The sequence below is a fragment of the Colletotrichum aenigma genome (assembly GCF_013390185.1).
Source record: "Colletotrichum aenigma strain Cg56 chromosome Unknown KSG_Cg56_contig01, whole genome shotgun sequence".
Taxonomy (NCBI): Eukaryota; Fungi; Ascomycota; class Sordariomycetes; order Glomerellales; family Glomerellaceae; genus Colletotrichum; species Colletotrichum aenigma.
The window spans coordinates 5,761,967-5,880,073 of NW_023500907.1; the positions used below are offsets into that span (position 1 = coordinate 5,761,967).

The following is a 118,107-nucleotide window of genomic DNA, read 5'->3' on the forward strand; positions in this document are numbered from 1 at the left end:
GCTGCCGATTCGAATGATTTTTGTTGTATGGAGCGGGAGATGGCTGAGACCGCAGGCCACGACCTCGAATCTGCTGAGTTGCTTGTAATTTATGTACGGACATGTCTCAATGTCTCGTCACGCCCACTATTGAATGCTGCGAAATCTGGCACGAGTCGCTGATGGTTTTGAGTAAATGGCGCAGAGGCGGACTGAATTGCCTGATTTGATTAATAATTCACTCGTTCCACGTGGTTTCAGCGGCTTTCTTAAGCGGCTAATCGTGGCATGAAAGCAAACTTTCGCTCATTGCCGGAGCGCTCCATCACGACAAGTCACCACGCCCCGAATGATCCTGTCATCGAAGTAAGACTACAACACCGTTATCATTTGCGAACACTCCATGGGACAATCCTCGGTGCTCTAGAATCCGAGCTCAGTCTAAGCTTCAGCTCGAAAATCATCCTAGTCTTCAGATATGTGGGCAAAACAGAACTGTTGACATCGATCATTCAGCGAAAGAAGCACCTCTTGCGGGTCGTTCCGCGTTGGCAACGGCGCAGGGACGCGATCTGGAACAACGGATTTCTCCTCGCTTGGCAATCTTACAGTTACAGGCCTGCGGAAAGATACCTGAAATTTACGAAGATGAGCATTCACCTGCCCGGGCCGGCTCCGAGAGGCGGGTCTCTGGTTGGGCCTGGGGAACACGGACACCTTACCCACGCATCCCGATCGAAATGCACCTCACCACCCACAGAGCGGGTCGCCCAGACAAGTACCCCGCCAGATCCTCAATTCAAGAACACTTCCCAGCGGCATAACTTGTTCTCCGGCATGACCCCGCGCCAGATCTTCCGTGTCTGACTCCCTGCTACCCAGGTAACCAGAGGTTAAAGTCTACCAGTCTCGGCCCTGGCTGTAGATTCTTCAGTGTCATGAGTATTTGATGAAAAAAGCTCTCCGGTGATATACGCCTCAAAAACAACACGCGAATTGACTAGAGTACTATTCGGCTTATTCAACACATCAAGAGTCTCGCGATATTGGTTGAAGCAGACACGTCAGAGCACTGCAACTCGACTCTGTTAAATGTGCTTCTTTTCAAATTTTATGACGGAAAAAGCTCAGGACGGGTTAAGCATGTGAATTACGCGGATCCGTCAAAATTATACGATGTCCGGGCACCTTCGTCATATGGTCAACTTTCCTGGTGGTTTCGACTCGTCAAGCGATAAGCTGATACTGGCTGGCGATAATGTCCACAACTAGGCCCACACATGGACGCACCAACGGTTTGGGGTACTGCCACGACAGTCATAGGTGGATCTGGGCGACGATGACAGTCATGACCAAACAGCTCTCTGCTCGCCTCGCGATGAGATTGCTTGTATTTTCATTGGTCTCCTCACGATAGTCCACCTGGAAAAGTCGGCGTGCGTATGGTGCCAACTCCATGGGACCACAGCACCCCTGTCAACGTGAGCTGCCATTGGCTGCCGAACCTCCCCTGCATTTTGAACCCACAGCACATGCTTCTCACGGCCCAATATTATATACCCTCTCGCTCATTCTTCAGTGTCACCGCAAGAACCCCATTCGATACCACCCGAAGCTACAGTTTACATCTTGAGAGCGGACATCCTACTTGACTTCAGGACGTTCATCATCTGTGTTCCTGTCCGCTGGACGGCACTGCAGTAGACATACGACCGCCAAAACCTGCCCGCCGCTGTCCCTCACCGCCATTCGAGATGTCCACCGCCGTCGTTTCCTCCGCCGCCTCCGTCCACGGCTCTGACAGCGGCGTATCCACCACGACACTGTCTCGGAAGTCTATCAGGCGTGAGGTGGATGTCGTCGCGGGCGTGACCGTGAAGGAGAGGAACAAGCAGAGTCTCACGGTCTGCGTTGTCCGCGAAGAGAGCCTACACAAGCTGGAGATGGCATGCAAATACATCCGAGGAATCTTCGAACGAGACAGTAGGCTACCCCACCCCCTGCCCGCACACTGCAACTTTATCGATCAAACATCTCCTGACGCTGGAAACAGCTCCCCCCATGCTCTTCACCACCGTCGAGCTCCTCCAGCAAACCATCGACGCCGCCGAGCTCTCAGCCAAGCACCGCGTCCTCAACCTCCTCTTCAGCCCCGAGATCGAGGAGGTCACCTTCGACGTCCCCCCGCACTTCAGCCAGCTCAAGGTGCTCCGGTGCGCCGACCGCCGCGACCACGGCAAGCTGTTCGTCGACGGCGCCGCCACGTACAACAACGTGCGCCTCGACAAGTGGCAGGCGCACCGGCACAAGAACCACACGCTCATCATCGGCGACGAGCGCGGCGTGCGCATCAAGCTCAGCGACATCGTCACGCTGCCGCACTGGGCGCGGTGCCGCAACAACTTTGACGGCGCGGAGCAGAACGAGATCTTCCAGCATTTCCAGAACCTGTCGGGCAAGAGCCGCTGGGAGGACGTGAAGGGGATTGTGTCGTCGATTTTGGGGCTGGCAACGGGGGCGGCGAAGCTGGGTGTGAGGTTGAGCGGCGCCGCGGGCGGGATTTATGCGAAGTACACGTTTGGACTGCATGCGTTGGAGATTGGGGCTGCGGGTGTGAAGGTCAGCGCTGTTGCGACGGCGGCGGGCTCGGCTGTCGTGCTGGGCGTGGCGGCTGGAGCTGCGGTTTACTTCATACCCTGGGAGGGCCTGTTTGAATGGTTGAAGAGGGCGTTTTTCAGTTTCTGGGACAAGATTTGTTCGCTCTGGCAGCGATTTAAGGGCTGGGTTGTGGATTTGTTCACCGGCGGATCTGAAGTGGAGAGCAAGCAGAAGATGCTGGTCAAGATGAGGTAGTCCGACTTTCCTTGTTGTTACGGGTTTGGCTTGGATATTGGGATATTTGATGACACAACGGAAATTGGAATACAGTACAAGAAGTACAAGAACGACGTTTCTTCAGGGGTATATACAGTAGAATGCGACAAAGAGAATGAATAGACGATAAAGCTCTGCTAGCCATGATTGAAACAAAAGGACCTTGAAGCCATCAGCGCTGTGCAGGATGCAAGTGACCTTGCGCCAATGAGGTACTCAACGCAAGCGGTTATGATAACCCATTTCCCTAGTCAGTAGTTAGCTTTCCGGCCCGCTGCCTCCGTTGACAGACGCCGGGAGACCCACCATTGCCGAAACTTTCGGGCAAGGCCGACACCGAACGGCGCACATATGGAACCGACCATGGGGTACAGGAGCTCAGAAGCACATACAGTTATACAACATCGAATTTTCCCATATTCGCCTACTATGCAACATAATCAAGCCAGATCAATCCTCAACGAATTTGCCAAGGCCCAGGAACTTTCGTTGCAGAAATTCAAGAAGACCAAAAATTTGAATGAACATATAATCTTGTTGGTTCGTATACTACATAGCCCATAACCCAATTTTGTTTCGTAAAATCGTACAACAACGCCACATTCCTTCAACCTCAAACAATCGTTTTACAGGCCAAGCAGTCCGCCACCACCCTTCTTACCACCGCCGCCACCTCCAAGAAGACCACCGCCTCCTTGGCCTCCACCCAGTAGTCCGCCGAGCAGTCCCGGGTTGTCCTTTCCTCCGCCGAGAACTCCTCCGAGAAGTCCCGGATTGTCTTCTCCTCCACCAAGGACTCCACCGAGGAGACCGCCGTTACCTCCTCCGAGGAGTCCACCACCACCACCACCTTCCTTGGAATTTTGCTCACCTCCCGAACCACCGAGAACGCCACCCAAGAGACCGCCAACACTGAAATATCTGTTAGCTTCTTGTTTCATGACTAGGAAAGGAGAGACAGCTTACCCATCACCAACTCCGCCAACAACGTCACCAACACCGCCGAGCAAGTCGCCCTGGCCAACCTTGCCAACGCCCTTGCCCAAACCTCCGGTGATGCCAGTAACAGCATCGCCAGCACCCTTGCCAACACCACCCACGACGCCACCCAAGGGTCCGCCAACGGTGTCACCAAGGCCTCCAACAGTGCCCCCGACAGTGTCACCCTAGAGCCTTCGTCAGCGTCCGTAAATTGTTCTCAGTAAGAGGAGCTCTTACCAATCCCTTGCCGACACCGCCAACAGTGTCGCCAACGCCCTTGGTGGCACCGCCGACGGTACCCATGACGTCGCCCCTTCCAAGCGCGCCGGTAGTGTCTCCCAACGTCTTGCCGAGGCCGCCGGTCGCGGCGCCGAGGGTGTTTGAGACGCCGTTCGTGGCTCCTCCGACAGTCTTTCCGAGACCGTCGACGCCGACGGTCTTGCCAACGCCATCGGCAAGCCCGCCGACAGTCCGACCGGCTCCGTCAACGACACCGCCCACGGTTTTGCCGGCACCGTCGACAACGCCGCCGGCAGTCTGCCCGACTCCGCCGACGGTCTTGCCCGCGCCGCCGAGGACACCCCCGGCAGTCTTGCCGACGCCGTCCACGAGTCCGCCCGCGGTGTTGGCCACGCCGCCGACGGTGTTGCCGACGCCGTCGACCAGCCCGCGCTTCCGGGCCTCGATCTCGTGCGTCGGGACCAGCGCGTTGGGGTGGTACGTCTTCTTCTTGGGCGTGTCGGTCTGCTTGCGCTGCGCCTCGAGCTCGTCCGTCGGCACGAGCGCGTTGGGGTGGTAGCTCTTCTGCTTGGGCGCCTGGGCGGTCGCGACCGGAGCGTGGAAGTCGCGGAGGGGTCGCGGGGCCGGAATACCCGCTGGCGTGGGGGCCTTCTTGGCGGGCGCCGGGGCAGAGGCAGGGGCCGGGGTTTTCTTTGGGAGGTGCTGGGAGGCTGGCGTCTTGACGGGCGCGGATGCGCGTGAGGGGTTGACGGAGGGCTTCGTGGGCTGCGGGTTAGCCGCGGCCGCCTTCCTGGCTTGGATGCGCGCGACGATGTCGACGCCGGTGGTTGGGGTATTGTTGTGGATAGTCTTCTTTGTCGATGGCCTAGATGATCGGTGGGAGGAGGAGTGTTGGTCCTTCATGGCGGTGGATGAAGTCTTGTGGCGGTGGGAGTGTGATTGCGAGTGAGATGATGTGTGCGCCTTCGAGACCGGCTTGGATACCTCGCTCGCAACTGGCTTGGTCGCCTCCCTGGTCGAAGGCTTCGCGTGCTCCTTGGCCACTGATCTCGAGACGCGAGGCTTGGCGGCCTCGGCCGGTGCAGCGCCGGCCATTTGAGCTTGAAGTTGAGCCTGAGCCTGAGCTAGGGCCAGGGCCTGGGCCTGAAGCTTCTTCTGCTGGAGCTTCGCGATGATTTCGGCCCTGGTGGGTTGACCGGAGCCGTTGGCGGTTCGCCTTGTTGATTGTTGGGCTGCGGCTGTCTCTTTCTCGGCGGCGGCGGCTTCGGCCTGCTTCTTGAGAGCCTCGGCCTTGGCTCTGCGAGCGGCCTTCGCTCGACGGGCCTCGGCGACGACCGCGGCCGATTTGGGGTTGCCCAGCGCGTTCGGGGTTAAACCTGCCAGGGGATGTGTAAGCTAATTGAGGGTTGTTATGAAATTTACCCATGATGACTTACTCTGGGTAGGTGCTACTGCAGCCATGATGACTGATCTGGATAAATGACTTCACTCTTCGGGGTGTAAAATATGAGAAGACACTGGCTTTATGGGTCGAACCAGGTTGAGTGAGAGATCTGGTGAAATCGAATTCGAGTTCGCATCGGTCTTCGCATGGTCGATGGTGTGTGGCTCGTACTTGTATATGCTTCCCTCCCTGTGGCGGACATGTCTCTCTGAGTGACGTAGGGAGGCAGAATATTCGCGAGCAGCAGCAGCCGGAGAAGGAGGAGGTTGAGGCACAGACGGAAGAGTGTGTGTGTGTGGTGTGAGCTGACGTGCGGTCTGTGTCTGGTGACGTCGAGTCTCGGGTCCGTACCGGGGTTTGATAGGTCTGGTCTCTGCTAGCCCAGACGCGCAATTATGCGAGACCGCCAATCCAGACTCACCCGTGGAGCCAATCGAACTTCATTTACCCACACACGCCACACTTTTCTCAAAGAGAGATGCCTGCAACTGCACCGCCGAGCCACCCCATCATCACCCTGAGCTGCTGATCCCTGATATGACATACCCCCGGCCCAGAACTTCTGATGGGCCTTTTCTTTTCGCTATCGATGTGGCGTTTTGTGGATAACGATTGGACTGAAGTGCGGGGTGGTTTGCCGCATCGCCGATCGTTGGTTGGTAAGGGATTGTTGTGTGTGTGCTTTTTTTCTGGATTCGCCAATTACGGTTTTCTCGGCCGTGGGAGCTTGGCCTCGTACACGATGACATCCATGGGTGTCTAACCGCCGGATGTTCGGACGACACTGCGACACCCGCGGCGAAATATGCTCCAGCCCGGCATTTCTATCTAGGTTCAGAGCGCAGAAGGGTCGAGATCATTCGGAAATTGTATTCAAGGTTAGCCTTTTTAAGAAGGCGTAGAAATTTCTAGGTTGCCCGGAAAAGTGCTCGATATCATGGGGGAAGGCAGCATGATGGGAAAGTACGCAGACCATGGGTTTGCCCGCACGATTTCGATAATGGTGATGTTTCCTTGTGGATCGCAGTATGCGCCCCCGTTATGATGTATGGGACTCATGGGTGTGGCATATCCAAAGACGAATGGCTGGACAAGAGTCACACTCCACCCATGATTGCGTGCAGTATGCACGTCGACGTATGAGGGAAGCTGGGGGGTCTGCCGCCGGGCTGGATCCCAACGGGCGCCGAGATGCGTGCTCTCTCTCTGCTGATCGGTGGATAGCAACCCTAAGGGCCCAGGCCCCCGCGCTGCCAATGGGCAGCCACAACACTCTTTGCCTCACTGTTTAGATGAAACGGTCGTCGTTCACCGCCGTGTGGCGTAACGACCCTGCGCAGCTGAGCATGTCGGTTTCCCGCATTGGTTATGCTGGGTAGATGATCTCGGGCTCTCCAGAGGCGTGCAGGTTGGAACTCAAAGACCGGCTCTCGCCCTCTCTCCTTGATTCAGGAACGGCAAGCAGATATGGACATCTCCGGTGAATGCGAGGCACCGTCAAATCTAGATGGATCCTCGGTTCACGCAGCCAAAAGCCTGTGAGTAAGCAGCGTGTCAAGTCATTGGCCGAGTACGTGTCCGGCCAAATCCGGGAGGGAGAAGTGGCGATGTCAGGAATCCGAACGTTATCCGCGAAGCGTTCGGCTCTCATTGGTCAGTCATTCTGGCAGGCCAATGGCATCTGATCATTGGCTTCTGACGTTTGAGTTCTCGACATAAGAGGGTGAACGACGACTGGGCTCGGATTGTGAAGGAAACATGAGTACGACGGAGTACCCAAGGGGGCTTTTAAGGCAAGTTAAAATAGTCCTGTTTTTCGAATTCATTACGCAGTCCTTAACATCTAAGATACAGTCCAGAAGGTCAACAGAGCTGTCCCGTCGATTAACTACCAATTAACGCGGGGATAAAGTCGCTTTGTAAGCTCTGCAGATGTTTCCAAAAGCTGATATCATCTCGAACGGGAACTCCGATTCTTAGATGATAATTGGAGCTCTATTTCCCCCGTACGTTTTTCTGCTGGCACCATCCAAGAGTTGAAACATTAATATGCCCGGACTTCCTTCTCATCAAATCTCATAGCGGTCAGTTTCATCATGAACAGGGCGGTACACAAAGTAATCAAACGTAGCCTCCCGCGCAGTCCCGTTGCAATCGGACGCCGCCACGCCCACAAACGCACCCGTAAAGCTGCCGTGCGCCTGGTGTCCGCCGCACTCATCCGAGATGAGCGACGCATCAAACACCGGCCCAACCTTCTTCAGCTCCTCGCCCTCGAGCGCGTAGTAGAACTGCAGCGCCGGCCCGCGGATCGTCAGGGCAAGCTTGACCTTGCCCGCGTCCGGCAGCGGCACGGGGTCCACGAACGGCTCCGTGAGGTTGCCGTCGGGCCACGAGGCCTCGGAGCTCTGGATGAGCAGCTCGCGCTTGCCGTCCGAGTGCGCCGTCACGGTCAGGTAGAAGAAGTTGTAGCGGCAGTAGTAGGCCGTCAGGCCGGCGAACTCGCGCTCGTCGGTGGGGGAGAAGGCGACGACGGTCTCGGCGTCGTAGGAGAAGTGCGTCTGCCGCCGGGCGACGAGGGCCTGCTCGAACCAGGAGCCGACGGACTCCCGCCCGATGAGCGTGAGCTTGCCGCCTTCGGTGCGGAATATGCGCTCGGGCTCGGGTGTTCTGAGCCATTGGAAATCCTGCGGCAGGCCGTTCTCGAAGGTGTACTTCTTCTCGGCCCAGTAGGCTGTCTCGTCGGGGGTTCCGGGGACCTCAACGTGCAGCGAGGGGACGGGCCCGTTCTTGACGTATAGCCAGTCGTCGTCCGCCCAGTATGCTTCTTGCAGGGCCGTTTCGCGGCCGAGCACGCAGCGCCGCTTTTGCGTCGTCGGACGGCCGCTGAGGTGGACCATGTACGTCTTGCCCTCGGGGGTGTCGACGATGTCGCCGTGGCCTGCGCGCTGCAGGGCGGCGAAGGGGGAGTCTTTGGAGGTGATGACGTACTTTTGCGGGTGCAGCTCGTACGGGCCCCAGATGTCGCGGGAGCGGGCGAGGGTGCAGGCGTGCTCGTAAGCGGTGCCGCCCTCGGCGGTCAGGAGGTAGTACCAGCCGTTGCGCTTGTATAGATGGGGACCTTCGACGAGGGCCAGCTCGGTGCCGCGGAAGATGTTCTTCTTGGGCCCGACGAGCTTGCCCTGCTTGGGATCGAACTCCTGGAGCACGATGCCGGTGAAGGCGTGGGGGCGGCGGCGGTGGTCCCACATCATGTTGACGAACCACTTGCGGCCGTCGTCGTCGTGGAAGAGGGACGGGTCGAAGCCGGAGGAGTTGATGTAGTACGGGTCGGACCAGGGGCCCTCGATGGCGGGCGCGGTGACGATGTAGTTGTGGGTGTCCTTGTAAGAGCCGTCCTTGCGCTTGACGTCGGTGTAGACGAGCCAGAACTTGTCGCCGTCGTGGGAGAGGCAGGGCGCCCAGACGCCGCAGCTGTCCGGGTCGCCGCGCATGTCGAGCTGGGATTTCCTGGTCAGAGGGCGGGTGGCGAGCGTCCAGTTTGCGAGGTCTTTGGAGTGGTGAATCTGCACGCCGGGGAACCACTCGAAGGTTGAGGTCGCGATGTAGTAGTCGTCTCCGACCCTTACGATGGAGGGGTCCGGGTTGAAGCCGGGGAGGATGGGATTCCGTACGGTAGGCATATTCTGGGTGATGTGAATGACTAGCTGGAGAAAGCAAGAAACACAATGGCGAATCCAAGAACAAGACGACCAGAGTCAACCTTTATCGTGTTGTTGCTCTCTGCTAAATCCATTGAAGATTGAGGTGCCATCCCCACGCCTCCACAAGTTGCATTTAGCCGGCTTGGGGTGATTCGTGAGAATGTCGGCCGAGGGCCTCCACCTCCATGGATGATTTGGGGACTTGGGATTTACCCCGCATGGGGTGAGGGGGAAGCAAGTTGGAGAAGTCGATGTTGCTGACCTTATTCCCCACAGATAATTCAGGAGGCGTGCGGAGTTCTTCTTCAAGCATACACCATCGAGTTTCATCTTCTGATTATCACGGCAACTTTTTGAAACGCGCCCTACGTTGTTTTACTGTCACTGCTGATTCGGAAACGTTCGAGGCTCAGAGGCCACCAGCCATGGTACAGACGGAGGCCATGTGTAGCAGTTCACCATTCTAGAGAGAACATGCTATTACTTGGATATGGGCTTGAAGAAATGTTTCAATTTGCTAATCTGGCCTAGGCCTTCCTAACCTGGCGGTCTAGTGTTTCGTTTTACTATTTCCCATTTCGACGCTACACATCCCGTCACAGCACAATCCTCACTTAAGGCAGGGGAATGGCCTGCTTGTGGTTGGTGAACAGACCCTCGGGGTCAACGGCGGCCTTGATCTGCTTGAGGCGGTCAAAGTTGGCGCCGTAGAGACGCGCGCTCCACTCAGCCTCGGTGAGCTCCGTGTCGGCGTAGTTGACGAAGCCCCTCAGCTCCTGGCCGCCGGCGACAAGCGCGTCCTCGAAGGGCTTGATGAGGCCCTTCATGTAGGTGGTGCCGTCGGCGGGGTAGGGGGCGTTGGCGTCGGCCGAGTTGGCCTCCCAGCGGATGAGCCACAGGTTCTTGCCGTGCGCGTAGGCGGTGTCGGCGTCGGCGATGTCGCGCGAGACGCCGCCCCAGAGGTCGAGGAAGCCGGACTTGCGGAGGTCGGTGCGGTTGAAGGCGAGGGTCGTGCTCTCGAAGAGGATCTTGGCCTGCTCAACGGTCAGGGGGTGGTCGGTCGTGGTGGTCAGCGCCTGGGTGTAGAAGGAGCGGCCGCCGAGGGTGCCGCCCTCGGGCTGGTTCATGCCGGCGCCGGCGACGGCGACCTCCATGTCCCAGAAGGGGAGTTCGGTCTTCTTGACGACGGTAGCGTTGGGGGCGAGGGCGTTGAGGGAGGAGACAAGGGGCGCAATGACCTCGTCGAACTTGGCCGGGTCACCGTAGAAGTAGCCGGTGCCCGAGTACGGGGGCGCGCTCAGGCTCCAGCGGAGGGCGAGCTCGTCGGGGCAGTCCTTGCTAAGGGAGTAGTCCTGGATAGCGACGAGGGCCTTGGCCGCGGTGTCGACGTCGACGCTGCCGATGGAGAGGGTGAAGTTGACGGCGGTGGGGAACAGGGGTGCGTGGGTGTTGGTGGTGACGGAGAGGATGATGCCGTAGGAGGCGCCGGCGCCCTGCGCGGCCCAGAAGAGGTCGGAGCCCTTGGCGGCGTTGACGACGGTGCCGTTGTACAGCATGTACTCGATCGACTCGAGGTTGTCCATCGGGGTGCCGAGGTGGCGCGAGGATGAGCCGTAGCCGCCGCCGATGCTGGAGCCGGCGAGGCCGACGTGGGCGCCGCGGACGTGGGGAAAGTGGCGGCCGGCGGTGTCCCAGGTGTACTTCAGGACGGGGCCGACGTGGGAGCCGCCGCCGTAGGTGACGCGGTGGGTGGCCTCGTCGTAGGAGACGGAGTTGAAGGCGGCCATGCTGATGACCAAGCTGCCCGGGTCTCCGAAGCCGTAGGCCTGGAAGGAGTGGTGCGCGCCGAGGGCGGTGGCCTTGGCGGAGGCGTTGCGCGCGCAGTCGAGAGACAGGGCGATCTGGTCCTTGTTCTCGGGGAACGAGATGGCGGCCGGGTCGACCTTGATGCGCTTCTGGAAGCCGACGGTCTCGTCGGCCCAGGTGGCGTCGGTGCTGATGATGTTGCGGACGCCGGCAGTCTTCAGACACGCCTGCAGAGCGACGCCCTTGGCGGCAGTGTCCTGGGCACTGGCCAGAGAGGGGGCGAGGAAAAGGAGTGAAGCGACGACGAAGCGTCCAAAAGAGCGTGGAGAATCCATGGCTGTGGTATATACAGACGGTACAGCCCGGTGATAAGAAACGAATGTAATGGTTTACGATGGGATATCGAGCTGTAAAGCTTGAGGGCAGGGCGAACAGACTCAATGGGGCTCTGTGACTACGAACGGGTTCATCTTATACTGATGGGGGATATATGGATCTGACCCATAAGGGGTCTGTTCGGATGGGCAGAAATCCCAGAAAACAGCTTCGGTTTTTCGGTAGAGTCGGGCGCCTCTTCGCTCGATATCCGTCAGAAAGGCTAATATGTGACGGATGTCTCTGCTACCAGGGCCATCCATCTTGGCGGAGCCCCCCACGACCCCCCGTCATAACGACCAGATTTGCATGTCCAACGCTCCAGGGCCAAGTTTAGACAAATGCCTGTTTAATCATATCAATCAACCTGGTTCGTCGTAGGGCTTGGCGCTCATCTGCTCAGCCTCTTGACCTACTCAATCTGTAAAACCTTGTCCGGGTGATTCGCCCTATGAAGCAGGCAAACCCCTGCCTAAAAGCTCCCGCCCCGGCGCCGTCGTTCTGGAACCGGAGTCCGTCCCCCTTTTCGGCGGTACCGATGCCCCCGGCGGCCTTTTTCAAGGTTTACATTAGTATGCTCATTGGGGCGCAAAAAGGCGCAATAAGGTGTTCTTCGTTCGGAATAAGGGGCCCATGGAGGGCAGCAGAAACGCGTCTCGGCCCCCACCCGAGGGAGAAGCTGCTGCGAGTGCGAAGAAATAGAAAAGAGAGAGCTATTCCCGTCATGGTTCATGATGGTCGTCAAAAGTCTTGGCTCAATGCTGCAACAGGTGAGACTCGTCTAAGAGGGACTGCGGACGAGTCATGGGACGTCACAAATCCGGGGCCCCTTCAAATCTCCGTCAATACCGATTTCTTGGGATCGTCTACTCGGGTTCGGTAGCGACCGGTTGGCATTACTAAGGGCGGATGTTGTCCAGAGTCCGGAGTATATTAACACGTTGTGCAGCCCCGTGGTGATGGTCGTGAAGCTTACGAGGAAGAGAAGAAAGCTGCGCAACTTGGCTGACTAGCGAAGCATAATTGTCGGATCAGCAGATCGCCTCACTCTTTTCAAACACCAGGACCAAAACGTCCCGGATTCCATTCGTTTTCTGTCTCTTGCAGCAGCGAGTCGCAATACCTTGACTGATTCCCACACCATCTCGGTTGCGTCGACCTGCCTGTTTTACTTGGGATTATCACCAAGTTCCGCTCATTACACCAGTCGCCCACTCATTCGCGATAGCTCCATTCTTTTTCCATCTCAACCTTGGGTGAGCACATTTTCCGTCTGTCTCTTCATCTCTCCTGAGCGACAAGCCAAGTCCTTTAGCTTGGCTTATCAAATCGGCCACTAATCCTCCGAAAAAAAGGTTCCTCGAATCAAAACACAACCATGCGCTCCTCATCTCCTTTGAAGAGCCTCTTGGCAGGCTCGGCCTTCTGGGCCGCCTCCTGCAGCGCCGTCACGCTCTACGCGGCCGACTCGGGCGGAAATGTCACGACGCTGTCGCTGGCCGGATCCGCCGGGGGCAACTACAGCTTTTCCGTCGCCAGCAAGACGGTAGACTGCGATGTCAACCCTTCCTGGCTGACCCTCGACGGCGCCAGCAGGGTGCTCTACTGTCTCGACCGCGGCTCCAACTCGCAGCCCAACGGCTCGCTAAACTCCTTCTCCATCGGGGAGGGCGGCGCCTTGACCCGCATCGCCCGTGTCTCGGCGCCCTTTAGCGGCGTCGCTGGCGAGATCGTCACCACGCCCGCTGGCGTCCGGGGCTATGTCTCTGCTTCATAGTAAGTACTCACACTATCTTTCACAAGTCCTTCCTCCGAGTCGTCGTTCTCCGAGCTTGCAAGCTGTGAAGATGGGATGATTATTCGCCCGTCCTTCATCTCATGGTGGTCCAATCGGCAACACCATTCCTCCGTTCCCCAGAAATCGAGACCCCCATCTGCGGATATGCGGGACTCTCTTATCCACCTGCCCCGACAAGTCTAGAAGGGAAACAGTAACATCAAGGGATACCAAGCTCACATATCTCGGTAGCAACCGAAGCGCAGCGGCCGTCTTCGCCCTTGGCGACAAAGGCGCCCTCCCCGGCACCGGCCCCCTTCAGGAGATCTTCCCGACGCTGGACCAGCCCGGCCCGGTAGCCTCCCGCCAGGACACCTCCTACCTGCACCACGTCATCAACGACCCCAAGGGCCAGTACGTGCTCCTCGCCGACCTGGGCGGCGACAAGGTCCGGGTCTACTCCTACGACTCCAACACCGTGGCGCCGATCAAGGAGGTCGACGGCCTGGTCACCGGCCCCGGCGTCGGCCCCCGCCACGGCGTCTTCCGCACCGCCGCCAACGGCGACGTCTTCTTCTACTTCAACGGCGAGCTCGACCAGAACATCTACTCGTACAAGGTCGAGTACAAGGAGACCGGGCTCGCCTTCACAAAGGTCTTTTCCATCCCGGCCATCAGCGCTGACCTCCCGGCGACAAAAGCCCCGACTAGCGAGATTGCCCTCACTGTAAGTTTTAATCTGTTCCACTGTTCCCACATTCTTCATCTTCCTCTTTTGGGCCCCTTGCAGGCAGGCCTGCCGATCATTTTCTGGGCCTTATTTTAAATGCCGTACCGAGTTGAATTTTCGTTTAACTTGTACCACCCGGCCGCATTCTGCTTCCGGATTTGTAATGTTTTACACGTCGAACAAAAGATCATTTTTGGCTGACCACGTGGGGGCAACTTACAACAGCCGGACAACAAGTTCCTCATCGTCTCTAACCGCGACGTCTCCTTCCGCGACTCTCCGATCCTCGGCTCCGGGCCCTCGGACACGCTCTCCACCTTCGCCATCAAGGAGGACGGCACCCTGGAGCTGGTGCAGCTCGCGCCGTCGGGCGGCTGGTCGCCGCGCCAGTTCTCCATCAACAAGGCCGGCGACCTCATCGCCGTGGGCCACCAGAACAACCGCACCGTCGTCATCTGGAAGCGCGACCTCGAGTCCGGCAAGATCGTTCCCGAGGCGGAGGGCGGCAAGGTCGGCGTGGTTACGCTTACGGGCGCTGTCGTTGCTACCATCTGGGACGAGTAGATGACGCAAAGAGGAAGAGGTTGAGACGCAGTCAGGTACAGACATTTGGCAGGTTGATGCATTGGGCTCGGGTGCATGTTTGGGCAGCGTCGGCGTCAGTTTCTAGTCTTGATAAATTGAGATCTGTGAGGCAACTCGCATTACCTCGCCTTGGTTCTAGCGGTGACTTCCCACTACTGCCTCTGACTTGTGCCAACTACTTGTATCCTAACACTAAAGTGTGGTCACATTGAGTTTCGCCTGTGCCGCATGAGGCGTTCATCAGATGAACATGTAGTAGCTCCAGCCGGTGGGCTTGTGGAGGCGTGTATCTATCTCCGACTGAATCGCCAAAACCACGGAATCCCAAGATGTAGATGGCATTGAGTCTTTTAGAACTCAAGTATTCAATCGCCGAATCACTTGTTATCGTCTTACATTGCAACATTTTCAAGCTATTTTAGCTGTGACTTTTGAAAAAACCTGGATCAGGACCGCAATAACTTGTCATCGAGTGTTCTTCGTCTCTATCTATAAATATTTGAGCTTGTGATCCGCTTCACATTCATAAGTACAGTTGGTAGCTTCGCATCAGCGAATGGGATACCAAGCGTTCACTATCACCAAGATCTTCTGACACGATGTTTCAAAGAGAGAAGACTTCTGAAACTCGTTATGAGGAATTGCTGTGGAAACGTCGGACTTTGAACCCGCAATGTGGGTGCAAGCAAGTTGGTTGCAGAAACGCAGCAGGAGGGCTTATTTCCCCGCGGCGATAGCGGTCCGCGGGGATTGGGTACTCACCCTAGCCACATACATTCAGATCAGTAGACCAATCTCACGAGTTTCTGAGGCCCACAACATCTTATCTTCCTGTACCTGTTTCCTTCCGACAAATTATCCCCGACAAAGCGGTGTTCTCTAGTCATTGACCTCGTCAAGACGGCCGCTTGAACGGAGTTTCCCTCGCTGCGGACACCGTTCAATAACCTCACCTGTCTTTTAAGATTGCATTGTCAAGTCATTGACGATCAACAGCCCAAACTCCCTAAGTCCGGTCTGTCATGACTCGCCCCACGCCCCAGCGCAAGTCCAGACGCATCACCCAGGCATGCGACTTCTGCCACAAACGGGGCATCAAATGCCGGGCTGCCCCGGCAGATGCGTCGTCTGCCGGCAACAAGTCATGCTTGACCTGCATTGAGTACGACCAAGAGTGCACGCGGCACCGCCAGCCCAAGAAGCGGGGCACGAAACCGCGAGGCTCTGAAGGTAGTCACGACGGTGGCAAAGACAGGCGCTGTCAATTAGACAACCGCAAGGTCGTGACTGCGCTGCTTGATGTGTACTTGGATACGATACATCCAACGTAAGTCTTCGCTTATTCGCGATCGTCGTGATCGTTGCTCATCTGCTCTGCAGGTTCCCGTTCTTCTGCGAGAGAGAGCTATGGGTTGGTTGGAGAGAGGGCACATTCCCATCCGGCTCGTCGGAGTACATGAGTCTCATTTGCATGTGCGCTCTAAGTGCTCAACATGTCGGAAAGCGGGCCCTGTTCACCGACGACATGGCTCCGTCTGACTTCGCAAGTCTCGCGAATGACTATCTTCAGGAGGCTATGCGACTTGTGCCTGTTGATTTTGACAGTCCGGACATCGATCTTATACGTTCACATGGCCTCTTAGCTTTACTTGGGGTGCAGGAAGGTGACACCGCCATGATCCATAAATATCTGGCACTCTATCATGGCATGTCGGCCCGGTTCAGCTTACATGATGAATCGCGATGGCCGGGTGACACAACGGAATGTGATAGAGAGGTCAGACGCCGTCTTTGGTGGGCGCTGTATCGACTAGAAGTGCACACAGCTTGTGTTTTGGGCAGCCTCATTCGTTGCCCCGAGGCTCATTCTGACGTTGGCTATCCTTGTGGAACACATCATTCAGCATTCATGCCCGGCCGAGATGGGAAGTTTGAGAATTGGTTTGAGGGATGGAACTTGACGACTGATTTGTACCGGGTTCTTGAGCACGCAATATCGGATTTCCGAACGCGGAAGCAGAATCGGAAGTCAATACTGCACAACAACCACGACTCTAGTAAATCTAGAGAAATCTCGAAAACTCTTTCCAGGATTCAGGCGGAGTTGTTACCCCATTTTGGTAGCGCAACCACTCGGTCGAGCGACAGCGGGAGGAATCGGTGCGGCTTCCAGGCGGCGAATATTCTGTGCACTATCCACCTAGCCAGGATGCTCTCGACAGTATCAGAAGAAAACAACCTCCATGCAGCATGTAAAACAGCGGAAGAAATGATGCAGAACATGGAGGCGATACCCTTAGAGTACATCCGAGCTGGTGGGTCGCCTCTTGTTCAGCAGCTTGGCGGTGTTGGCCATATGTTGATTGGCGTCTCGATTAAGCACAACTTATCCCAGTCAGATTACGATAAGTCAAAGTACCCACTTTTCGACCACCCCTGCTTTTCGACCGCCATGAATTGACGCCATCGCAACCACCACCACTTTATTCAATTAATTATCAACTACCTCTTGAAGCCATAATAATGCAACTTTCGGCCTCAATGGGTAATTCAGATGCGCTGGATTCATCTGAATCATTTTCAGCTTCGCCAGCCTCAATCTGGGCTTGCCGTATCTCTTTGATTGTCGCAAACTTCGTATTTGGGTCCAACTGAACAGCCTTCCTCTTCCTGCTAGCAGTGTTGGCAACCTTGGCCTCTAGAAGCTCTATCTTTTGCTGGGCGGTAGCTAGGGCAAAGGACTGCTCTTGGAAGCCTTTTTTTACCTTCCTGAAGAGCTGGCGTTGTGTGGCGATGTTTTGTTCTAGTTGGCTGAATATGTGTAGTTGGTCCCCTAGGTCCTTCACCTTCCTTGGCGTAGACCACTTCACAGCAGATGAGGCTGACGCCCAGCCCTCTATACTATGGGCATCCTGGGCTATATGTTTATCTCTGGCAACCTTGTTGAGTGGTGTTGATGGTGTTGTTATTGATGATGTTGCCTTCTGAACCAGCAGCCTATTCATAAGCGGCTTTGCAATAGCAACAGGCCATAACCTAGTGTATTTCCAGCCACTCTTGATATTGCCTGCAGTCAGCCCAACTAGGCGAGCCTTTTGATAGCAGGAAATGAAGTTCCTTTTGCCTATAACAGTAGAGTTGATCTACTGACTAAGATATCCCAGCTCTTTCCTATATGCTGCCTTGACAGGGCTGAAGACTGACTGGTTAAGTGGCTGGAGGACATGGGAGGTATGTGGAGGCAAGAATAACAGATAGATGTTATTAGTATAGCATAACCACATAAAATCTGTCGTTGTATAGCTCCTATGGCCATCTAGGATAAGGAGTCTAGCTTGGTTAGGGCTAGAGGGCTTGGTTTGGGGGATAAAGACCCTTTCTAAACATTCAACAGCAGTAGCATCAGTAGTCCACCCATTCTCTGTTGATATGAACTCCCATCCATCATATAGGCCAAGTTCTAGAGGAAACCACTGCTGTTAAACTGTCTTGCCCTTATATATAACCAAGGGATGGATAGCAGCGCCCCCAGCTGATATACACTTAATAATAGATACCCAGGCTTGCGAACCAGGCTGCTTCTTCCTTACTGACTTAGTCGCAGCACTGCCTAGCACTAGCCTATTATCCCCTTTACCCTCAAGGATACCAGTCTCATCCATATTATATCTGTTGGCTGGTTTGATGGCCTGGATGTGAGGTATGGCGAGATATTTGAACCAGTCCCTGATAACCTCAGTAGATGCCCTATTAACACGCCTCGAATCAATAGATCGACTTCTCTGGACCTTGATAGATGGGTTTCTTCTTATAAAGCCATCTACCCACCTCTTGCCAAGAGGTTGGGTGTCCCCTATAGCTTAGAGGATGCGATGGGCGAAGTCCTTCAGTTGTTGATGGGTTGGTGGCAGCCCAAGGTCTGCCTGGGCAGTCACCCAAGTGGCCAGCAGAGAGCCTCTGGAGGTCTTGAAATGCTTCTTGCCTTGGTTGGTGGCCTTTGGTACGGCTTATAAGCGTTGATCGTGGCACACCCCATCGCTTGGAGGCAGTGCGAGTAGATATACCATTTTTGATGTCGTTAAGCGCCTGGATAACCTCATTTTCGGTATACTGTTTCATTGTATAATAAAAAAGATATTCTGAAAGAATGATGGAAATTGATGAAGGATTGAAAATGTTGTGGTAGTTTGAAAATTGGGTATAGTAGTTAATGGGGTGGCTGGGCGGCATTTTATGGGTGGTCGAAATGCAGGGGTGGTCGAAAAGTGGGTGCTTTGACTTAGTTTCAAAGGGGTTCTCACGTCCATGATAGACTTCCTGGAACGCTTAGAGAAATACAGCAACGTTGCTGTAGCCGCAAGGCAACGTCTAATATCTCGACTTACGGACGTAGATCGGCGGGCATCTGCGTCAAGTCAGGAAATCACGAGCGAAACTGGACCGCAACTTGCATGGCCTCCGTTTTCGGAGACTATGTTGAATGAAGGACAGGACGGTGACATTTTCTCCACAGCCCTTTTGAACAGCTTTACTTGGCCTTATAATACACCGGGACACGAATGAGAATTGCGATTAAGCTGAATTTAAAGATTCTTATGTGAAGGCCAAATTATTCTGTAATTCGACTCAAGAACATACGAGGCCATTATTTGATTGCTTCTGATCTGCCTTAGAATTCCTAGTGTTTGTCGACTTCTGCTTGTTCGTTCGGAAGGCGTAATACTCCCCGCCAGTCATGATTGGATACTTCATGGGATTCTCGTCGCTGATACAAGTCGGCACAGGCTCCAGCACCTTCTGCCTGTCGAAGCCAAAGAAGAACGGGGCCGAGTACCTCTCTCTACCGCTCTTGTTGATGACTCGATGGATTGTCGACACGAAGAAGTCGTTCGTCTGCCTCATGAAGCAGTCGGCAATATTGACAACAAACGAGCCAGGGATAGGCTCTGCCTTCACCCAGTTACCAGTTTTGCTAAGCACCTCCAAGCCCCCTGAGGTATCTTGAGTGACGATGGTGAAGCACTCCACATCAGTGTGTGCGCCGATGCCATTCTGATCGTCCACTGAGTGCTTCTGCTCGGGGTAGTGCAAGATGCGCATGCCTGCCTCTGGACGCTTGATATACTCGTCAAAGTAATCTTCAGGCAAGTGCAGAGCGAGCGCAAAGATGCGAGTCAGGCGACGAGACAGACGAAGCAGCTCGGTATGATAGGCGTAGAGGTTTTCGCGGAATCCGGGCACGTCGGATGGCCAGATGCTGACTGACTCTTCGGTCTCGTCAACTGCCTCTGGATCTTCTCGGGCATCGTAGGCCCAGTTGAAGGCTTCGCTTAGATCTTTCACGGCGTTTAGCAACACAGACGTGGTTGATCTAGGTAATGGCGGCCTACCTTGGTGCTTCCACCCGTTTCGGTTGTAGTACTCCATTGGATGAAAACCGACGTACTCGTTCGGCACGAGGCCGGTGAAGACTTCCATCTTCTTCTCTTCGGGTAAGGCGAAGAAGCGCTTGGCTTGCTCCATAGTCTCATCCGCGAATCTTTGGTCGATTCCCTGGAACATTGAGTCAATTGAGACTCCCACTGCCGTCATCCACGGTCCAGTACTTACATGATTGATCAAGTAGAAGAACCCAATGTCCCTTGAGGCTTCTCTAATCTCCTGGGCAACGGCTTCTCGTTCCGTGATGTCGTCACTCCAGATGCCCGCAGCGTCAATGACCGGGATCTTCTCAAGGTTTGCAGAGACGTTCGAGTTGAAGCTGAATACTGTCCCGTTATGTAAAGTTACGGTCCGCTTTCCGGAATGAGAAATCGTTTCTGTTTGAGACATGTCGAGATCACTATTGATTATGTTACGCGACTGGGGATAAGGTTTCCGAAGGAAGGCGCTGTTGCACGGTAAGTGAGCTTCTGGGTTTTGATGAAAGCCTCCCGTCAGTACTTATAAGCTGTAAATGAAGACGTCACTTCGAATTTCTGTAGATGATAAAATGGTTTGATAGGAGCTCGTACTGTTATTTCGGAAGAACTGATCAACTCTTCGACATCAGCTCGAACTGCGGGGCTACCACGGACATGCAAGCTTATCGCGGGGCATACGACTGCTAAACTGGTGAACTGGTTAACTGCTGTCCTTGGAGATGCAAGCTCTCCCATTGGTCATGAACGTCTGCATGGGTCCACAATCATCATGGAAGGGTATGATCTGCCGGGGTCACGAAGAGGGGCCTCTCCGCTATCTTTGCAGTTCTCGGTATCGAGAGACCGATCTTTATCACAACTACAAAGCATGCTTACACCCGACAAATGCTCGAGGCGGGCACCATAGAAACGAAAATGTACTTCTTATCATTCTCGACGAAAGATTGTCTTGCCGAGAGATCAACAGCTATCTATAAAATGAAACCTCCCGAGAAAAATACACTCTCATGCTGGCTTCAGAGAGTTGAAAACTTCATAGCCGGCTCTCTCGCTTTGGGTCAAATCGACAGCAACGATTAGTGTTGAACGATGGCGACATCAACCCCTTTGAATCGTCGCCTCATCAGACGCATCGAGGTAAATCGAGATACGGATACAGATGTGGACATCTACGTCAACAAAGACACGCGGCCGTTGCCCCCTTCTCGCCGCACATATGGCCCATGGGAGTTCGTTGGCCTCTGGATGGTGACAGGCTCTTTCAACGTTGGAGGCTGGACTACAGGATCTTCCCTCATCTCTCTGGGACTGAATGTTTGGGTAAGCGTCGTCTTTCTCTGTGGCTGCCGCCTCACAGAGGCAATTAATTGACTAATCAATGAGCATAGCAATCTATGATTGCCATCATCGTCGCCCATACCTTTGTTGGCTTTGTCTGCATAGCTGGCGGCCACCCTGGCGCAAAGTGGCACATTGGCTTTCCCCTATGAATGAAGCAGAACTGGGGCATCTGGGGCTACCTCTTCCCAATGGTATGTCGCCATTCGGAGGCTCAAACTAATTCCTCTGACATGCCGGCTAATAACAACGAAGGCCATCCGCGTTTTCTTATCCTTTGTCTGGACAGCCACCAACACGTGGTACGGAAGCCAATGCCTAAAGGTTCTTTTGACATGCATCTGGCCGTCCTTTCTCAATCTGGACTCAGAGCTTGCGGATGGTACGATGAAGACGTACGACCTCGTATCCTTCGTACTCTATTTGCTCCTGTGCCTCCCAATGATCTGGTTCAGCCCGGAAAAACTATCGCAAACCATTTCTGATCGCCTCCACAACTGTTGCTACAACCGTGTTTGTACTTCTCATCTGGTCCACCGTGCGAGCTGAGGGAGGAGGTGTCCTTGTCGCGGATGTTAGCAAGGTCTCGGGTGTCAAGCCAGCTACGGGAGGCGATCTCGGTTGGGCCTTCGTTGCAGCTGTTACGGCAAATATTGGGGGCACCGCCACGCACATGTGGTCTCAGTCGGACTACACGCGATACGCACGAAAGCCGGGAGATCAGGTCTTGGCGCAGCTAATCATGGTACCTTTGGGAACCATCATTGTAGCCTGCGTCGGGATCATCTGCACTTCATGCGCGGCGACGCTGTACCCCGATGAGGGCAAGCTCCTGTGGCAGCCCTACGCTTTCCTGGAAGCCGTGCGTAAGAACGAAGATAACTCTGGTGCCCGAGCGGGCATCGCGTTTGCGAGCATCGCCTTCATGTTCTCGCAGTTCGGCATGGTTGTCGCATCCAATTGCGTGGTCGCCGGAATCGACTTAGCCGCCCTGCTACCGCGTTGGTTCACGGTCCGCCGCGGGGGCTATTTCACTATTGTCTTCGTGTTCATTATGCAGCCCTGGGCGCTCCTCAACAGCGCTAGCAACTTCTTGACTGTCGTGGGCAGCTTCAACGTTTTCCTCGGCCCGCTCATGGGGATCATGTTCGCTGATTACTTCCTCCTCCGCAAGCGGACAATCAAGTTGACCGACCTCTACGGGAAGTCGTCCAACAGCATCTACTGGTACACCAAGGGATGGAACTGGCGTGCAGCAATCGCCTGGTGCCTGGGCGCGTGGCTGTTCATCCCAGGTCTGGCGCAGCGAGCTGTTGCTGCAAGCGAGGTATGGGCGGGCTGGACGAGGCTTTATCAATTGTCGTGGTTTGTGGGCTGTCTTGTGTCAGGTCTGATATACCTCCTCCTGGACTATTTGTGGCCCATGCCGGAAAAACAAGCGGTGGACGACCTTGATTATTTTGGCACATTTGGGGATGCGCCCGTCCTACGCGGGGTGGCTGAGCTCGACGCCATCTCCACGATGTCTGGAGCTGTGGACATTGACGAGAAGAATTCCGGGGCGGGCGGAGAGAAAGTCCAGACCGTCTGACGCCAGTGGCATATTTTCGTGTCTATTACCTTTTCCGTCGTTCACTCATCACATCATCTAATCTATCTGCCCATATATTCAGCCACACGCGCACGAGACTAGTAACCCAATGTCTCAGATCTCCGTCAATGTTGACACCTCAACGCATCATGTTTCCTTTGCCTTTTGCTCTTCTGTCTTTCTTTCCAGAGCTTGAACGGCCGCATTCTCCAGATGAATTTCCCCATGATCGGTGCATCGTACAAACGGCAGCTCGATCCTAGGTAGGTATGCCGTTTGCATAAAAGAGCTAAACTGTCCAAGACATCAGCCAAAACCCACTGACTCAGGGCTCCGATTGGTCCAACCTTAAGCCACAGCTGTGGACGGCGTCTGCGGGTAGCTTGCACCAATTTGGTTGAAGATCGCATTTCTAGAAGGTGAACATGCCCAGTAGACATGTGAGCTGGTGCCGCTCCTCTCCCCGAGTGTCAAGCTTTCCTCAAGCTTTCTTCAAGCTTCTCGCGAGTCTGTCTCATGGGTCATCCTTCCCGTCGTGCCGTCAACCTACTGCATCTGCCATACTTCAGCCGGAAAGACTGTATTCATACCGTCTTTTAACCTCCGCCCGTGACTCAAGACTGCTGATCTTGAGTTCCTGTGCTCAAGTGCCGACCCCAATACTTTCTTTTCCCGCCCTCTTTAAAGTTCCGCCGGACGCCGCGTGGACGTAGATCCTAGCCGCCCCCCCTACGCATCCGTGCCCCCTTGCCGTCGACCGCCGTAAAGGGGCCAGGCCCAACGCCGCTAGGGATCCTGTTCCAGCAATAGAAGACGAAGGATTCTGCCCACGATCTTCTCTGTTTTTTCGCAACCTACCTTGATCTTGTTTCTGCTGCCCGCCGCCATGTCGCCCGAGTAGAGAGTGGTGGACCTCGTAAACGGACTTCAATCCCCATCGGAGCATGGTGGATGCCGACGTCGACATCGATCCGAACCGACCTCGCCGCGTTCTTGCGGTTGCCATTCTCTTTCTCTGCCTCACGCCCATCGCCGTCGCTCTGCGGTTGTACTCGAAAACTTTCATCACGCGAACCGTGACCTCCGACGACAAGCTTCTTTGCCTGCTCCAAGCTGTTTTTACGGTGTTTTTGGTCACCGAAATCCTGGGAGTGGTGCATGGTACGGGCCGCGATTGACGGAAAGCTCTCCAGGTACGTTGCAGACTTGGGGTCCACCTCTGCGACAGGTCTGGCGACAACAAAACGAAATTACCGGACTGCTTTGTTGACTTCCAACGTGCAGTACTTCTTTGCTGGCGAACTCCTGTATCTCCTCACGACAATCCTCCTGAAAGTCTGCGTCGGCATCCTACTTCTGCGCATCGCGATCGTCCCGACGTACATCTGGATTCTGCGAGCACTGCTGCTGTCGACGCTGGTGTTTGTGTTTCTGTACCTGTTCCTCGTCGCCTTCCAGTGCCGACCGGTACACTTATTCTGGGACGAGGGTCCTCGTACCCCAGGCCATTGCTTCTCGAAAACCGTCGTTCTCGGCACCACATTCACAGCCGCCACACTGAACTTGCATTGCGGACTGGGCATTTGGGGTATTGTCCTTGTTTATTGTGTGGTCGTTGGACCTGCGCAAAAAGACCAAAATTCTGGTTGTGCTCTTGCTGGGGTTTGCTTCAATGTACGTTTCCCATCTCGATGGTTTGGTGGCATGCGCAACACCCAACCTTCCGCTCCGGTGGCATAACTATGATTGGGGATGGAGATGCTAACATGGATTGACTTTTTGCAGCGCAAGTATCGCCACTATTATTCGAGCGGTGACAGTACCGTCTGTATTGAGCGAGGGAAACTTTCTTCGTACGTCAATCGATCTGCCCATGCACACCAAAACTTTACCAGCTTGGAGGGGAACGAAGCCCATGAATGGCATTTAAAACGCGTGCTTACTCTTTCATTACACAGGAGAGACCGCCAACTTCGCCATTTGGAGCACTGTCGAACCTGGGATTGGTATCACCGCTGCTTGTGCACCGAGTCTCACGCCTCTCGTCCGACAGTTGTGTGGAAGGAGGCAGCGGGAGGAGCAGAGTAGGGGGCCTTGGAGAACTAGATCGTTGCCAACCATCGAGTTAACCGGCGTAACGAGCGAGACGACGACCGACACGATGTCTAAGAACTTTTTCAGAGGCTCTCTCTCTCGGAGCGAGCCATCGCCATCGATGGAGATGCCGAGGTTGCGTTTTGACGACTTCACCTACGAATCACGAATCTCAGGCCCAGATTCACGATCCTGCCGACCAACAACGAACAGAAATAGGGCGTCCTGGACTTTCCCGCTACGATCAGGGTCCGGGTCGTCGTCTTCCTCTTCTTCTGGGTCGGAGTCCTGCACCGCCACAGCAGGAAAGTCATCTACTGCGAGTGTTGGGGTTCTTCCCGAACCTCCATCTTCAGGTATCATGAAGACGATGGAGATTGAACTGTCATACGAGGACAGGACATGGACAAAACAAGGACGGATGATGCCACGAGATGAGTGCATGCTACGACCGCACTCTTTATCGGGCTTCAGGAGGTTGACGAGTGGGGAAGTACCCCTTTTACCGGATATCGATAGCAACAATTTGTCACCGTTGTCTGCAGACTTCGACCTAGAGTCTGGTTTTGATTCAACGACGTTCAGATATTCATCTCCCCCTGAGGCGAGCTGGCATTGGTCGGACAGCAGCGGTACTAGAGAAACCTCAGAGCATACACTGGGATTGCCATCCCCAACAGAACAAAGTAGGCAGGATAACGGGCAACTTGGGGATTCATGAAAGGTTTCTGGGAAGGCGATGACTACAGAGGAGTTGGGACGGGATTACGAACACGAATATGAATGTGATGATATTTGGAGTTTTGAAACGCTTGGCCATTCGGTCTTGCTGAATTGAACACAATTCAACACAACAACCAGGACTTGGGAGAATGAGAAGGCGCCACAAAACTCCCGTTGAATTGTGTCCCGGAGTCCCGTTTTTGACCCCCACTTCCGAGGTTGACGCTCTAGAGTCCGAGGTTATAGTTGCGAAATGAGTGAGTTGGCTTGTCATCCACAAATGGCGGTATCTTGAACATCCTCTTCGAAACGCCCTCCAATTCGGCTGCCCGTCCCTCGCTAACGACTGAGATGGTGACTGAGTCGGTCGGGCGACGGCTTCAAGGAGCTCTTTGGCCAACAGCCCAACTCTCCTACCCTTTCCTGCTGCTTACCGATAACATGCGGGGTCTTGGCCCGTCGCCAGACGAAATGCTGAAGTTATGCGGCACAGGTTCGAGTACACATCTTCTGCACTTTTCAGGGCTGTTACTACGTCGTGAGTGGATCTTGCGGTTTGACTGGACCCGGTATTTAACAACATGATCCAAACGTACACGATTTCTGTCGGATATGAAAGATTCGAACTGTGCTTGGGGATGGCCCGATGACAGGTAGTGCGTGTCTCTTCAAGACTGGAGGGCTTGAGTTGTTCATACCTGCAGTTACGGAGCACGTGTTCAACCGCATGCCCGTTGAATGCGCTCAATTTTACACCCGCAACTGGAGAATCCGTTCACACGTGGAGGCCAGCCGCCGTAAGGTATGGTGTCATGCGGGCTTCTGCGGTATTTGCCTGGTTGGCTTCAATTGGTTGAGGGATCAAAGTGGAGGTTGGGCAACTCAATTGTCAGACACCCATGCATAAGCTTACACACCCACAATCAGCGACATCTCGTACACTTACCACGTATTCGGAGACTCTTGCGTACGAATAATATAGTCTCGGCTATCTCTCTTCATCGTGGTGATTTTATATATGAACCTATTGAAGCCACTGATTTCTCTTCGCATGGAGCCAATGTGTTTTCGGGACCGTCCACAATCAGCAGCCTTCAAGGCATCATAGTGCAATTTGAAAGCTCAGATGCCAATCAGACTCACTCCAATACACTCTCTCTCCAGCATCATCTTTGTACAGTACGAGTTAGATCACCTAAGCAAGTAACCGGCTTCGGCGAAGGGACGTGGTGAATGTTGACTCACAAGTTACTGCTACCATCTACCCAGAGAAACTCACGGTTATTGCTTGGCGCTCACGACCTTCCCTGTGATAGTAGAGGTCGATGCCATTCCACATTGGTCTCTTTAGAGACTTGAATGAGCCATTCAACGGGGTCCAACGCTATGCCAGCGAGTTCATAACGGGTCTCAATGTACAATCAACTGAAAGACCCACCAGGTGGCGTAGTTGATTTGTCCTCCAATTGCGATAGAAAACCTACAACTCACATTCGAATTGATCAGCAGACCCAATAGCGGCATGCATGGCGCGACTCAAACGATAAGATGCCAACAGACCTTTCACTTCTTCGCCTAGTATTCTGTCAAGCAGATCTGACTTTTCGACGGCCGAATTGTAATTTGCAATAATCCATGATCACTTTTGCTACCTGCAGGTTTGATGAAATTGCGAAGAAGGATAAAACCTGGCATACCAGCAATATGGAAGACTTTCCGAATATCGACGAGCTGACCATCCGCCGCGTTGATAATCTGGGAGCTGTGCCAAGAATGAGAGACTGGGCCCCAGTTCCGTGGTTTCCAATCGTGGACATGACAACGTGGTCGCTGACAACACAGTTCTGACAGTCGGAAGTGGAAACACAAGGCAATCATCTTCGGGTACGGTGACCTATTAAATGGTGAGGCAATGAATTGGTTCGCAGCGGAGAGGGTCGCAAAATTGGCGCAGGAGAATGGAGCGCATATGCATGATAAGCCACTAAGACCAGGGTATGTCAGCTCACTCGCCTAGAAACGATTTTGTCTAAAACCAGGCTGGCCAATCGTACCGACGCTTCTGATTCTCAACCATTCACAACATTTGAACACTGCATACGACTGCGGGGTATCATGTTGGCGAAGGCGGTGGCTGGTTTCAATGGTCTGTTGCAGCGTGGCAGCCTTAGTTTGGATAAGTTGGCGCGAGGGCACCCGCCCTGGATTCCCATGTCCATGGCCCCTCTTCTTTTCTTCTAATTATGCGAGTGCTTCACAGCCGCATCGGATTTTCTCTTTTTGCCCTGCGGATCCTCCACGCGACTTCACAACTCGACCTCGTGCATCTGAACCTCCAACGATGACCTGGCGACGGTGACATTCCCATGCCGGAACGCTCCTGTACAGACTTGGTTCTTTTCCGACCAGGCAAAAACACTGGAACCTCTGCGGAGCGGTCCAGTATGCCTGGAACCACGCGCCGTGTTCATATAGTTGATGCAGATGGTAAACCCCAACACTCAGTCGTGAGTTCAGTCTCGAGATCTCCAAGTAGACAGGGCCGCCGATCTTCATCCTCACAATCCACAACAAATCCGGCACCAAGATATCGGCCCTTGCATGCTGCAGCGGGTTCAAGAGCCCCACCAAGATCATCATCATACCACCGACCGTCCGTCAAGGGCAAAGAGCCTTCGTCATTTTGGCGGCAACACAGGCGTCCAACGACTGGCAGGAATAGGGACCATTCACCTGGAGTAGGCCCATCACGTCAATATACTTGGAACCAGGAGCCATCTCAGCCAAACGAAAAGATGCATTCAAGCCCGAACAACGCGACTTATGGGAGTTATGACTACATCGCAGGGGCATATCGTCGTCCAAAGTTTCACGAAAATGTTCCTGGGATGGTTCCTCCTGATTACCATCCACCGGGCCCCTTTATGAACATGAATTCATACAGCTCTATGCCTGGCCGTGCTTGTGGGATGCCGCCGCCGCCCGTAGAACCTGCACATATGCCGTACATGTCATCGCAGGCTTTGCCAAGAGTGCCTCCTCCACCGCCACCGCCTGAAGCCACTTCAAGCCTGTCGCCAGATAAAAATCGGGAAAACGAAGAGATTGAAAGTCTTAGAAGGGAACTAGCAAAAGTCAAAGAAGACCAAAGAGCAAGGGAGGAGCGCCAGAGGCAGAAGGAGTTCGAGAAAAGGGTTCAAGAAGAAGCAGAAAAGCACATGAAGCAGAGAATGGAAGAAATCCGACTTGCTCAGGAGGCCGCCAGAAAGGAGCTCGAGGAAGCAAAAGCACAAATAGAGAAAGCCGCCCGAGAAGCAATCGAAGCTGAAAGGCAAGCTGAAGAACAGCGCCGAATACAGGAACGAGAAGAACTCGAAGAGTGCCAGAGGATCGCTCGAGCGAAACTGGAGGCAGAATTACGTGCCCGAGCCGAGTGGGAGCAGCTGAAAGAACAGGAAGCACTTCGCCTCAGAAAGGATGCTGAAGCAAAGGTGGAAGCCAGGCTGGCACATGAGCAAGAGGAGAGGCGACGTATTCAAGTGGAAGAGGAAGAGAAGGAACGTGTGCGCCAGCAAATCAGAGACGAAGTGCGGCTGGAATTTATGAAACGCGAGAGAAGATACATAAGCTCATCGTCAGAGACCGAGTCTTTCAGCTCACGATCTTCCCTGAGCAGCAGCTACTTGAGTCTGAGTACCACCAGTCGGAGTAGGTCTACTAGCTCAAAGATCTCAGCTAGGTTGAAGGCTCCAAGCTGTAGCTCTTGCAGAGCCACGAAGGCGCTCAGTATCGGCTCATCTGACAATGTCAAGGCTCTGAACCTTCAGACGTCAGACGATGGCTTAGCAGGCAGTACAAAAGGAGACGACAAAACAAAGAACGCAACTCTGGACCCGTTCATGTATCTTGAAAAGACATTAACACCGCCGCCGCCGAACCTGCAAAGAAACGATTTTGAAACGCAAGAGCCATACTGGGCTTGGGAACACTACTCTAGCAGACTACCTTCTGGGTCTATTCCGGAAGATGCAGGATACACATACGCCGATCTAGAGAATCATGCATTACAGGAAGGCCAGCTTGCACCCGAAGACGACGAAAGTGCAAGTTCATCGAGTACTGGGACAGATAGTGACGACAATGGCTCCAGCTTAGGCATGGGGGGTATCTTTGAGCACGAAGCTTCTGACGATGAGGACTCAGATGCCGGGACTGTGATTGCGGCATTCGATAAGCCCAGGCTCACTCCATCGGTTATTCGCGATGGTGGTTCTCGTACAAAGGGAAAGGAAGTCTTGTCGGTCCAAGGAACGCAAGCAGAGCGCCTTTCGAACCCTGAGATGGAGAGTCCTTGTTACGGAAACAGTCGCTTCCCGAGCACCGAGAATTCGGAGCAAAACCGACCGAAGACGCAAGAGCTTCCGCTGAATATCCCAGCTCAAGGAGAGGAGACTTTACCTGCCGCCTTGGTTCAGTATCTTATTATAGAGGATAACGAAGAACAGCAGCAAGTTGCTCTTGAGGAGTTGCAAGAGGAGGTCGATAATGGAGACGGAGGTGCCAACTTGAGAAGTCATCTACAACAGTCGACCATGAGCCAAGCTGTTCCTGAGCGGACCAAAAATGACTTTTTGGCGGATCCCCAATCGACTGCGTATTCGCTACGGACACGCTCACCTCGCCATAGCCCCTTGCTGCCCCTGCTTGCAAAATATATTTCCGACTTTGAAGAGGAATCGTCTCAATGCAACAGGTCTAGCAACTCTTGCAGGGTTCCTCTGCAGTCGCAAGATATGAAAGGTTCCGATGGTAGTTTTCGCCCCTTCCTACAGGAAGGTAACTACACAAATTGGGCTGGTGAAGAAAACCCAACCCTTTTGTTTCCATATTACTTGGGAAGCCCGGGACGTCAGTCAACGAGCAGCTTCGACCTCAGACAGGTTCGCTCAACGAGGGCTTCGAGCTCAGTTTCTTCTGAGTACCAAACAGAAGTGCCCATGGCTCTTGTGCCTTGCATCATGGTTCCATTAAACATGATTCAATCGGCCATGCAAGGCCCAATGTTCTATCCAGGGGCTTTGCCTCGACAAGACCGTTGACAAAGATCAGAAATACAGTCTCCCGGAGGACATTCATATGAAAAGCATGGATCGGGCCTTGGTTTAACTATCGGGAGAGAAGTTTAAAGCATTCCTTAGCAAGTTCTTACACAGGGCGTGAACTGCATGGACGAAGAAAAGAGGCGCTGGTAATAGGGGACGGTAATACCCTGATTCTATGTATTGTATTTCGTATAAGGTAGAAGTAGGGACAGTCCTGGGCCGTCTGTTTTGTATAATTGTAGCGTGTCTGATTTGTATCCCCAGAGTAAGGTCCTTTTTGACATTGAAGTTACAGATTCTTATTCATGGAAGCTAAGGCTGACCAGGCCCTTTTGTACCACGCGAGAACACATGACTAATCCACTCACACGTAATGAAAGACCCATAGGCAATGGTTCACTTTGTTACGTCTACTGTGGCATGCATCTTTCTACTACTTATTAGCTTTCACGCCCAATGACATCATGGCGCCACAGAGAGTTATCAGGAAATTCTACAAGATTTCAGCTAGGTGCTCTTGAAGAGCTTGTCGAGCAGCGCGAGCTTACTGGAAAAGATGCGTCCGATATGCAGAGAAAATTGGTATCCCAGCATAAGCAGCTTTGTTGAGTAAAGGCAAGCTACGGACAAATGATAATGTGTTCCGCGACACTTGCATGGTTGAAGGTAAGACCGCAATCGTTCGATTACTCCTAGATACTTCAGGCCAAAAGAAAAGGAATTATTTTCTATGATCGTATCAGGTATTCCCTATTCTAATTCCAGCGGCTTCTACGACTTCAATTCGAATTCTCGCGAGCTCACATTCTCACACATTGACACCTTGGAAATCGTATCCTGGTCCGGAGCGCCGGAGCGAAAGGAGCGGGAGCCGTTGACTCTACGAAATCTCAAGCCCAGATTATTGCATGACTGTGCGCTCAAATACCCTGCGGTCATTGTTTGGCGTAACGAGAGAAAGCAGGAGGAAGGCGCGGGGAGGAAGTAGGCGTGGTTGGTTGGCAGCGGCGGCGTAAGCACGGACCCGGGTTCGGGTCCGGGCCCGGCCCCGCTTTCGGTCCGGGAGTTGCTGACGGCTTCAGCGTCCACAGTGTCTGGTATTGAATGCCCGGCATCATCACTCAATCGACGTGCCAACACTATATCGAAGATGAAGCGGGTCTGCAAGATTGGTTAATTCAGATGTCTTGTGCTGTTTACCATAGCTACTACTGCCTCTCGTCGCATCCGCGCGGGTCGGCGGTTGCGGTGACGTCGCGGCGAAGATGAATGCGGCAGCCACAACCACAAGTACCACAACGCAAATGGGACGGAACATGCAAGGACACTGATTGAAATGCGACTTGGCGCTTTGAATGCATTATTTTCCCATGTGTGGGATGCATTACTCGCGATTCATATCCGATATCTTGGTATCATTCATCGACGGCCTCTGAGCCACCACCACCACATTACTACGTTAACTCATGTTTTAAGCACTGATTTCCTTCTCGTCCTTCTCATCCACTTCCATTTCACGCCCGGGAGCGTTGCCCTCCTTCTTGCCGCCTCCGCAGATCTTGCTGAGACCGCGGGCGATGTCCTTCATGTTCATCGCGACAATCTCGCTCGTGGGCTTCTCAAACAAGAGATCAATCTCTTAAAGACTCTTGTTTTTCGTCTCGGGCATGAAGACCATGAAAAATGGCGTAAAATGGCGTTAACGAACATAATCCATTACGGACTAGCCATGGTAATAACGGGCTCCAGACGTTCACACGGCTTGGGTTACAGGGGCAACTTTATAGACTTTTTACATTTCAACCCTACTCTATGTTCTCTGCTTGGGTATTGACTGGGGAAGCCTTTTTTGATAACAACACCTTTTTATGTTTCGCCTTCCTCTGTGACATAATCAGGTCACGATGAACATGATTTTGTAGGTGGACTCCAACTGATTGACAATGCTGAACCATGTTCGAGTTGGATGACAGCTTAGCCTGCCGTGTTCATTCCATCAATGATGTGGCCATTCTGCGATCGTGCAGCCTGTGGTGGGTGTTGAAGCATTTGTCAGAGGTTGTGTGTAGCGAGGACATGCCTTATTCAGAGTTGATTTGCTTGACTCCGTTTCCTGACCACCTTGGGGGACACTCAATGCCCTCTTCAATATACCGTCTTCCTAGCCAAAGGCGTTGGAACGCGACCGAAAGATTTCCAAGAACCTACCTAGTACTCAGAAGGGAATAGTCAAGCTTCCCCTCACAGATGTCGCGTACATGCAAAAGTCTTGCGGACAACCTACGCTTCATCAGGAACTGTACTAAAACAAGTCTTCTAGGTAGCTATCAGTTCATTATTAACCTTGCGGGCTTTTTGATTTGCCCTGAATTCTTTCCCTACAAATTAAGAAAATGTCGCTTCAGATCGACGGCGCTTAACGCGCACATGAATCAGTGACATGGCAAATCCGGTTTGTTGCAGAAAAAACCCCAGGTTTTGCGACCGCATATCATCACACCTTATCGCTGTGATATCAAAATCCCGATCGACCCGGTCTTGTGGTTGTTATCGCCGTCGGAGACGACAGGGTTCATTGACCAATGAAATCAATCTTTGGGGGCCACATTCTTGTTGTCCCCTTGGTGGTTCTGCCCCGTGTACTCCGTACAGCTTTTTGCGGGCGACATGCGGGGGCTAAAGAGTGATGAGGGGAAAACGGCCCTTTTATGGGTTGAGCAGCACGAGACAGTGGTGAGCAGAACATCATCTGCCACATGATGTCAATGGCGTTGCTTTTCGACTTGAACAGTTGATCACATACACATTCAACGGAAATGTGGGTATCAGAAGACACAGCAGAGACTCGAGGTTTCAGCGGGAGGAGTTGGTTGATCGCGGCTTGGCTCTTGGTAAAAAAAACTTCCGACCCATGAGCCCCTATCCCCGATCGGCTTACCGGCCGCCTGCTTTGCCAGGTAATCTTGCGAATTTTGCTGGCCCCCACATGAAACCCAGGAAAGCCCTGCCCATAGGCTGTGACTTAAGCGCAGAAAATAGAGAAAAGTTTGTCAAAAGTAATTGCAGGTCCATGGAACTGGGACGGTGGTTACGTCGTCTCATCATGGGCAGTTCGTGGCATGCTCGTGGCTGTCACGTTGCCTGCCCCGACGAGAAAGCATAAGCTTGCCAGCATCGGGGGAGGTTCCTTGGCCTGCCGTCTCGGCATCGCACGATCGGCTCGGTCTTTGCCCATCACCCTGCCGCCTCAGGGAGCGCCAAGCCGGCCAACAAATATATTAGTGCGCAGCCAAGAACGCGGCCTCGACGCGGCTTCATTCCGGGCCGGGACCTGAATTAGCGGAGAGATAAGCGGATAGCTAAGGCGGTCTATCGGTGGCGGCTCAGGAACAATGTCTCGTGTCAACGAAGAAGTTTTTCAGGCACGTGGTTGTTACGCCGTCATACCATGGTTGTTGTAGCAATAATGGAGCACACATTTCTCGCCAGGGGTTGGCAGTAAACCGAATAACTCCTATTCCAGAAAAAGAACTGGAATCACGAAGATGTCTGGCCGTGTTCCGGGCTGCAGTGTCGTCTGCGCCCACCGGGCAGAAAAATAGGGAGTCAATATTCCAGGAGTCGGCAGAAACGCGACCTTGGACGGCCATGTGCCCTTCTAGATTTTCCTCGTTTGACGTCAGCCCATCGTTCCCCGACTCTTTTTCCCCAGGGAGAAGTTTTCAATGGTCCAACTCTGTTTTCTTCTCCACGCGGAGTCTCCGTATTCCCTCCGTAGGCTCCCGCAAGAGCGCGAGAATGGTTCGGACTGTCACCGAACATCGGGATCCAGAACGCGGTGACGGCCCTCACGGTAGAATTTTCGGTCAAACCACCCCCTTCGGGCGGGTCTCGCACAAACGCTATCCTCGCCCGCTGTGGAGTCGCGAGTCAGATGGAAATAACGTCGCGGCCTGATCTCCGGTACCAGAACCTGCAGTCGTCGCCCCATCCATCCCACCACCCACCGCGTTCTGGCGTTGCAGTCCCGAACCTGGAGCGCAGGCTGGAGCCCCAAGGGCAATAGAGCTCATGCGCCCGCAGCACCCGCAACCCGCAACAACACCCCCAGGTCGGTCTCCGGGCACGCGTCCCTGAGTCCTGGGGTCCTCCACTGGAGAAGAAGGCCTGGAAATGCGGACGAAATCGCTCTTACTTCGGCCGTTTTTCTCCAGCTTCTCCACCCTAACACCAGACTGAAATTTTGGATGACGATGTTGGTGTCGAGGTTAGACAAACAGGTAACGAACATCGGCGAAGAACCCACAATGGATCAATGCGGTCGCCGGGTTGGTTGTTGTTCCAGTTTTGGTCCGTCGCGTGGTATCCGTAGGCAGTTGGTAAGCGGTATTGAGTGATCTGCACAGTTGTTTAAAAGCCTGGCGCCTCCCGTCGTTCAATATCCTTCAGGTTTGCTTGGCAGCTGTCTCTCTATTCCGGACGACCTTATCAGAGCCGCAATCTGCTTGGTGCTTGGCATCTGCTCTTAATCAGATCCGTAGTATTTTCTCTCGCACGGACAAGCGGAAGACAACACACACGATGCACGGCGTAACACTAGCCCCGAAGATTTCGGGCAAACACAACCCAGACGGCCAAAATGAGGCTCATGTCGAGAACCTCCAGACGGCTCTCCCTGGACTGAACGAAAAGGATGCCCTCGCCGTCGCCCAGGCCGGAGGGTGGGAGGTTGATGCTCTCATCGACAGCTTGGAGCGTGAGCTGGAGGCTGCCGGCGGAGTCAAGAAGGGTATCTTCGATCTCGAGTTCAGCAACACCAAGTACTTCACCTGGCTCATCGTCGCCTTCGCCTCCATGGGTGGTCTTCTCTCTGGTCTTGACCAGTCCCTGATTTCTGGTGCCAACCTTTTCCTGCCCGGCGACCTTGGTCTTACGGACCGCCAGAACAGTTTGGTCAACTCTGCTATGCCTCTCGGTGCCGTTGGTGGTGCCCTTATCCTCAGTCCCTGCAACGAATACCTCGGAAGAAGAATGTCGATTATCATCTCTTGCGTCCTCTACACCATTGGTGCTGCTCTCTGCGCTGGCGCCATGAACTTTGGTAGGCATCCTCATTGCCGTTAGGAAGGTGCGATGACTGACTCTTACCCAGGCATGATCGTCTCCGCTCGCGTCATCCTTGGCATGGGTGTTGGTCTTGAGGGTGGTACTGTTCCCGTCTACGTTGCCGAGACTGCCGAGCGTCGCATTCGTGGAAATGTTGTGTCCCTCTACCAGCTCAACATCGCCCTAGGTGAGGTTCTTGGTTATGCTGTCGCTGCCATGTTCCTTCACGTCAAGGGTAACTGGCGCTTCATTCTCGGCTCTTCTCTTCTCTTCTCCTCCATCATGTGGGCTGGTATGTTGTTCTATGATGACCTTTGGTTTGTCTTTAAGCTAATAGCCTTAACGGCATGCTTTTCCTTCCTGAATCGCCCAGATTCCTCATGCACAAGGGCAAGACTCTTGAAGCCTACAAAGTGTGGAAGCGCATTCGTGGTACCTCCACACCTGAGGCCAGGGAGGAGTTTTTCATCATGAAGGTCTCTGTTCTCGATGAGCAGCGGGTTGTCTCGGAGGGTGCTAAGAACAAGCGCTTCCCTTGGATGGACTTCTTCACCGTCCCTCGCGCTCGTCGTGCTCTCATCTACGCCAACATCATGATCCTCCTTGGTCAGCTGACCGGTGTCAACGCCATCATGTACTACATGTCCATTCTCATGCAGCAGATTGGCTTCAACGACGAGAAGGCTACTTACATGTCTCTTGTCGGTGGTGGTTCCCTCCTCATTGGTACCATTCCTGCCGTCATGTACATGGAGAAGTTTGGTCGTCGCTTCTGGGCCAACACCATGCTTCCTGGTTTCTTCGTTGGCCTTGTCATTATCGGTGCCAGCTACCAGATCCCGACTACGACGAACACTACAGGTGCTGTCGCTTGCTACTTGGTCGGTCTGGCCTTGTACATGATGTTCTTCGGTATGTCACCACTTTTGATGAAAACTCATTTTTTATCAACACCCTCACTTCTGGGAATGTATAACTGATCAAATAAACGCGTCAGGTTGCTATGCATGCTTAACATGGGTGATCCCCTCTGAGGTCTATCCAACTTATCTTCGATCATATGGTATGACCACATCTTCTGGTCTGCTGTTCTTGTCCTCCTTCGTCGTCACATACAACTTCACTGCCATGCAGGAGGCTATGACGCGCACGGGCCTTACACTAGGCTTCTACGGAGGCATTGCCATCATTGGATGGTTCTACCAGTATGTCAATTCCCAATTTTTCCCGTACCCATGTCACCACCTTTGACGAAAACCCTCACTTCTGGGAACATGTAACTGATCAAATGAACGCAAAAGGTGTATTTTCATGCCAGAGACGAAGAACCTGAGTCTTGAGGAGATTGATGTATTATTTGAAAAGCCTACGAGTGAAATCGTCGCTATGAATATGAAGGAGATCTCTCGCGGCCTGAGCAGGATCTGTGGAGGCGGTAAGAAGGATACTACATCTGCTGGCCGCGAGATGGAAGTAGACGAAAAGAACGAGAAGGAAGTCAGCGCTTAGATGGTACGATTAAGAGAGGTTGTTATGCTATCAATAAGTCAAATACAAGCACAATTGTTCGATGATGCATCCTTCCCAAGCTTAACGATGTAGCAACCCCTGTATTGCAGGAAATCAAGCGCGCTGCACTGCGGCTTCTATTTTCTTTTTCAAAAAAAAAAGGGCTGGAATAATCATTCTGAGATCCAAGCATGCTGATAACGTTTGACCAGACGCTGGACACTGAAGCCGTCAGCGAAACCCCCGGAGCGAAAGCCGAAGGCCGGGGCGGGGCGGGGCCGCACCTGCCCCACTACATCAACCAATCAGTGTAGTTGAAGTATATCCCTATAGTCCGTTGCACTGACAACGTCCGCCCCCCTTTTTTTTCCCACTTATGCAAAAACAAAAAAAAAGCTAATTTTACGCTATAACGCGCATTTTTCTACATTGTACGTAAAACGGGCTAAATCTATCGCTATGTTACGACCCGTTATGCATGGATAACAATTGACCGACCCACTTGGGCGTCGGGCGGCTAGAACAGGACATTTGTACCCTGCAGGATCATGGGAACAACAGGGACTCACTTGGAATAGAAGAACTATGGTATAAGTCACGTGATGATAAGAAGGACCGACAAGAGATAAGCGGTCCTGACTTAGGACCGACACGGAGAAAGCGGTCTACACCTGGGGACCGCTCGGAAAGATATCGGTCCTCAGAGTAAGGAAACTACCTTAGACTTATATATAGTATGACCTTGAGCCTGGCTTATGGTCAGACTTCTATAGCTCTTCAGCAATTAACTTAGTATTCATCCTCACAGATACTTTCAGCTTACCTTCACTGCGAATCACTTGTTAAGTCTAAGACTGATCACCTTAGCCTCTGAAGACCCAATCTACTACAGCCTACAAACTACAACCTACGACCACGACCTAGTGTACTGTTAAAACGTATCAATCCCCAGTTTCTGTTAGCAGACCCTACTGTCGGATAGCTGACCGTAACATCTAGCTGGCTGACTGATGAACCACGTTAATACTTAAATAAGTTATTATTTACTTACTAAAATATACAATAATATTTAAGAAGTATTATAATACTTTTAAATTATAAGATTTAATAAAAATAGATTAATTAAAGTTATTAAAATAAGCTAACTACTATACTATAAATATCTATATAGCGTTAAATAAATATATATATATATATATATATATATATAGGGATTATACATACGTAATTTCAGTAAAAAGGGGGGGCGGACGCTGTTAGTGTAACAGACTGTAGTGCCCACTTCAGAGAGCTAATGGCCGAAGGGGCACGGACGTACCCGGATCTGATTGTGACTTTCACCTCCGCTTCGGCGTAAGCGCAGGAGCCCGCTCCGGATCGGCACGCAGGCGATTTCGCGCACGGCCTTGACGTATCATACTAGCAAATCTTGCGTCTGGGGTTGACTTGGATGATTTCAAGGCCTCTTAGAGCTTTGGCGCTTTCCTGGTTGGGTCCTTGGGAGCTGAAGCTTCATGTTGTTGATGCCTCTGAAGAACGCCAAGCGGCTAGGTAATGATGCTGAGATTTCAGTATTACACTGTTGCTTTTCATGCACCGAACATTCTGGACACCTTTTTCTTGATCTATTCTAAAGCTACCTCACCCCATACAAATCTCCGGTCGACATTTGACGTTCTCTGCTCACATTGACACCAAACACCTTGTCATCTACTCCATGGCGACATCGAGTTCCTCACCCAGCTCCTCCTCTGGCTGCAGGTAATTATCCTCGTAATCGCCAATCTCGAAGTCTCCATCCCATGGCAAGTCCTTCCAATCTTCCAGGAAGTCCTCTCCAGACGGGATGACCCCTCTGTCATAGACATCCTTGGGAAACTTGACGTCTAACACCTGCTGCCTGAGCGACGGGTAGGTAGAGGTATGGTAATCCATCTTCAAGAAGTTTTCAGTTCGTGGCTCGATAAAGATGTTGTTGAGCTTGTTGTTTTGGAGTCTCTCATGAAGCTCAGTGGCATGAACAGGCCAGCCGGTGTACATACCCTCACCATGGACCTTGTGAGCAATAGCCATGGTGAGTGGGTCGTGGAAGGCAACACTCATTGGGAGCTCAAGGATGGAGGCATGTTCAGTCTTGAGGGCCTTCTTCTCCTCGTATTGAGGGTCATGAGAAAACAGACGGCACTTTGCGATGCAGACCTGGAACACACATTCCAAGAAGATGGTCACGGGTGTGTCCGATGTTGGCCAAAACTGGTTGCACCGCGTCCTCATCCGCTCCCAGTGCTCTGACATCAGGGCCATGGCAACCTGCCAGCTCCAATTAGACGGCTTCGTGCTGGGATGGAAGGGGTAAGGGCAGTTGTCCGCGCTTTTGTCAAGCTTAACTCCGAAGTGCTCTTGCATCTCGTCGACCAAGCATTGGACGCGGTTGAGTTCGTCATCCGGCCAGTTGAGGGGCTTATCGACAAATTCAGAGCTGATGAAAACGGGTTCCTCCCATGGTACCTTACCCGCGTGACGGCGTCGGCGTCCAGCGATGAGTGGTTCCAAGTCGTAGGCAAACTTTTCTGGACTGTCCACAGCGGCTTTGATGCGACCCTTGACAGTCCAAGCAAAGCCCAAGCGAATGTCACGCACCAGGGAACGGTAGTTGACCATCTGTGTTCTAGCCTCTTCGAAAGCACGCCGGGCGTCGACACCGTCGAGGTCTGACTCGTACTCCCCTTGATGGCATCGACCCGTTTCAAGTACCAACAAAGCACATGAAGAAACGCAGGGATGTGAATTTTCTTCACGTAGTTCAGAGCAGATGTGGCGATGCGAATATTCTCGGGGACGTGGATGCGGTAGCCGTTCTCTGTCAACCAAGCCGGGAATGCAGCATCCAGGCTGGGTCTCTCGGGGTCAGTGCGAGAACCATAGACGGAGTCAACCTGGATACTGTGAATCTTGCCGGTGTAATGATTCTTGAAGGCAGTCCCATGAGGTACACCAGCTGCCTCTGCCTCATCGGCTGTGGGTAGCGATGCGCTGATGGCGGCATAAAGTTGCTGCTTGGTCTGCTCGGCTTCATCATGCGAGATACCGCCTCCGGACTTTGACACGTCAATGTCAACAAGGACTTTGGCCATCCGGTTCAGAAGCTGGCTGGCATGGCTATCGGCCTTCCACCTGATGCGGCGACTGTCACAAGAGCTGCACACCATTTGCCCATCATACTTGCTCACAGACAACTGCGAACAAATTAGGCGACGTCCACAACCTGCGCAGTCATGAGACACCGTGATGGACATCTCTGGAGTGCAATCACAAAAGTTGGGAGGCTTATCGCCATCCTTGACGGCGCGGTTGACCTCGTCGGCTGCCTCCGCGCCACGGCTCCAGGCTTCTTTCAGGTCTCCCTCGAGAGTCCACACATCATGAATGACTTGCTCCACAGGCTTGCACCAGGCTCGATTGGTGGTCCGGATGACAAGGGGAGGGAATTCGTAGGAGGGATCTATCTCTTTCAACATCTCGGAAACCAGGTGTCCTGGAATGATCGCAGTCGTCGAATTGTGCCGATAGTGATAAATCTTGAACAACTGCTTGCCCTGGAAAACGAGAGCGGACTCGTCATCACCCTTCTGCAAGTGACCTCCGTGGCTCTCAATGATACCTCTCCAAAGGTCTTTGGCAGCTTGCTTGTTGAGGATTCGCCCGTGCAAAGCCAGTGAAGTGGAATACATGCGACACACACGCTCTGCCTTCAACAGACCTTGCTTCTCAGCATCATCGATATCCATCTCGTCGAGCTCGTCCTGCGAAGGGAGCAAGGTGGCGAACGTGGGCTCCGCACCATCGCTTGGCGGCTCTTTTTTGATCCGACGTAAGACCGTATCCTTTGCGTTTACCTCGACGAATTGGTACCGGTCTGTAACCTCAGGAACGTGCCCCATTGCGCGAACGTTCGTAGCAGTAAGCTCCTTCGAGTCGACGCTGAATGAGTACGTGGTTGGGTCGAGAATGCGAGAGCTGCAGATGAAACGTGCAGGGCGCTTTTTGTTGGCGGCGTAGAATTTGGGGAGGTGACAGATAATAGCCTTCGCAGGAAATCGCTTGATGAGACAAGCCTGAAGGATCATCTTGCTAGAAGGAGGTGTGGCCATGAACCCGGCGATAGTATGCGAGATAAGCGACAAATCTCCTGGCCATCTGTTGTAAATCTTGACGAGCTCCTCACACAGAATGCGTGCCTCTGACTGCGTGTACTCATCGGCCCACAAGCGCCCGATGACAAAGACCTGAGTTGAATTCGGAATAAAGACCTCGAGTTGCCACTGATCCTTCTGCGGTTTGTGTCTGATGACTGTTCCACCTGGGGCAATACCCGTTGTCCATGATGTGACACGGTTACTGAAGTTGCGGACAGCGGGCAGACTCAACAACAAGTCCAGAGAATGCTGGACTCCTGTCTTGGCGGAGGTGACGAGAAACTTGGTGGACTCCAAGTTGATACCCTTCAAGGCCTGCTGGACCTTAGCCTTGTTGTGGTTCTCGAAATCATTCCAAATGTTGGCAACTGGCAGAGGCCTGTGAGGGGGTAGTGTGTGTCCGTGAAGCGCGCTCGCCACCTCGTCCTTGGTGACAATGCCTTCGCTACGGTTACGCCACATCGGAGACTCTATGAGCTTCGTGCGCTTCGCAGGAGGTGAAGCCGAAGATCGGTTCCCGTTCGAGTCCGAAGAGATGTCCTCGGCGGGGCTAGATGGAGAGTCCGGCGAGTCTGAAGGCTGTTGCTGGTCCGGGTTGAAATCGGTATCATTATGGTCCGATGTGGGCTCAGGGACAGGGGCGGGCTCATCAGAGTCAAGGGAGCTTGAATACGAAGCCGCAACTTTCTGTTGAGACAGGTCGGAATCAACACCCTCGATGCCAGAGGCGAATGCGACGGGGTCTTCAGCATCAGGGGGTCCGTGAGTGTCGGTGGGAGTGCTGTACGGCTCCGGGTCCGAGCCTTCGTCGGTGGTGTTGGCAATTTCGGCGGAAGGGTAAAATTGAGTGCCCACACGAGCAGGAATCGCAGTGCTGTGAGGCTCGTAGTCGGAACCTTCGTCGGTGGTGTTGGCAATCTCTGCCGAGGGATGGTATTGAGATCGAGGCTCAACTGGAGCGGTGGGAACGCCGGCCGAGGAGTCGTGTGCGGCAGAGTGGGAAGTGGGAGTGGCAACAGGAGTGGATCCAGCAGCAGCACTACTGCTGGACTCGCCCGAAGGCGAGTCTTGGGGATCACTGGAATCGCCGGCCACAGAGGCAGTGCGAGTGGCGCCAGCGGGAGCGGCGGCACGCGTCATGGAACGGGTTACAACCCTCCGGCCACCTCGTCTTGTGACCGCAACAGCGGAACGATTGCCCGGCAAGGCCTGTGTCATGTTAGCAAATCCATTTGCTTGTGAGTTGGAAGCCGAAGTTACCAGTCGGCCAGGAGGCGCGGAAGAGGCTGTCGAGGGAGGTGGAGCAGGAGCAGGTGGAGGAGAAGAAGAATCGTCATCACTGGAAGAGCTTTCGACCTTCTTCTTCTTCTTCGCGGCCGCCTTTCTCTTGGGGGGCATTCCTCCCCGAAGCTCCATAACGTCATCCGTGTTGACATGTGGAGTGGCAGTTGTGTTGGTTGAAACTGATGGTGATAGTTGTGGTCGCCACCTCCGGATCCATCATGATGTCCGTTGTCGCGGTTGTTGACGGGACCTCCGGAGTGGCCACACTCATCGTTGTGGTCGATATGACCATTACCAGTGTCGTTACCGTAGTCGGCCATGGTGTACGAGGGATCCGTGATTGGGTTATCTATCGGAGGAGATGGGGAGCGAGTTGGTCTCAAAGCTAGCTGGTCGAAGAGCTTGTCGAAGGAGCTGGTCGAAGGGCAAGGCGCACGAAGGGCTGTGCGGTTGAGGGTGAGCAGTTGAAAAGCTTGCAAGTGAGGAGTGGAAAGTTGAGTACTTGGTAGCTGTTCCGTCGTATGGGAGTTCGTTGCGCCGTCGGCAATATTTAATGGAGAGAATGCAGCAAAATCCAACGATTCAACGAATGTCAAGGAAAATTCCAGCTTGCAAGGAGAAAGTTCAGGACTTTCAGCCTGAAGGCATAGCTTTGCAATGGACAGACATAAACGGACTGAAAGAGGGTGGAGAACAGGAACAGGAAAAGGACAAGCGCACGAGAGGGACGGAAAGAGACATGGAGCAGAGGCACCTCCAGAAGCTGAGACAACAGAGGCAGAGACAAAAGGCGGAGACAACAGGCAGAGACGACAGGCAGACGACGGGCAAAGACGACGGGCAGAGACGACGGGCAGAGACGACGGGCAAAGACGACGGGCAGAGACGACGGGCAGAGACGACAGAGGCAAAGACGACAGAGGCATAGGCAGCGACGCCAACGGAAAGAGACATCAGCGGGTGGATACACCATCCGAGACAACAAAAGACGTAGTTCCCAGTCGTGTGAAGAGGAACGGCCAGACCGAAGAGATAGCATCACAAGCAAGGCACAAGTCTGTAAGGCTTCATTCAAATGGTCAGGATGTAGATAGGCTTCAAAGGCTGTGTTCAAAGGCAGCTTTTTCAATTGCACCAATTTTGCTTGTGTGTTCTTCCCTCTGCGGGAACATCATAGCCTTTTCCAGGTTTGATCAGCAAGCTGTATTTGCTCTGACGTCAGAAAAAAGCCTTGATAGCAGGCACGCAACAGCAGAGGCTCATGGGCAGTGAATAATGCTGACCAGTGGAAGGCAGATTGCCTTAGATTTTGGCCTTTCATGGCTTCCGCATCTTTTGGGCAACCTGTGTCTGTTTGAAGGTAACTGTGCTGGAGCAGCCGAAGCAGGCTGGGAGCCGAAATGAAGGGAGCAGGTTGGAAATGGACACAGTGATTGGCTGGACATGAGAAGACTTCTAGATAGCGTTGGCGCCTCCCAGAGCTCTGGCTTGGCCCGTTTCCCTTCCCAGATGAAGCACCCTGAGGTCTGAATCTACTGCTAGTACCTTTGAAGAATGCGTCATGGTGCAAGTGGTGACGTGAAAAGAATAGAAAGCTGCTTCGGCCCGGTGTGATATCAATACCAGAACAGGCCTTCATTGATGCGCGAAACTGAGCGAAATTTCGGAAGCGCACTAATTTGCGAAGACTCAAAATCTGGACACCGTTTTCTTGATCTCTCCTCCAAGGGACATGTCAAGATTTTGGCTCTGCCACTGTCGTCGACATGGATGCACAAGCCGGCGAGCGGGTCCCGGAGACGGGCTCGACCCACAATTGCGGCTAGCAGCCGGGCATGCATACGCATCCTGGTCAACCGCTGCAAAAGAGACAGCCCAGTTCAATTACCAAGACCGCCCATTTTCCCATGCTAGAGCGACTGGTTGTCTACTCAGTGTCTTTTGCTCTCTATGCAACCAGTACTATCGTCGTCCTCGTCGTTGTCGCTGGTGTCGCTGTTGTCGTCCGTCGTCGTCCGTGACCTCAATCTTTTCTTTCCTACCTATTCACAGGTTGATTGTCGTACCTTTGTGGGGCCAATGTACAACCAAGTACAAACAGCTTAACCCGACCAACGGAAAAGGGTAGGCCACTAGACGTCCAAATACCAAACAGCCAGCAAACTACGCGGTACACCCAGCCCCCTGCCTGCACCCTTGCTGCCCAGAGGTCACATCCCATGAGCGACCTCAAACGCCTTCTCAGAGTGCAGGCAGCAAATCCTCATCCATCTCAGGCAGCTTCATGTCATTTCGGCCGGGGCAGTGGACTGGGAGGCGCCAACGTCTGTAGGTACATTCTGACTGGAAGGTAGGGTCTGGGCTCTTCGGCGGATTCGTTCGTGCTGTCCTCCTTGGCGTCCATCCCACTTGCCCTCCTCAACACTGGCACCCTTCATCTCGCTAGCGAGCTGTAATGCGGTCATGCAGCTCCTTCATTTGAGCGTTGCGGAGGTCAGCGTATGTCTCAGTAGGTAGGTACAAGTGACAACAAAGACGACAACAGAGGCAACAGCAGAGGCAACAGCAGAGGCAACAGCAGGGACAACAGCAGGGACAAGCAGGGACCAGATTATGCAGACCCAATGAGATCTATCGATGTACGTCCATGCATGCCCGTATCCTTTGGGGCCTGGCTGGCAGGTTGTGGCTCGTTCTCCTGCACTAATGCCTGCACGTGGAACATGCCGGGCGCCTCCCTCCAGGTTGCCAGCAACAGTAGGTACATTATGAGGGCAGCATTTGTCGCTTCTCCTTCTACGTCTCCTCACCACGAAGGAAGGCCACTTTTGATTCTTCTCCTATCGCAGGTTCAGCGACACCATGGCGAACGCTTCAGATGCACCGGCAACAGCTTCGGCTCCCCAGGAGCACCCTCTGGGCAACCTTGGAGGTGATTAACTGGCCCCCTGCACCCGGTCTTGCGCTGACATCCCACAGCTATGCTCGAGTGGAGATACGACCACGTCTGGACGCTCTACGAACGGAAAGACTACGAGGAGGCCGAGGCTGATGCCATGAAGCTTTTGATGGAGCCCCGCCTCGGAGATTTCCACCGGGCGGGAATGCACTTGCTTCTCGCGGGTTCTCCTCACGAGTATGTGGACCATGCGAAGCAAGCGGTTCGCCTCTACAGCCAAATCCTTGAGAAGAATCACTTCAACATGTCTCCTAAGCAGCAAATGGCCATTCAGAACCTCGTCAACAAGTCCCAAGCCGCCTTGGAGAAAGCGCGCGCTGACCAGAGCGCTATTACTCGCGAAGTCCGCAAAGCTCTGTAACCTACCTACCTTAGCCACCTGCATAAATGTCTATTAGGCTGAGGTGTTTGATTTGAGCTGACCCGTGTGCCCCTGGTCTGTGAAGTGCGAGTGGCAAGACGTACGATGACTTACGCAACGCGCAAATGAAGGAGCTGCAGGATCGGGAGCTGGAGCTTGCTGGTGCCTTCGGTCCTGAAGACGGCAAGGACGACAACAAGGACGACGGCGAGAACACAGTCACCCAAGGAACCCAGATCCCACCTGCCAGCCAGATAAGTGTGTCTGACGTCAGCGCTTCCCAGTCCACTAGTGTGGCCCGCTCTCAGTCCACTGCCCCTACCGAAGTGGACATGGAATTGCCTGAGATGATGGATGAGGACTCGCCACCTGCTCTCTGGGCCTCTCAGCACGGCGTTGGAGATCGCTTCCGATCTTCGGGTTGTGTCGCCGTCTGGACAGCAAGGTTGCAGGCAGGAGGGCAGAGCGCAGAGCGAAAGGTCATGTACTTGTTTTGTTTGTACGGTGTAGGGAATAGAAGCAACGTTCTCACTCCATGTTTGCTACCTCAGCGGACGTTCGGTGGCTGGGTGCCCATGCGCGATCGGCTGTCTGCCGCAATTGCGGGTCGAGCCTACTCCAGAGACCAACCGCCGGCTTGTGCATCCGTTGAAAATAGCATGGTTCGTCTCCGTGAAAACCCTCTTTTGAAGCTGTGGATTAGGGGGAAAGGATGATGAATTCCAATCATTTGCCCTTACTCAACCCCCCCCCCCCCCCCCCCCCCCCCCGAGTAGTACTGCTTGTATTGGTTGAACAAACGCAGCAAGTACAGCGTGCGCGCAGATGTAACTTTCTCAATGCATTTCTCAACCAGCCCAAAACGTTCACTTTGGAAGGTAAGCCATATCTTGCTTGCCTGCATCGGTCAGTTTCTTAGCGGAAGAAGCAAAAGGAATTCTTTGAACAAAAGCAAAAGAACATGCGGCCAGTGTGGATTGAACACACGACCTTCAGATTGATTGAATGAAGTTTCCCGGACGTAAACCCGCTTCAGTCTGACGCTCTCCCAACTGAGCTATGTCCGCCGCACTTTTTAATGAGAAGTCACAGCCCTACGTGGAGCCAAGACGGCGACAGCGGAAGTTCGCCGGTCGTCACCAACCCGACTACCACTTTAGTCCTAAATAACTATCAACATTTATGGATCTGCTCTTCAAAGATGTGGGGTTTTCAATGGGCGAGGTCATTGCAACATGAGATTTTAACAGGGATAGAGCTAAGGTGCAGGCTAAAATTCTCGAACCATGGGATCGGTATTTCGCAACGAACATGATGAAGAGTTTATCTGCTTCTAACAAAGATACATGATCGTGGTCAACCACTCCAGTATTTCTCAATAACACATGCATGGTGATCCAATGGTATTTCCACTTCAGCACACAATCTTCTTATCTGCGGTCGTTGCAGTTTAGAAATCGCAAGTGAAAACCGTCTGTTGGCGGCAGCATTGGCTAAAACCAAAGTGTCCTACTTCCAGGATACACTCGAACTAACAGTCACACAAGGTTAGCCCCAGGCCAGAGTTTCCGGTGTATTCTCAACCAACTTACACCTTGGAGTTGGCCTCCAGAGCTCTGGCAGCAAACAGCGGTCTCATCTGTCTCAGGCACAACTTGGTCATTCTCGTTGGAGGTGCAGCAGTAGATCGACTGAGCTGCAGCGCTGTAAGACGGTGCATGTGGTTAGCTATATGCGAAATAGATATAATTAGGTTGACCATAAGCGAACCTCGCAGCAAAGAACCAAGTGGCGATGAAGGCAGCGGTACGCATTTTGATTGTTGGTTGAGTAAAACGAGTGTTTGGTGTAAGTTTCTAAGTGAATGTGATCTTGAAGAGACAAAGCTTGACGGTGTATGAGTGTTGTGATGTGCTCAATGGAGTGCGTCCAGACAGCCTATTAGTACTGCAAAACACGACCACTTTCGAGCCAGATATGACTTCCTAGGCGAGACAGTTCGTTTTCGGATTCGAATTGCCCATCTACGCAAGACAGGCATCGCCGGACAGACCGAAACAGACTCAAATGGTAGATTCACTCTAACATACATGCGGCCGTATTTCCAAAAGGCATTGATGCAAGACTGAGTTGTCTAATTACAAATTTACTTGAATCGTACACTGTTCGTTCGATAACCGGACTTGGTAACAACGGGGCTCAAACTCAGGATAATTGAACTTACTGCCCAAATCAATCGCGACTCATAGAATGGCCTGACACTGCTGGAGAACTGACGCATTGCGCCTTCGCCAAGAAAAAATATTGCGTCCGTCTTTTTCATCCCTTCATTCGGCCCCTTCGGATGCGGGTGTGGGGACGAACCGCACTGGTAGTCTGGACTGCCGGCTGGGCAACAAGCCGCGGACCGGGACGGAGATATCTGCACGTCCAAATCCACATGACGCATCTTGGCGCTGCAGCCCTGCTAAGGATAACTCCGTCTTTAAATTGTGATGGACGATATCTTGAGCAAGCGTTCTGAACATAGTTGATAAGACCCGAGCGACGTCAGACCAGTCAAACCTAGTTGAAAGGCCAAGATCGACTAGCATGCGTCTGCACAAGCTAGAAAAGGCTATTCCATTGACTGCTGGTGGACTACACAACACGGGTTTAGAAGGCGGCAGGTTCATCTAATCGGGAAATTTGTCACTTTCCTTTCGGGGAACTGCGACTCTTAGGGTTGGGCAGAGTTGAGAAGCACTTTCACCGGTCATCATCTCAAGTACTGCAGTCCAGCAGCACGCACGGAGTGGGATAACATGAACGATAGTTGCGACACTCTCAATAGCTCTGAAGACACGGTGACGTAGGCATCCTATTTCATTGGCTGGAACAACAAGTGACCTCGGTCTCGGTATTCTTGACTATGAATGGCCTCTACATCTGATCTGGCAGCGAACACACTTCCTCGTCTAGCATAGCTTACAAGCCACACCCCAGCACGTTCCGTAACAGGTCAGTGGCTAGATCCTTAGCCTCCGCCTCGGTAGAAAGAAAACCGCCATCCCCCTTGTCCCACGTAATGTCGGTTATTGAAGCGTGAGGTTCGTCTGTGTTTGTTGGTGGGGCACCTCCACCCGGAGCCGCCAAGACAATGTTTACGCGCAGAAGCTCGTCCCCAGTCCAGCTTCTGTGCACATGCACCACGAAGTCTCCGCGGACGTCTGGCTCGTCCGCGCGGAACATCCAGCGGTCCTCCATCGCCGCCGGCCGGAAGCCCCGGAGGAGCTTTTCGACGTCATCGCGAGAGACGTTGAGGTTCCAGGGCGCAGTGGTTGGGTGCTTCATGGCAATGATGTTCTGATGGGATGGAATTTGGTAGCGGGCGATGTTTAATAGCGGGCGATGCAGCAGGTCTGCGGAGAGCGGTTGGGTATTCGAGCAATGGTCGCGCAAACGATGCAGCAGTCGGTAGAGTCTGAACGATTGGGTGTGCGAAATGACGAGATAGGTGTAGTGTTCGACTGTGTGACTTGGGACTGTGAAAGAAAGTGGATATATGCTCCCGGAGATGTCGGGGAAATCGGTCTCGATGATCTTTTTAACACAGCCTTACGAGAAAAGCATCTCCGCTTTTGCCCATCATGTGACAGGTTAGCAGCCAATTCAATGTTGAGGATTGTTCCGTCTGCCCAGCAGGAGAGAAAGGTTGTGCAATGACACATGGAGTGGGGTTCAGCGTTTGAACTATTCCACACTAGGTCAAATTTCAATGCCAAGCGTTCGAGAGCGCATATTATCGGAGAAAGGCTACCACGGCAGTTCATACCTGATAATTCCAACTGTACTCGTACGAGTCAACCTCGGGCTTGAACTTGGCCGTGGTGTCTACATTCTACGTCGGAACCACAACAAGGTTGTCTCTCGAGCTGTCATCATCCAACCACCAGGACGTGGAGACTCAAGACCAAGCTCCTGGACAGTGTCAAGTTGAGATAAGATCACTAATACTGAAGACAAAGAGCAGGGCCGAGCTTGGGCTTGAACCTAGTCATAGTGCCGGCGTTCAACTTCGAAATCCCATGAACGTTGTATCTTGAGTCAAAGCCATTAAGCCACTATGAAGCTCACTGCCAAGATCAAAGACATGACCTCGTGTTGAGAGAGAGAAGTACTGCCCACGTTGAAGCCTTCGGAATTGAGTCGTGGAAAGATACTGAGCATCAGGACCTCCAGGTGAGGTATAAAGCAGCATGCCTTCTGGCCTGCCGACTTTTTTTTGCCATCATCATCATCACTTCATTCGCTACTCAACTTTGTCACTCTTTAGGCCCTGTGTCACACTGTCTCTCACTTATTTGTCCACTTGCATCGTCACTTGTACGATAAATCGCCAACACGATGTTCCAAAAGAACGTTCTCATTCTCCTTGTCCTTAACCTATGGACTGCTCTGTGCAATGCTCAGTTCAGAGTGTGGCGCGCTGATACCAGGACCCCGACTGAGATGCGTGCCGCTGGCAATTTTGCTCCCAGAGGAGCCAGCCGGTTCCTTGAAGTCACTCCGAATGTCAGTATGTACAACCATGCTGTCGGCGCCGATAATGGAGCCAGCCGGGATAACGACGGCTATGTTTCCACCACCGCTAGCGAAGATACCGCTGTCAGATTCCTCACGCAGATGTTCAACGGCAACGGCTATGTCTACGAGATCGCGGCGGTGGGCAACTTCATCCAGGTCTCCGGCACCCTCGGCCAGTTTAGCCCCTACCCGAACGAGCAAGAGTACGCGGCGCTTGGCGGCTTCAGCTGGGACCAGGTCATCCGCTGGAGACACTACACCAACGGTGTCGCCGACGCTGCCGGCATGCAGGACAACAACGAGTATGAGGGCAGAATCTACAACAGCTTGAGACCTAACAACGGTCAACCCAGCCTTGCGGGTTTCCCCTCTGGCCACCGAGCCTGGACTCTCTCCCCTTGGAATGCGTTTGCCCAGGGCGGCGAGGGCTGCGGTGGTAACGGCGAGCTCTCTGTCGGCGCTCGCCGCCTCAAGACTCGCCAGTGTGCTCCTGTTGATGACGCCGTCACTGCTGCTAAGAGGTTCATCGACGAGGCTTGCTACCGAAAGGCCCTGTGCGGCTAATCGCCAAGAATAGGCCCATGCCGCCTGGGTTCTCGGCCTGAGCAGGGGCGCTTTGCACCCGATCAAGCCTTGCTGAACAGCAATAGCAGGTCAAGAACGCTACGGACAGAATGCATGTTTGCACGACGTTGTTGATGCGTTAAACTGGGGATACAAAATGACGGATTGAGAGATGGCTGAGGGTGGGCCACACTGTCTTTACCGTTGCCGATCTTGTTTGTGTATTATTGGTTTCCTCTTAGATCGAGCTTGCTTAGAATCACACAGTCTTTACCGTTGCTGAACTTGTTCGTGCGTCATTTGGTTTCATCTAACGTTGAGTAGGTTTGTCAGAACGAAAAATAAGATAGTGTGATTTTGAATCTCACTATGAGGTCTGCGAAATCAGGCGACAGATCAATTTCGGTGGCATGTGGACATGAAACGGTTGGTAGAAGCATTGTTTAAATTCTGTAGAATCTTGTTGAGCATTGAAATCAACAGGGGCTCTAGGACCCATGGATGCTGCGTAGAACAGGCCAAAGACTGATAGTGCGGCTGCGCACCCGGAATGGCAAGAATAGAGAGTAAAATACGTCCAACTGTCCACCTGACTCCAGAACCATAGTGTCGATAACCCCACATCTTTATGGTGGGCCTGTGCCGAACTCCGATAATCACCAGGGTTCGGTATGACAGTGCGTGTGAGATAATCGAATGGCCTTGCCAAACCAACATGCAGTTCCGGTCGCCAACAGCATCCGACTCAAGTGCGTATGTCTACAAGCATAATGACTGCCTTTTGACCTGGACTGTTGCCATTTTGCATAGTACCACAGCTCATGTTCGTCTTTTCATAGCACCCGTGTCGGATGAACCCCACGATACCATCTGCTATCTCGAGCCTTTGCTTTCCTACTGAAGCCACAACATGCAGAAATTCTACCGCCTCTAGACGCCGCATGGGACCCTACCTTGCAGACCGACGACGGAGAAGCTATTGCTGGACGCCGTTGCAGCTTGCCGCCAGAGGCGGAGAACTGGAAAACATCCGGGAAATCCTTGCCGACGACCCGGGGGCCGCTAACGATCCCCCGCGCGGGTACTACGGACAGACGGCCATCCAGGCTGCATGCATGCACGGCCACGAACAGGCGGTGCAGATTCTGGTCGACGCCGGGGCCGATATCCACTTCTGCGGAGGCAACAACTTCCAAAGAAATGCCTTGCAGATCGCCTGCGGACATGGAAACGAGAAGGTCGTCGACATTCTGCTCAGTGCGGGGGCCAAGGTAAACGAGGTGTTGTCGAAGCCTGCGCATTCGACGCGCGGGTCACCAGCGTCGTCAGTTGTCGTGACCCGGTACAACGGAAGATCGGCATTTCAGGCAGCAGCGGAGCGAGGACATGATCATCTTGTCAGCCGACTACTGAGATTGGGAGCCGACGTGAATGCTCCGCCATCACCAACGGCAGGTTACACGGCATTACAAGCTGCTGCGGGCGGCGGCTACATGACGATATTGAAGCTTCTTCTCCAACACGGGGCTGACATCAATGGTGCCTCAGCAAAGTACAAGGGCTACACGGCTCAAGGGGCATGTCTAGGAGGTCATCTCGAGATAGTCGACCTTCTTATCAAGGAAGGCGCCAATGTCCACGCCCTGGGAGGTATTTACGGAGATGGGATGGCTTTACATGCTGCAGCCGAGAAAGGCCATGTGGACATAATCAAGCGCTTATTGGCAGCCGGTGCTGATGTGAATGCTTGTTGCTTCAAGGGACGAAAGGCCAGACTGCACTGCAAAGCGCCGCGGTTGGAGGCCACGATGAAACGATGCAGGTTCTTAGAGAAAACGGTGCTGTAGGCAGGACTGGGGGAGGCAGATTCTGATTTCCTTAAGCGTCATGGATCGAGCAGTGGCTATTTTTGTTTGCATAAAGCTTTTGATCAGTTTGAAGCTGAACAGGAAGCCATCGGCATCATTATTTCTTGGCATACCCTCACATACACTGTTGAGTGCAACTGTCTAATCTTCGAGCGAGACAATGTCCTTCTCTCTGTGCAAAACGATGTCAGCTTCGATGGCGCCGGCTCTGGGAGCAGAAAAAGCGATATGTTCCTCCGTGACTGGCACGACTCCAGCCTTAACCCCATAGTCTCCCAGTTGATAGCACCGGATAGTAGCAAAAGAGTGCTACATTTTCATAAAACCTTCGACAACAGATCGATGCAAGTGTTCCACGAATCTAGTTTTGGGAGACGAAAAGACAGCATGTCCAAAGATCAAGACATGCAATTAAAGAATTACTAACAGTTGGCCACCAGGCCTTCCCCTTTTCTTTCCTCGCTCCAGAGTGTACACGACCGAGCCAATCCTTGCACCACCTTGAGCTAGCCAGCGAAGGCTCATATGATCTCGTCCTGCTTTCGCTCTTCAATGTCTCTCACGAACCTCTCCACTTCAGGGTCAAGTAACAGATTCTCCCTGAATTTGTTTCTGCTTCCTTTCACGCAGAGACCCTGGAGCAAACGAGCCCTGCTGAGCGCAACAAATATCAATCTCGCATCCCAGGCACTTTCGAGGTCGACGGTTACGCGATCAAGTGAAAGACTTTGGCTCTTATGGATGGTCATAGCCCAACCTGGGACGAGTGGTATTTGAGTTCTTACCGAGAATGACTCCAAAGCCAACCGAACTTCACCATCTATCTCTTTTCAACAAGTAACAACATTGTAAAAGCTGCAATCAGGGCCAATAACGCGGCGTTCGCCGTTGGAAAACCGAACTTCGGGGTCTGGAAAGCATGTAAGCATCCATGGATATATCGCATTCGGCCACACCAGGATACTTACATAGTTTCGTGTCCAGATTCGCTTTGAAGACTCCGATTTGCTTGCAACGTGCTTTCGCTATATCGTAGCCAACCTGATCGCCCTTGTAATGTTTGGGATTTGGATCCTTGAGGTCGTCCTTCAGACGCGGTACGAAACCAATGACCGTGCCTTGGCTGCCGTTACAAAGACCTTTCTCCACATCGATCTGCAAGAATCGTCAATTCTAGAGTCCATGGGCGTCAAAGTAACTAGGATGATCTCACATTAGAAAGTAAGATGACAGGCATATTGACTTTCATCTCCAAGCATTTGTGATATCGATGTTTGTCGTCATCATCGCCGAGCGATTGACATCGAGATTTGTCCTCATCGTCGCGCTTGTTCTTTTTGTCGCCGATGGGTTGTGTATGATCGAGGCACTGATATTGCACTTCTTTGCCATCGAGAGATTTGAGCCTCGCGTCATTGTGATTCTTGACATCAATTTTGTGGCTGAAAAAAAATGTCCCATTACCATCAACCCTGCGCTTCTCCAAAAGAAGGTCAAGTTCATCATCATCAACGTGGCCTCTACGAATGTTCTGAAGCATTCGTACGAAGCCCTCGTCTTTTTGCCGATGTATCGTGGTCAAGTGTATGTTTCTGTAAGGGGCTGGCCCCTAGGCTTGTTCAACGTAGAGGTGCCGTCGATTGACTATTCTAAGCTGAAGAAGGAAGAAGGGACTTTACAAGAGTAGGCACCTAACAGCGGTGAAGCAGGCTGGGTTAGGCGGCGTACTGCGGCAGAATAGTGGGTCCAACGGAGCTGGATCTCAGTAACTGCTCCGGCAAAGCCGGAGATCTCGGCCGGGCTCTAGCCCGTGACATCACCCCCCCGCTCCCCTCCGCCGGCGCGCCCACGGCGCTAAGGCTGGGTCCCCATCATGCTCCATCGCAGAGCCGTAACGGCGTTCGTAAGCCTCTATTGCTTCTGTCCCCTGGAGCGTCTCAATAGGCTCTTAGGTCCTCTCTGTATATCCTTCCCACTTAACCAGAACCTTGCGGCGTCGCCTGCGCCCTTAATGCTTCTAGGTAGCAGCGTTAATACTCTCTATATTCCAGGTCTCTTCGCCTTTATCGTTTATAATTAGTGGCGGCTGCTCATCATCTAACGTTTGACTGGGTAAGGGGTTGTTACCTGCGCGCTTCAGGATATCCATATGGAAGCGTGGGTATATAGCTGCTGGTATATCAAGCTCTACTACGTATAGTGAGATGACTTTTATAACTATATACTTATGGTGTAGCTAATCCAGTTTCTTGCAAGGCCTAGGGGATCTGTAATAACCTATGTGAAGCCAGACTTTGTTGCCTACTTCTAGTCTCTCTATAGGCTGGCGCTTCATATTAGCCAGTTCCTCATAGCGTTACTGCGTTAACGCAAAGGTTAATTAGGCTATATCTATCATATCTTAAAGCCTTGTTACCAACTTGCGTGCTTAGCCCTCACAGGTTCCCTCAGGGCTTGCTGGGTTTGCTTCCTTGACCTTAATAGGCTCTGGGTTATATCTATGCTCTAGGAAGAAGCTACTCATCCTAATAGCACTATTATCGCAGCTACAAAGTGCTAGCTGAGCTGCTGGAAGGTTATATGCCTAGTCCTTCTGTGAGTAGGTGGCGTAGTTGCATAGGTAGGCCTGGATCTCCTGGTTCATCCTCTCTAGGCCTCTATCAGTCTGCAGGTGGTAGGTGGTACTAAGCTGCTGCTCTATTCCCAAAAGCTTGCAGAACTGCCGCCAGAAGCAGCTTATCTAGTTGCTCCCTCTGTCGCTTATAATTAACGTAGGGATGCTGTGAAACCTAAAGTGGCAGTTTAGGAATTATTTAGCGCAGGCTTCAGCTTCTATGCTTTCTATCGCCTCGAGGGTTACGCCTTTACCTAGCTGGTTGATAATTACATAAAGATATCTCTCACCCTTATCTATAAGGGGAAGGTAAGTAATAAAATCTATAGCGAGGTTGCTTTATATATGCTGTGGTATTAGTAGTAGTTTCAGAAGTCCCTTATAACGTTCCCTCCAGATATAACTACGCCTATAACTATTGCAGTTACAGCAGAAACGCTATACTAAGTGCGACTGACTAAGCTAGTAAAACTGTCTACTAACCAGCATAAAGGTGTTATCTCTTCTTAGATAGCCACTAAGCACTAAGTTGTAGGTGCTTTGAATGATATAGGTGTGTAGCCTGTTTGCATTATTATCTAGATCTTTATTACCTAATACCTAAATCCAATCTCTAAACAGTAGTTAGTTGCTATTATCAATCTTACACTTAGCGATCTGAACTTTTAGCTTAAGGCTTAGGGGGAAGCTTCTTTCTCGTTATTTCACAGCAGCATAGGCCTGCTGGTAGACTTCATCTTATCCTTAGGTCTGATCCCAGAGTTGCTATAGTTCTTCGTCGTTAGTAAATATAAGTATTAATAGTGCTGTCTCTATATGTTATATATATGCTGAGGGTAGGGTTGCTTCTAGGAGGAGCTATAGGATTCAACCTTATTTACGCTTATCCTCTAGAGATATAGGTATATCTTATTCACATCTAGAGAGTGCGTCTGGCACTACTGCTTTGCTTCCTAGCTGGTACTATATCTCGAAGTTATACTGAGATAGTTCCTCTGCCTATCAGCTTTGCCGTTCTGTAAGCTTCTGCTTCGTCATAAAGTACTTTAGGTTCTTATGGTCTAATAGGATCCTAAAGTGGCTGACACTCTATAGCTCTGCTCTCTATTCTTATAGACAGCTTATAATAGCTAGCATCTCCTTATTATATATCAGATAGTTAAACTGGGCAGCGTTAAGCTGCTGTGAGTGGTAGGCTACTGCGTGACGTCTGCTATGCTTATCTTCCTATGAGAGTACGCCTCTAAGGGCAAAGCTGGAGCAATCAGCCTCAACATAGGTTGTACGCTCAGGGTCCAGTTGATATAGAACAGGCTTAGCAGCAAAGATCCTCTTAAGCTCCTAGAATGCTGCTTCTTATTCCTTACCCCAGCAGAAGGGGACACCCTTCTTTATAAGAGCTATCAGGGGTCCAGCAATCTCTAAATATGCTGGGATGAAGATCCAGTAGTAGTTTATAAATCTAAGGAAGCTTCAGACTCCTTTAACTATCTTTAGAGCTGCCTATTCCTTAATCGCCTTCAGTTTCTCAGGGTCGCAAGAGATACTAACTCCAGCTGTAATAATAAACCCTAGGTATTTAACTGTCTTCACAGAGAACGTGCACTTATGAGGGTCTAAATATAGCCCTGCCGCAGCAAGCTTATGCAGTACTAGCTTAACCTTTGCTTTATAGTCTTATTATAAGCTGTTTAAGTAGATCAGGATGTTATCTATATATGCTGTTGCAAAGTTGTCTAGATACTCTTAAAGTATGCTGTTAATATATCGTTAGAATATGGCGGGGGCTTCTATAAGCCTAAAGGGGATAACTAGCTATTTAAATAGCCTATATCTCATCTGGAAAGCTGTCTTATACTCCTCTCCCTGAGCGATCTAAATCTTATGGAATGCTGCTATTACGTCTAGCTTAGTGAACCACTTAGCAGCGCTAACAGTCTATAGCGTCTCTCGAATCAAGGGAAGAGGGTATCAGTCGCACTTAGTAAGCTTGTTAAGAGTGTAGTAGTCAATATAGAAATATATTCCTCTGTTCGGTTTATATATGAATAGTACTAGGGCTGATGCTTCTGAGCTGCTAGCGCAGATAAAGCCCTTATTAAGTAGGTCTTATAGGGTCTTATAGAGGATGAGGAGTTCTTCTTATGATATACTATAGAGCGGACCCTATAGTAGTATGACTTTATTACTACTACCATCCTGTTTGATAGGGATCCTGTGGTCAACCCTAGGGCGATGCAGTGGAAGGTTGGCGGCTTCGTCAGGTTGGAATAGCTTGCGGAACTCAGCTAGTATAGCTGGCGGAAGGAGGGCCTTTAGGTCTGCCTTCTCAGTCTTCTTCATAAGAGCCTTCTGTATATCTGCTAGGCTGATCGCTCAAACTTTATATCTGGTAGTACCTTTAGTGCGTTAATATGCCCTCTTATAGAGCGTTGCAAAAGGGGCTCCTGGGAGCAAGCAGGCAGTCCTAATCTGGCGTACTCATTCTGGCTCTTCCTCGCCTTTTAGACGTAGGTCTACACCACCCCTCCTATGCTGTATACACTATGCTGCAGCATTATATAGGATATAGTTCCTCTCTATCTATAGCTTCCCTAGGAATAGGTTGTCGCTAAGGCTATATATAGTATACGTAAAGATCTTCTCATCATAACTGTATAGCTTAAGGTTAAAGATAACTACGCCTGTTGCTTTCATAGCACCTATACTATTGCTAAAGCTGCCTAGTACCTGCTTAGAGCGGTCTACTATAGGCAGGCGGAGCTTATAGGCTAAGTTGTGGTCGATAAGGGCGTATAGGTTGCACCTAGTGTCCACTAGGGCGTCCGCCTAAGTGCCCCTATATATGCAGGTAGTGATCACTGCTGACTTGCTGCTTATATGATGCTTAAACTGCTTCTATTCTGTAATATCACTAGACTTTACCTCTAACGCCTAACTTTGCGTTAGAGTTACTCTTTTCCTGAGCTCTCTTCAGCCTCAGAACTTCTCAACTTATCTGTAGCACTATTATTGCTGCTCTCCTCTAGCTTCTTAGCTTTCTTAACCTTCTTAACCTTCTTTAGTCCTGAACGCTTTAGCTTAGGGCACTATATAGCAATATGGCCTATCTTATTACAGTTATAACATCAGCAACTATCCTTATGTGGTTGCTCACTACCCTCAGACTTAGATGAGGAGGAGTAGCGTCTGTGGCGCTGCGGTTCTATAGCTGTCTTCTTGTTCCTTACGCAGCTTATGCTGGTTATAACTATATCACTATCGTCGTCGTAATGCCTGCTTGCTTCAGGGGCTCTAGGGCGGTATGAGCTGTTCCCACGCGTTATAGCTGGAAGTCTCTCTAGCCTTGCAGCTACATCTTATATACATATAAGCTATCTATAGTAGTTATTAACAGGGAGGTCGACAGTAACAAGAGCTTGCTGGAGCTGCATACTAAGTGCTCCCTCGAGGAGGGTTATCTTCGCCTGGTCTGCCTAACTTGCTCCTCCAGCTTCTGACAGTATTCTCTCAAATTAGGGGAGAAAAGAGGCGAGAGACTGATCGTCCTGTTGCCAGATCGTTCGTAGCATAGCAGCTATATAAGAGGTAGCACTTAGGTCCTTATATATACAGTCTAAATACCTTATAAACTCAGAGGGGTCTTATTTACCCTCAGGGCCACCAGCAGCGTAGAAGGTAGCAATAACTTACTGAGGGTTAACGTCAAGGCGTGAGTTAATACAATACCAGACCTCAGCCTTACCCCCTATACACTATATATCCAGGGTTATCTTATTGCATATTTGCTGAGACTATGCTAGGTAGTCTTTATGCTTTCCTATGAACTTTAGGGGATTTAGTAGGGGCTTCTTTCGCCCTTCAGCTACCTTCACTATACCATCACTTAGAGCCTATATAGTCATATCAGCTGTAGACAGGGTTAGTATGCTACTTGCGAGCGGCGTAGGGGTTGCTCTATTTGGTGACATAAGCCTATTTAGAGCTGTCAAGAGCTGCGTTATCTAGGTCGACTGCTAGACCATCTGGTCCTAAAGAGGATGTATGCTTGCGTTCACTGCTTCGTTGATCTGGCGGTCAATTTCAGCATTCATCGCGTCCTTTGCGCTACCCTCTGGCGAATCCATCCTGTCGCACTCATGAGGTTTCATATAGCGTCTTTGTTGTTAAGCTTAGAATATATAAGGGGCTGGCCCCTAGGCTTGTTTAACGTAGAGGTGCTGTCGATTGACTATTCTAAGCTGAAGAAGGAAGAAGGGACTTTACAGGGATAGGCGCCTAGCGGCGGTGAAGCACACCGGGGCTAGGCGGTGTGCTACGGCAAAGCCGGAGATCTCGGCCGGGCTCTAGCCCGTGACAGTTTCTGGTTGTTGATAGAATTAGCATGTCGACCCATCCCAACGATCAGAGGAGGATATACTTGAATGTGCAATGATGCCAGGCGTCAGACTTGAAAGCCCACTTTTCGCAATCTTTGAACTGACCGTGGCTCCTGTCCAGAGGGCAATAATGCAGCAGATTGTCCGACGTTTCCATTAACCCGCACGAATAAGGGATCTTGGAATCTTCATCGAACATCTCGAAGGAGCAATATTTGAATGGTTTCACGGGGGGCAATTGGCAGAAGTCACCAACAGTAATGATCTGAACGCCCCCGAAGGCACCGTGTGCCGATGGTTCGTATCGACCTCGTCGAATCACGCTTAGAACGTAGCTGAGCCTCTCGAACACTTGTCTCTCGACCATGCTGATCTCATCAATAATGAGAACCTCAGTGGACTTGATCCGGGAGAAAATGTGTTTCCTTCGTGCCTTCGCGACAAGTGTGCTGTTGGCCAGGCGGAGGTCGTCAGGCCGCCATCCAATGTATGAAAAGATCGTCCTTCCTCCAATATTGACCGCTGCTTGGCCTGTGGGTGCAAGTAAGTGGACGGTCTTTCCATAGGCTGTGAGAGTGTCGTAGAGAGCCTTTACTAGACGGGATTTGCCGCAACCACCAGATTGTTACGACCCGTTATGCATGGATAACAGTTGACCGACCCACTTGGGCGTCGGGCGGCTAGGACAGGACATTTGTACTGCAGGATCACGGGAACAACAGGAACTCACTCGGCACGGAAGAACTATGGTACAAGTCACGTGACGATAAGATAAGGAAACGATCAGTGGAGCACAGGAAGGAACGCTCAGTGATCAGTTGGCTTTGCCAACTGATCGCGATCACCTCATACACCTAGGTGATCACCCTTAGATAGACAAAGACCACTGTTCAGAACTTGTATATAGTATGACCCTGAGCCTGGCTCATGGTCAGACTTCCATAGCTCTTCAGCAATCAACTTAGTACTCATCCTCACGGATACTCTCAGCTTACCTTCACTGCGAATCACTTGTTGAGTCTAAGACTGATCCCCTTAGCCTCTGAAGACCCGATCTACTACAGCCTACGAACTACGACCTACGACCACAACCCAGTATACTGTTAGAACGTATTAATCCCCAGCTTCTGTTAGCAGACCCTACTGTCGGATAGCTGACCGTAACACTTTGATTGCTCCTGTTCAGTAAGTTGACCATTGATTCCTACTAACAGTAACAAACGATAATGTCTGCCCGCGCCTCTGTTAAGTCGCCTACCCTGGGATCCTCGTCCACTTCAGGAGGACGAGCCACCCAAAACCTAGCCTAGGAACTAGGAGACCAGAAGATAAAGGACGACTCAGACAGCGAGGATGACACCAAAGAACTTAAGCGCCAGCTCAACAAGACCAACAGCAACTTCAAGGCAATGCGCGAAGTGTTCAACCAGAACGCCGCAGTCCTTAGCGAGCTCCAGGAACAAGCCCGCAAGAACCAGGATCTAGAGAAAGAAGTCGCCACCCTCCAAGCGGCCGCCAACGTCATATCCGCCCCAGTCGAAGGACGAGAACGCCTCAAGCTTAACACGCCTTCCACTTTCGACGGGACCCCAGGACAACTCAAAGGACACCTGGTATAAGTTCGAACCTACCAGGCCTTCCATATAAACACCTTCCAGAACGACACCGAATGCGTTGTACACGCAGCCACCTTCCTTTGGGGACGAGCCCTTGCCTGGTTCGAACCCCTCCAACAGGAATAGCTTGACAACCCTGTCGAAAAATACAGCCAAGAAGTCAAGGATATCTTCTTCAGCTTCACAGGCTATGTTAAGGCCCTAGAATCTCTCTTCCTTGACCCTGATGAACGAAGACAGGCCGAACGAGACCTGTCCTACCTACGACAAACCAAGTCAGCTACACTCTACGCCGCAGAGTTTAGGCGATTAGCTGCAAGACTCCACATAACCGACGAAAGCAAAGTTTTTGCCTTTTATCAAGGACTTAAGGATGAGGTCAAAGACGAAATAGCCAAACTGGAGACACCCCCTAGCTTCCTCGCCTATGTTGAACATGCTATTAAGATTGACAACCGCCTCTATAAACGACGAAAGGAACGAGGAGAGAAACGACAAAACCCAAATTCAGGACGCAAGTACTAATAGCAGCCTCAACAGAAGTTCAACAGCCAGCAGAACGACAACAGACCCTGCAACAACTGGAACAACACCCGCCAGAGCACCGCCTATAGACAACACAGCAGACCTATAGATCTCAGCATGATGACCAAACCTAATAACAAAAAACCTTAGAACCCCAAGTGCTATAACTGCAACAAGCAAGGCCACATCGCCAAAGACTGCGAACAGCCTAAGAAGCTTCCCTGGAAACCAGTGGCAGAACGACCTCGACAAGTCAACACAATTGCAAAAGCCCCACATGCATCCCAGTCGTGGACCGGATGCTACGACGATAACTGCCAAATTCACCTCGAAGACAAAGAAATATCAGGACACTACCTAAGGGATAGCAACCCTGGACGGTCTGGTTACAATATGACCACCCCAGACACTCACCCTAGGACCCTGGCAATAATGCACTCCAGCAACAGCAAAGTGGCTAGAAAACCAACTGAACAACTTAACGAGATGCTACAAATTCAGCGATTAGAACTAATCACCCCCCGCATAACTAGCTAACAACTCCACCACGAAGAACAACAAATCCAGAAGGAAATAGAGCTAATCTAGCAAGAAGACGACAGATAAGTATGACTATATTAACAATAAGAATCAGAAGAAGAACCAGAACACCAACACAATCCTCTGATGGAACAACAACTCCTCAGTATGACCAACAACTGGACTTTCGGAGAAGGAGAAAGCTCTTCCTATGACTCGGATAAACCTCGCGACGTTGCCCGATAACGCGCTCAGACAGAGATAACCTATAGGTTCACCCCCAGTGTGGACAACTCCAGCTCCAAAGAGGAACCCGACGACCAGGAAGGAAGAATCAAGCAACTTCTGAGATACCAAAAAATCGACATGCTTCAAGACAAGCAACAACGCCACTTCTATAGCACCTCAGCAGCCTAATGAGACCGAAGCTACACCCCTCAGCTACACACGGAAGATCATCCCGCGCTGAGAAGCAACCACCAGCTTCACTGAACCCTCTTCTGGCCCCAGTGCTTCCACGACAAATGCAAGGAACACATAGGAGAAAAGCACGACTACTAGTTCTACCCCAGAAGACATGACGACAAACCTATCCACGAGATCTACTCGACCTCCGTTATAATCAGATAGACTATAGTACTGTTTGAAGACAACCTTGCAGTCTTCAGACCTAGTCCTCAGTTCCCCATGAGATGTCAACATGATAACAGCATGAAATAGGACGAATGCTAATAAGACGAATGCTAAGTTCACTACTAAGAAAAGGCATAAACCTAGAGAATCGCAAAAAACGGACCTAGACCCCTACAGGTCAGAATCTGCAAAAACAGCCTCGCAAAGGCATGACGAGAAGGAAAGCAAATCACCTACCCAGGACAATCAGAGCAGTCAAAAAACTAGACTCACCTACTGATAACGGATCACAACAGGCAATAAGCATAAGATCTATTCATCAGATGTCATAAGGATATAAGGGTAATATCAAACTCAAAGTTACTATCAATCAACAGATAACACTTACGCTGATCGACAGCGGAGCTGAGGCAAACTTCATTGCCCCCTAAGCTATCAATAGGCTAGAAATACGATAGGGAGGAAAAGAACGACTATATCAGTTACACACAGCAGAAGGAGAAGAATTCAAGTACGAAGGAGGTACCATCTATAATGAGACTGCGCCCCTCGAGATGAGCTACCTAAATCGAAAAGAAAGAATCTAATTCGACATTGCCAATCTAGGAACATACGACATAGTGCTAGGACTACCCTGGCTACGAACAAGCAACCCACAGATAGATTGGAGCAAAGGCCAACTCCATTAGGACCATGATGATTTAGTCCCTGAGCAGCCCTATCAGAATCAGGCCTCAAACGAATCAATACGACGAGGAACAGCAAAACGATACCTCTGTTAACTCAAGGCAAAAGAAGCTATATCATAACCACCAACAACGATAGATCTCAAACAGAAGAACGATCCACTTCTGTCTATCCCAGAAGAATACAGAGTTTACGAGAAACTCTTTGCAGCCAAATTAGAAACCAGACTGCCCGAACACACTAGTTTCAACCACGAAATACCCCTCAAAAAAGGGAAGGAACCACGCTTCAACAAAATCTACGGACTCAACCAGACAGAGATAGAAGCCCTAGATAAGTACCTTGAAGAAAATCTCAAGAAGGGATATATCAGACCCTCAACGTCACCAGCAGGAAGCCTAATCCTATTTATACCTAAAAAGAATGGAAAACTACGATTATGCGTCGACTACCGCATGCTTAACGAAATGACGATTAAGAACTGCTACCCACTACCACTTATCGACGAGATGAGATAACTCCTCTATAGAGCTAACTGGTTCACAGCCCTCGACCTCAAAGGAGCCTATAACCTGATCAGAATGAAGCAAGGAGAAGAATAAAAGACTGCTTTCAGAACACGAAAAGGACATTTTAAGTACCTCGTCATGCCCTTCAGCCTTACTAACGCCCCTGCAACATTCCAAAATATGATCAACTAAGTTTTACGCAAATATATCGACATCTGCGTAGTAGTCTATCTTGACGACATCCTCATCTTCTCATCGACACCTGAGAAACATAAGGAAGACGTACACTACGTCTTATAAGCCCTCTAAGAAGCTAAGCTATTAGTTGAACCTGAGAAAAGCGAATTCCACACACAGAAGGTGGAATACCTCGGATTCACTATCACCCCTGGAAAAGTCTGTATGTCAGAAAACAAAGTCAAAGCCATTAAGGAATGGCTGGTACCTAACAACCTCAAGGAAGTCCAAGGATTTCTAGGTTTCGTCAACTTCTACTGCAAATTCATCAAAGACTATGGCAAGATTAACGCAGCTCTCATAAGCCTCAGCCGCAAAGACACGCCCTTTATATGGGAAGAACCACAACGAACAGCATTCCAGAAGATCAAGGACCTTATCGCTAGTGAGCCCGTCTTAAGCATCCTAGATCCGACAAAACAGTTCGAAGTAGAACCTGATGCATCCGACTATGCGATAGGAGCATAATTATCTCAACGAGATTCAGAAGGACGACTACACCTATGTGCCTTCTTTTCTCGCAAGCTCCACGGACCTGAACTCAACTATCAGGTTCACGATAAGGAACTTATGGCAATCATCGAAGCCTTCAAGGAATGGAGACCTGAGCTCTCAGGAACCACACACGAAGTACTTGTGTATTCAGACCATAAGAACCTCTCACACTTCACGACTTCAAAAGTGTTGAATAAACGACAGATTAGATAGTTAGAATTCCTATCAGAATTCAACTTCTGAATCATCCACCGCAAAGGATCAGACAATAGCAGAGCTGACGCTCTCAGCTGACGACCAGACTATAACGTCCTAGTACCTGAAGAAACCTAGGTGATTCTCAAAGGAAATAATAACGGAGACCTAGTGCTAGCAACTAAACTCTTGATGATGGCTGGACGATCTAGTAATAGCCCGCCTAACGAACTAGACGACGAAGCAATTATGGAGTTTCACGCTCGTCCTGCATATGGTCACTAAGGAATCACAAAGACCTAGAAACGACTACGACAATAATACGGAGAAAAGGTCACTAGAGAACGAGTGGCAAAAGCAATTAAGGATTGTGAGGTCTGCCTGAAAAGCAAACCTGCTTGACATCAGCTGTACGGCATGCTACAACCCTTGCCTGTGCTGCAAACCGCCTGGCAATCTATATCCCTCGACTTTATCGTCAAGCTACCGAAGTCTTGAGAACCTCTTATGGGAACACATTTTGACAGCGTTCTTGTTATTATAGACCGACTCACGAAGTACGCCTACTTCATCCCGTACAAAGAAGTAAGTAACGCCGAAGAATGTGCCTATATATTTCTTAAATATATTATTGCTAACTATGGAACGCCCAGAGAGATTATATCAGACAGAGATAAGATCTTCACTTCTAAATTCTGGAAGTTAATCACATCACAACTCAGCATCAAACAATCAATATCCACTGCATTCCACCTGCAGACCGACAGACAAACAGAACGAATCAACCAAATCCTCGAAATATATCTCCGCGCCTATGTTAACTATAACTAAGACAATTAGGTTGTATTGCTACTAATAGCCCAGTTCGCCTATAACAGCGCAGTAGGAGAAAGTACTAAGGAATCCCCCTTCTACCTCAACTATGGATTTGAACCAACCGCCTATAGAGAACCCCGAATAGGCCTAGCTGCAGTAAAAGCTGTCGCCTTAATACGCCAAATCAAGGATATCCAGGAAAACGCACGCAAAGAACTTGAATTCGTACGACAAAGAATGACAAAATTCAGCAACAAACGAAGGATTGAGGGACCAACCTTAGAAGAGGGAGATAGCGCCTATCTCATACGGCGAAACATCAAAACAAAGCGACCAAACGACAAACTCAACTATAAAAAACTCAGACCTTTTAAAATTTCACGAGTAATCTCACCAGTCAACTACGAACTAGAACTCCTAGAAACCATGAAGTGTCACCTAGTATTCTATGTCTCACTCCTCGAACCAGCACCACGTGGATCACAGACAAACGATATTATTATCGTCGAAGATAACGAACCAGAATACAAAGTTGAACGAATTATCAACCATCTTAAGGAACCAGAAGGGTATTAATACCTCGTCAAATAGAAAGGATACGGACATAAAGATAATATATGGGAACCAGCCAAAAATATCACCAACGCAGCAGAAGAACTTACGATCTACTGGCAACAACACTAAGAACGAGAAGCCACACTAACACCTGTTGTACTAGTCCAAAAGAGCGCTGGATATAAACGAATTAGGCACCCACATCGCTTCACCAGACCACCTACTGAAGCCGATCGACCGCAATAAGGAAAACCATTTATCCGCCTAGGGACACCAGAAATCAACTAAGACGCCTCCGATAAGAAGTTTGGAGTGCTAGGATTCCAGTCAAGAATCAAGTCTAGATCTACCGTACCAAAGCCACCTATAGACTGAACCTCCGATACAGAAGACGCCACTAGCTCCTCCTCGGTAACCTCCCAACCTTTCCGAAACACTATTCTCTTCTGCTTACGCAAACGATCTAACCGCGCCATGGACTCATCCAACTCAGCCTGCGCGGCACGCAAGGCAGCAGCCTTCTTTCTTAACACCTCCTCTTCAGCCACCTCCGCATCCTCCAAACGAGCTGCTTCGTCTAACAAGCGATCAACTACGAGAAAGTCAGCACTAACTATGAAGCATAAGGAAAAACAAAACGTACGAGCATAAATAGCGTCTGCTGCTGCATCATAAGACTGCCCTAGGCGAGTATATTCGCCACAAACTTCACCGCCCGGAAGAAGTTTGCAACGCTTCCCTGCGGAACGACAGTAAGAACAAGGCATGTTGACAACAAAACCAAACTCGGCGATACGCAGCGCACGATTGCGACGACGAAGAGTAGAGGCAGAACTCGATTTCGATTTTTGAACGCGACCTGATATGGTGTCAGCATTATGGGTAAATCAGGAAGCACGATTGACGGATCCCCAACCTGGGACTAACGACCTACTTATGTTGGGTCTTGAGGGCAAGACCTTTGGAGAGGGGACCTGATGTTACGACCCGTTATGTATGGATAACAGTTGACCGACCTACTTGGGCGTCGGGCGGCTAGGATAGGACATTTGTACTGCAGGATCACAGGAACAACAGGAACTCACTCGGCACGGAAGAACTATGGTATAAGTCACGTGACGATAAGATAAGGAAACGATCAGTGGAGCATAGGAAGGAACGCTCAGTGATCAGTTAGCTTTGCCAACTGATTGCGATCACCTCATGCACCTAGGTGATCACCCTTAGATAGATAAAGACCACTGTTCAGAACTTATATATAGTATGACCCTGAGCCTGGCTTATGGTCAGACTTCTATAGCTCTTCAGCAATCAACTTAGTACTCATCCTCACGGATACTCTCAGCTTACCTTCACTGCGAATCACTTGTTGAGTCTAAGACTGATCCCCTTAGCCTCTGAAGACCCGATCTACTACAGCCTACGAACTACGACCTACGACCACAACCCAGTATACTGTTAGAACGTATCAATCCCCAGCTTCTGTTAGCAGACCCTACTGTCGGATAGCTGACCGTAACACAGATCTACGGAATCAGCTGTGAGTTGATGTGCTAATCACTAGATTATCTTTCATTCATGTACATACCCAGTGATGAACAGATTTTCTCCGTTAATTGCCAGCTCTAGCGCGCGTTGTTGTTTGGACAGAGGGGTGGTAGCTCGGGCGGCGTTGGCGGTGCGACCTCATCCTCCTCATCAAAGCTCTTTTCACCTCGTAGTTCGTTGTTTGCCGATGCGACAAACGCGTCGCGAGAACTTTCAGGGTACTTAGAAGGATCATTCAGACGCGGGCGCTTGCTTGACGAGGCTTCGCTCGGGAAGCCATTTCCAGCCTTGACAGAAGACCCAGCAGCAGTGCGTTGAGGTTTTGTTGGCGAACGCGGCAAATGTCCCGCCATGGACTCCCTAGCGAAACCTTCACGAAGAAGTTGCATCTGCTGTTCGTTAGTCGTAGTTGTAAGGGCAGAAGATTGGGCTCGCGGCTATCTCCCAGGTTGACGCTGAAATGCCTATCGTGATTAGCATTCGTTAGCTAAACGATCAAATACGAGTGTATGTTCTTAGTGAAAATACTTTTACTTCGCACTCTTCCTCCCGTCTGCTCTTGAGCACCACCAGGGCCCGCCCAGTTCTTAAAAATGCCGCATGTTTTCCCGGCGTAGATAACGTAGTACATGCGAATGTCCCTTCGTTGTTCGATTGCAAGTTGGTCGCGATTCCGTTCAATGTAATTGTCTGCCTCCTTCCAACTCCATTCGGAGGGCTCGTTTTCACCTTTGATTTTATCAAGACCGCGCTTTTTCCCGATATTGCCAGTGCTGAAATACTTGTTGATGATCAAGACGCGTCGCGTCAGGGCGCATTGTGACCTAGGTATTTCCCGTCCTGATGAGTCAGCAAATGAGGGGCTCTAGCAAAGTTCAATCTCGGCGCCCAAAATCTCCAGCTTTCTTTTGTGGTTTCAGATTCCTTCCTTTCTACCTACCTTATTCGCTCACTACCTAGACAGGAGTGAAACCGCTGCGTGGGTCGTTGGACAGGCATTAATCCTAAGCTTTGGCTTCCCCGGTCAAAATAGCTCTTCTGTTAGTGAAAGGGCGCGGTTATGAGCAGCCCTGAACGTAGGAACTGGAAAACCAGCGCAAAGAAACGACATTACCAGGCACACAGGCTGGAGGCTAAAAGTTGGCCGGGAATCAGATCTCACGTGATATTTGCTAGACGCAATCTACGAATCACTAAATCAGTTACTAGCCCGATGTTGGAACACCATTGCATCCTCCTTTCCTAGCGCTGTTTTCCTCCCTAAGAACCCATGATTGGGATGCAGCAAGCCTCGCAAAGACTGGCGTGTACCTGAGTGAGAATCCGCGTCCAGCCGCTTCTTGGCCGTTTTGGTGATGTGGGGGTATCTGAGTAGTAAATGTCAGCCACGAAACAATCTGCAAGTATGGGCCACACTCAGGTCGTGGCGGAAGTGGCTTGCCTTTTACATGAAAGCTTAGTCAAATCCATAAGAACAACGAGACTTAATTTTGGTTCGTGTTCCCGGTGAGATGCCGCACGCATTGACGACGGCGGGATCCGCCGCGGCAGCGTAACACGCATCATCAAATTCGTTGCCTCCGAGGAAAGGGTGCGGGATGATGGGCCACGCGCGCGTGCCATAGCACTCTTGCTTCTTGAAGTTCATCTTGGAAATTGTTGGCGCATTCGGGTCGCCGTAGTGCACGCCGAAGAACTTGTCTTGCGGATAATAATTGCAAGCGGCTTGCGTTAAGCAGAGGTCGTGGTCCGGTACTTGCTCGCTGTTGCACCAGCAGAAGTGATGTCTATCGGCGAGTGTGCCAAGTGCGAGCGCACAAAACAGAACAAAGAGTCTAACAAACATAGTCGATATTACGAACGCCAAATGAGTGTGGTTGAAGCTGGGAATGAGAGGCCTATTTGCGAACAACTATTGAGGTCCTCCGCCCGTTATTATCAATAATTCCAGAGTCACGATGCATGATCATTTACACCAATGTGTTGATAGACCACTCTCCGCGGGTTGACACGAGATAACCCGCGAGGATGGCGTAAGATCGGTGTTGCCGAAAGACGTGGAGATGTCACGGACGATCCGTTCCAGGCTGGGAAACTTTCGCTGGGAAAGACCCAGAGCCCTCATATTTTATACTTCAACACACTGACTCAATTACTATAATTCTTCTGCACCACAAACAACCTCAACGTAACGCTGCAATCGCGTGCTCGAGCTTCAGATTCCGTCAACGTCAAATCCTTCCCGTGTCCATTCCTTCTGGGAACTTTTTGCCTGTTTGGGGACGTCATCTGAGCCCTCATTCGCTGCTCAACCAACAACTGGAGTTGCGGCTTCCATCGCCGCCGACCCCTAGCTTTCTATAATTAGGGTACCCCGGCAAATCATGCGGCCTCTGCTGCGAAGCGATCTTATCACGCCCTAAATCAATATAGCAAAAATATTGAGATCAACTATTCTCTCTGCTTAGGTCTCATCGGCAACAGCGAAGGACCTGACTTTGCAACATTAGGGCTGACACTCATCTGAGATAAGCTTCATTCTTACGACTCAGATCCTTCACCTGCCAAGCTGATAACTCCGTTTGGGACAAATGCCAACTCCCCTATCTCAATGGTTTCCCGCAAACAAGCGCTCTCCCATTGGCCATAGTGGCCCGCTGGCAAGCTATCACGCGAGAGCGGACATCCGGTTCGGCGTGGGATATCTCTCCACACATTCGTCCCTTACCAATTACTCTTAATATGTTCCCAGAGTCATTAGAGATATGGTTGAATGGACCTTGCCGATTGCGCAATCCCCCCTTATCTGGCTAGACCGCACCTCGGATGGTGGTCACGATAGCCGCTGTATTTACCGCCATAAGCTGGGTGTGTGCCAGGCAACCCAGAGAAATATATCATCGTCGAGGGAAACCTTGATGATTCTTCCAAACTCAGCGTTCATCTGCAGTCGGTCGTTCACAGTTCCATATACCCAGTCGCGGTTTGGTTTTGATCGTTGTGCTAGCGCCTCTTTTGTTTTGTTTCGCTCCTCGTCATGCGTTACCAACATATAATCGCGACTTGTGTCGCGTTGTTAATGTCAAAGAGCGTTGCCACACCAGTCCCAGTCAGCAACAACGACATCAGCCTCCCCAGACCTACGATCTTAGATACCCGGCAAGCAACTTGCGAAACAAAGGCACTTTCCAACCAAACATGGATAGAGGAAGATGTCGACGGCTTCTTGGCAAACGCTTCGCAACATTACATTCAATACCCCAACAACAATATTCAAGCACTGGGAGCCTACCTCGGCGCACCCAACTTCTTTTGCGGCGTTAACGAATGGTGCAATGCTGGACAGCCATGCTCCCCGGTTCAACTTCCTGGCTGGTACGTCATATCTTGTTGAGCCTCATTGTCTTCGACTTCCGCTAACAATACCTAGGTATGCGCTGATGGGCATCCAGGGGTGGAACAACTATGTCAACAACCTCAACCTCGCTGTGACATACACAGCAGCTATCTTGGGCATGCGGCTTTCCAAGATGGTTACCGAATTGTGGCCGAAGCCAAAGGACAACGTCACAGGATGGAAGATGGCCATCGCGTGGATGAACGGTATCCTCAACGCTTTCCCAACCACTGCAGTGTTTGGAGCTGTTCAAGGTGGTATCGCCTCAGCAGTACAGGGAAACAACATCATCGTCAGCGGTATGTTGCTGGCGCCGAGCGCGGACAAGGAATTCGTAAGGTGGACTGCCATTGGGGACCAGATGGGCCAGAAGTTGGATGAATACAAAAAAGCCATCGGCCAATACGCGCAAAACATCATCGACGCACCCATCAACGACACCAAGTGGGGCATCAACACGGTCCTCCACGGCGGCAACTACCTCGTCCGCAACAAGAACTTCACCCAAGACGACGTCGAGAACTGGATGTACAAGACCGTCAGCATCAACGCCATGGGTCTGATCCTGCAGGCCCAGAACGTCTTCATCTTCCGGGTCTACAACATGACGGAATGCGATCCCAACGATTACTACAAGGACTACAGGAGCGCCTTCTACTGCCAGCAGCAGCCCAACGGCCTGTGGACCAAGTACCGCCTCCAGAAGAAGGGCAGTGACGACTTCGTGCCCGAACATCGCCTCGCATCCAAGCTGCAAGACGTGTACGGCCTGACTAAGGAGGACATCTTCCTCGGGCCCACAACCTGCTTTGACACGCACGACTACGAGCAGCTGACCAACCCTTGGGAAGAGGTGTCACCAAACGGCGTTCTGTTCGACGCAATGCAGCCTTGCAACTTCAACTTGAATGTTTGCACAGTAGACAACGCAGAAAAGGACCTTTATGGAAAGTCTGAGTTTGATTACTACGAGAACGAAGGCGATTGGTGGTGCGAATTGCAGGGTATCACATGGGTTTAGCGATTGCTTAGTTTTTGTAGTTTGTGGAATATGAAGAAACGATTTATGTTGAACATCCAGTGTCTGAGCTGTGTGCAGAGATGTGTATACTGATAATTGCCTTCAGCCTATGTAGATACAGCGTGAAGTGATACCTGGCTTAGGCACACTGTTATCGCCTTTATGTCCCACCATGTGGCATCAGCGTCAGGAATGATCATGCTAATTTGTGCTGGGTTAAGGCTTACATAAATCAACCCACCTTTCAAGCTTCTTGCCAGGCAACTGGAAGGGTGATGGTGCAAAACGACGGAGACTCATGCAAGACAGACTTTCGACGGAGCACACAGACGCGAGCTAGATAGTGCATCCATTGCTTGTCAAAATTGTCTTGCGGTTGACTACAATTTGTATGAGCGTAAAGTGCTGTGCTCAAAGCATGGTCATACTATTCGTATGTTTGCAGCCTGCCGGACAGTCGGTGCGTAAAGGACGATTCCTTCGGGAGACCGATCATTTTTAAGGTTGTTGTTCCGCCCAACTTGACGGGCCTCGATCTACGATCGCGTCTGAAAAAAGGGTAAATATAGTTCGGTTATTGAATTAGGAAACCGAAAGTCCTGTCTTGGCGTTTTGGTTGGCTGAGTCGCATCAGATGACTAGCCATCTCGCGGGGAAATTTAACCCTCGGCCCAGGAGCAACCAAATCTCAAACTCACGGACAGACACATGTGCAAACTATCCCCGACGGAATTTACCCACCTATCTAGTGTTAGAAGTGGTTTTTGCGATGAGCGTAAATGCCAAATGTGAAGATTCTATTGTACTCTCGACGCCGCCAGCGAGACTCACATGAGATCTATGCTTTTCACGCAGCAAAGTGTTTCTGTCAAACACGTAGGAAGTAGCTAGTCAAAGGTCTTTCAGAATTCATAATGGGAATTGCTCCTTGCACGCTCTGTCATTCGCTCATGTTACTTGACAATCTCTTTCGGCGGGGAATTTCCGCGGCCAAATGCAAATACAATTGCTACCCGAAGCTTGAAAATGCCCTATGCTGTGGGTATAAGTCGCCGTAACTCACACTCCAAAGGCCATCGGACAGCCTCTAGCTTGTGATACTCGTTCTTTTGTCATATCCATGTACTCCTTGCCCTTGCCCCTTTGGGAATCAGGTCCTACTTCGGGAATCAAATAACCGTCAGGATGGTATTTAGTGCCCTCATCTCCAGGAAGGCGGCCGCCGATGAGACGGCTATAGATAGCTGCAGGCCCCCATCGTGAGTAGAAGGTAGGCTTGACGTAGTATGGATGGGCCAAATAGGTCGGCAAGTAGTATCGGCAAGTCTTCTTGTCGATATCCTTTAGCATTGGGTTGGTCCACCATTTGGGCCTCGGAAGACAAAGATTCCTCAGAACCCAGCGGCGCGTGTTCATGATAGCGTTAAAGACGGAAAATTGAAAGTTGCTAGGGTCCTCGTAACTAGAATGAAGGTCAGTAACCAAGAGTTGCAACCAAGACCAGTTTACCACTACTCACCCCATTGCATGTCTCAACTGTGTCTCCATCAAACATCGCAGTTGCGCAAACACGAAGCTGTGCGACCACTTCGGAAGATCCAGAAGTAGTAGGTGCACGTTTGCATGTGCTAGCTTCTCATTCGGCACTGCGTAAACCATATACTTCTCCTGGTAGTTGATGCTCCAGATTTGCAGAGCATCCAGCCAGGCGATGGCATCGTTTTTCTCAGCCATGTGCGGGATCAAACAGTCGTAGGAAATCTCCATCTCCTTGCCCAAGTCTCTCCAAAACATCGCCATGGCATTCTTCTCGAGCATGGTCAGATCTCGCCACTCGTACCTGGCGGTCCAGCGCACTGGCTCGAGGGCGAAGAGGCTCAGTGTATAGAGCAAGTCGTCGTTGGAGATCTTCCCAGCTTTACGCCAGCGGTCGTGGAGGAAGTTGACGCGAGCGATAGCTTCGATGCTACGAGGACACTCGGGCTTGTTCATCATGATTTCTGTCATCAAGACGCCTGTATCGGTGCGCCGCTTTGAGGCTGTGGCGTCGCCGGAAAGCTGACTGGTAGCGACAAGAAGCTTGGAAATAGTCGGAATTCCGTATGTCTATTCCAGGGTTTAGTCTTCAAAATGAGCGTAAATAGTAGCAGGAAAGCAAACCTTGAATAGTGCAAAAGATACTGATGTGTAAAAGATTGTGGGGAACTCTTGCTCTGAGAGCTCCCGAATTATTGCGGCAGCATCCGAGAGCGACATGGACGCCATTTCCTCCCTCGTCTTGTACGGATGTCTTTTCTGGAAGTCATCTCGGCGCCGATATCTGAGGAACCGTACGAGAAGAAGATAGGAGACGACTGCAGCAATAACAGGCAAATAAAACATTGTGAAAATTTATTCTTCAGAGGGTCAAAGTTGCACTCAACACATTTCCAGCTGCTGGATTTATTCTGCCCCCGATCGAGGTGGCATGACCTTCTGTTTTATTCTCCCACGACACTTCCGATGCTCCAGCGAGCGGACAAGGACACTTGCCTTTTAACCCCATAAGTTTCCGCGCTCTTTTAGCCCGTCTTTCCGCCCCATGCACCCTTGGCCCCGAAGCACAAGCTCGTTTTGACGTCAACCGTGCGATTCAGAGTCCACGTGGAGTGCGGGGGGAGTGGAGGCCGAGGAGGCGCCTCCAATCACAAATATGGGCAAATTTAATGCATTAGCGCAGCCGGGGATGTTGGCTGGGCCATCCCGCGCGATGGGATGTCGGCCGACGTCTAATGAATGGGGGAATAGTTGGAAAGTGACACGGATTCCGTCGGGCAGCCGAGTGTGACTATCAGACGAAGTGCTGGACCAACAAAGCTAGCTCCTCGCCGGAGTCAGACAAGGCGATTCAGACTTAGACATGGTCTTTGCTCGGAATCTAGACTTGTCGCATTGGGTAAGTCTGACCCGACGTCCCTAACACCATTTCCTGTGGCACGCCACGTCCGGATGGCAGGTTTGAATTTGCCCAACTTTTCTGACTTGCAAAATCCGACGTCGTCGGTGGCTAAAATGTTGTAGGATGACGGGGCTCGTTAGAGCCAGGGGCAGCGCGTAGCGGACGTGATCCGGCTCGGCGACTTGTTACCTCATCTCGCCTCTAGCCGGCTAACACCCATTCATACCGTTATTTGCGATACGGCCTACGCAACACCTCGGTGCCCGCGATCGCGATGGGTGGGTTAGACTAAGCCTACAGAGCTGTCTCGGAGCCTTAGGTACACCACTCTCGGGAGATCTTCAAAACCTGGAGGCGGTGATCCACAGCATCCGAAGTAGACAATGAGCTCAGAGTGCGTGTAGACCATTTAGCCCAGTAGGGCTGCGTCACTCTGTACCCCGGGTCGGCGGATGATCCTCCATGGCCCCCTGTTCAGACCCATCGTGAACTTTTTTCTTGAGCGTCGTGGAATAGCCTCAGAGGTATGTTGGCCCAGGAGGCAGGGACTCAATCTTAGTTTCCAAACCCACAATCTCCACCGGAATACCCGTTTCCACTCCGAAAGATGACGCCTTCCGGGCCGAGAGCCGGCGAAGGACGGCAAAGCCGCCCTTGCCGCAACATTTGATGTCATTCACACCAGCATCGCACGGTAAAGACTGTCTTAGTCGCTGAACATTACATTATCTCTTGAAAGGGATGAACTTGGAAGATAATGCAGCAATTATTCCTTTCGACTATCCATGAGCCTTTGATATGCCTGAGTTAGGGCCATCACCTCTGAGTCATCGATGTTATCTTGCGCTTCTCGTCCGCCACTTGTGTCCGACGGAATACTATCATATGCCCATTTTACAGACCACTCAGGTAGTTCGACGCCAGCACCAGGAAGTACGTCTGGTACAAGACGGACAGAGTCGTCTGCTGCACGCATGAAGAAAATTACCTTCGTTCCCCGAACTTCGCGGCCGAAAACGTCCCTACCGATCATATCCAGCGTCTCAGTGACAAATTGCTCCACTCTCATGGTCTTGGCAGGCAACCCCGGACGCAAAGGCTCGACCTCAGGCGGTATCTGTCCGTCCTTATCTAGGACCACGCCGTGTTCTATCTCAACCATACGCCGTGCTACCGCATACATTCTATCCCTCTCCCAAAGTGCTTCTCTTGGCGCCGGGAGAATGGCCAGACACCGAAGTGCCTTCAATCGAAGAGTGAGATATCGGCACTTCATGACGAGAAACAGGACTGGCGCGATGAAGCCCATTTCGAACTCAAATTTGCTTTGGCGGCCTGGAGATCGGTTTTCGACTGTCTTTAGCATTTCTTCCACTGTGGTTTGATAGTCGTCGAAGTGCTCGTCGAACACCATTTCTGACGAGGCAAAGGCTATGTTGGACCATATTCGACAGATATGGTACCGAACTAAGGAGAATGTTCGAAGACACCCCTTCTTATTTTTCGTTATAGCAGAGTGTTTCGTTGTTGACATCGATCTGGTCTCAAGATTCCCGAATAATATATGCCAATCTTTAAGTAGCTGTACGATTCTCCGTTGCTGGCTCAGTAACTCGGGGGGCGGGTCTTGGCCTCTCATGGACCCGCCTCGGTAGATGTAGCCTTGGCACAGAATCTGGAATGCCTGATTGAAGATATCATCGATCATGTCTCCCGCCTCGTCATAATTAGAAAACCGAGCAGGGGTTAAACATCTGAAGACCGTGAGATCTGGTAAATCAGGTCCTTCCCCGAACCAGAAATTTAGGGTGTTGAGGCGGCGGAACAGTGGCAGCACCCACTGCTTGACCCAGCGATACGAGAGAGCGTCGGAGGTCCCCAGAATGATCGTCCCGTGCGTGCTATGTTGAAGAGCAGCTTCGCGGTTCGACTGTAAGATCTCGATACAGATGAACAAGAGGCAGACGAGTACCACCAGTCCCTTGTTCTCCATGACCAGTAGATGCTTGATCGCAATATTATAGTGAGCCAATGCGAGGTTGTTATCTCGCAGACGTCGAGCCTGGGAGCTTCCTGTCGCATCCGCACTCGTCATGGTGACATCTTCATATAATGCGCTAATGGCAAGCACCGAGTGCTTTACCGCCGGCTCGAACCTGGTGAACTGCATGACGAGGTCCGTCCAGAAATACGGGTCGGTAGCGCCAGGCAGGTTTGGGCCTACCATCTCAGAGAAGAACTGCATGGCCCTGTAGTCCGCTCCGTTTAGAGAACCCGGAAACTCGTCCGGGGACTTCGCCAGGCAAAGCTGCGGTCTAGCCGGGCGTGCCGGGGTCAGCGCCTTGTAGCCGTCACATTTCCGACCGGTCGCGGAACATTTCGCGCAGGCCGGCTTTGTCTCGTCGCATTTTATCTTCCGAGCTCTGAATGTAGCCGTGTTAGGTGCAAGTTCACTGGATGACACGGGATTTGAGGCAATGGAGTGATGTTACTCACTTGCAAGTTAAGCAGCCCGTTCTCACTTTGCGGCTTCCTTTCCGGGGCATTGTTTCGATAACAGCAGGATGGTGCTCAGTGAAGAGGTCAAAAGTGCCCCTTTTTCTATTTTCCAGGTCCTGCTGTGGGTCTCCGTGACTTTATTGGCCTCTGATAATGGAGAGCGGATGGGAATTGGGGCTGTGCGAGAAGACTGGCAGGGGTCAGACAACTGGGGCTGAGGAGTCTTGGCGGTTAGGGACTGGGTTGCGACCAGCTGTCAAGCTGACGTTGGCAACGTTGATGATCGTGGTAAGACCGCTTCAAAAGGTCGAATTTAAGAAAGCCAACCGTAGCTAATTGAATTGGTCTTATGACTTGTACCTCGGCTGTGATCCACGACAAGTCAAGATTTCACGACTACCCAAACAGTAGCGTTTCCTATCTTCTTGAAAAGAATAGAGGGTACAAGGCAAAGATGTGTCGCTTATGTTCCGTATTTGAGAATATCGAAGTCGTAAGCCGAGGCATATATGAGAAGGATACCAAGGTCAGCTCGCATAAGCCGGGCTGACCGCATCGTATATCCTAGATTATTGGGTGAAGCATCCTAAGATATTTTGATCAACACTGAGTATGATCAGTAAGCAGTGCCAGCCCTACAGAATTTGGATATAATGTTGTTTTTTCCCTCGGTTTGATTAGACTCAGAGCACAGAATCTTCTCACCGGGTAGGCCTTTTGATCGTACGGCTATCGGGATATGTCCCAGGAAACACGCAGTCAAGAGGATGGACGAAGACAACAAATCAAAAGGCGAGTATCATCATCAACAAACCAAATACGGTCTGGAATTGTCCCCACGTCACTAATTATGTCCAGGTATTGCAATACCATAATGGTAGGGCTGCCGCGCAATCATGTAATACATTTCGTCCGTTAAAAAGCAACCTCAAATCCGCAATGACAACGCTGCGTACAATTGAAAGCTACAACAATACGCCCGTTGTCAGTCCGTACATAATAGCCCTCAGCTGTTTCATTTCCTTTTCTCCTCGATAAGTTAGCTTCTGCAAAATCATTTCTCGAAATTCCACATCCCATTGCCCAACTGCCTGCCTCACCAAAGCGGCTTGTTCGAACCCAGGGGGATATATGCCTCCGAACCCAAAGTCGACGAGGCACAGGTCCTGATTTCCTTCTTGTAGGATGATATTTCGAGGTGCAACGTCTTAATGAGTCAGGACAACATCCGTGAAGGCAAATCTTTGGGTCTCATTGCTAGTTCTCTTGAGTCGGATGCAAACATCCAGTTTATGGTTGTACCAGTCTTCCATATCTTGAAGGCTCGGAAAAGGCCCGGTACCGTATGCGGTGAAATAGGGACCTCGCCAGGGCTCATCGCCTTCGTAGTCCACAGGGCCAGGGGGCATGTCGCATATTTTGAGAGACTGCATCCGATCGATAATCTCGGCGACCTTGACTACCACGGTATCGCGAGCGTCTGTGTCGAGGTCTGGCCATGCCTTCTCAAGAGAAACTCCCGGCACAAAATCCATCACTATGAACCAGCTTTGTTCCTCTGGCCAGTCGGGGTACAGCCCGAACAGGGAGAAAACCCGATGGACCGTGGGAACTGGGAATCCATGGACTGCAGCGAAGCGCTGAGTTTCACCCTCGCCTTTGGAGACCGTGCCATCGCCTTTCAAAACGAGGCTCTGAGAGATTCGCACAATCTTGTTACTGCCAGCTTGGTATAAGACGGGTGCCGTTTGGAAAAGACGACCAAGTTGCTCGTCAGTGACCGAGTCAAACTCCACGTTGTCCAGTGGATATGATATGTCTTCCAGTTGAGTTGACTTATCAGAGTCGGTCGGGAATTCTCCTGGTCTGGCGTCCGACGCCATCGGACGAGCTTGGTTCGGGGTAGCAGCGACGAAATTGCACATGTGGACTTCAGTCAAAAGCAAATGGGGTTACGACCAGCGAAGATCATATAAAACTTAGTGAGAAATAGAGATCTGATGTGGTTTGCATGATCTCTTGCTGCGATTGGCTAAATCTTGAATGTCGATGGGGTTGTGTTGGTTAGGTCTTTGGTTGGTCTTGGTAGCGCGAGGCAACACAGCCGATGTCACGTCGTGTTGGCCGGTTCTCATGGTCAAAAGAAAGATTTCCTAGCCTGCTGCCTAGCCATACCCACTTAAACCTGTCCGGATGTCGTTGCATCTCAACGAGCGCTTACTTAAGTAAGTGGTGCGGCGAGCCAGTACCCCTTCACATTCTTAAGTGCTGCCTGTTAACGAGCTTTGTGGCCGTTCTACCCTCCTTCATGCAAAACCAGCTTCTCAGTACCAACGAGTCCTCACGATCTGATATCTTTCTCTTCTCAGTCTGTGTACAACGAGCAAAGCTCTAGCCCTACAGAATGACTTCGATGACCCAGAGCGCCAGTGTCGAGCCAAATTCGACTAATGATTCCTCTGCGATGACTTCAGTAATCTCTGAACATGCTTCAACCCAGCAGTTTTGGGCTTTTCAGCCACCCAAATTCGAGGCAGTGCAGTGTATTCCAAAGAAAGATCGAGAGCACATCTTCTCCCTCTCAGTCTTAGAGGCAAGCGCGGTCGCCCACGAGCCTCTCGCTAACGGCGGCAATCACTGGACATTCTACTTGACCGTTACACCGAATCATCTTGACCCTGACGCCTGGCGTCTGATACAGCTCGACTGCACACCCAGCGGAACCCCGGCCGGCAGTGGAGGCGATGGCTCCAAAGCAAACATCGTCATCAGCCTTTTGGAAGATCGACATTTCAGCCGGGCCCAATGCATTTGCCGGTTCACTACTCGACAGCCACTGAAGGTGAGCAGTTTCTTCGACACAATTGTTGAACATGGGAGGGAAAAGTACGACTTCGACAACAAGGGACAAGGGTGCAAGAAATGGGTTGCTGAGCAGATGGACTTATTCTTCAACGTCGGAATTATCACTGATCGGGACGAAGTTCAAAGCGCGAAGAGCGAGATGATGTTCCAGTGGGAAATATTCAAGCACATAGGCGATCATTCTATGTGGGCTATGGGCAGTTACTATCAGTGAGTCGGTGGAGGACAACAGGGTCTACGACTTGGTTACACGCACCAATCTTATTAATATAATTGATTTCACCCGAAGTTATGCTTATCATCCTACTTCACAATCCCACATGAAGCTCTCCAGAGTGTGTCTCGGCTGGCCGCTGACCGTGTAATCAAGGAGTAAAGATTTCTTGAGTTTTCGCTATGGTGTGCCACGCTATAGAATCTCAACCATACGCCCGTCTCTATCTATAAAATTGAATGTGAGCCCACTCGCAGTGGCCACAAAAAGCACGACAAATCCACCGCAACGCTGCCATTCTAATTGAGCAGGCCGTTGAAGTCAGTGTCGAAACGAACAGGAAACCTCTTCCTCCCCTTTGCATCCTTATTGACGAAGCATGCTATGCTGTTTTGTTGGCAGGGGAACAGTCCCAAGCCGTTCTCATCAATCATGACATTGGCAGTTTGCAGACCCATAACGTCTGTCCATACTTCTCCAGCATGCTCGCGTCCAACTTGCATGCAAATCTGGGATCCGGCCTCGGGAGATTGGGTCCAGCTCATGACAACGGCAAGACCATCGGGTCTCTCCTCAGTCCCCTGCCTCACCCAACCGATGCAGTCGTGCTTGTCAAAGTAGTCTTTCTGCTTGCCGTAGGCGTAGAGCTTCCTGGCCAAGAGCAGATTCGGGAGGTCTGGTACAGAAGGTTCAAGGTGGGGAAGGCCGGTGCCGTAGAGGTCGCCAAAGAAGACGCAGGGGTGTCCGTCTCGTCGCAGGAGAATGAGAGAATAGGCGAGGGGCATGAATGCTGCTGAAATAGGCGTGTCCATAGCTTGGCCACGCTGGGTATCATGATTGCGAATAAAAGTCTGCAAGTATGTTAGCTGGGTGTAATCGGCTGACACTCCCGGATGAAATACATACCACTGCGTTATTGGGACGTTGCTCAACCAAAGTGTTCTTGAAGACCTCCCTCAAGTCGTGATCCTCATGCCACGATAGTCTCGCGATGTGGTACATCAGCGGGACGTCATACAGGCTGAAGAACGAATGCATGTTGTCCATCCAGTTCGTCAACACCCGAACGTCGCCGTGCCAGAACTCGCCGACAAACATCAGGTCTTGCCGGCTGGTTTTCTTCAGGTACCTCGTCCACTCATTGATGAAGTTCCATGAGATGTGTTGCACCGCATCCACGCGGAAGCCTCTCAGACCGAGCTCATCCACGATCCATCGGCCCCACTCTGTTGCCTCCTTGACCACTTCGGGGTTGGTGTAGTCGAGGTTCTCCAACATGAGGTAATCCGCGTTGCCCTGGCTGGTGCCGACGTCTTGGTGCCAGTTCTTTCCATCCTCCACATACCGGTAGATTGATCTCTTGCTGTTCTGCTGGTTCCAGTCGGTGCCGTTGAAATGCGTCTTGTTATATGTGAATGTGCTGTACTTGCCGCCTCTGGCCTTGTAGTTGAATTTCGTCCATGCCTCAATCTCATACGTGTCTGTGATGTCTATCCGTCTATCTGGAAACAAAGTTTAGCATGGCACCCTGGTGTACATGAGTCGCGCGTGCGCCTTACCTCTGGGGTCAACTTCCACGACCTTCACCATCTCAGTCTCATCCGCATAAGCGCGATGGTTGTGAATCGCGTCCCACACCAGTCCGATGCCGTTCTTGTTGCTTTCGGCAGCCAGCGCCATCAGGTCCTCCTTCGTGCCCCATTTCGTGGGTACTGAGCCCTTCTGGTCAAACTCCCCCAGGTCCCACGCATCGTAGATGTCGTAGCCATTGCTCTCAGGATCCTTGGCCTTGCTTCCTGGAGGAAGCCACAGGCTGTTGACACCAACAGCCCTTAGACTTGGGAGTGCTAATCTCAAACGCTTCCAATGCGAATGATCGGCGGGGAGGTTCCATTCAAATGCCTGCAGTTGCACCGGGTTTTGTGTGCGATCACCGCGACGACGAAGCTGTGACTTGGTCCTCTGGATGACTGTCGGACGAACGGGAAGATCAACTTGTTTCGTCATCGTGGCGCGGAAAAGAAGAATGCTAAAGAAATCAGAGGTCTAGTGGTTTGCATGACATCTCATGATGAGTGTTGGCGGACGGACTCGGCCCCCTATATATCCAAGCGCAAGATTCATGAGGCATGGACCAGATAGGCAATTTCATGGATCGCGTTTACGAGTACGGCGCCGCCACGGTGGCTTGCGCTCCCACACAATAAGGTATGCACAGCACCGTCTCAACAAGCGCACTCGAACCCGAGATTGAGACAGGGGCCAATCACAGCTGAGTACTGCCCAGAAGGGGTCCAAGAAGGCATTGGGACGTTGTCAGCGCCATCACGTGTCTCATACATCAGCCGTTCCAGAAGTCTAATGCGTGTGCGTCTGGTGCGAGTCGTCATGGCCTCTGCGTCTTCCCCCTCGGGTTCGCATTTGGAGACTTCGGTCCCGCAATTCAATACGAGCGGGGTTCCCCCAGGTCCCCTTATATTTTTTCTTTATTCAAGCTCCGGGACCCCAAGGCAAACTGACACCCGGAACGAGTCGGGTCACCGGGTGGCATGTTGACGGAGAGCAGCACGGGCACCGCAATGGCGCGCATTGGCGCCAAGCTCTAGTTTGAATGGCTATGTTTAAGGGGGAAACTTGGGTGTTCATGGAGTTAAGGCCGGAGTGCCGGGACTCAAGAACATTGCAGCACGGGACGGGGCGAAGATCAAATTACCGATAGCGAAATTGTGTTCAAAGCTTCTCCTTATCAGCGATCAGCGATTCTGCCCAGGGGAAAAAGAACAAAAGAGACAACGCGAAAGCGAAGAGAGCACAGCCTCTGCTCCAGAGCAGTGCACGGCGCGCAAATGCTTCATTCAGGCGTCAAGTAGATGACCACATCATATTCAGGCAATTTGAAATAATGCCACATCTCAAAAAAGCATGTCAACATCGGCGGCAGTTGCCCGGGACGCGTTGATCGGTGTGGGTTGCGCGCCAGTTTGTCAGTGTTTGATACTCCCACAGCACACCTCCTCTACCCCACGTGGCGTTCGCGCAGAGAGTCTGGGTGGACCATGTGGGAGATCTTTCGAACGCATCGCAACCTTTACTCTTATGCGGCAGCCGGCACAATCACGGTTTGGTCTGCTGATTGAATCAAGCTTATTGACTCGAACGGCCTTTGAATCTTCAGATGCATCGGCGAACGATCGCGCAACGTAGCATTGCTGGCCTGATGGGTTGGTTTTGACAAGAAACCGACCACACGCTAGAACGGTTTGACATGACTTGAGATTGAATCAAGCTCAAAGCTAGACGTCACGGTGCTTTTTTCGTCATCTTCAGACCAAGAAAGACTAACATTGTCTGTAAGGTATCTATCTAGATTGTCCCTTTTCGGAACGTTGCATAAACTCAATGGGTGTCCTCATCATCCACTTCTCGCATTATCCGAGATCCCGATCGGGTTTCCAGTACGGCAACCTCCAGATTCCAGCCGGCAGCCGACAACCTCCTCGCATACCCTTCGTATTTCTCGTCGGTCAGAGCCATCGTCGCCTGAATGTGCCCTAGCATGATGTGCTGGCCCAGCTGAGCTCGCCTCAGCTCGGCTGTCTTCAGACCGTGCAGCCGCTCAGCGAGCAAAAGGCCGTGGAACCAAGCTTTCAGTTGCGACTTGGCGGAAACGCCATTCTTCAACACGATCAACACCTTGGTCCTGGATGCCGCGTCGTAATTTGTCGCCTCGGATATTTGGCACCACATGATATACTGCTGATTCTCGAAAAGCTCCATGAGGTTGGATAGGTCCACCGTCGGAAGTTGAAAAGACCTCATGTTCTGTTGGCCATTCGCCAAAGCCTGGAGCATAGACTCCAGTGACACCCCGAATTTGCAATGGCCCAGGATTGTGTCAACGTTCCATCGGAAAACCTCGCCACCGCGTCTCTCAAAAATCAGCTCCTTTTCGGAAATCTTTCCGGGCGTAAGAACCTGGTCTTTGGATAGCAGTGCAGAAAATGCGATGTTCGCCCTCTGTCGATTCAGTGAGCGGGATTTGACGGCTCTGACACCCTTCCAGTTGAGGAATAGGTAGATGGCGATCAGGATGAAGAGTGTTGTCCAGGTAGTGGTTGGTGTTGTCAGGCAAGAAACCACCAGAGTACCGGTCTGTAATGAAGTTAGCAAATGATGGTGCTATTCTGAATACTGCAACTCACGAGCATGCCCATCAATGAAATTGCCGTTTCTTGACTTGCGTCTTTCTGTATGGTATTAGTCAGAAACGAAAAGTGCGGAAGCAATTGGCTTACAGCGTTGAGTTCCCCAAGATTGTTCCACTTCGCAAAGTGCCCGCTCAGACTGCTCTTTGATGCATTTCCAGCAACACCACTCGCCGCAAACAAGATACTCGAGCAGCACAGAGTTATAAATCTGATGCTTCTCGGGAACAGCGGCGAGAGACAATCCAAGATGAAGGCAATGCTGCACAGCACATCGGAAGCCATGCGATAGGCCTTGCACTCAGCCTCTATTGATGTCCCCATCAAGTGAGCGAAGGCAATGGTTCCGAGTCTGCCCATTGACTCGCGAATCACCTGTATCATCATAGCGCCAATGGGCGAAGCCATGGAGTCACCAACTCCCATACCTGTCCGATGGGTTAGCGTCTATCTTACTAGCAAGTGGATCACTTGAACTGGTCTTCATCCAAAGATCAAGGGGCAGGTTTAGCCGTCGATGACGTTCACAGCTGCTTACCTTCCCATACGGCACGTGAAGATATCATGCCGGCTATCGTCCCGGCGAACGCCTGGAACGAGTCCTAAATGCTGGTGAGCAGCTGCCATCTAAAACCGGAAGGAGAATCAACATACGTAAATCTGGTAGGCGGCATAGTCATCCGTCACGCTGTGAGGATAGCCATCCGGCAGAAAGATGTCAAGCACCTTTCTCCAAGGCTTCTTTCGTATTGTAGGAAGCTGCACAGAAGAACCGTTAATCACATGCATCGCGCAACTCTGTTGGTGAGGTAGGGATCAGGGGTGTGGTGATGGAAGCTTTTTGTTTTTCTTTCTAAGCTTACCAGGATATCGACTCGAGCAGGTCCGGCGCGCGGAGCCGACTCGATAAACTTGGCTTTCAGGTTCCCAGCCCTGTCATATTCCGCAATCGCCAGACTGGCCGGTTTCCGAGCCTTCTTAGGGGGCTCAAGCATAACTTGAGCCGAAAGCGAAGGCATATTGAAAGAAATGCGATGTTCAAGCGTCGAGCGCAACAAGTCAAAGAATCAATCGGTGCGGGAAAGTTGAACAGATGCGATTAGGGAGGATGAAGGAAAGAAAAGATGGCATGTGAAAGGATGAGATTAGGGAGATTAGATCAATAGAAAAGGACTAGCCAGATGGGTTTGGCGTGTAGTGACACGGCGAAGAGAAATCTTTGTTTAGGAGATTTTCCGCGAAAAAAAGACGGATACGAGAAAAACAAAAAAAGGGTGAAGCAAGACAAGCTGTTACAGCTGTACGCGTACGGCGTGGTTGTTTTGACAGGCAACGAGACTGACTCTCGAAACTTTCCGGGCTGTGCATTCCGCTCCGCGCACCCGCGCCCGCGCGCATCATTGTCATTGTTTTTTTCGCCTCAGCCTGGGATCAAACGTGTTCGATGATCTGTCATTGTTCCCATTTGACATATGTCATGGAGTGGAGGATGTGGATTGGATGTGGCGCTTGGTGGTGGTGTGCTGCGGGCTGTAGGTGCATGGGCCGCTGGAGGGGGGGAGAGGAAGCAGGAAAAGCTCTCAAAACTGCATCAGAAAAACCAAAGACCACCATCCACAAACTTGTTTCACAAGATGGGATGCAATCGCCCGTCAGGATTCCGTGGGAGACGCGCGAGAAGGACGTACGTCAGCAACAAGGCGTGCATCCCTCCCTACACTGTCTCCCCTCGGGCCTAATGCGAATAATACGACTGTCATTCGTGAACTGATGTATGGAGCTTATGCCTACATGGGATCAGCAGTTCGCGTTTGCCTTTCCGAACGATCGGCAGGGTGAGCTTCCGGAAGATTTTGCGCAGTTCAGCCGACACAGCTATCGCCTCGTAGGGTTTTATCACACTGCGTTGGGATTCGGGACGGACGCAAGAGTCTGTGGTCTGACTTGGATACTTGATCTTGACATTGCCTGGCCCCCGTCGCGGCGAGATCCGTTTGGGTAAAACATTCGTAGCCAACGGCCACGCCGCCGATGGAAACCCGTGTGGCTGTGAATGGTACCGTCGCCATGCATGTTGGGTTGATCGTTGATCTGTCGATCATACGGCTTGAATTATGGGACAGTCGCTAGTTCGAATGATAACGTGCTGCTGGTAACGTTGAATCGGTGCTGTGCCTTTAGGAGAATCTAAATATCAATATTGCAATCGGTTATTGAACTCCTGACAGAGTTCAAGGTGACATTTCCAACCTTAGTGCCCCCGTAGGTTGCTGTTGGCTCGCACGGGGGCATCATTTTCGGCCAGGCAGACGCAATCAACCCCACACCGATGCCTTAAAGTTGTCACAACGGTTTCCGCCCATGAGGTGAACAGGTTCTTTTTTCGTATTTACATAGTTCCGGTTCGTATCGTGTGGAGGGTGCAGCCTGTCATGAACCGCTTGAGAGAGTTCAATCAAGAGCGATAGAGTTCTAAAAGACAAATGGCCTGAGACCAATGCCCTTTCTGAGACTGTCTTCTCCAGAAACAGGAGTAAAAGGAAGTTACCGCCGTCAGAAATTACCATGGAATACTTGAGAACAGTCTTCGGCCGGCGTGGCGGTGGGAGAAACATGACCTACCGGTTCCGAAATCCGACAGACCCAATCCCCACACGATAGCCTCAGGACTGCCAGTGTAACACGAAACGACGACGATCCTAGACGAGGTTGCATTTTGGTCATCCAATCGAAAACGTGTGTATCCTTCTACCCAATCCAACGAATAGATTCGTGAGCAATCCGAGGAAACACCGTATTCAGGTCTTATCGTGCTCTACAGTGCCGTTTTGTTTCGAGTGAAGTCGTCTGCTTTCTTTTCCCGGTCACAACTGCCCGTACAAGGCGGTGTCAACCCCGGCGTCGATCAGACCAACCTGATCGTACGACTGCCATTGATAATAGTGTTTAGTACTGCCGAGGTGATTTAGAACGACACGCCTTTCGGGTTCTCAATGTCAAAACTGCAAGATATGAAGGCTTTCTGCCACAAATGATGCTAGGAACGAACACAATCTTTCAGAGACGTCTTGTTTCTAATCACTGTGTCAAGTTGCGACAGTGATCTCCTTTCGGAAACCTCAGCATCCGAGAGCGCCTCTTGGTATGGCCGTGGGATACCGGACGCATCTGCAGACTATTGCCATCATCAAAGGCAAGTTAGGCTGAATGTGGTTATCTCTGGGCTTTCTCGAGAGAGAAGAGGCTTCTCGGCTTTGGATTCTGACTGTCCCAAGGCAGCATCAAAAGGCACGAATGTAGCCAGAACATTTCCTTTCGCCCTGGGAATACCCTATCTGACATACCGCAGCAAACTGATTAAATGCGCCGCCGACGATCCGAGGCTTGCCCTACACGACACATGCCCAAGCAAGCGATCCGAGTCTACCTTTGGCGTCAAGAACTAGAATGACAACAAGCACAACGACTCCTCCGAAACAAAGCTTCCACCAGCTACAATCACCGGCAATTAGACTGTCACGGCAGGAGGAACCTCGAATATTGATGTGCAACTTTAAAGGCTAAAGGATTCGCTTAGTCCTACCCCGGGCCAAAAGTCCAAGACTAACAAGTATACTGCGGTATGGCGATGTCTTGACCCAATCGTCGCTTGAGAAAGAACAACACAAGAACCGCTTCAACGGCCGAGGGATTTTCTCGCCGATTCCACACAACATATTATGTCGGGGTATTATGGGGACTACTTGGGTTGGCGCCAGCGTAGAAGGCCTTTTAAGCCACCAACGGCTCGGTTCGCAGCGTCCGCATATTCCATGGGTTGCTCTTTCTTTGACGACAGGTCAGGTAACGTGGCGAACTGCTTTCCTTGATTATTCTTGTCTTTTATCTCTTATGTGAAGAGTCCCAAACACAGCCGTTGCCTAGAGGTCTATCTCGAAAGTCTCTGCATCCAATCACACGTCTAGTGGTCTATGATGATTGCATTCAGTGGGCATCGGTATGTGAGTTCAATTAGACGGATGACACAACAGACTTCAAGACAGACAAAAGTTATGATGAATCTTATAGATTTAGTCCGAACTACATGTCCTGATGTAGCCCGCACAGCACTAGTACTTTTATACACAATAGTGACAGTCGTAGATGGTATAACCCTTCCAATCCCGAGGACGGAGAGAAAACGTAAAAAATAGACACAAGAAAATATGGACAAAGACCAGCAGCAATTTTCGCTCAAAAAAGCCAGCCCCCAACCGCAATGCTTCAACACACATGAATACCACAACCCCAAAGAAAATCCCCAACCCAAAGACGTTTAAGAATCCCAAATGGGCCCAAACGCAGGAATACCCCTGCTCTCCATCTGGTACACAAACTTATTCGTCGTGGGCCCGTTCGATATAATCGCGACGCACTCGGCGCCACTCTCCTTGTACACATTGTACGCAAGCTGCACGAGGTTCGGGCGGCCGAGCTGGTCCGTGTCCCAGATGAGCGCGTCCGGGTCCGCCTTGAGGATAGTGTCCATGATGCCCTGGCCGTACGTCTTGAGCGGGTTCTTGGTGGACCACACCACGCGCGCGGGGACGCGGCGCTCCATGAGGACGGGCAGGCAGGGCCCGATGCCGGAGCCGGTGGCGACGAGGACCATCTTCTTGAAGAGGGGCGCGACGGCGAGGACGCCCGAGGCCGGGGTGCCGCGGGTCCAGATGGAGGTGGGCGGGTTCTCGATGATGCGCTTGGTCCAGTCGCCGGCCTTGGAGACGACGATGGAGAATCCCGGGCCGTCGGGCTCGGGGATGGCGGCGAAGGCGTGCCACTCGACCATGGGGCGGTCGGTGATGCGCACGCCGCGCGAGGTGCAGGGGCCCGGGGTGGTGAAGTCGAAGTGCAGGCGGACGGCGTGCTTGGAGAGGGGCTCCGGGACGACCTTGACGCGGCGGAGGCGCATCCAGGGGAGGGCGATGCTGAGGGTCGTGAGGGCGACGAGGTAGAGGGCGGGCGTCTTTGCGAGGGTGGCGCCGAGGGGGGCCGTGGGCGAGGCGGAGGAGGCGGCGGTGGCGACGACGTGGGCCCAGACGAGGGCGAGGGCGGACCAGCCTGCGAAGCGGTGCGTCCATTCAAACTGGTCGTGCATCTTGCCGCGGATGGAGGGGTACGCCATGACGAGGATGGCGACGAGGAGGAGGAGGATGAGGTAGGTGAGGACGAGGGTGATGAGGGAGACGGAGTGGAGCGGGTTCGAGGCGAGGAAGTTGCCCGTGGCTGCGCCGGTGAAGATGACCCACCAGACGGTGGCGGAGACGGCGCAGCCGGAGTGGACGCCGCCGTTGTGGTAGACGCGGGCGAAGTGACGGCGAATAGAGAGCGGCACGGAGGTCGGGACGCGGGAGCAAAGCCAGAAGATGAAGTTGACGACGTAGTCCTGGCGGAGGAGGACGGCGCCGAGGAGGTTGGCGGCGACGGCCGTGGCGAGGGGGTTTAGGGGCAGGGAGAAGTTGTTCTCGCGGGCGTCCCACAGGAGGAAGACAAAGGTGGCCAGATTGGCAAGGAAGACGACGCCGAACAGCTTGCGGTAGGCGTTCAGGCCGCGATGGCGGATCCAGCGCCAGCCATGGAAGCCGTTCTTGGAGGGGAGCTCGTAGTCTTCCTGCTTCTCTGCCTCTTCCTCCACGAAGGCGGCAGTCTTCTCGAGGTCTGGGTCGCTGCCATGGGAAGGGATGACGGTGAAGTTACGAGAGTCGACGAGCGTGCAGCCAGATTCGCTCTTTGTTGGAGATGCCACCTCGGTCCTGATGGAAGAGGCGGAGGAGCCGGTCTGGGGCGTGGACATGGAGGTGGAGATGGGAGGGAGAGGAGGAGAAGGAGTGGCACCGCCAGCGATATCCCGGAGCACGCGCTTGTCGACCTTGCCGTTGGGGGTGAGCTCAATGACCGGAAGATACTTCCAGACCGTTGGGACAGCGTAGAAAGGCTGGCCCTCGCCGACGATCGTCTTGAGCTCGGCCTCGTCGATCGGAGCGGCGGCGGAGTAGAAGCCCCAGAGGCGGCCCTCGATCTTGAGCGCGCAGCCCTTGGTGACGGCAGAGTGCTTCTCAATGGCGCGGGAGACGCCGTCGAGCTCGACGCGGAAACCGGAAATCTTGACCTGGTCGTCCTTGCGGCCGAGGGGCTCGAGACTGCCGTCCTCCAGCCAACGGGCCAGGTCGCCGGTGTTGAACATCATACGACTGTGAGTTTTATATGTCAGTGGCGCGTTCTCGGCCGGGTCGTCGGTACGGTGGGAGGAGAGAGGGAATTGGACAAACCCGTCTTGAGTGAACTTGTCCAGCTTATATCTCTGAGAGGTTAGCTCGGGCAGGTTGAGATAGCCTCTGGACACGCCTGGACCGCCGGCCCACATGACACCCGGCTGGCCGATGGGGACGGGGTTCTCATTCTCGTCGAGGACGTAGACGTTGGTGTTTGGGTTGGGTTTGCCGATAGACAGCGTCTTGCCGGGCTTGTGGAGGTGCGCCGTGTTGAGGATGCTGATCTCGGTCGGGCCGCAGACGTTCCAGAACTTGATGTAGGGCGCCCATTGTTCGGCGAGCGCCAACGGGCAGGGCTCGCCGCCGACGGCGATGGTCCTGATGTTGGGGAAGTCCTCGCGGTTGGGCATGTGCTTGAGGACGACTGACGGTGTCGCGATGACAGTGTCGACGCGCTGCAAGCAGTCCGTCCAGAGGTCGTTGCCGCTGCCCCTGATGTGCAGGGTTCCGCCGTTCATCATTGTTCCCAGAATCTCCCATGCGCCTATCCGCGTGTGTGCCGCGTCAGCCAAACAATGAAAGCTGAAAATGGGAATTTAGAGTTTGAGACATTTGACTTACACATATCGAAACCGACGTTCAACTGTTGCGCCACATTCTTTCCCACACGAATGCCCAGCTTCGACGGCTCCGCTAGAAGGGTGTTGGTAACGCCCTCGTGTCTCACATCCACGCCCTTGGGGCGGCCGGTGGTGCCCGAGGTGTAGATCACGTAGGCACCGTCCTCGGGCTTGACGATCACGCCGGGGTGGCCCGCGTTGCCGTGCTTCCACAGCCAGCTGTTCGCGTCGAGGTCGACGACTCTCACCACATCTCGCCGGTCGTCAGGTATGCTGCGCAGGACCTTCTCCCTGAACTTGGGCAGGCACAGCACGACGGGGGCGCTGGAGTCGGCAATGTCGTAGCCGAGGGTGTCTTCCGGGATGATGCCGCCGTCGAGGGGGACGTACTGGCCGCCGGCCTTGAGGACGGCGAGGATGAAGACGACCATCTCGATGCAGCGCGAGTGGACGAGCACGACGCGGTCTCCCTTCCTGAGGCCGTGGGTGCCCCGCAGCTCGTTGGCGAGGATGTTGGCGCGGCGGTTGAGCTCGCGGTATGTGATTGTCGTGCCATCGTAGTGTCGGACGGCGGTGACGTCGGGATGCGCCGCGGCGATGGACTCGAAGGCGTGGTGGACGACGTGGTAGGGGATCACATCACTGGGGCCCCTGCTGAACTGGTTGAAAAGCACTCGATCCGCCAGGGAGAGGCTTTCCAGCGAGTGGAAGGAACGCGAGGAGACCATGATTAGTAGAGCTAGAAGTCGATGCTCTTGAGTGATTGTGCCCACCAGTGACGCGAGGGATAACCATAGCTCGAACGAGGAGAGGTGGGAACCGCGAGGCAGATATATCCCTATCTGCCTGCTGCGTCTAGACCATCAACACGCCCACGCCTCCGTTGTCTCCATGTCAACTTCCTTGCCATGTCTCGCCTTGCTCGTCTGTGTGTACCGGTAGGCGCGTGGCCATCTCGCGAGATGCCAAGACGAAAGGCCGTGCAGAAGCCCTGTCATCCGAACCACAACTCCATCCCGTTTGGCAAATTCGCCAAAAACCTACGTCGAGCTCCGTGAATGAACAAGGTTGCAGCTTCTAGAACACCCTGGCCAGACGCCGAGGGATGGATATCAGGGCTGGGCCTCGTTGCTTCTTTCAGCTCCTGCCTACTACGCAGTGTGCAGAACAAATGTTTTAGATGCGGTGGAGAACCGGGCTGCCTGTTCTGATGAGCTAGGTAGGTAGCAAGCAGGACGGAGGAGCTTTCTCACAACACCATGGGGGGGCCTGGTAATCGGACGTCTTCTGGGAACCGTCAAACCGTAAACGAAAGCAGCAACGGACGAGCGGATACTTGGCCGCACTCCGCAAAAGCCAGGGATCATGACGGGATGATGTGCTGGATGATGGGCGCAAGCAGCAGGAGTCCTGGAAGCATTTTGCATCCATCACCAAGAAAAAGCCCCGAGCGCCAAGGGGCACACCGGGGCACGGTCGAGAATACGCCTCCCTTACGAGCGCGTGTACTATGTAGGCATACAGGCCTGGTAGTGCTGGAGATTTGCCGTTAGTCTGCAGGTATCCATAACCATAACACGGTATCCGTAGAGAGCAAGTAGTAGGCCAATCCGACTAGGTTGAATTTAGGGCCCCAAAACGGGCAGAAATTTGGTTGTAACGCGCCTGCGGCCCTGTCTCCATCCCGCGGTAACAGTTGTTGTGCGGAACACCTGTGCGGAACGGCGGGGCTGGCCCGGACGAGACCTCCAAATACGGCAAAAACGGAGGTCGATCCGGACCAGATCCGCCCAATGCGGCAGCTGTTTCCTCAGGGCTTGCTGTTGCTGGCGGACCTGGACCTTGGAGGACGTGAAGTTGGACTGTAGCAAGGGACTTTGTGGACAGGACGTCAGGATTTAGGGGCTCCCTTGAACATCCCCCGGTGCAGGGGAGTAGGGGTAAGGGGACGGGGGGAGAAGGGTTCGTCAGGGGGGGCTTACAAAGTTGTTGTCAATCAGTCCCATTACTTGACGGATTGCTCCCTTCAGTACGTACCCTCGATCGTGGAGGATTTGCCAGGCGCTTGCGGATTCACAGCCGATGCGTGAACTTTGACGACCCCTTGTCATCTCTGCGCTGTGGTCCGTCTCGAATAACTTTCTCTCAACCCACGTCCCGTCCCCGATGCGTTGATGAAATGATGTTGGTGGTGTCGCCTCCTCCCCGGTTGGGCGACGGTCGCCGGCCGCCCGGGGTAAACCCTGATCTTCGCGGCTCCTCACGCCTGGCTTGACCGTTCAAAGTGTTCGGCCGCCCTCCCTCCCCCTCATCAACTGCACTCAACTCGCCCTCTGGTTATCCGCACTGCTGCTCCTGTGCATTTTTGGAGGCTCCAGTCGGATGCGACCCTGAAAAGGGGCCCTGCGACGCACTGTTTCCCCTCACCCTCGTCGGTCGGCCGAATTCGGTCATAACAGGGCGGCCCTCCTGGACAGCGCGCTCGGTGTTAGTGAAGAAGCAAAACCTCGTGAGGGGAAAGAAGCAACGACGGAAAAAAGAAAAAAAAGTATCAAGAAGAAAACGTCCAACTTCTTTGTCTCTCTTGCCATGTGCTCAACACGCTTTTGACTCTCATTCCAAGTCAATCCCAACCGGTCCCCCGTCCGTTGTCTCCATTTCTCCAATTTCGCCCATCACGTTTTTGCTTGTTTTTTTTCTCCCGCTTTATCGCCATCCCGAGGTTTCTTCCAACATGGACAGCCTGCAAACGCTCGAGTTGACCGTGGAAGCCGACAAGGGCGTCGCCCTCGTTCGATTCAACCGCCCGGCCAAGAGAAACGCCTTCTCTCAGGTCATGATCGGCGAAATTATCGCGACACTGGTGCATCTCGATGCCTTGGAAGCTGTTCGCGCCGTGGTCATCACCGGCGGCCCTGATGGTCCCTTTTGCGGTACGTTTCGTCTTCCGTCCAGTTTTCCAGCTTCCAGCTTCAGCACTCGAGACATGTCCACGTTTCTTTCCCCAAAATTTCTTGCATCCCAAAAGCTCTAGTGTTCGCCGTTTGGGATCTTGAAGTCTTGGTGCGACAGACAAACACCCCCTCATGCGTTCGAAATCTCGACCCCCTCCCCTCCCCTTCGTTTTTCCCCCTCGGCATCTGCTGTTTCTTGCAGTTGCTTGTCAATCAACACGCGCAGGTTGGCCTGGCCCCCCTTATCACGTGCATCCAGGCGCATCACCAACAGGCGCGGCGCCGCACACGGCAGTCAAACCTGAAAGGCACCGCAACTGCCATCCCATCTCCATCTGATTCCCCACGGACGTGATACACAAAGGCGGTAGTGGGCCCCGCTCTCCGTCCGTCGTTGGAACGTCGACGTTTCTGAATCTCTGAAACGTCATGAAAATCCTCGATGGGGGCCCCAGCAGGCGGACCTTTCATCTAATCTAATGGACACCATAACGTTAGCTAATCCGTTTTATGGTGCAGCCGGAATGGATCTGAACGAGCTGGTGCAGATCTCCACGGCAGAGGCCCACAACAGGGCCTTCCTCAAGGACCTAACAGACGCCTTTGCCAGGTTCTCCAAGCCCATCATCGCGGCTGTTGTCGGATTTGCCGTAAGTTGTTTTCCGCCGCCGTCGTCGTCGTGCATTTGGCGCCTTGGCTGGGCGGTAGGCCGTTTTGGCGCCCTAAGGCGACTCCCCCCGGTCCAATTGCTTTCTTTTCCTCCCTCCAGAACTTGGAAAAACCTGGCTAATGCGCGAGCCTCAAGTTGGGCGGTGGCTGCGAGATTGCCCTGGCGGTAAGTGACATGAGCCCCCCCACGGTCTTGCTGCTAGGCGAGAAAAGTCGCTTTGGGCGTGTACGTGCTGTGCTCATCACATTCGATAGTGCGACATGATCTATGCCGCTGAGGACGCCTCCTTCGGCCTCCCTGAGATCAAGATCGGAACCATCCCGGGTGCTGGCGGAACTCAACGGCTGGCGCGCGCCCTTGGAAAGCACAAGGTAAGTCAAGCCGAGAACGAAGATCAACTTACAGTTTGACCCGTTCATCTTTATCGACTCACTCTCCAATGAGCTAGCGCACTGCGCCCTAGAGACAGATTGCAACTAACGGCTGTTAGGCTATGGAGTTCGTCCTGACGGGCGATTCAGCAAGCGGAGCCGAGTTTGAGCGACTGGGCGTGGTCAACAAGGTGTTCCCGCGCGCAGAGGTCGTCCCAGCGGCCCTCAAGCTCGCTGAGCGCATTGCCGTCATGTCGGGCCCCGTGGTCAAGACGGCTAAGCAGGCTGTCCTCACCGGTGGGTTCCCTCACACTCTCTCCCTTTTCTCCGTTTGGGGGATGGCTTCCGGATTCCACTTAGGGATCGAGGGGGCGGGTCCCTGTAATTATGACTCGCTGACCCCGTCACAGTTGAAAATAGCCACTTGGACGCCGGGATGACCATGGAGAAATCTCTTTACTACTCGACTTTTAGCCTTGGCGATTTCAATGAAGGGATGTCGGCCTTCCTCCAAAAGAGACGTCCCGAATTCAAGCACCAGTAAGTTTCGGGATGGCCCCGCAGCAATCGGTCGCTGTGCGACGCCAATAACGGGGTGGCGCACTGCAAGGGGCGTTGTAACGGTATTTCGACGTCGGGAGCATAGTGCTTGATGACTCGAGCCAACACCGGCATGTGCTCATGGCATCACGGAGTCCCTCTTGCTGGGCCCTCGCATTCCACGGTTTCCGGCGCTTGATACGCGCCTGTGGCTGTAGACGTCGGTTGATTAAACTCATGTACACGAGTAAATAGGGAAGCTGTTGTACTGAGCCCCTCTAGACGTAAACTTGTTCAAGGAAAAGATCCGTTCAAGCTCTAGTGAATTGACCTTGGCACAGATCGTGTCACTATGCTCCTGCTCGATTGAGGTGTCAAGCGAACACAACGGCGGCAACGACCTGTGCATTGCAGGCTGACAAGTTGTCTCGATGGTAGGCTGGGACAACAATTGCACCGGCGGCTGGTTGCTTTCGGGAAGCTGCACAGCTAGCACACAGACTGCTTGCTGGCAGCGTAGCATGCAGCGCATCTGCCGGAAGCATCCGCCACTTCGCGCCATAAGCACATGCTTTTTGATGATTTAACGACTTGCCATTTCTGTAGAAGGTCCTGTTTCCCCTGTTATCGCCTCTAGGAATACATCACAAAAAAATGCTGCTTTTGACTCCATACCGTTGCCCTCCGTGCCGTGTCTTGTCCCTGGTGTTTTTCGTACAAACTGCAGTCTTCCGTCGGTTGACTGCGACTGCGCCATTTACCCGCCAGCAGCACTGCAACGTCAGACCGTTGTAGTGCCAATGTCAAAGATTGCATTGCGCCACCCGTCTCTCTGATATTCGTGCACTCGGTCGCCTGCCAGGGCCGCCTCCTCGTGCCACATTTTGACGAGACTGCCGGGGGCATAGACCCCCTTGAAGACACCCCGGCCGGGTTGCGCAACGCCGACTCGGGTGTAGAGATCTGGATCCTCCGGAGGCACCAATCTCGCTGCCACGGCCCTGAGGAATGTCCACAAGTCCTGCGGGTCGGCGATGCGGGTAGCCCTGAGCCGCTCACGAGCAAAAAGAAGTTCTCTGTTAGCGAAATGAAGCAACTCGCCGATGCTGGCAGCAATCTGGGCTTCCAATGCGGCCTTGACAATTGGTCGTATAATCGGCTTCAGCACCCAAGCGAGGCAGGCGAATTTACTCTTGCGGAGCGTATAATCGAGATGGTGGATGCGAACTCGGACATTGTGAAGAGTCAATATGTCCTCAAGTCGCTCCTTTCCGACCTCCACATCAATGGCAACATCGATCCCCCGCTCATCAAGGTGGAATCCAGCGATGCCAGCATCGGCTAGCCTCAATATTCCCGAATGAAGGCGGAGCCAAAAGCCCAGATCCTCTGCGGCGATTGACAGGCCCGATATGGTAATTCGCATGAGCGTTTTCACTGTGGAAGTCGTCCGGAAGCGGGCCTTGCGAATTTCGACATCATTTTGGGTCGATATATTGATCTTGTAAGGGAGGAAAGAGCTGTTGTTGACGGTGCGACCTGGTTCCAAAATTAGGTTCTCCAAAAGGAGGTCAATTGCCGGTGCTGAAACCTCCAGGCGAGGAACTGGCACGTATTGGATGGCTTGCACCAGCAAGGGGATGAAGACGTTGACAGAGTCCGCCACCAACTCCCCGTTCGTGTATTGGTGGGCAGGCGACAGAATTTTGAGGATTCTTTGGGTGGTATTGAGCAGCTTTTGGATGTCAGCATCTTCAAGCACTGAGTGCAAGGCCAGTTGAACTTTGTCGAGCAATGCGTCGAGATCATCCCTGACGGATGACTCAGATGTAAGCTCCTTTGACTTGGCCCTCAACTCCTTGAAGCGGTCTTCGGCATGTTCGAAAAAGTCGGGATCCGTCAACATGTCTTGCAGCAAATTGCCGATTTGCCTGACAAGTTCGTCAAACTCAGGGTCGCTGCGGCCGTGCTCCATAACAACCTTGAACATGCGTTCAACTTCGTTCCAGTGGTTGCGATCACCGAGTGAGGTCAAAAAGAGCCAGAAGTTCTTCAGGGCCCGATCCGCCTCGGGGTTGGTGTTAATGTCATCCTGTGCAACTTCGATGGTGTCGGAGATGGCGTGCGAGTAAACCAGCAGATACCGCCGGATCAGAAGCGACAGCGTGGACACAGAATCAGAGTAGTCTTGACGGTCGCGCAAGTTGAGAATTGTCTTCTTCAATCGGTGCACGATGGTCTCTTGTTCGTCGCCGGTGACATGATCCACCAGGCTCTGGCTGGCTTCATCTGCGACTTTGGCGACACCATCAGCAACGACTTGGGAAACCTCGACGACCTCATCCTGGAAGTCGTCCTTGGAAGGGGGAGGCTTCGAGTCCCCGTTCGGGTGGCGGAGAGCTTCCTCTTCCTCTTTGGACGGCTCGATTTTCTTGGCGGCCTGCTTGGACACGTCGGATAGGGTGAAGGCTGTGTCGCGGAACACCTCTCGACCAATGGTGCCGAGGTCCGATAGCAAAAGGCGAAAGTCAGAATTGGTTAAGACGAGAGAGCCGACAGTTTGTAAGCTTTTGTATGCTTGGCAATTGTCAGTTTAAAGTCCAGTCAGGCTTTCATCTATTTGACTTTGATGGAACGTGGGGTCCTCCCAGTACACGGCATCCACGGTGTTAAGGTGTCAGTAGGGATCGACCCACCAGCAACTGTATCGGCTCTGGCCCTGGCTTTTGACGCTCGAGCACCAATGTCGTAGGCGTCGATGGACAAGCGAGCTTTCGTCAAGTACCAGATAAAATCTTGAATCTGGTCCTGGTCGTTCTTGTGCAGCAGGAGCTCAATCAGCTGCTTGATCAGGAGCTTGACGTTGAGGATGAGCTTGCGCCCAGAGTCGCTGAGGTCTGGCGTGTCGGGGTTAAGGATGTCGCAAGACAGCAGGGTGCGCAGGTTGACGATGAGCTGCTCGTTGGACGGCATGTATCCCTTGCCGAGGGCTCTCAGCATCTGATACGTGTGCAGCTTCTCGTGCAGCCGCTGCTGGAGCGCCGTGTCGTCATTGTAGCGCGGCAGCAGAGGCTCTCGCTCGCGATCCTCGCGCGACTTGCCGAACCCGAAGCAGGACAGCATCGTGCGCCACTTAAAATTGAAGCCGTAGGACGATGTGTTGGATATGCGCGTCAACTCATTCATGCCCGGGTCGAGTGCGGTGTATCTCGTCGATGAGAGCTTGGAGGTTGTTGACATGAAGTCGCGACGAACAGGCGTGTTGCGTGGTGGAATTCGAAGGGTGACCAGCCCATGACGTAGGTGAGTTCGTCCACTGCGCTGGGCGGAGCTTCCCATCCGGCAGGAGGCACGTGCCACCCCAGACGCAGCAGGAGCTTGGGCCCAAAATCGCAATTGCAGAACCCAAAGCTCAGGCAGCCAACCAGCGCCTGCGAATGAGAGACAGGCGATCGTCCCAAATCACAGTCCCGACGGCTGCACCTGTGGTTTCACTGCTTCTGAGGTGCGAGCTGTCGGGTCTTGTGCTACAGTAACCGGGATGAATGGCTTTCCGATGACTGACGCCTCAGAAATGGGGCCGTGAGCTCCGGCTCCCCAGTTCCACTTTCTTCCGCGGGACGTCCGCAGATCCTCCGCTCCATGTCCGCATATCTTAAGTATGCTTTTCGGAGGACGAAGATTGCTGCAATCGCACTTATCATAGTATTGTATTTTAATATGTGTGAAGAAGTTATTTGATTGTTAGGTAAATACAGTTACAGGGTAGATAAATACATATGCCAGTCTCCAGCACGCCATTCAGCCTTAAGTAAGGAAACTTCAAAAAGGCGATAGAAAATCTCTATTTGTCTATTTTACCACCATAAACATGACGACCGAATGGAATCCAGACAAGAATATCCCTGTACTGCATGGGAAAATTGCTGTCATCACCGGCGCAAAGTTCGTCATCCCACCCACATTCAACAAGCCTCAGCTTACACGATTCCTCCCACAGTAGTGACATTGGACGCGAGACAGCCAGATATCTTGCGCTGAATGGCGCCAAAGTGTATCTGGCGGTGCGATCCGAGGCCAAAGGTGTGCAGACACGAAGGCTCGTTCTAGACAAAACCCCCAAGATCGAGCCGCAAAATCTCCAATGGGTCAAGATGGACCTCACGGATATGCGTAGCATCACGGCCGCGGTCGATTGGTTGCAGACGCAGGAGCGAAAGATTGATATCTTGAGTATGTCACTTTCCCATAACCAATGTTTGGAGAAGACGTCATAGCTGCTGAAAATTTGAAAGTCCACAACGCAGCAGCAGCTACCTGGTCAAACGAACCAGTTGGCGCGGGATGGGAGCCTCACATGGCTGTGAAGTAAGTTCCATGAGTCAAATACAAGATGTCCTCTCCTGACGAGCAACGCCAGTTTCATCGGCCCCTTTGCGCTCACGAACCGCCTTCTCCCATTACTCCAAAGTGCCGCCGCGGAGAAAGGCGCTGACGTCCGCATTGTCACTCTAACCTCCACCGCACAAGTCGCGATGCTACCTAGTGGCTTCAAGTTCTCCTTCACCTCGCCCGACTGCCTCCGAAGCCCGGTCCCGTCGCACCCCTGGCAGTGGCGCTACTTCGGCAAGTTCGCCTTTGGCTTCGACATGATTCGCTACGCGGTCTCCAAAGCGGCCAACCTCATTTTTGCGCAAGAGTTGCAGAGAAGGCTGGATAAGCAGGGTTTGCCCATCATATCTGTTGCGGTGCACCCAGGAGAGGTCGCCACAGAGGGCGTGTTCTCGATTAACAACGCCATGGTCAGGACCATTGCGCGCTTGACGTTTCTTTCTCCGGAGCAAGGTGCCGCAAACCCCGTGTTTGCGGCAGTTTCGAGAGATGTGAAGGAGAATTTGGCTGCGTACAAGGGGCAGTTTTTGTTGCCGGTGGGAAAGATTGGTGCTCCTGCTTCGGTGGCATTAGATGAAGAGCAGGTGAGGGGGCTTTGGAACACCGCTACGGAGGAAATCAACAGAAGGCTGGCTGATGAGGGTTTGCCATCTCTACAACGGTGGTGAGGTCAGTAGCGAAGTACCGTGTACGAAACCGCATGTATGGCAAAATCTTTATTTCAATTTATGAAAGAATAGTCCCCTTATTCGCCAAATAGAGATAGACCAATGTTATGTGCCTTATCTTACAATTGAGGTGCATTGTGACAGGGGGTCGTATATCCTCAATACATGACAGACACACTATCGCCAGTACTCACAACCCAACGTTCGACCTTCTCAAGCCCCCACATCACCGTGAAAAGTAGCCTCGCAAACTCATCAACCTCCGCAGCAGGTATCCCGCGCTCAACCAAACTCTGCCCGTGCAGACTATGTAAAAACAACGGGTCCGCCTTGCGAGCGCTAGACTCCCACCGCGCGGACGAAGGCGCGTCCCACAGCTCCGCACGCGCGGTGATGCATATGTCCCCGCCGCACGTCTCGGACCACGTTGCCTTGAGCGCGCCGTACACGCCAGTAGCGATGCTCGTCAGCAGGTACGTTCGGCGGATCGACTCTGACAGGACAAACGCCCGATACAGATTCTGCACCATGTCCGTCGTGTCGGCGCCAGCGTCTTCAGGCAACGACAGGGTATTCGAGCAAACGGACGAGGAGGTCGCGTCAAGCGCCGCAGACTCCCAGAGCTGTTGGGCCCACAGGCGAAGCGTGTCGATCAGGCTCTCCGCCTTGGCGCGGCGGGATATGGAGGGAGAGAAAAGGGACAGCAAGAGGTGGATCAGGAGGGCCTGCGTGCGAGCGAGGTGTTCTCTCGTGGCGAGCAGGGAAAACGCCGGCTCCGCCGCCGAGTGGCTGGCGATCAGGTCCAGGATGTACGTTGCGGAGGTGGCGTCGACCACGTGTTCGTTGTCCGGCGTGACGTTCTGCGCGATGGCGATGGCGGCGTACGCATCTTGGAGGCAGCGGGGCATGCTCGATTCGGTGTAGAGGTTGCGGTGGATGAAGGGGTTGTGGCCTTTGCGGAGGAAGCGGACGAGCCAGTCCTGCAGGCCGCGGACGAAGTTGGTGAACACGGCGGCCGGAGGGATGGATCCCGGTGGGTGGTAGTGGTACGCGATGGCCCAGGACGGGGAGTTCAGGAACCAGCTTAGACGCTCCACGGTGGGGCTGAGCTGACTGGGGCTCGTTTCGCTGTTTGAATGATTGGGGTTTGTGATTGAGGATGATGATGATGCCTCGAGGTTGTGGTCGATCCCAAGGGATAGGGTACTCGGCACATCAGCTGCCTGGTCGGAAGCGAAGAAGGTGTCTGCTAGGGCGTCGATACCCTCCACCTGCAGAGCAATGTCGTTCATGTCATCCTGTATTGCGGGCCAGGCTGATTCCAAGTCCCAATTGGAAACGGACTGCGGCCCCGAATCGAAGGAGTCTGGCGGCGGACGGAGCCGTGACCGGCGGACCGGTGGGTATGCGCAGTCAACGTCCCGATCTAGACATCGGGAACAGGCGGGGAGTGCCCGATCGCAACGCCTCTTGGCCTCAACACATGGAAAGCAAGATGTCTGTTTTGATCTTCGGCCCATTGCGGTGTACCTTGTGATGTTGAGAAAGAAAATTGGCACGTAGTCCGCGTCGCACTAAACACGGAGTTCACGATGCAGGGGCCGCGAAATAGAGTTTCGCTGCGGAGATATTGCGGAGCGGGGGCACGTAGCTTCTTGGCTGAGAAAACGCTTCCATCCTAAGGCCCAGGGTCTCAAGTTAAGCCAAGGCCATGAAGTAGGTTTTGGGTAGATCCAGCAACGTGGATGCAGGGGCTGAGAAACACTAGGTGTGGGATGGAACCTGATCGTCTTTGCAATATCTCTGAGTTTGCGCTGAGGATCTGTCATCCCAGACTTCAAACAGCAAGATCTGATGCCACATTCTATCTCTCGGCAGGGCGGGCTGGCGGTGGAGGTGCTTAGCTGGGCTATTCAGGACTGGTATCGGAATCCCACTCCCATTTCAGAACGAACCGGTGGGATACGAACTCTGGGAGCTTGGTGGTTACGTCTTAGGAGACATTGGGAGAGTTTCAATTAATTCCTCAAGAATGGACTAACTAATTATGCTGCCATAAAGCGCAGCACTGGTCGTGACTAACATAATGCGGGCCTTCTGCGTGGGGGATCGGGTTCTAGCCTTCTAGGCTTCATTTTAATTACTGTGATGGTAGGATTTCTAACTCTTTGACATCTATGGCTTAATATTGAATTGGAGACCTCTCTGGCCAGAAGCCCTGGAAGAATTCGTTGAGGAATGCCAAGAATTGGAAGGATTCACATCGCTGAGCAGTGATTCGCCACCCACAACAGGCAGCCACTTCCAAACCTGAGGCAACTGATTGATTGAATTCTGGTCACCCAATCTTGCTCCACGTCATAATCTTCTGTGTTTTCTCCGACTTCCATTTACTCGTTCCAAAAAGGTTCTCTTTCGTTACGTGACTAATCGTTATCTGGTTCCAATTGCACGATATTTCAACGCCAGCACTGTAAGCACCTTGAACATTAATCTTCAGTTTGACCTCGTAGTGAGTCTGGACCTGAAGACCACTATGTCTGCGAGTCACAGCGACAGCGACGCTGTCAGGATTGACCGAGACGACATTAGCGACTACAATCCCGATCAAATTCTGCCAGAGCCGCCCGAGGTGATCGAGAACCTAAGAGCCTGGCTACAGCCGACCAAATATGACCTTGAAAGCGGCGAATATCGAAAGCACCTCTCATCTCGCGCCCCAGGCACCGGCGAATGGATCGCATCCAACAGCACATACAATAACTGACTCAAAGGTGAAGAGCAAGGACTCTTACGGATCAAGGGAATACCAGGCTCTGGAAAGTCAGTCTTGGCGTCCAAAGTTGTCCGAGACCTGTCCCAAAATCAACCAGCAACCCCGGTGCTGTACTTCTTCTTTCGGAAGATCATTGACGCCAACCATGAACCGGTTGCGCTGTTGAGAGACTGGCTGGATCAACTGCTGCTATACAGCCCGCCTTTGCAGAAGCAGATCAAGGAACACGTCGAAAACAAGCGATCTCTCAACAGCATGTCGATGGAAGGCCTCTGGAAAGATCTTCGGATGGCACTTTCCGGATTATATGGGAAAGCATTCTGCATCGTTGACGCTTTGGACGAGATGGATAGGCACCATTGGACGTTCATCCGCGCTCTGGGTGAGCTCGGGACTTGGAAGCCTCACAGAGTCAAAGTGCTCGTTACCAGCAGATTCATGCCTGAGATGGAGCAACTCATGAGAGGTCCCAACCATTCTCAGATTCAATTGCAGTCTGATCTGGTTGATGTCGACATTGCCACCTATGTTCGAACGAGCTTGTAGTCTTCAGACATATCTCTAGAGGACCAAAAGGTCATCAGGGAGGCTATCCCAGGTCAAGCGCATGGCATCTTCTTATATGCCAAACTCGCCATGGATGCCTTCCTCAACCCAGGAGCCTATGCCAAGAAGGTTATGAAGGCTTTGCTCCAGGATATGTCGGCCATATACTCCAATCTGCTCCGTGAACACTCACGGAGGTCTGGCGTTCCCAAAGACGTTCAGCTCTTCATTCTACAATGGATTACACACGCCACCCGACCGCTTGGCCTACTGGAGATGGCCGATATCATCAAGGCCACCCATCATAGTCTCGTCAACCAAGACCTCAAGCTCAGCAAAGACATCGTGAGAGCAGCTTGTGGCTCTTTGTTGAAAATACTGCCCGACGAGACCGTCTGTGTGATTCACCACACACTCACAGAGTACCTCACAGACATCAACAGGAACCACAATTCTGCATACCATATTCTGACCTCCGGAGAGACGAACGCCAGACTTGGTTTAGCATGTTTGAATTACCTACAGGCCGGTTGCCTCGATGAGATGAGTCCCGAGAAAGACGAGTCGGTAGATCGCTCTTCAAACAAACCCAGGCGCGGCTACAAAAGACTAGACACTGCTGAAGTAAACTTGAAGTATCCCTTCGTTGCTTATGCAGCAAGCAACTGGCACGTCCATCTTGCCAAATCGACCCGCGAAGGTTATCCGCAGAAGGAGATGAACCAGGCACTAGACATGTTTGTCGAGAACCCTCATTGGTTGAACACATGGCTCGAAATTCGCTGGGATGAAGGGATTGGCGGCGTAACCCCTTTGCATATCGCGGCCAGATATGGCTTATCTGACTGGGTGAGGCATCAGCTGACCGTACCGGGTGCCGCCGTTGACCCTGTAGATGTCAACGGCAGATCGCCACTTTTCTGGGCAGCTGAGTGTGGGACGAAGGACATCGTTAAAACGTTGATTGACGCAGGCGCGAACCCAGACCAAGATGAGCATGAGGGACTCAAGCCTCTCCATCGAGCTGCTTTAATGAACCATGCAGGGGTTGTCAAGGTTTTACTCGAAGCAGGCGTCAACCCATTGACCCCGAAGACGAAAGAGAATTCCGGCAACTGGTGTGGTAACGCATCAAGAACGAGAGGACACACTCCGCTCATGGTCAGTCCAGCTTGGCTGTGCTTATGCACCGCTGAAGAAAGGTTTGCCGTGTGAAAACTGACTTCTTTCAATAGTACGCCTGCCATCAGGGGCATTTGGAAGCAGTGGAGGAGTTTTTGCCCTTCTTACATGACATGAAGGCCCTTCATCGAGCGTTGGCTTGGGCAGCTGAAAGAGGCCAGGATAAGATTGTCAACAGAATCTTGGCGGAGCCTGGCGTTGACATCAACCGCAAAATCAGAGGTGGAACGCCTCTGTTTCGAGCTTGTAAAAGTGGCAGTGCACAGACGGCTCTGCTACTCCTTAAGAGTGGCGCAGACGTTACGATCCAATGTCAACGAGACGAAGAGTTCGGAGGCTGTAATGCGCCAAAATACGACTCCGACAGCAATTCCGAGTTCGATATTGAGGAATCCGAAAACACATCCGACCCACGGAGAAGACGGGATCTTTCTGCCCTGTACATTGCCTGCGAAGGCCCGACTCGAACTCATAGGACACCTCTGACAAGTGACTCTTTAGCGGCTAGAGAGGTTCTTGAAGCATTCATCGAGTGTGGTGAGAATATCCACCAGCGGGTTTCAGATGGATCAACGCTGCTGCATGCGGCGAAACACAATCCTGTGTGGACGAGTTTACTGCTAGAAAGATCCGTTGACCCAAATATCGCCGACAACCAGGGCCACACACCCCTTCACAATCCGGGAAATACAGACAGCGTATCTCAACTGATTGAGAATGGCCACGCGAATTTGAATGCGGCAGTACCTTCAAATGGAAAGACGCCGCTCTTCTTCCTCCTCGATCGCAACGCTACATTCGTGGCTCTCAAGTTTTTAGAGTATGGCCCGGACTGTAAGGTCGTGGACAGCGAGGGTAATGGGGTATTGCACGTCGCCCTCGGAAAGTCTAACCCAGACGCAAGAATCCTCAAGAAACTGATCGAGTTAGGTGCCGACGTCAATCTCAGAAACAAGTCTGACATGACACCCATGGACGTCATGAGGTTTTCATGCGACTATCCGAAAGAGATATGGGACATGTTACTCAGTGCCGGAGCTGACATCAACGCCAAAGACAAAAATGGCTGTACCGCACTTTTCAGAATGGCCAAGTCCCGTACTTCCGATCGCAAAGACCCTCACAGAGACATGAAGGCAATGATAGAACGGGGTGCCACGCTCAACACTTGCGATGCCAAAGGTCGCAGTTTGTTGCACGAAGCTGTGAGAAGCCATCCTGGGATCTCAAAGAGACTTTTAGATTACCAGGAATATCCCCGACTGGACTTCTTGATCAGCCTGGGGCTCGATCTGCATGTTGTCGACAACGATGGGAATAGCTTGCTCCACGAACTCAGCTGGCATCCTTCAAACTTCGATAACTTCACCAGCGTCATTCCTGTCTAGAAGCAGCTCCTGGACCTGGGACTTGACCCTCAGCAGTCGAACAAGAAAGGAAGAACGCCACTTCACAACCTGTCGTGCAAGGCTCGTCGAGGGTCAAGCGAACCGGACGCGGCGTACCCCTTGGAGCTCATCTCACGGGCGGGAACAGTCGACGCTGCTGATGAAGACGGCATTACTCCGCTGCACTTTGCCGTCACCGCTTCAGAATACCATACCAAGAAGCTGCTCGACGCAGGTGCTAACCCGAATGTTGCCACCAATGAGGACTTGACCCCACTCCACCTCGCCGTTAGAAGCAGGCAAAGCAACATTGTCGGACTGTTGTTAGACTCTCTCTACCAGCTAGCTGGATTTGAAGATGCGCGTCGAGGCGCTTGGCTAGCAGATGATTGCCCCCTGCCTATCACCGGCGTCAATCATGAAGACAAGAAGGGCCAAACACCCCTTCATTACGCTTGTACATCAGGCCGTCCCGAAGTTGTTGCTATGCTACTCAAGGCAGGCGCCAATGTCAAGGCCTCCGGTCTTCGCGAGGCTTGCGACCTATTCGAAGCGGAACATACGCTGTGGGATGCTCCTCATAGACGTGCCCCTGAGCCAGGAAATGGAGACGCAACTGGTCTCAAACTCTCAGACTTGTCCCGTCCCCAATATATCGGCAACAATCATCTGTCAAAAGACACAGCCAGACTCGATGAGATTATCGACATGCTCCTTGATAGGGGTGCAGATCTCTCATGGCCTTGGGTAGGACGCCGTTGGAATGAGAAGCTCGCAGGGGTTTCGACTACCTCCTTGGGATGTGGAGATTACACTCTCAGATGTTGGACTGTAGCATCGCAGAAGCGTCAACTCGGCCCCTCTCGTCACCGAATCGGCCACGAAGAAACACCATTCGATGAGTACCTCGTCAAGTATCGCGATGAGACCACCATAACGGCGTTGCGGAACTACGACAGTATCAAGAAGGGGAGGCCGAACCGGAAACTTCTTTGGTCGATATTAAAGCGGCGCCAGTACTATCTTGTGGAAGAACTCTTCCACTGTGGTGTCGATTTCTTCACTGAAAATCAGCGTCTAAAACTCACCGGCCTCGAAGAACTAATACGTGGCGGCTTCACATATTTGGTGAATCGTATCATTCAGCTGGAAGCCAAAAGAAGACAAGAAGAGGGCATCTATTGTGGAGGGAGGAACACAGAAACCCCAAGAACCAAAATCGATACTTCCTGGATGAGGAAGCAGGAGTCAGAAAAGAGTTCCAGGCCGTTCATTCTGGAAGCCATCCACATGGAGCTTCCAGTTTTCGACGTTCTCTGTCTTTTAGTTGAAGACTTCGGCGCCGATATCAACGAAATGAGCTGGAGCACCATGAAGTTTGGTAACGATGAGTTGCAGATCATGCAAGGTGCTCTGCATATGCTTGCTAGGGGGAATCATTGGTGGCATGTGGCGCAAGCTCTACCATATCTCATCGGACGTAGCGCGAGCCTTGAGCTGAGGAACGCCCAGGGGCAAACGCCGCTTCAAATTGCCCTTGAATGTGGAGGAAACATAAGAACCGGGCCATTTCACCGCGACGCAGCTCGCCTGCTCATTCTCGGGGGCGCGGACACGAATGCCGTTGACACGATGGGGCGCACATGTCTCACATATGCCGGTTCTGACGCCGAGATGATTCGTCTTTTGATCGAGCATGGGGCTATTGTTAAAGCCGACGTTCTCTTTGCGGCAATTGACAGACAAGATGATAAAGTGCTTGGGGCGCTACTGTCGTCAGGCGTTGACCCAAACATGAGGCTGGAACGGAGTCCTACGGGTACTTTCAAAATTGATCCCAGAGGACTCACTGTGCGTCGTTGGAACGACGATGACATCCCAAACTATGAGTGGTATCCGCTCCATCATGCGGCAACAAAGATGTATCCCAAAGGGAAGCGAGGGAAACCAGCGCCGAGGGAAGAATGGCCAGCCATTTCCCAGGTTATCCGAGTTCTTCTGTCCTGCGGCGCTGACCCCTTTGCAGAGTTCACCAGATGCACAACAGCAGACTGCGATCACCAAAGGCTTGCCCGCCGAAGACCATTCAATATCTCCAAAACCGAAACAGCGGAGAACCCAAGCGATGCACCGGGAAGCCACGAAAGATGTCTGGTATTACACGAGCTGCTGGCCGACAGCCATGCTACGTATCAATGCTTATCATCAGAAGGCATCGATCCCAATCATCGAGATGGGAAGAATCGAACCCTTCTCCTAGCTGCGTGTTCCTCCAAGAGAGGTCCAGACATGCCGTTTGGCCCGGAAGCTGAAGAAGAATGGAAAGAAGACAAACCCACAGGGATCACGGTATTCGAACGCCTCATCGAACTCGGGGCCGATCCCGAGGCGCGAGACATGGATGGTAGTAACGCATTGCATCACATGCTCCAATTCCGACAAGTCAGAGATAGGAGCGTCCCGTCTATGGTGAAATCGCTTTCGTACATTGCACAATCTCATCCGTCAACCGTCAACCACAGAGACAAGAACGGCAAAACACCACTTCACCTTGCCGTCGAACGCGCCCTCTACGAAAAGAAGACGACATACGCCGACCTGCTGCTTGACGCTGGCGCAGGCCCTCTGATCACCGACAACGATGGAAACACCGTCCTGCATATCCTGTGTCGAATGCTATGGATTTCCACCCTACGGCCCCTCTTCAAGACGCTCATCAAGCACGGCTGCGACGTCAATGCACGCAATCTTCAAGGCGAGACGCCGTTGTTTGGTTACTTTGGCGGGTTCACGCCAGACGAGAAGCATTTCTATAAAATACACAGAGATATAAAGACCTACGATGATGCAGGCGAACTTGCTGTTCTAAAGGCCGCTGGTGCGGATTTCTCGGTCCAGCGAAACGATGGTCAGGGATTGCTCCACATCGCGGCCAAGGGACACGAAGTGAGGTTCAAGAAGCTTCTTGATGAAGGGCTGGACCCCCTGTTGGAGGACGGTGAACGCAAGACTGCGTTGAATGTAGCTGCTGCATCCGATAATACAGGCGTGTTGAAGCTGTTCAAGCGCGGGGAGACAGAAGTTCGGGGAACCAGAAGCTGGATGGATGGTGATGCCATCTTTGGTCTCAGATGATGGGCTCGCTCGGCCGCACAGGGTTACTTTATGCGGAAAATGTTTCCAGATTGTTAACACCTACAACCTAATCAACATCCTTGTTGTTTCGAGAAATGTTCACTTTGTGCACCTCGGAAGCGACTGGGGCGCGCGGCTTGCGCGGTTTCCGCGAGTGTTCTTTCGCCCGCTAGCCGAGGTCTTCAGCGGCAGACGAGTGTCGATGGCATTTCTTGGCGACGGTGAACCTTTTTCATTTCCAGACCAAGCCCGAGAGACGCGCCGTTTGTACCGCGTAGTTCAGGCATGATCAGCGGCTGCAATTGCATGGGTTCAATCGTATGAGGCTGGACTTGAACTGTTAAACTTCCCCACGGGGAATGGACTCCGCAGGTTCATCTGGACTAGGCAGTTGCCCGTGGGGAAATGGTCTAGACTGTGTTCCGCACGAAAGTTTTGTCTGGGTAAGGTGTCTTGGTGGTAGAGATAATTTCATCAGGTGAGAGAATAAACTGATGGGCCGATGTCTATTGAGTTACCTCACGGGGAGTATCGGCTGTGGAGTGTCGGCGTCGGCAAGACGTGGAGTATCGGCCGCGGCTACTTGGACGGGAACAAGACGCTTGTTTGGCAAGGAAGTGCCTGGCCGCGAGTGAGCTGAGATGGAGGACGCATCTGCCGATGTCAACACCGGAGCATTCCTTGGCCATGTCGCCTCAGTGGTTGCAGAAATTGGAGATCAACGAGAGGCAGCCAATTGCGACCGCGTTCCTGGCTTGATCCGGGGGGATCGTGTGGGGAACAAGGACTTTGAGACCGAAGATGCGGGGAGTTAGGTGACCGGGGTAAGCAGTATTGCGTGAGACTTGGATTTTGGGGTTGGTTGCCTACCGAGTGTGAATGATCCATGAACCAGAGAGAAAATGGCATCGGGATAACGTTTAGGTGCTGTCTTGTCTATATAGTCGTGATAGAGTTGTAAGGTGAGTGTACCAACGACATTTCAACTTCATTGGCATCCCGTCATGGGCAAAGAAGACCCGTTGTGTTGCCCCGCCATGCTCTGGACTCTTCCGGCGGATACACCCGCCGCCGCTAAATCAAGCAAGAAACTATGAGGTTGATGGCATTCTGGAAGCTACACTACTTTAGAAGTGATCGTCACGTCCTATGTTGTCTCTGAGGTAGGTGAATTAGTTCATGCGAACTGATTATTCCATTTCCTGATTGAGGACTTCGAGTCTAACACAATCTTGACACAGTCACGCCGACTCCCTGTAGGAACGAGTCAACAAAGCCAGCCACATGGTTTGAAAAGGAAGGGCCAACCGCTGTTCTGACTTGGCATTGGCTGCAACTCTCCGCATTCAAAGGCCCGACTCAATGGAGAACATCGGTCTCCGCGTTTCCCCAGCGGCGCAGTGGCCCAACCCGGTTTGAATCCCCCACGAATCCACTTCGAGGCCATGGAACAATACCTGTGAAAAGCGAAAGAGGCCTCGTCTCGCGCGTTCGCGGCCTGATCAACCGCGTCATTGGCCCACCTTCGCAGTTGCATGAACAGGGAGCTATGCGGGGTATCCTCCTCAATACCCCATGAACGAGATGAATTGTCCGATGTTCTAGCGAATGCATCCATCTCCCTGTAAGTCAGAGGCTAGGGGCATCTCGGTCCACGCCAAGATGATACAACGGGGCGGCATGGCACGTCGAAATGCTTTGATAGCCATAGCTTCGTCCTCTCGAGTTCTCAAAATTCTGCCCGGGCCCAGAGCCGCAGTTCTCTCGACAACTACCTCGCCTCTTCTCCCGACCTCCCCAGACTTCCAACATGGGCCGAAAGAATTCGGCAAACGCAAAGGCCGTCGGCGCTGAGCTGGCCGCCGTCCTCCCGGACATCGATCCGTGGTATAAGCAGCCGCACATCCTGCGCCTCAACCTGTGCATCATCTCCATCATGATGTGCGCTTCGGCCAACGGCTACGACGGTTCCATGATGAACGGCCTGCTCGCGCTCCCGCAATGGCACACCTTCATGAACCAGCCCACCGGCCCGTGGCTGGGATTCGTCAACGCGGCATACTCCCTCGGTAACGTCCTCGTATACCCGGCCGCCGCGTGGGTGTGCAATAAATATGGCCGCAAGGTCGGAATCTATATCTCATGGGTGTTTCTGGCAATTGGTACAGCGGTGCAGACGGCGGCACCGAATGAGGGCGCTTTCGTCGCCGCCAGGTTTATAATTGGCTGTGCTTCTGGGTTCTTCCTCTCGGCGCCGCTGCTAATCACTGAGAACGCGTATCCCACTCATCGCGGAGTTGTATCCTCACTCTACAACTGTAAGATCCACTGCTCATATCCTTTCGACAAAAGTTATACTGACTCTGTGAAGGTATGTGGTATGCTGGAGCTGTCGTCGCGGCTTGGTGTACCTTCGCCACGAGGCATCTCACCGAGTGGTCTTGGAGAATGCCATCCCTCCTGCAGATCGCGCTCCCACTCCTGTCGGCTCCGGGCCTGTTTCTGATCGGCGAATCGCCTCGATGGCTCGTCTCCGTAGACCGTATCGACGAAGCTAGGGTGGTCATTGCCAACGCACACGCTGGCGGTGACATCAACTCTCCTTTGGTTAACTTCGAGATGATGGAAATCGAGGAAACGATTCGCGCGGAGAGGGAGGCGCACACCGCCACGACGTGGGCCGATCTTTACAGCACGCCTGGAAACAGACACCGTCTGTTTATCTCTGTTAGTTTGGGAGTCTTTGCGCAATGGTATGTCGGCTTTCCATTCCTTCCATTACGTCTAGTAACTAATTGGCGATAAAGGTGCGGTGTCGGCGTCATCTCGTACTATTTGGCCCTCGTCCTTTCATCCGCAGGCATCAAGTCCGTCGATGACCAAACTCTTATCTCGGCTTGCATCCAAATCTGGAACCTGATCTGCGCCACCAGCGCTGCTATCATGGTGGATAAGATCGGAAGACGAGCTCTCTTCCTGGCATCAGTGAGTTCCTAAACATTTAACCTCTAATAATTGTTGCTAACCATCATACTATCCAGGGCACGATCATGCTCATCTCCTTCTCCATCGTGACCGGCCTCTCCGGCAGCTTCGCAATGACGGGCAACGCACCCACCGGCACGGCCGTCATCCCCTTTCTCTTCATCTTCTACCTCGGCTACGACATCGCCTTGACGCCCCTAATGGTCGCCTACCCGGTCGAGATATGGCCGTACCGCCTCCGCGCCAAGGGTCTCACGGTGGCGTTGATGGTCAGCTTGGCCTGTGTCTTCTTTAACACCTTCGTCAACCCTATCGCGCTGGAGTCTATCGCTTGGAAATACTACCTCGTTTTCCTTGCCGTGCTGGTTATCATGCTTGTGAGCGTCTGGTTTGGGTACCCCGAGACTCGTGGACGTACGCTTGAGAACGTCGCCTACCTGTTTGATGGAGAGGACGCGGAGGCTGGAACTGGCACGGCAGAGGGCGCATTGAAGCAAGCGGAGGCTGCACATGTCGGGGAGGTGGCGCACGTGGAAGAGACTGAGAAGAGGTAATGATATATGCTCGCGTGCAAGGTTTGGAACACAAGATCACAGGTGAAGAGGTTAGACCAAAAGTCAAACATTTTGGTGTTCAAGATACTTGAATCGGTCTTGTGCATGTAGTCTAGGAGCTTCGACTCCAAGTCACTGATCTCACCTACAAGACAATATCTTTTGGGCCCCTCGCTATTCATACCAATTGAATGAAATAGCCCATCATTATCCCCGTACTGAGTCAGTAGTGCCGAGCGTTATAAAACAGAGTATGTTCGACAGGCCTACGGTGCCTCGATTGATTATAGGCGTTCGACTTTCCACATCTCGCCCACAGCGGGACTTAAGCAAAACAAAAGCATACTGCCCTTTGATTCCAGCGCGAGAATTAGCTCATACGCAAAAAGGGATGCAGATTCGAACTTGGGGCCTTTTGACGTCACCTGTCGGCGATCTCACCAAGTCAAGCTTGCCAGCTAGGCCAAGTGAGTATGATATATTAACGGAAACCCAGGGAACCGGCAAGATGTAGGAGACGGCGGAGAAGAAGATTGGGGAAGGACCCCGGGAGTTGGCAGAAATGGAAGGCGGCAGCGAGAAGGTAGACCGAAAATGTGAAGAGTGAAGAGCCATAAGGGTGCTGGAATGAGAAGGTGCGCGGATGGAATGGGACTAATGGAGACGTTAGCAAATAAGTTGCCGGAAAGGAATTAACGGCAGGAGCAGTGAGTGTAGAGAAGCAGCCAAAGGGGAGGGCGGGTCAAGGAAGGAGGAGGCATGATTAGGCGGTGTCAAAGGTATGGCAAGTGGCAAGACCAGCACTAGAGCACCTGACCACTTGAACGAGCGTACTCTAATGCGTCGGGAAGGGGGTCACCAGCGTGACAGCCTCAATCGAGTGCCTTTACAGCCTTCAAAGAAGTGAAATAGCAGAAATCAAAATTGTGTAGAAAGTCTGTTAAGAGCCGAATAAATCTGTGTCAGGGAGAGTACGACTTGGGGTCATGTCGTAGTATGGAGCTCCGCATAACCAAATGGATTCCTAAAAGAAATCACTAACAAATATGCGAGGTGGATTATTAAAGCGCAACATGGGCCTTACGTTTGTTCCCATGGCGGTCGTTGCTCGAGAAGAGACAAGGTGATGCCAGATCTCATGAGCCCATAGGAAACTGTTCATATGCGGTGTCCAAACATCACACTGAATGCAGAGTGAAGCGTAGAAGGCAACATAGCAGGAAGTTCAAGAAGACAAGAAGTGACAACTGGGTAGAAAGCAGCATATTTCGGTCAGAGAACGCAAGAAAAGGGGAACGAAATTGCATGTGTGGAAGGTTCAAATTTTAGCTCCAAGGTCCATGCTACGATCCACAGCGCCCAGGAGATATAAAGCCAGCTTCTGCCGCATCAGATATCGTGTGGTGCGTCCCGAAAGCCTCTGTGGCCGAATGGTTACCTATGGTATAAGGATGTTTTTTTGCCCCCTTCGTTTGAGTTAGGTCTCTCGTTCGAACCCTCTCCTGTGCTTTCTTGTGGTTCTTTTTTTGCTGCTGACCCTTTGGGTCATGGTCATGAAACTTTGTTAAACTTCTACCTTAGAGATACCTTGAGGGCTTAACTAAACGGAACATGCTTTTCACTGCTGGGAATACAGATGTATGTTTTGACAAAGTCAACGTAATTCTTGCAACTGAAGTGTTATAGGTTTATTTATGTAACCCGCCTGGCTTGAGAGAGACAACCTAAAAGACTTAGAAACCAATATCCGGGCATGGTGACAAGAAGACTTCAAAGCTCTATGCGGAAGGTAAGGTGGTATTAGCTGCTGAGAACTACAACATGAGGGGACTATTAGACTAACACCGTTGCCAAGTCCCCAAGGGCTGTCCAGCGTAGCTACCTCAAGGTCGCAGAGTTTGCCTTAAATAGCTGGAGATAATCAGGAAGACAGAATGTTGTTTAGGTATGGTAAGGAGGTCTGGTCGCAGTGTACAACTGAAGCTCTCAGCGAATCGGAGTACCTAATATTAGGAGACATAGAGCAACTATACATTCACTTAAACTTGTAACATCGCTCTCATCCGTATCTGCGGCGGCTCATGATGGTAAAGCGGCATGTCCTCAAAATATGAAGCAATTCAGTTTCGATTCAGATTGTTTCAATAAACGGCCGAGTCACTAAGACTGTCTCGACATTGCAAATTGAGCTTCAACGCCACATTCTCAGAGGAGTTTCAATATGCGATGCTTTTCCCAAAGTTCCCGCATTCATTTCAGTGCGAGACCTTGTCTCCGAATTTCACAACCAAAACTATTCAGATATAAGGCTTAGTAGGATCGTGCTGTGGATTCCACCTTCTCTGAAGGTTGAGATTTGTGATGGGAAGCAAATGCTGCGGCCAGCCGACGCCCCATTTTGAGGGGGTTACTTGAAACAACGACTGAATTGATTGAGGTCAGCGCTACACAGACAACAGACTTGCAGCTGGTGCTGACAAAGACGTGCTTCTTCGCGAAATATTGAGGGGGTATGAGGTGAGCCCAACAACTTAGCAAACGAACTTACAGTTTGGGCCCTCGATAACGCACATGATGCTCAAGATTCATACAGAGCATGATTTCCATCGCCCCCAACGTGGTGTGCGTCCCGAAAGCATTTGTGGCCCCATGGTTATCTATAGTGTAAGGACACTTTTTGCTTTTTCTGTGGCGGGAGATCTCTAGTTCGAATTACTGCACTTTATTCCTTTTGGACTCTCAGCCGTTTAGGTCCTTGAGTGAACCTTAGAGGTGTCTATCTAAGCTTGTGTAGGTAGAACTTGATGTATTTGTTTTCTTCTCTCAAGTTGGACGAAGGTCCTATCATCCTAAAGGCAGATAAAGATGAGTTTGAACGTAAGTCGCAGCGCATGTTGTTGAGGCAGTTAGCGGCCAGGGTCACTCGCCTCATGCCTTCGGACGTCTAAAAGTGTTGAATTTGTTTCCGCGAGACAATATCCTAGAGGACATGCTCTGGATTAGTCTGGAAACGCAAAAAGAAACAACGCAATACAACAACTCCGTTTCCTCGATGAACAGTGACGTCCCGACGCCACTGCGCGTTTGCCATGTCGTCGACCCCTATGAGTGGGTATGCGGCCGGAGCTGGTACGGGGGTCCGGCGCACGCAAATCTTCGCGCGGTTGCGGGGCCCGGACGAAAAATTCTTCAACACCCTGATCGAATCCACCCACCACACCACTGCGAAAAGAATTTCCTTCCCATATATGCAACTCATTGCCCTCCTCTTCCAACAATCCAGCTGGGTGTTTCCACTCGCCCGGCTAGCTCAATCGGTAGAGCGTGAGACTCTTAATCTCAAGGTTGTGGGTTCGACCCCCACGTCGGGCTCAATTCCCGTCAGCGATTGACAGCACCTGGCTTCCCTTTTTGCCTTTCCTAGTAAGT

General features: G+C 52.1%; 32 protein-coding genes across 32 annotated transcripts; 16 read left to right on the plus strand and 16 right to left on the minus strand.

Moving 5' to 3' along the window:
- Nucleotides 1-1,733: 1,733 nt before the first annotated feature.
- Nucleotides 1,734-2,832, plus strand: CGCA056_v001516 (uncharacterized protein; the record flags this gene model as incomplete). Its single annotated transcript, XM_037316776.1, has 2 exons — nt 1,734-1,962; nt 2,033-2,832. The coding sequence occupies 2 exons, from the start codon at nt 1,734-1,736 to the stop codon at nt 2,830-2,832; spliced, it is 1,029 nt and encodes a 342-aa protein (XP_037185785.1).
- Nucleotides 2,833-3,479: 647 nt separating this feature from the next.
- CGCA056_v001517 (uncharacterized protein) lies at nt 3,480-5,535 on the minus strand (the record flags this gene model as incomplete). Its single annotated transcript, XM_037316777.1, has 4 exons — nt 3,480-3,765; nt 3,820-4,019; nt 4,072-5,450; nt 5,511-5,535. 4 exons carry the CDS (start codon nt 5,533-5,535, stop codon nt 3,480-3,482), a joined length of 1,890 nt encoding a protein of 629 aa, XP_037185931.1.
- Nucleotides 5,536-7,587: 2,052 nt separating this feature from the next.
- xynB-1 (Beta-xylosidase) lies at nt 7,588-9,201 on the minus strand (the record flags this gene model as incomplete). The annotated part of the gene is made up of 1 exon (XM_037316778.1): nt 7,588-9,201. One exon carries the CDS (start codon nt 9,199-9,201, stop codon nt 7,588-7,590), a length of 1,614 nt encoding a protein of 537 aa, XP_037185934.1.
- Nucleotides 9,202-9,836: 635 nt separating this feature from the next.
- sorD-2 (FAD-linked oxidoreductase sorD) lies at nt 9,837-11,363 on the minus strand (the record flags this gene model as incomplete). The annotated part of the gene is made up of 1 exon (XM_037316779.1): nt 9,837-11,363. One exon carries the CDS (start codon nt 11,361-11,363, stop codon nt 9,837-9,839), a length of 1,527 nt encoding a protein of 508 aa, XP_037185935.1.
- Nucleotides 11,364-12,781: 1,418 nt separating this feature from the next.
- Nucleotides 12,782-14,474, plus strand: CGCA056_v001520 (putative 6-phosphogluconolactonase; the record flags this gene model as incomplete). Its single annotated transcript, XM_037316780.1, has 3 exons — nt 12,782-13,179; nt 13,433-13,907; nt 14,136-14,474. 3 exons carry the CDS (start codon nt 12,782-12,784, stop codon nt 14,472-14,474), a joined length of 1,212 nt encoding a protein of 403 aa, XP_037184799.1.
- Nucleotides 14,475-16,993: 2,519 nt separating this feature from the next.
- On the minus strand, nt 16,994-17,500 carry CGCA056_v001521 (uncharacterized protein; the record flags this gene model as incomplete). Its single annotated transcript, XM_037316781.1, has 1 exon — nt 16,994-17,500. One exon carries the CDS (start codon nt 17,498-17,500, stop codon nt 16,994-16,996), a length of 507 nt encoding a protein of 168 aa, XP_037184798.1.
- An 855-nt stretch (nt 17,501-18,355) lies between these two features.
- hxnY-5 (2-oxoglutarate-Fe(II) type oxidoreductase hxnY) lies at nt 18,356-20,327 on the minus strand (the record flags this gene model as incomplete). Its single annotated transcript, XM_037316782.1, has 5 exons — nt 18,356-18,501; nt 18,560-18,605; nt 19,134-19,831; nt 19,886-20,048; nt 20,106-20,327. 5 exons carry the CDS (start codon nt 20,325-20,327, stop codon nt 18,356-18,358), a joined length of 1,275 nt encoding a protein of 424 aa, XP_037184797.1.
- Nucleotides 20,328-21,007: 680 nt separating this feature from the next.
- fur4-1 (Uracil permease) lies at nt 21,008-22,847 on the plus strand (the record flags this gene model as incomplete). Its single annotated transcript, XM_037316783.1, has 5 exons — nt 21,008-21,238; nt 21,307-21,351; nt 21,418-21,450; nt 21,512-21,638; nt 21,712-22,847. The coding sequence occupies 5 exons, from the start codon at nt 21,008-21,010 to the stop codon at nt 22,845-22,847; spliced, it is 1,572 nt and encodes a 523-aa protein (XP_037184796.1).
- A 944-nt stretch (nt 22,848-23,791) lies between these two features.
- On the plus strand, nt 23,792-24,935 carry CGCA056_v001524 (uncharacterized protein; the record flags this gene model as incomplete). The annotated part of the gene is made up of 4 exons (XM_037316784.1): nt 23,792-24,008; nt 24,076-24,521; nt 24,633-24,700; nt 24,806-24,935. 4 exons carry the CDS (start codon nt 23,792-23,794, stop codon nt 24,933-24,935), a joined length of 861 nt encoding a protein of 286 aa, XP_037184803.1.
- A 10,412-nt stretch (nt 24,936-35,347) lies between these two features.
- Nucleotides 35,348-37,381, plus strand: itr2-1 (Myo-inositol transporter 2; the record flags this gene model as incomplete). Its single annotated transcript, XM_037316785.1, has 5 exons — nt 35,348-35,867; nt 35,919-36,156; nt 36,246-36,784; nt 36,870-37,077; nt 37,174-37,381. 5 exons carry the CDS (start codon nt 35,348-35,350, stop codon nt 37,379-37,381), a joined length of 1,713 nt encoding a protein of 570 aa, XP_037184802.1.
- An 8,342-nt stretch (nt 37,382-45,723) lies between these two features.
- On the plus strand, nt 45,724-46,897 carry CGCA056_v001526 (uncharacterized protein; the record flags this gene model as incomplete). Its single annotated transcript, XM_037316786.1, has 3 exons — nt 45,724-45,793; nt 45,841-46,177; nt 46,267-46,897. The coding sequence occupies 3 exons, from the start codon at nt 45,724-45,726 to the stop codon at nt 46,895-46,897; spliced, it is 1,038 nt and encodes a 345-aa protein (XP_037184801.1).
- A 793-nt stretch (nt 46,898-47,690) lies between these two features.
- On the minus strand, nt 47,691-47,995 carry CGCA056_v001527 (uncharacterized protein; the record flags this gene model as incomplete). The annotated part of the gene is made up of 3 exons (XM_037316787.1): nt 47,691-47,693; nt 47,774-47,885; nt 47,952-47,995. 3 exons carry the CDS (start codon nt 47,993-47,995, stop codon nt 47,691-47,693), a joined length of 159 nt encoding a protein of 52 aa, XP_037184800.1.
- Nucleotides 47,996-49,148: 1,153 nt separating this feature from the next.
- On the minus strand, nt 49,149-49,514 carry CGCA056_v001528 (uncharacterized protein; the record flags this gene model as incomplete). Its single annotated transcript, XM_037316788.1, has 1 exon — nt 49,149-49,514. One exon carries the CDS (start codon nt 49,512-49,514, stop codon nt 49,149-49,151), a length of 366 nt encoding a protein of 121 aa, XP_037184795.1.
- Nucleotides 49,515-50,567: 1,053 nt separating this feature from the next.
- On the plus strand, nt 50,568-51,311 carry E2AA-1 (Heat-labile enterotoxin IIA, A chain; the record flags this gene model as incomplete). Its single annotated transcript, XM_037316789.1, has 1 exon — nt 50,568-51,311. The coding sequence occupies one exon, from the start codon at nt 50,568-50,570 to the stop codon at nt 51,309-51,311; it is 744 nt and encodes a 247-aa protein (XP_037184794.1).
- A 715-nt stretch (nt 51,312-52,026) lies between these two features.
- Ankrd17 (Ankyrin repeat domain-containing protein 17) lies at nt 52,027-53,158 on the plus strand (the record flags this gene model as incomplete). The annotated part of the gene is made up of 2 exons (XM_037316790.1): nt 52,027-52,064; nt 52,228-53,158. 2 exons carry the CDS (start codon nt 52,027-52,029, stop codon nt 53,156-53,158), a joined length of 969 nt encoding a protein of 322 aa, XP_037185867.1.
- An 851-nt stretch (nt 53,159-54,009) lies between these two features.
- On the minus strand, nt 54,010-54,416 carry CGCA056_v001531 (uncharacterized protein; the record flags this gene model as incomplete). The annotated part of the gene is made up of 3 exons (XM_037316791.1): nt 54,010-54,089; nt 54,148-54,334; nt 54,393-54,416. The coding sequence occupies 3 exons, from the start codon at nt 54,414-54,416 to the stop codon at nt 54,010-54,012; spliced, it is 291 nt and encodes a 96-aa protein (XP_037185868.1).
- Nucleotides 54,417-61,398: 6,982 nt separating this feature from the next.
- On the plus strand, nt 61,399-62,313 carry CGCA056_v001532 (Retrotransposon-derived protein PEG10; the record flags this gene model as incomplete). The annotated part of the gene is made up of 3 exons (XM_037316792.1): nt 61,399-61,416; nt 61,483-61,785; nt 61,915-62,313. 3 exons carry the CDS (start codon nt 61,399-61,401, stop codon nt 62,311-62,313), a joined length of 720 nt encoding a protein of 239 aa, XP_037185869.1.
- A 6,593-nt stretch (nt 62,314-68,906) lies between these two features.
- CGCA056_v001533 (uncharacterized protein) lies at nt 68,907-70,353 on the minus strand (the record flags this gene model as incomplete). Its single annotated transcript, XM_037316793.1, has 4 exons — nt 68,907-68,971; nt 69,042-69,347; nt 69,819-69,874; nt 70,028-70,353. 4 exons carry the CDS (start codon nt 70,351-70,353, stop codon nt 68,907-68,909), a joined length of 753 nt encoding a protein of 250 aa, XP_037185870.1.
- Nucleotides 70,354-71,544: 1,191 nt separating this feature from the next.
- On the plus strand, nt 71,545-72,925 carry CGCA056_v001534 (uncharacterized protein; the record flags this gene model as incomplete). The annotated part of the gene is made up of 2 exons (XM_037316794.1): nt 71,545-71,882; nt 71,938-72,925. 2 exons carry the CDS (start codon nt 71,545-71,547, stop codon nt 72,923-72,925), a joined length of 1,326 nt encoding a protein of 441 aa, XP_037185871.1.
- A 1,059-nt stretch (nt 72,926-73,984) lies between these two features.
- Nucleotides 73,985-75,307, minus strand: mpaB-1 (Mycophenolic acid synthesis protein B; the record flags this gene model as incomplete). The annotated part of the gene is made up of 3 exons (XM_037316795.1): nt 73,985-74,387; nt 74,445-75,031; nt 75,086-75,307. The coding sequence occupies 3 exons, from the start codon at nt 75,305-75,307 to the stop codon at nt 73,985-73,987; spliced, it is 1,212 nt and encodes a 403-aa protein (XP_037185872.1).
- Nucleotides 75,308-76,629: 1,322 nt separating this feature from the next.
- Nucleotides 76,630-78,108, minus strand: CGCA056_v001536 (uncharacterized protein; the record flags this gene model as incomplete). Its single annotated transcript, XM_037316796.1, has 1 exon — nt 76,630-78,108. The coding sequence occupies one exon, from the start codon at nt 78,106-78,108 to the stop codon at nt 76,630-76,632; it is 1,479 nt and encodes a 492-aa protein (XP_037185873.1).
- Nucleotides 78,109-80,826: 2,718 nt separating this feature from the next.
- CGCA056_v001537 (uncharacterized protein) lies at nt 80,827-81,441 on the plus strand (the record flags this gene model as incomplete). Its single annotated transcript, XM_037316797.1, has 1 exon — nt 80,827-81,441. The coding sequence occupies one exon, from the start codon at nt 80,827-80,829 to the stop codon at nt 81,439-81,441; it is 615 nt and encodes a 204-aa protein (XP_037185874.1).
- Nucleotides 81,442-81,740: 299 nt separating this feature from the next.
- On the minus strand, nt 81,741-83,448 carry AMT6 (Glucan 1,4-alpha-maltohexaosidase; the record flags this gene model as incomplete). Its single annotated transcript, XM_037316798.1, has 3 exons — nt 81,741-82,292; nt 82,348-82,943; nt 83,001-83,448. 3 exons carry the CDS (start codon nt 83,446-83,448, stop codon nt 81,741-81,743), a joined length of 1,596 nt encoding a protein of 531 aa, XP_037185865.1.
- A 1,389-nt stretch (nt 83,449-84,837) lies between these two features.
- CGCA056_v001539 (RUS1 family protein-like protein) lies at nt 84,838-86,665 on the minus strand (the record flags this gene model as incomplete). Its single annotated transcript, XM_037316799.1, has 6 exons — nt 84,838-85,593; nt 85,644-85,688; nt 85,737-86,074; nt 86,185-86,248; nt 86,301-86,405; nt 86,510-86,665. 6 exons carry the CDS (start codon nt 86,663-86,665, stop codon nt 84,838-84,840), a joined length of 1,464 nt encoding a protein of 487 aa, XP_037185866.1.
- A 3,296-nt stretch (nt 86,666-89,961) lies between these two features.
- On the minus strand, nt 89,962-93,245 carry CGCA056_v001540 (Adenylate-forming reductase; the record flags this gene model as incomplete). Its single annotated transcript, XM_037316800.1, has 2 exons — nt 89,962-92,441; nt 92,519-93,245. 2 exons carry the CDS (start codon nt 93,243-93,245, stop codon nt 89,962-89,964), a joined length of 3,207 nt encoding a protein of 1,068 aa, XP_037184729.1.
- A 2,006-nt stretch (nt 93,246-95,251) lies between these two features.
- CGCA056_v001541 (Enoyl-CoA hydratase) lies at nt 95,252-97,056 on the plus strand (the record flags this gene model as incomplete). The annotated part of the gene is made up of 6 exons (XM_037316801.1): nt 95,252-95,450; nt 95,991-96,121; nt 96,277-96,306; nt 96,396-96,512; nt 96,632-96,809; nt 96,923-97,056. The coding sequence occupies 6 exons, from the start codon at nt 95,252-95,254 to the stop codon at nt 97,054-97,056; spliced, it is 789 nt and encodes a 262-aa protein (XP_037184728.1).
- Nucleotides 97,057-97,833: 777 nt separating this feature from the next.
- CGCA056_v001542 (Uncharacterized protein) lies at nt 97,834-100,292 on the minus strand (the record flags this gene model as incomplete). Its single annotated transcript, XM_037316802.1, has 2 exons — nt 97,834-99,629; nt 99,749-100,292. 2 exons carry the CDS (start codon nt 100,290-100,292, stop codon nt 97,834-97,836), a joined length of 2,340 nt encoding a protein of 779 aa, XP_037184713.1.
- A 631-nt stretch (nt 100,293-100,923) lies between these two features.
- CGCA056_v001543 (putative oxidoreductase) lies at nt 100,924-102,112 on the plus strand (the record flags this gene model as incomplete). Its single annotated transcript, XM_037316803.1, has 4 exons — nt 100,924-100,997; nt 101,053-101,285; nt 101,348-101,420; nt 101,473-102,112. The coding sequence occupies 4 exons, from the start codon at nt 100,924-100,926 to the stop codon at nt 102,110-102,112; spliced, it is 1,020 nt and encodes a 339-aa protein (XP_037184730.1).
- Nucleotides 102,113-102,270: 158 nt separating this feature from the next.
- gsfR2-3 (Transcription factor gsfR2) lies at nt 102,271-103,404 on the minus strand (the record flags this gene model as incomplete). The annotated part of the gene is made up of 1 exon (XM_037316804.1): nt 102,271-103,404. The coding sequence occupies one exon, from the start codon at nt 103,402-103,404 to the stop codon at nt 102,271-102,273; it is 1,134 nt and encodes a 377-aa protein (XP_037184733.1).
- Nucleotides 103,405-104,648: 1,244 nt separating this feature from the next.
- CGCA056_v001545 (uncharacterized protein) lies at nt 104,649-105,434 on the plus strand (the record flags this gene model as incomplete). Its single annotated transcript, XM_037316805.1, has 2 exons — nt 104,649-104,744; nt 104,916-105,434. 2 exons carry the CDS (start codon nt 104,649-104,651, stop codon nt 105,432-105,434), a joined length of 615 nt encoding a protein of 204 aa, XP_037184732.1.
- Nucleotides 105,435-105,524: 90 nt separating this feature from the next.
- On the plus strand, nt 105,525-111,139 carry Ank3-0 (Ankyrin-3; the record flags this gene model as incomplete). The annotated part of the gene is made up of 3 exons (XM_037316806.1): nt 105,525-106,595; nt 106,670-107,989; nt 108,041-111,139. The coding sequence occupies 3 exons, from the start codon at nt 105,525-105,527 to the stop codon at nt 111,137-111,139; spliced, it is 5,490 nt and encodes a 1,829-aa protein (XP_037184735.1).
- A 1,810-nt stretch (nt 111,140-112,949) lies between these two features.
- On the plus strand, nt 112,950-114,678 carry CGCA056_v001547 (Lactose permease; the record flags this gene model as incomplete). The annotated part of the gene is made up of 4 exons (XM_037316807.1): nt 112,950-113,457; nt 113,511-113,892; nt 113,947-114,124; nt 114,181-114,678. The coding sequence occupies 4 exons, from the start codon at nt 112,950-112,952 to the stop codon at nt 114,676-114,678; spliced, it is 1,566 nt and encodes a 521-aa protein (XP_037184734.1).
- Between the last annotated feature and the right edge of the window lie 3,429 nt (nt 114,679-118,107).